This window comes from Heterocephalus glaber, unplaced genomic scaffold (genome assembly GCF_053883595.1).
Source record: "Heterocephalus glaber isolate CG9 unplaced genomic scaffold, H.glaber_assembly_v1.0 deba00001452, whole genome shotgun sequence".
NCBI classification, from domain to species: Eukaryota; Metazoa; Chordata; class Mammalia; order Rodentia; family Bathyergidae; genus Heterocephalus; species Heterocephalus glaber.
The window spans coordinates 15682452-15824620 of NW_028258302.1; the positions used below are offsets into that span (position 1 = coordinate 15682452).

Below are 142169 nucleotides of genomic sequence, written 5' to 3' on the forward strand. Positions count from 1 at the left end.
TCATATTATTGCTGTTAAGATGAACCACATGAAATTTTTATATTTAATTATTATAAAAATGGCTATTTCAACATAACATTTTATATTATCTCATTTGGAGAAAAAGAGTCATAGTGGGGGGCGAGGATTTAGCTCAGTGGTTTCACCACCTGCTGCGCAGGCACAAGGACCCGAGTTCAATCCCTGGTACCAAAAAAAAAAAAAAAGAAAAAGAAAAAAAAAAGGCCGGGGATTTAGCTCAGTGGATTCGCCGCCTGCTGCGCAAGCACAAGGACCCGAGTTTGATCCCCAGTACCAAAAAAAAAAAGAGTCATAGTGGGCTGGGGATTTAGCTCAGTGGTTCCGTTGCCTGCCTCGAAAGCAAGTTCAATCCTGGTACCCCCCCAAAAAAGAGTCATAGTGCTAACAATTAGCAGTTAGCTGATTTACATAGACAATGACAGATCTGAGTGTGTGTGTGTGTGTGTGTGTGTGTGTGTGTGTGTGTGTTACTAGGAAATTGGACCCAGGGCCTTTGTGATGAGCTACATCCCCACCTCTTTTCTTAAATAATTTTTTATTTTGAGATAGTGTCTCACAAGGTTGCTCAGGCTAGGCTTGAACTTGTGATCCTCCTACCTCAGCCTTCCAAAGTGCTGAGATTACAGATATGCACCACCACATTCAGCTAATTTCTTAATTTTCTGACAAAGTTGTTGTTAAGACAGTTAACTAGTAAAACTATTACTATTACATGGACCCTACCATACTTTTATTATGATTAGATTAGTTCTCTTATTTTAAGAATACAATTATGAAGGCTGGATACATAGCTCAGTGGTAGAGCATTTGCCTATATGCATGAGGCTCTGGTTTTAATCTCCAGCATGAGGGTCAAAAGAACGTTGACTGTACATGAGGAAAGAGATATCCCAACTGTACAGCTCAAAAAACTTCAAACATCCTTGCCTAATCATGAAGGAACTGAAAGAAGTATTTAGTTACATTACCCTGTCTCTCTGGTAGAAGGAACTAGCTCTAAGGAACTAAGAAACTAAAAAAGAGAAGTAAAAAGAGGTGGCTCAACTTTTGTTATCCAAACATAAACACCAAAGGAGTCAGTTGGTCTCCTAAAAAGAGCACTGACAGTTGGAGATTTGAGTTTGGGCCCTAACTCTGCCATTAACTTAACTTGTATGATCTTAAGCAAGTCTTCATTTTTCAAAATCTGACGTTTCCTGTGTATTAAGCCCTGAGTTCAAGCTCCAGGGCCATTAAAAAAAATTAAAAAAAAAAAAAAAAAGAATGATAAGAAAGGGCCGGGGATTTAGCTCAGTGGTTCTGCTGCCTGCCTCACAAGCGGAAGGACCAGAGTTCGATCCCTGGTACCAAAAAAAAAAAAAGAATGATAAGAAAAAAAAATTCAAACTGAAGTTTCATGTCTTAAAAGTGAAGGAGCAGGGCCGGGGATTTGGCTCAGTGGTTCTGCCGACTGCCTCGAAAGCTCAAGATTCCGAGTTTGATCCCTGGTACCAAAAAAAAAGTGAAGGAGGAAATGATCCAGACTAAGAGCTGGGGATTTAACCCAGTGGTTCCGCTGCCTGGCTCAAAAGCACAAGGACCCGAGTTTGATTCCCGGTACCAAAAAAAAAAAAGAGGAAATGATCCAGACTAATACAATTTTGAATTTACAGAAAAAAAATTTTTCCACTGTGCTAAATCCCTGGCCTGAATTTATAGAAAATTTTAAAGAATAGTACAAGGAAAGCTAGTCGTGGTGCAAGCCTGTAATCCCAGCACTGGAGAGACTGAGGCAGAATTGCTGCAAATTCCAGCCCTGCCTGGGCTGCTACATAATGAGTTCAAGGTCAGCCTGAACTACGTAGTGAAACCTTGTTTCAAAAGAAAAAAAGTACAAGGAATACCTATACCCTTTATCCAAATCATAAATTACTTACATTTTCCTCCATTTATTATTCTCTTTACATATATAGTTATCTATGTCTATATGGATATAGATTTTTTTCCTCCTGAATCATTTGAGACTAAGAGACATCACATTCTTCTACCCTTGTTTTTTTCTATGAGTGAGGTTATCTCTCTGGCCTGGTTAAGTAGCTCAGTGGTAGAGCACTTGCCTAGCACCATGCATGAGGCCAGGCTTTTGGTTCCCAGGGCAGAGAGAGACAGAGAGAGAGACAAGGAGAGAGGGAATGATTTTCTTATGTAACCACAGTAGGAATGTAAAGATCAAGACATTTAAAATTGATATAATACTATTACCTAATTCACAGTCCAGACCAAATTTTGTCAATGATCCTAAAAACATTATTCGGGGCTTTTTTTTCTTTTCTGATCTCAAATCAAATTGCAGATCACATATTGCATTTAGTTGTCATGCCTCTTCTATTTCTTTTGATCTGAACCAGTTCCTGAACCTTCTCTGTTTCCCAATCTTGACATTTTTGAATAGTTCAAGTCAGTTATTTTATAAAATGGCCCTCAATTTGAGTTTATCTGACAATTCATCATGATTAGATTCAGTGTGTGCATTGTGGGTAGAACTATCACCCACATAGTATTGCGTCCTCACTGATTCCTATTAGGAGATACATAATGTTAATTGGTTCCAAGATCAATGATATTACTTTTTTGTTTGTTTTTGTTTTCGGTCGGCGAAACCACTGAGCTAAATCCCTGGCCCAATGATACTACTTTTGATGACGTGGTTTAAGGTGGTATTACTGAGGTTCTTCCACTGCTTCCTTCTTGTAACAATAAAGCAATTTATGGAGAGACATGTTGCCATGTACATATTCTCCTCATCAAACTTTTACTGCCGGGGAGTTAGCTCAGTGGTTCCGGAGCCTGACTCACAAGTGCAAGGTCCCAAGTTCGATCCCTGGTACCAAAAAATAAAAATAAAAAATAAAAATAAATAAAATAAAACTTTTACTGACTAGTTTTAAAATCCATAAATTAGTTTACTTCATCATTCTATCTATAATTATTAGTTGCCATCTTATTGTAAAGAAATGCTTTTCCTTCTCCTACACTTAATTTTTCACTTATGTCAGTATGGATTCATAGGTTTTATTTTATTCAGTGGCTTATAATAATTACTAATATTATTTATTTTGATTAAAGCAGAGAGTCTTAACCTTTTCTTTGTACCATGTAGTATAGAAAAACCTACAGACAGGGGCCAGAGATTTAGCTCAGTGGTTTCGCCACCTGCTGCGCAAGTGCAAAGACCCAAGTTTGATACCTAGTACCAAAAAATATATAAATAAATAAATAAAAATAATAAAAAAAGAAAAACCTACAGACCTCTTTTCATAATAATGTTTTGATTGGATTTATTTTATTTTATGATATAAAGTCTTAGCTGTGTTGCCCAGGCTGACCTTGAACTCAAGATTCTTCTGCCACAGCCTCCTGAATAGCTGGGGCTACAGGTATGCACCACCATGACCACCAAAATATTTTTAAATGCATAAAATGGTCACAGAGGGTATTACATGGGTATACAAAGGAAGTCTATTATACTGAAATAATAATCAAAATATTAAATGTTTAATATTTAATATCAAAATATTAAATGTCAGTTATCCCAGGACTGAGGGAGTCTAAGGCAGGAGGATTACAAGTTTAAGTCCTGCCTGGGCAATCTACCAAGACCCTGATTCAAAATAAAAATATAAAAAAGGGTTGGGGATGTAGCTCAGTGGTAGAGCACCCTGGGTTCAATACCTATTACAAAAATATTTAGTTTATAACAAATAAATGTTTATTAACACACTAAAAAACAAGATCTATTAACTAGTGATGAGTGTAAACTGTCAGTGTGTCAGAAACAACTGCATTGTGATATGAAATTATCTGTGATTTCTATCGGTGACAAAGTCGTAAGTATAGTACTGTGCTGTTAATACTGCTATGGTCTTGTTGCTATATTCACACTGTAAGGAAATGCTAAATGTCAATTACAAATTACAAATAAAGATGTGGCCAGGAGTGGCAGCACATGATTGTAGTCCCAGAACGCTAGGGGTCTGAGGTAGAATGATCACAATTTCAATCCTAGCTGGGGGAACTCAGCAACTTAGTGAGACCCCGTCTCAAAACAAAAATTAAAAGATTAAAAGGGCCCTGGATGTAGCTAAGTGTGAAGGCCCTGAGTTCAACCCTCAGCACTAAAAAAAGAAAGAAGAGATCCCTGGTTAAAAAAAGAAAGAAAGGAAGGAAGGAAAGAAGGAAGGAAGGAAATAGAAAAGAAATACAGATATAACTTTTTCCACCAACCATGTTCATGGATCGTGTTCATGGTTCATGGTTTTTTTCTTGGATGCCAGGTTAAGAAGCATTAATGTACTTTTTTGGCCACTACCTCTCTAAAGCCCTATCTTAACATGGCATTATATTTCAGACTCACAATTTCAATTCTCCAGTGTGAAAGATCTCTCATCAAAACTAAATAAGCCTGGCAAGCACAAGGTCCTGACTCCAATCCCTGGTTCAAAAAAAACACAACAACTCCCCCGACCCCAACAAATTTATAGAATGGAGCAAGTGTTAAGAGGGGAATTACATAATTAAACAAGAAAAATAACAAATTAACAACCCAACTTTACAATTTAAGGAACTAGAAAAGTAAGATTGAACTAAACCCAAAGATACGAGAAGGAAGGAAATAGAGAAATAAATTAAATAGAGATTAGAAAAAATAAATAAAAATCAGTGAAACCAAAACTAAATAAGACTCAAAAAGGACACAGGTCTGAGTAAAATAAATTGCTTTAAAATTCCAGAGTCCCGGGCCAGGGATTTAGCTTAGTGGTTCCGGTGCCTGTCTTGCAGGTACAAGGTCCCGAGTTCGATCCCTGGTACCAAAAAAAAAAAGATTCCAGAGTCCCTTGGGCCAGGGATTTAGCCCTGCTGCTCAAACCCAAGGATCTGAGTTCGATCCCCAGTACCAAAAAAAAAAAAGATTCCAGAGTCCCAGGTCAGGCGTGGTGGCACACGCCTGTGATCCCAGAACTCAGGAGGCTGAGGCAGGAGGATTGCTGTGAGTTTCAGGCTAGCCTGGGCTATATAGTGAGTTCCAAGGTCAGCCTGAACTACATAGTGAGACCCTGTCTCAAAAAAAAAGATTTTAGAGTCCCAGGGGTGGTGCTATAGATGAGGTTCAACACTTGCCTAGTGTGTTTGAGGCTCTGGATTCCATGTTCAGCAACAACAAAAAAAAAACAAACTAAAAATAAAGAGTCCTACAGGATTACGGTAGAGGAGAGGCATTTCTATCCTAGAAAACTACAATGACCAGAAGTCAATTGCTAGTCCATTAAGACCAAATGTAAAGATGGGTGTGGTAGTGCACCCCTGTAATTTCAGCACTGAGGAGGCTGACAAAGGAGGATCACCATGAGTTTGAGTCCAACTTGGGCTACATAGTGAGCTCAAGACCAGCCTAAACTACATAGCAAGACCCTGCTCTAAAAATAATTTTAAAATTTTTAAATAAAGAAACTGAAGCAAAAATGAGAGGAATGACTTATTCCTGATCAAAGAATGGAGTCAGAAGTCTTTAGAAAGCTTGGTGATGGAAAGGCTTAATTAATGGGCATCTACTTAAACCACAGCTTCTAAAATGATTGGACAAATGGAAGCCTTAAGAATTCTGGTTTAGCTAAATCTTGGAAACAGCCCAAATGCCCATCAACTAATGAATGGATAAAGAAGATGTGCTTTTTTTATACAATGGAGTACTACTCTGCCATAAAAAGGATGAGCTTCAGACATTTATAGTTAAATGGATGGACCTTGGGACCATACTCTTCAGTGAAATAAACTGGAGACACATGTCTAAATACTGCCTTGTTTCTCTGGTATGAGAAACTGAAAGTGGAAATAAGGACTGAGATGTATAATGGATGTTGGGAAATGGGAAGAAGGTGTTCAAATAGGAAGGGGAACAAGGGAGGAGGGAGGGAGAAAGAAAGGGACAAGAAAAAAGGTGAAAATGGAAGGAAAAAATGGAAACAAAGGTTCTGTACATAGGGAGGGGAGGGGGCTTGAGGGGAAGTGGGGAAATGGGAAAAAAAAGAGGTGAGATATATCATGTACAGGTACAAATTCCCCATGATGAGTGTTATCATTATGTATGCCTAAAATGTACCAATAAATGTTCTGCTATTAAAAAAGAAAAAAAAGGAGGGCTGGGGATTTGGCTCAGCGGTGCCCGCCTATCTTGCAAGCACAAGGTCCTGAGTCCAATCTCCAGTACCAAAAAGAAAAAAGAGTTTTGGCTTAGCCAGAAATGTAGTGCAGTGGACTCAAGGCACTGGATTCAATCCTCAGAACAACATAAAATCCAGCTTGGAGGTAAGAACAACAAGGAGTATCTGCTACTTGACATAGAGGTTGATGATAAAGGAAAGGCCTCAATTCCATTATGATAAGGCTGATGATTTGTGTCATTTTTTCCACTACTTCTAGTCTACAATGTGATTTTCCCTCAAGAAATCAGATGCCACTGTTCTCCCAGATCAGTAATACATAAACTACAGTAGTTTGACTCTAATGTCCATGGGACACTGTTGAAGGTTATGAAAATCAATATAGGAATATACAAGAGTTCTGAAAATTATTACTGTATTTAATAAGAAGTAATATATTTTCACATGTAATTTTTTCTTTTTTCGGTACCAGGGATTGAACTTGGGACCTTGCGCTTTCAAGGCAGGCGGCAGAACCGCTGAGCTAAATCCCTGGCCCTGTAATTTTTTCATTTTACTTAAGAAAGACAATGTATTTGATGTTCTTCCAATTTAATTTCTGAATTTAAATGTTAGATATACCCTGGGCATGGTGGTCCATGACTGTAATCCCAGCACTAAGGAGACTGAGGCAGGAGGATCACTGAAGTTCCAGGCCAGCCTGGGCTACATAGAGAGATCAAGGCCAGCGTGAACTACATAGTGACTAAAAGATAAATAAAAACAAAATAAGATTGACCTGAAAACCTAGTGACATTATCATATGGTCCCCCATGAGACCCATCACTTTGCAGATCAGGTTGTAGCACCGAGGCTAAAGCTGCTGTGCACTCTGAAGGCAGAAGCAGGAGCCCAGCAGGAACTTTCAGAGGAACTGAATAAAGATATAGCTGATTAGATTGTGTTAGAAGGATAAATTTGAATAATATAGTTCAAATACAATGGTTTCTACATTGGTCAAAGAGTATTTAGATTTAAATTAAAAGTTAAAGTTACATGTCCAGTGTCTTGACTGTAAAGTAATGCTCTTTGGAGGATGAGTGATTAAAAATTTGGGGTACATGTAACCTCAAAACTCAAAAGGTTCATAATCCCAGCATTCTGGGAGGCTGAGGCAGGACGATTGCCCAGTCTAGGCAATTTGGCAATTTAGTAAGACTGTGTTTCAAAACATGAAAGAAAAAAGGGTTGGGGACATAGCTCAGTGCAAAGGCCCTGGGTACAATCTCCAGTAACAGCACCCCCCCAAAAAAAACTCCCTTGCACTAGATGAGGAAGTTTGAATTCCATTGTAAATCAGATTTTTTTTTAACCACTGATCTTCCTTAAAACTATATCCCAGGGCAGTGGGTGTAGTTCAGTGGTAGAGTACTTGCATAGTATGTGGGAGGTCCAGGAGTTTGATCCTCAGCATTACAAAATAAACAACAAAAACCTACTCACCAAATCTATATATGTAGGCAAATGCTTAAACACAAGACTATTCCACCCTTCCTAACTAAAAGCTATGCTTGATACTAAACAGTACAGAATTTCTAAGGCTTTTTCATTTTTCTTCAGTATTTGAAATCTGGAGACATATCCATCTTTACACTTAAATTTCTCTTTCTTGTCATTGCTTCCACACACACACTGTTGGGCTGTCATCATTCTTCATATTCATCCTTCTTTATATTCTTATTAAACCTACTCTCCACTCCTGTTTATGAGCTAGTATGTGGTCTATTTTGGAGAACATCCCATGAGCAGCCAAGAAGAATGTGTATTCTGATGTTGTGGGGTAGAACACTCTGTAGACATCTACCAAGTCCATTTTTACAAAAGTTTGGTTCAGTTCTGACATTGTTGATTTTTTGCCTAGTTGATCTATCTGTGACAGTGGAATATTGAGGTCCCTCATACTAGTGCTTATTTGATTTTTTATGTCCATTAATATTTGTTTTATATAGTTGAGTGTGCTGGTATGTGGTGCATATATATTTGATTATCTCTTCCTCTTGGATTGTTCCCTTTACAAGGATGTGGTGACCTTCTTTGTGTCTCTTAATTAGTCTTGGCTTGAAATCCGCTTTGTCTGCAAATAGGATAGCTACCCCTGGTGGGTTTTTTTGAGGTTTCTGTCATACGGAGTATTGTTTTCCATCATTTGACTTTCAGTCTATTAATTTTTTTAATCAAATGTGTTTCTGGTATGCAGCACATTGTTGGATATTGCTTCTTGATCCATTCTGCCAGTCTGTTTCTTTTGATTGGTGAATCAAGGCTATTTACATTGATGGTTATAACTGATATGCATGGATTTATCCTTGTCATGCTATTTTCCTGTTGTTGGTCCCCCCCTCCCTGCTTATTTGCCTTCCTTGATGGATTCATTCCTGTTGGGGCTCATGGAGTTGCAGTCTTTGTTATTTCTCTCTAGAATGTCCAGAACATTTTGGAGTGCTAGTTTGGTGGTCATGAATTTCTTCACATGTTCTTTGTCATGGAAGTATCTTATTTTTCCATCAATTTTGAAAGACAGTTTTGCAGGGTTCATCAACCTGGGTTGGAGGTTGTTTTCTTTTAGGAGTTGAAATACTTCACTCCAAATTCTCCTTGACTTGAGGGTTTGTATTGAGAAGTTTTCTGTGATTCTGAGGGCTTTCCTTTTTAGGTGATATTTCTTTTCTCTAACAGCTTTTAATATTGTGTTCTTGTGTTGAATTTCTTGAATCTTGACTATTATATGCCTTGGTGAAGGTTTTTTTTTTTTTACCATGGCTAATTGGAGTTCTATATGCCTCAGTTATCTCTATGTCAAATTCTTTTTTCCATGCTTGGGAAGTTTTCTGCCATTACTTTTGTGAACAGGTTTTTTATGTTTGCACTATCGCCTGCTTTTTCCATGGGCTTTGATCAATCTTATGTTATTCTTCTTTGCATCACCTAGCAGCTGTTGGATTGATTTTTCATAGTCCCTTGCTATGTTTAAGAGATTTCTCTTTTTATGATCACTAACTGGAATCTTGTCCTCTATATCTGATATTTTATCCTCACATTGGCTCATTCTGCTGTGTATAATTTCAATGGAATTCTTAATCTCTTGGATATCTGTTTGAATTTGTTTCATGGGTTCCATTTTTTTCCTATGTTGGTCATTGATGGTTTCCATCATTTTCCTAAGCTCCTCTACTTATCTGTATCTGCTCTAGATTCACTAACCATGTCTTTCATTATGGTCCCCATCTCTGTAATTATCTGAGAGATTATTTCTGATTCGATTTTTTCTAAAGCCTCATTCATCTGCTTTGTTACTTCCACTGTTACCATTTCAGAGTCCAAGTAGGTGGGTTTCAAATTGTTCTACCTCATTGCTCCCTGGGTTTGCCTTTGGTGAGGTGGAAGTTTGGGGTTGCATCTTGCTTAAATGTTTTCTCATTTTCTATTTTTTTTTAAAGTTTAATTCCTGGGGTTGATGCTTATAAATTGTGTATGTCAAGTAGCTTTACTGCTAGTATTTAGAACTTTTAGGAAATGACTACTCAGAGATGTCTTCCATGCATAGCTGGCTTTTGGGTTTTGAGTCTGTTGCAAGATCCTACTTCTTCAACTTATTAGGGATGAGAAGGTGCTGCCTATTTGGCTTAGCATCTGGTTCTTTGGCATTGGCCTACAGTATTGTTTATGACCCATATGCAATCTCAGTCTTGGCATACCAGGAAGAACAACTGATTAGAACAACTATGTCACCTTGGCTAAAGGAGTATAATCACCAATAATAAAGCATCAAATACAGCCTAGAAAATGACAAATTGTGGTAACTACTGATTTGCCACCTTTAATCATATGAACTAGATTTGTGGTTATATAACAAAGAAAAATTGTATACAGTAAATATGCCCTCAGTATGGGAATTTTACCCTCAGGGGAGAAAACTTATAAAGGATTAGGGTGAAAAAAAAATAGAGAAAGAAGGAGGAGGAGGAGGAAGAGGAGGAGGAAGAGGAGCAGAAGGAGGAATAGAAGGAGGAGGAGGAGGAAGAGGAAGAAGAAGAAATTAGAAGCCAGGCTGGAGGACAAAGGGATTACACAAATTTTGGGGAACTGGTGAAGATGACAAGAGGGAAGAAATAAAAATAGGAACAGAACAGAACAAGAACAATAAAACTATAAATAATGTTTACACTTATACAAAATAAGAACAATTAAGAAAAAAGAAAACAAAAACCAGAACAGGAAAAAAGTCCACTTCAAGACATGTTTCTGCTATCACTAGTAGATATTTTGGGCACACAGAGCCCAGTTCTGTGTTGATTAATCCCAACAAGCCAGCCATAGATTTACAGCAGGGTATCGGATAATCTCAGCAAATTTGCACCTTTAGTTCTGAAGCTCAGGCTTGTTTCTGGCTGTGAGGCTGGAACTTGACTTGTTCAGCCTGCAACACTCCGTGTGTCTCCTGCCAGTTAGAACTCAGACCCATGCTGGCTTGAAGTTAATTCTTTGACTTTCTGCTGACTTGAACTTGGTTCTGCCTCATCCTTTGGAGCCAGCTGGCAGCTGCTCTGAGTTCGGAGCTCAACTGACCCCTCTCCAAGATTGCTACTGGTCAATTACCCTCTACTGAGAGACATCTGAACTTGAATAACTCACCAGACACTGCAGTCTGCTGCATCCACTGCTCTGTTCCACTGGTGCATTTCTCTGTGAAGGCCTCTGGGGTCACCAGTAGTCACCATGCATCTGCACATTTAAATTGCCCTTCCCACACAGTGAGTCAGGGCTCAGGGAAAAAGCATTGCTTGGCACCTCTTTGTTTGTAGAAGTCTCTCACCTCGCTCTCACGTGGCCTTCAATTCTTGCTTCAGGTCCTTGCTGAGTCTTAGGGACCCACATCCCTCCTCCTCCTCCTCACATTGCTATATTCCAGTGTCTGAACACCAAATCTCAGAGAGGCTGTTTCTCTGTTTACCACTCTGCCATCTTCCTGGATGTCCCCCACTCCTGTTTATAGACACTTCTTAGCTTATGCACTGTTCCCATCTCTTGATCAACATATTCAGTACTTTAGAACAGCATATAAATAAGAGGGGGGAAACAGCTGGACATCTCTAATGTATCACTTAAGTGATAAAATAATTAAGTTACCTAAAAACTGAATTTTTACTGATTTGAGCCTATAGTAGAAAAGTTTTAAGCCTATTGATTACTTAAGAATAGCCCTAGGGGCCAGGCATTTAGCTTAGTGGTTCCGTTGCCTGCCTCCTTGAAAGCACAAGGTCCCGAGTTCCATCCCCAGTACCAAAAAATAAAAAATAAAAATAAAAATAAATAGCCCTTCCTGGAGCTAGGCGTGGTAGTGCAAGCCTGTAATCCTAGCCTTCAGGAGTCTGAGGCAAGAGGATCCCTGCAAGCTCTAAACCACCCTGCACTAGGGACTTTAAAGCCAGCCTGGAGTACACAGAGAGCGATCCTGTCTAAAACAAAAACAAAAACAAAAACACCTCCTATCCCTGTTTTAGCAGGGTGTGGTGACACATGTCTGTCATCTCAACATTCTGGGAGGCTGTGGCAGGAGGATGGCAAGCTCCAGCCCAGCCTGAGCAATTTAGCAAGCCCCAGTCTCAAAATAAAGGGATGGAGATGTAGCTCAATGTGAAGGCCCTGGGTTCAATCCCCAGTACAAAAAAAAAAAAAAAATCTTGTCTTATATAACTTGATATCCTACAAAATACCTAACATTCACACCAAAAACATTCATTTACTGAATAAATGTTCAAGAAATGTTAGCATGCAACACATTCCCTGTCCACTCAACAAAAATTGCTTTTTAACAAATCAAACTATCATTATGTTTAAAAGACATCAGGCCAATAAATAATTTAGGAATACTTACAATAGAGAAAAATAATAAAGCTATCATTTAAAACTAAATGAAACTCGGTCGGGGATTTAGCTCAGTGGTGGGGCCACCTGCCTCTGAAGCACAAGGTCCCAAGTTTGATTCCCTCTACCAAAAAAAAAAACCAAAAAAACTAAATGAAACCAAACAAAAATAGACCTATACTTACAATGAGCCCCTCTCAACATTTAAATGTGCAATAACGACTCTAAATATCTATAAAATGACACGTCTCTTTTTGGCTTAAATTCCCTGGTTATATATAGCCTTTCAATTGGGGTACACAGAAGGTTTACAGAGGCAGTGTTTCAAGACTGTGTTTGGCATCCATCACTTTCTTGCAAGCAAACCTCTAGAGGACTTCAGGTAACTAATCAGAGCTGCAGCCCAGGAAGAACGGACTTTGGGGATGGGGTGGGGCTCTGGATAATACCACCAATTGTAAAACAAAAAGGAAAAGTTATCTTTTAAAATATGATGGTAAATTTTAATATTCAATGAAAATATTTCCAATACAAAAAAAAATGGTCTGAAGTGGGGGCAAGGAGTAAGTGCCCCCAAACCTAAGAAAATACACCACATTTAAAAACCACTTGCTGAGAAAATAATCTGCTTGCCTGGGGTGGTGGCGAACGGTTGATAATCCCAGCACTGGGAAGGCTGAGGTAGGAGGATAACTTGAAGGCCAGCCTGGACTAATGAGTTGCAAGCAACCTGAGCCACATAGTGAGACCCTGTGTCAAAAACAAAAACAAACAACAAAACAAAAAACCAAAAAAAAAGAGGAAGAAAGAATGAATAACCTGGGCCGAGGATTTAGTTCAGTGGTTCCTCAGCCTGCCTCGCAAGCTCAAGGTCCCAAGTTCGATCCCCGGTACCAAAAAAAAAAAAAAAGAGTGAATAACCTGCTTGACCTCTAAAAGCTTGTGTGCCAGCTAAAATCTCTAATTAGCCCTCATCTAACATAGGCACTGCTACACGGTTGGTTTGAGGAAAACTGTTCTTATGACGTTGGGGCTGAGGTGCGTCAGCCGGAATAACTGCAAATCTTGAGAGGGGAGCTTGACAGGCTGGCTTTCTGAAGTTGCTGAAATTGTAGAAAGTCAAAGATTTATCCTTCCAATACCCGTTACCGTGCTGGTTTTGGGAACGACTTTAGGAGCCTTTAGGGCTCTGAACCTTAATCTCCGCATCTGCAAAACGGATTAGGCGCCTGCAATTCTGAGGGCGCAGGAACACAGGGTTCGCACTCGCAGGACCCCCCCGCCCCTCCGGCGTGTGCGCAGTCATCCAGTCAGGGCCGGGCCGAAGCGGAGCCTGGACCCGGGCAGTTAGTTCGCAGGAAGTGCTGTAGGGTAGGGAGGGGAGACTGAGGGCGGAGGCGGGAATGTGAAAGCCGAGCCCTAGCAGCGGAGTTCACATGAAGCTCCGGAGAGGCGGGGCGAAACTAGGGTGAAGGGGTTAGGCAGTGGACGGGCTAGACCCGCCACCTCCCCCGAAGAGAGAGCGCTGGGTGCGGGGGACGCTCTGAAGTAAAGGCTGAGGAACGTGGGGGGAAGGGAGGAGCGAACACGCTCAGGAAAGGGGCGGGAAGCGCGCTCCCACTGCACGCATGCGTGCCCAGCTCCTCCAGCCCGATGGCCTGGGCTCCTGCCAGCGCCCCCAGCATCGACGGTGCGGACCCTGGAGCACGCTGCCGTCTTGCCGCGCAGGGACCTGCGAGGCCTGCAGCGAGGCCTTCGGGGTGGGGGGCGGACACCTGTTTCTTCAGTAGGGGTTTAAGAAGCTAGGGAAGGGAACAAGTCTATCCTTGCCTCTCCTCGTTCCCCTCCTCCACGAAGGGGGTGGGGGTCCTGGGCGTGTCGGAGCGAGTCCGCTCCGGGTTTTCCCGCCCACTTTAACTCCGTGAGCGCTTTGACCACAACGTGCCGGGACTTGTTCCGCCTCCCCCACACATCCTTCTCCAGGGTCGGAAAGTGGGCGCCCGGACTTCTTTCCTTGAGCTCCCTATGGCCGGGCCGCCACTCTCTCTCTCTTCGGGGTTCCAACTCAGGCGGCCCCTGACAGCTAGAATGCCCCTCTAATAAGGTCGCTTAGAGGGACTACTTGATGTCTCCTTGCGCCCGGTGGTGCGGCTGCGCTCAGCGCTCTTCCTGGAAACTCCCGCCTCCGGGAGCCGGGAGAGCCGGGCTGGGGGGAGGAGCGCAAGGGAGTGAGGGGGGGGGACGCGCACGCCTCCTGTCCCTGGGGAGGGCTTCGCGCCCCCGCCCTTCTCCCCGCGGGGGAGGGGAGGCGGGGGAGGGGAGGAGCGGGGGCGGAAACGGGGGGGGGCGGCTTCCCGTCCCCCCCCACCCCTCACCCCCGCCTCCAGAACAACGGGTTCCCGCTGCTGCCCCCTGCCGCTGGTGGCGCCCGGCGCCCTGCGCCCCTGCCCGCCTCCAAAAGGGGCGTCGTGGGCGCCGCAGCCGCTGAGGCCGTGGGAACCCGAGGCGGGACATTGAAGACCTAACCGGTTTCCTGTCACAAAACTTGCAGTGACTTTAGACGAGCCTGTTGGAGCAGCGTGGTCCCAGGCAGCCGAAGTTGGCCACATTTCACTAGCCTAGCGACTTCCCTTTTACTGTACTCTAAAACGACGGGGAATAAGCTTGGGGGGGAGCTGTCGGTTGGCAAAACGAAGAGTAACACCACATTGCTCTGTTCTGACTCAAAGGAAATCAAACAAAATACTAATTGTGGGGAATTTTTAAAGGGTTACCAACAGAAGGAACTCGGGTTTTTCAAGTGATGTCTCCCCTCCCCGCGCGCGCCATGTACACAAAGATTTAAGTCATGGGAGTTGATTACAGCAGTACATGTGCTTGTAAGCTTACTTGAGTTTGTGGTTTAAAAAACCTCGTGAACTTTCCAAAAGAGAGGCGTTTGTTTTTGGATCCAACAGGAGGAAGGCAAAAAAAAAAAAAAAAAAAAACGCCAATTCGAAAGATCCTGAAAAAGTTCAATTAAAACAGCAACCACATTTCAACATTTCCCAGATTTTGGAGTATTAAACTGGGAGGGTCTGTGCCAGATTTGAAGGCAAGAATTCTTACTGCCAAATTACAAATTTCTCAAAATGAGGGGTGTTCAACCAAATTGCTGCCAGACCCCATAAACAGGCACTAACAGCACTGCTATAATTACACCTTATTATTTCTCTTAACAGCCTCATTTGATTCACTGCCGGATGAAATCCTCATCCCGGGTGTCTCTAACTGGTCTGTTTCTGGGGCTGAGCAATCACACACCTCCCATGCCTCAGTTCGTCCGACGTTCTGTATAATCCATTGCCCTCAATTTCATCCTCCAGACGATCTCTTCCTAAAATGCAACCCAATCAGATAGGTTATTTTCACCCCAGGCTTCCCCAGGGACTGAGAAATGAAGGTGAAAACAAACTTATCAGAACTGCAAGAAAAAAAAATCTTCTTTGAAGAAAAAGATTTAGGCCAAGAAACCAAATTTGTTATTTAATGTTGAACCCCTTAAGGGGATTTAGCATAGTGGGCTTGAATGCAGTTAAACCAGCTTAATCACTTTCTTTGTTCTGGCTCTTTGCATTTATTTAATGTACTTTAAGGAGATTTGACACAACCTAAACTGATTTCTTCTCTGTTAATGTAGTCCACACGTGAAACATACAGTATAACCAAAGATAAATTTCTGTAGAACCCTTGACATTTTTGTGAATTCTGTAGTAAACTACTATGTGACCCAAGAATTAGAAAGGGGGGGGGGAGCGGGAGTTTTGGAGGGATGGAGTGGAAAGGGAGAGGAGGTCATATTTTCATTTTTTGAAATCTAGAGATTTTAAAAGCAAAATAGTTTGGCCATGTTGAGTACTTGTTTGTTTTGTTTTGTAAGGTCTGGTAAGAGCCGCATTTACTCATTCTTGTCTGAAAGGTGATTTTTTGTTGTCTCAGTAGGGAAGGAAGAGATTATGCTGGATCTCATCTCCAGATGGATTTTTTTTTTTTTTTTTTTTTTTTGTACCGGGGATTGAACTCGGGTCCTTGTGCTTGTGCAGCAGGTGGCAAAACCACTGAGCTAAATCCCCGGCCCCTCCAGATAGATTTTAATTCTTCTGTCCTCTCTCCCTGTTAACAATCCTATCCTGCTCTTCACCAGCCCCAGATTGAGGGGCTTTCATTCACAAGTGACTCTTGAGCCTCCTTCTGAATGTCTTCTTCCTTATAAAGCCAAAACTGCAGCAGTGCTTAATGAATCATAGCTTGTAAAGTTGCAGGCAGAAAATCCAAGTACCTGGGAGAAATAATCTTGATTTCATCCTACCTTTAAATTCTCTCACAACGTCCAGGAATAATAATAATAATAGATGTTATTTAGTATATGTGAGCCAGGCACTGTCTTCAGCCCTTTGTATGGATTAACTTCTCTCAGCAGGTCTAAGACGTGGGTACAGTTGTTGCCAGTATTTTACAGATAAGGCAGCTGAGACCTAGAGAATTGAGTAACCCAGCCTGGAAACAACAGAACTGGGATTTGAACCCAGATTGCTCCCTGATGCTTCTCATTGCCCAAAATGTTTATCAGTGTAACTGTCCAAAGAGTTAAGAGTCACCATTACAGTAGTTTACCAATATTTGCATTAAAGATATCACCTATACTGCCAACCTTATCCTAGGCCAGGTTTTTGTTTGTTTGTTTGTTTCTCTTGAACTCCAGTATACTAAAATTTGTTGCGATCTGCTCAGGGGAAGCATTCCCAAATCAGATTACTCTCTTGGAAGCCAGCCTCAAACTGTCAGCATATGCACTACAAGTACTAACTAGGACAGACATATCCAATCTCACTAGATAATAATGTTTCAGAACATACCTACTTCACATTATAAAGAAGCAAAATGGTTAGAAAGCAGTTTGGATTCTCTGATGTTGGACAAGGTAAAAACCAGGAAGTGAAAGTGGAAAGAGAGAAGGCAATGCAAGCTGAGAGAAAATAAATGTAACATATGTGTGTGTGGAGAGATCAGTACACTGCAAAAAATGAGGATCAAGGTCATGTAAAAGAGAAGTGTGTGGGTGTGTTATGACAGAACCAGAAAAGGAGCATAAACATGCAAACTGAATACATGGCAAGGGGAGGTGGTGGGGAGTCAGGGTTTATTTCTCCTCTCCATATGGAGCTTCAGAACAAGTACAATTTTAGGCTGGATTAATAGAAATACAGTATCTGGAACAAGAAAAGAAGAAGTCCCTTTTACTCTGCTAGACTACACCTAAGTAACATGTTCTTTTGAGGGATATAATAAAGAGGACAACCAATCGAAGAGGCGATGGTACTTGAAACTGGCTTATGAAGAAGAGTTGAAGAATTCACAAGTGATCCAAGAGCCATCTTGAAATACCTGATGGGCTATTGTGTAAAAAAGGAATTGGACTTGTCCTGGGAGGCTCCAAGGCTCTAGAATTGATGGGGAGGAACTTCAGAGACACAAACTGTATTTTAGCTCAGAATGTGGAAGAAGTCATGTAAATGTGAAATAAGCTGCCAAATGTGACAGGTTTCGCTTCACAGGAGGCATTCAAAGTACACATTGTCACTGGCCTATATGATGTTTAGGGTGCCTTTCATCCTTTACCATTCACTTGGACACAGTAAAAAGGGGGAAACAGTATAACCTACCTCATTAGGTTGTTAGAAAGCACTTAGCATGGTGATAGTACTCTAAAAGTCAGCAGATAATAACATCCCCAAAGAGCCTCGGTTTGATATTTTTAAATTTATCAATGGGCAATTTTTTAATCTTTTGTGTATAGATTGATTTTTTTTTTTTTGTACCAGGATTGAACTTGGGACCTTGTGCTTGCAAGGCAGGTGACAGCACCACTGAGCCAAATCCCCAGCCCTATAGATTTTTTTTGTAAGAGCAAAATAACTTTATTTGGGGCCTGAGAATTGCAATTTAGGAAAACATTCAGACAGTTTTAAGTAAGTACTCACTGCATCACTTTTTTGACATCATTAATATTACCCTCAATAGTAGCTTTGGTAGCCTTAAGATCTCCTTGTGCACCTAAAATTCAGTTAGTAGTGTTAAGGGAACGATGTTGTAATTTTTATACCACCTGGATTTTAAAAATCAAATTGTAGCACCACACTGCCATTCCAAAGGCCAGCAACGTGGGGTGACTGTAGGAAGAGTGGAGAAAATAATGAAAGTCTGGTGGACTGAAGGAGAATGCAAGCAGTGCAGAATAATATTGACAGTTGAAAAGCAATAGCAGTTGACAGAATATCTTTCCTTGTTCTAGATACTGTATTGTTATTAATCCAGCCAGGCATGGTGGCAAATGCCTATAATCCCAACATTCTTCAAGGCTCAGGAAGGAGGATTGAAAAGTTCCAGGCTGGGCATGATGGTGCACACCTGTGATCCCAGCACTTGGGAAGCTAAGGCAGGAGGATCGCTGTGAGTTCAAGGCCAGCCTGGGCTACATAGTGAATTGAAGGCCAACTTAGAGATTTAGCAGAACCATTTTTTTTTTAATGCCAGTGGCTGGGGATTTAGCTCAGTGACACCTGCCTGCCTTGCAAGTCAAGAGATGTAGCTCAGGGCTGGGGATTTAGCTCAGTGGTTCTGGTGCCTGCCTCAAAAGCGCAAGGTCCTGAGTTTGATCCCTGGTACCAAAAAAAAAAAAAGATGTAGCTCAGTACATCTCTTGGTGGGGGAGGGTGGAGAAAAACAATACCAATCAGATTTAGTCTCATATTTTGCATATAAGAATTGAATGGGTTGGTTCATTTTGAGAGCAAAAAATGTCACGAAGCTCATGGAAACACCTGGGAAAGCTGGGAACCTGGAGATGTGGAAGACAAGTTAACCAGGAGGCTAGTTTTATAAAGACTGCTATTTTTTGCAGTACTAGAGACTGAGCCCAGGACTTTTCTACTGAGCTGCATCCTCAGCCCTTTTTTGTTTTTCCTTTTCTTTTTTCTTTCCTTCTTTTTTTCTTCTTTTCTTTTCTTTTTTAGATCAAGTCTTGCTAAGTCACTAAATTGCCCAGGATGGGCTGAAACTTGTGATCCTCCTGACTCAGCCTCCCAGAGTTCTGGGATTTTAGCCAGGCATTACCACAACTGGAAAAAACTATTGTTCATGGAGAATAAGGCTGACTTGAGCTGCATCTTTTCTTTCTTTTTTTTGGTAACAGGGATTGAACTCAGGTCCTTGTGCTTACACAGCAGGCGGCGAAACCACTGAGCTAAATCCCCGGCCATTGAGCTGCATTTTAAAAAAAAGAAGAAGAAGAAGTGCATCACTGTTACAAGGGACAAGGATGTCATTTTAGTCATCACACTATTTAAATTTGTGGTCCCTCCAACCAACCCAAAAGAGAAAACTGAGACCCGGACATGGTGGTGCACACTTGTAATTCCAGCACTCAGGAGGCTAAGGCAGGAGGATCGCTGTAAGTTCAAGGCCAGCCTGGGCTACATAGTGAGTTCAAGGAAAGCCTGAACTACAAAGGGAGATCCTGCCTCAAAAAACCAACCAACCAACCAAACAAACAAAAAACCCTGAGAGGAACCAGTGTGTCTCCGTATCAGACAAACCTGGGACTGGAATCCCAGTTCTGCCTCTGCCAAGTAAGTGCCTAGAGCAAGTGACTTTACCTCTCCATGCCTCAGTGTTCTTATCTGTAAGTGGGAATAATAACACTCAAGTTATAGCATTGTTGTGAAGATAACATGATATATTAAGTGTAAAGTATACTTAGAACAGTGCCTGACTCAGTGCCTACTGTGTTACCATAATAAAGATTTTTGGGAGAGAAGATGGGAGAAGACAGCCATATTAGTGGTTGTGATGGGGACTCTGCCATACAGAGGCAGTGACTTTATGTAAAAGAGGATAGAGAGCTATGACCACCACACAACTCTCCCATCTTAGGTGATGACAAAGGGCCTAAAACTTAGAACTTTCCTAACTTATAGAAGAAAGCCAGCTGAATGGAATTGCAAGTGTCCTTGCTCCAAATGCAAGGTAAACGATTTCCCTTTTCTCTCCTTTGCTTCTGTTTTTCTCTTCATGCTTTAATCATTTTGACACCAGGCTGTACAAAAGTAATTTAAAATTAACATGTCTGACACTTGGTAGCTAGCAGAACCTGCTTCTGAACCCTGCCCCCTCTCCAGGGGAGGCAGAAGTCATCTTTCATTGGCTACTGATCCTACAGCAACTGATGAAGAGCCCAGGAAAACACATCCTACAATTAATTGGCTAATTTAGTTTTCTGTTTAATTTGAAACCAGAAAATCTTCAATCACCCAGGAGCTTGGCTTTCTGGCTCAAGCACTGGCTTTTGAAACTTCTTGTTCAGTAGGTGAGCAAAGAAACAGAGAAAAGGAAAAAAAAAACCTTACCTAGTAGGTGTATCATACAATATCCCCATTTTTTTGCAGTTTTAGGGTGAACCTGGGGCCTTCACACTGTGCTGTATCTTCAGCCCTCTTTTTTTTTTTTTTTTTTTTTTTTGGTTTTTTGAGACAGGGTCTCACTATGTAGTTCTGGCATCAGACTCGCAGCGATCCTCCTACCTCAGCCTCAGAGTGCTGGGATTACAGGCGCATCCACCATGTCCAAGTCATTTTACTAAAACTGGGAGCCATGCATTTATAAAATATTCAATGTAGACAACTACTTAATGAGTTATGGGGAATTCGCAGACTAATATGTGTTCATGATTTAGAAAAGTACCTTAGGGCTTCAGATAGATTCCGGTGGATTTCTAGCATTAGAAGTAAACATTGCTCTAAATTGTGAAGCAACTTTCAGTTTTCCTGGGAACTTTTCTGCTAATTTCAATAGAAAGAGGCAAAGGGAATTTGCATGAGATTGAAGAGATTTGCCTTAGAGAGTTGGGTGAGAAGCTAGACATAGGCGCCCCTCCACAGGTCCCTCTGATGCTTGTCCCACAATTACCAGGAAGATGCAGTAGGCTTAACTCTCACGTGTGTACCAGACCTTATGCGCTTTCTGCTACTCGGAGTGTCTTTCTCTGCGGGTGGTTTGATTTTACTTCCTATTTTCCAACATCGGACAGGTTGAACTCTTTTTTTTTTTTTTTTGGTACCGGGAAAGGAACTTGGGAACTTGGACTTGCCAGGCAGGTGCTGTGCCGCTGAGCTAAATCCCTGCCAGGTTGAACTCTTCTTTTTTTTTTTTGGTGCTGAGGATCAAACTCTGGTCCTTGCGCTTTCGAGGCACGCAGCAGAACCACTGAGCTAAATCCCCGGCCGGCCCTAGGTTGAACTCTTCTACCTGACTTCAAAGACCTTATACAATCTGGTCCAACTCCACCTATCGATTCCTATTTCTAGCTCTTCAGGGTATATATTCTAATTTGTCCAGACTCATTGTTCTGAAAAGATGTTACTCTATTCCTGGCTCTAAACCTTTGTTCATCTCCCTACTGATTGTCCTCCACATGCTCCTCTTCCCTTTATTCAAATCCTACCTGAACCTAAAGGCCACTAAGGACCCCCTCATTTCCACTACTGATTTTCCTTCTGTCTTTACATGGGTAGCATTTATGCAGTGTACCAAACTGTTGACCATGTAGCTGGGCTTAGAGGCGCATGCCTATAATTTTAGCACTTGGGAGGCTGAGGCAGGAGGATCAATGTTAGTTCGAGGCCAGCTGGGGCTATATAGTGAGTTCAGGGCCAGCCTGTACTATATAGCAAGATTCTGTCTCAAAAAACAAAATAAAAACCCAGGCGTAGTAGTGCATGCCTGTAATCTTAGCTCTCAGGAGGCTGAGGCAGGAGGATCTCCATGAGTTCAAGGCCAGCCTGAACTACACTGCAAGACCCTGTCTCAAAAAAAAAAAAGTTGACCGTGCTGATGAAAATCGTGTTTGGTTATTACATATCTCAAGTCTTTCCAAATAAACTGTAAAGTATCTAAATTCAGAGTCCACATCATATACTTTTCTTCCTCTTCTTCTTCTTTTTCTTCTTCTTCTTTCTTCTTACCAGGGATTGAACTCAGGTCCTTGTGCTTGTGAGGCAGGCGGCGGCACCACTGAGCTAAATCCCCGGCCCCAGGTGCTTGTTGAAAAAACAGATGAATGGGTTGTATCTTCCCTCGGATTCTATTTTGTTAGGTCTAAGATGAGGCTTCAGGAATCTGTATTTTTACATATATCCCAAGAATAGCCAGTCCTCTGATAGGAGCTGGAGAATGACTGGTCACAGCACTTGGCATTGGAGATACTCAAGTCTGGACATTTGGGTGTAAACTCCATGTGTGTACATACTTATTTATGTCACACAGCCTGGGGGGTCACTCAGTGGCAGACCTCTTGACTCGCATGGGTGAGGCTCTGGATTTGATCCCCAGCACAAGAAGGAGAAGTAGTGGTTTATTTATATCACACAGTGACCTCATGGATGGGCACTCCACACCCACATCCACACCCTGGATAGAGCACAAGTTCACAGGCAGATAACCTGGCTTACACTCTGCAGCACTGGCTTGGTATGCTTGGAAACAGAGTCTCCTCTCAACTTTATGCTTTCTTGGTATTTACAACAGCTGAGTTGTTTAAGTTGATGCAGTTGTAACTGTTTAAAAACAATGATTTTTTTCTCTCATCAGTTGTAGTCTGTAGCATCTGTTTGTGGTGTGAAATGCAGGAGCCAAGGGACTTTGGTATATGAAAAAATCTGGTCAGATTCTGCTCTGGGCACAACTGCAAAATTAGTCAAACGTGTCTCCTCCCCACTCTTCATCTCATATCCTAAATCCAGCTCAAATGTTAAAAGAAGGATTAAGCTGTGATCCCCTCCTAGGGTACTTGTGTTTCAGAACGAGTCCTCTGGTAGTGAGAGGGGAGGATTACCTTAATGACCCCAACCTTATTTGCCAGGCCCACTGCCCAGAGCCCAGGATTTGGGAGAGCATTCTCTTAGAGGACTCCCAGCTACTGCTGTGCATCTTCCAATACTGTACCGTCTTCCATAAACGGTCACCAATAAAGTTAGCACTATTTTCAGAGCCCAGAGAAGGGGAGTCTTATCAGTTGAAATATGAGTGTTGCTGGAAGTACCTGGATTATAGTGTTTCATTGCTATTTTGCTGAAATCCCATACTCTGGATTTTCTATGTCCTTATTCTACTTAATTCAAAGAGAAAAATTCATGAAGTGTTCTTTAATTCATTCCACAAATATTAAGTGCCTGTTGTATCTCATGTACATCTGGTATGCTAGAGACACAACAAGAACAAAGCAAATTTGTGAGGGTTACATTACACATACACACATGCACATGCCACACACACACACCACACACCACAGCCACACCACACACAAACACCACACACACATAATAATGATTTACTATGTTAAATGTCAACTGCTATGGAGAAAAAATAAGCAAAAAATAGAAATGAGAAATTCTGAAGAAAGCTTAAATTTTAAACAGAATGTGCAAGGAAGATCTCACTGAAAACATGAGATTCAAGTAAATTTCTGAAGGAGGTGAGGAAGCAGGCAAGCCATGCATGTAGATGGGGAAAACAAATTTCTGGTAACTGGTTCAGTGCCTCTCAGACTGTAAATTAAGACTCAGAATTGGTAAATTCTAACCTAACTCTAGAGCCTTTGCTAAATATACAATAATTTCTCTTTTGACAGTCCTTGAAACTATAAAGTCTCTGGGAGTAGTGGAACACACCTGTGATTCTAGCACTTGGGAGGCTGAGGCAGGAGGAACCCTGTGAGTTTGAGGCCAGTCTGGAATGCACAGGGAGACACTTTCTCAAAAAACAAACAACAAAAACAAAAGCAAACCCCAAAAGTCTTCTAAGTCTTAGCTGAAAATTTCTATCCAATTTAAGGTGAATTTGTCTAAGATGGACATGGTGATACATTCCTATAATCCCAGAATGCTGAGAGGCTGAGGCAGGAGGATTACAAGTTTGAACCTAGCCTGGGCAATTTAGTGACTTAGCAAGATCTTGTTTTAAAAAAAAGAAATTTTATTTTTTTGAAAGCCAAAATAACCATAGTTATTTAGGGTATGAAAGTCTACTTCAGTGCAATTTTTCATTTTATTTTTCATTGCAATTTTTAGATGAAAGCTTTTCATTTATGATAATTATTCACTTTAAAAACAGTAACAGAAGGCCAGGAATTTAGCTCAGTGGTTCCACTGCCTTCCTCAAAAGCACAAGGTCCCGAGTTCGATCCCCAATACCAACAAAACAAAACAAAAAACAGTCACAGAAAAAATTATACATTGAATTTTAAATAGGCTGGGTTTTTTTTGGTACTGGGGATCGAACTCGGGTCCTTGCGCTTGCGCAGCAGGCAGCGAAACCACTGAGCCAAATCCCCGGCCCTTTTTTTTTTTTTTTTTTTTTTTTTTTGGCTGTTTGTTTTTAGCATATGTGCTGATGAAGTGAGCACATAGGCTGTTTGTTTTTTGTTTGTCTTTTTGGTACCAGGGATCGAACTCAGGTCCTTGTGCTTGCAAAGCAGGTGGCGAAACCGCTGAGCTAAATCCCCAGCCCGGCTGTTTGTTTTTAAGAAATTAAATTCTCTCATTTGGTTCTTAGCACAACATTGTGAAATATGCAGGGCTATTATGCTCAGTATGTACACAAGGATGCTAAATCTCAAAGATTAAGTATCTTCCTTTTGGTCACACAGCTAAGAAGTGGTTGAGCCAAATATTTAAACTCAGGTCTTTTGGGCTGGGGATTTAGCTCAGTGGTTCTGGCGCCTGCCTCGCAAGTGCAAGGTCCCAAGTTCGATTCCCAGTACCAAAAAACCCCCAAAACTCAGGTCTTTTGACTCCAAATCCCATGTTTCTTCTATCATAGTTGCCTTTTCAGTTCCCAAATTAGGAAAACAGCTACCCCACAGTATTTACTTACAGAATTTAAGCAACCTCAAGATGCCCTGTGAAACCACATGTCTTATAAAAAAGGAGAAATATCAACAATGTATTAGAAAAGCTGGTTGTGAAGTTAAACTTAAAATCAAAAGGACAGATGGTTGGCACCAGTTCCTAGGCATGGGTCTTAAAGGCTGGAAGTATAAATCACAGCAGAAATATTATCCCTTTCTACCACTGGGCTCAGGTACAAGGAATGCTTTCCACCTGGGGCTGAGTAGATTCCAAGAAGTAGTACAATGTTCCATTAAGTACTAAAATTTATCAATACCCTAATTCAGGCAAAAAGAGATACAAAGAAGTGGTTATGTTTCTCTATTTCCAAAACCACTCTAGTCAAGGCACTTGTCACTTATTCCTCACATTTCTATAAAAGTTCACTCTCCGGTTCCCTCAACCTCGGTTTTCCCTTTCCCTGACCTCTTTCCCAAGCCTTTATAGTACATTCTTTTTTTTCTTCCTTTGGTACCTAACTCGGGACCTAGAGCTTTCAAGGCAGGCAGCAGAACCACTGAGGTAAATCCCTGGCCCCCTTTGTAGTACATTCTGCAGATGAAGCAGCCTAATGGCTTAAGTGTAGCTCATTTCAAGAAAATTAAGATTCATTCCTGTGAAGACTTTTAAGTAATTTATATATCTACTCTGCTCTCAAGGAGGAGGCATATAGTCAGGTGTACACATTTGTAATCCCAGCATTCTGGAGGCTGAGGCAGGAAAAACAAAATTTAGAGCCCAGCCTATGCAATTTAGCAAGACCCTGTCTCAAAATAAAAAATACAAAAAGGGCTAGGGATGTAGCTCAGTGCAAAGGCCCTGGATTCAACCCCCAGTACACACACACACACACACACACACACACACACACACACACACACCACAAAAGAAGGAGGGATGTAGGTTAGGGGATTTAGCTCAGTGGTTCCGCTGCTTACCTCACAAGCGAAAGGTCCTGTGTTGGATCCCTGATACTGGAAAAAAAAAAAAAGAAGAAGAAAGACAGAGGAGGGATGTAAATTCCCTGCCCTTAGGTCAGGCCTGCGTGTAGTAGCTTTCAAAGAGTCCAGTATGGAAAATGGGTAGGTAGGGGAGGAACTTTACAATGCAGAAAACTGACAAACATTATTCCAGCCAGATGGTCAAGGTAAACATCAGGAGTCATAAATTATGGTGATAGTGTATATTCTTGATATGGTGAGATTAAAAATAGCACTAAACCTCTGTTGCCTTTGTCCCACTAACCCCTAAGCCCAGTCTTACCACAAGGAAAACATCATTCAAATTCAAATAGTAGGGTATCCTACAAAATACATAAGCAGTACTCCTTAGATCCATACCAAGGAAAGTCTGAGAAACTCCCACAACTAAGAAGAGCTTATAAAGACATGACAACTAAATGCAATATATCTTGGTTATGATCCTAAAATAGAAAAATGAAAATAAGGTAAAAACGAAGGAAGCTGGGCTTGGTGGCACATGCCTGTAATCCCAGCACTCAGGAGGCTGAGGCAGGAGGATCACCATGAGTCTGAGGCCAGCATAGGCTACACAGTGAGTTCAAGGCCAGCCTGGACCACATGGTGAGACACTGTCTCAAAAGAACAACAAACAGGGCCAGGGATTTGTCCCAGTGGTACTGCCACCTGCCTCACAAGTGCAAGGTCCCAAGTTTGATCCCCAGTACCAAAACAAAACAAAACAAAAAACCAACCAATAAACAAAAAAAAACCCCAAAACGTACATAAAAACCAAACCAAACCAAAACAAGAAAAACTAAGGAAATAAAATAAACTATGGAGGGCTGGGGATTTAGCTCAGTGGTTCCGTTGCCTGCCTCACAAGCACAAGGACTCGAGTTCGATCCCTGGTACCAAAAATAAATAAATAAACTATGGATTTTTGTTATTATTACATAAATATTGGATCATTAATTATGACAACTATATCATACTAATATAAGATTAACAATAGAGGAAACTGACTCGGCAGTGGTAGGTGCTTGTACTCTCAGTTTCTTGGGAGGCTGAGGGAGGATTGCAAGTTTGAGGGCTTTCTGGGCAAAACAGCAAGAATGTGCCCCAAAGCAAAAAGTGAAAAAAGAGTGAGGGTGTAGCTCAGTGGTACAGCATTTGCTTAGCATGTGTAAGCCCCTGGCTTCAATTCCCAGTACTGCAAAGAAAGAAAGAGCAGGGAAAAAAGAAAAAGAAAAAGCAGTGAAAGCAACTGGATATGGGGTATATGGCAACTCTCTGTACTACCTTCTCAATTTTTCCTCTAAATATAAAACTATTCTAAAAAATAAAGTCTAAGCCAAGTGTAGTGGTGCATGCCTATAACCCTAGCACTGGGGAGGCTGAGGCAAGAGGATTGCTGTGAGTTCCAGGCCAGTCTGTGCTACATAGTCAGTTCAGGGACAGCCTGAACTACAAAGAGAGACCATGTCTATAAATAAATAAGTAAATAATTTTTTAAAGAAAGTCTACTGTCAGGCATAGTGGCACATGCCTATAATCCCAGCACTCTGGGAAGCTGAGGCAGGAGGATCTAAAGTTTGAGCCTAGCCTGGGCAATTTAGCAATTTAGGGAGGCTCTCTCTCTAAAAAAAAAAAAAAGAGCCCTGGGTTCAATATCCAGTACACACACAAAAAAAGAAGTCTACTAAAAAAAGAATAAAAAAAGATTCAGTCTAGTTTCTAAGGCTTTCCTTATTTAATATAATTTACTGAAATTGACACAAGATGAAAGATGAAACAGAAAATCCAAATTGCTCTATATCTGTTAAGGAAATTGAATTTGTTATATAAAATTTTCTGTAAAGAAAGCTCTAGGCTGCGGTAGTTTTACTGGTAAATTTCATCAAACATTTAAGAAATAAGGACAATCTTATACAATAACTTCGAGAAAATATGGCAGGAGGGGACATTTCCAACTCATAAGACCATGTCTAGCTAACCCGATCTTTGGTGTCCTTACTGCAACCACCAAAAACATGTATGCAGCCTGCTGTGCTGGGGCATGCTCATAATACCAGCTACTTGGGAAGCTGAAGCAGGAAAATCACAAGCTTCAGGGCACCATGGGCAATTTAGTGAGAGGGCAACTTAGTGAGACCATGTTTCAAAAAATAAAACAGTCTGTTGTCTTTTTTGTTTTTTGATACCAGGAATCAGACTCAGGGCCTTGTACTTGCTAGGCTGGCATGGCACCACTGAGCTACATCCCTGGCCCCAAAAGAGTTGTTGGTAGAGTGCTTGTTTAGTATGTGTGAAGCCCTGAGTTCAATCCTAGTACTGCAAAAATAAATTAATTAAATTAATTTTTTTTTAAAACCCTTAACATTCATGTTTTTTTCTTTGTACTAGGGATTGAACTCCCGACCTTGCGCTTGCAAGGCAGTCAGCAGCACCACTGAGCTAAATCCCCAGACCTGCGTCTTTCTTAATTATCCCAACATGCTAAATGCCCCTAATGACCCTATCCCTATCTTAGAGAATGCCTGCCCCACTCTATTGCCTTTACAAGTCCTTTGAATGGGTAAGAGCTGGGATTCTTAGATGATCTGAGGTTCAGGCCCTAGCCTCTTGTTACATGTCTTTGATGACAAATACAATCTTGTGAAGTGAATACAAAAAAAGTCAAATAAATTGGTGCTCTATACATAGACATTAAGCCCAGTGTAGTGTACACAAAATAGACAGAAGAGTCAAGGGCTTTTAGACAGTGTCTTCCTAAGTCACTATATTGCCAGTATTGAACTTGTGGTCCTCCTGCCTCAGCCTCCCAGAGTGCTAGGATTTCAGGTTGCACCACCATGCCCTGTTCATTCATAATACTTCAGATGGCATTACTTGCTCCCAGATTTAACTGACATTTGTTCAGCACCTCTGTGCCAGGTATTCTTCTAAGCATTTTCACATCAATTCTTATATTCAATCATTCTTACATTCACATCATTCTTACATCAATTTTCACATTCTATTCTTACCACCTAACCAGGAGAGAATTGTATTATCATCATTATCACTTTCATACTAATTAAGAAACTGATCCTCAGAAGTTTCAGTGACTTGCCCAAGGTTACAGACTCTGTGGATTTGAGACTTAGTCCCTCAACCTGATTCAAGGCCTCTGTTCTTCCTACTAGATTATCTCATAGTTGCTGAGGAGAAAGCCTCTTAATATCCTTGACTCCTTTCAATTTCTTTTTCTTTTCTTTTTTTCTTTTTGATACTGGGGATTGAACTTAGGACCTTGGGCTTGTGAGGCAGGTGGTGCAGCCACTGAACTAAATCCCCGGCCCTCCTTTCAATTTCTGATATCCCCCACCTTCATCATGTCCATCAGCAAATATTGGTACCTCCACCTCCAAACTCTGACTACTTGTCACCACCTCCACTGCTGCCTCCCTGACCCATGCCACCATCATTTCATGCCTCAATCCTGCAATTGTCTCCTCACTGGTCTCCCTGCTTCTACCCTTGCCCCCTATTCCAATTTTCTCCACAGTAGCTAGGATAATCCTTTTCAAACACAAGTCATGTCATAAAACATGTCATCAATGTACTAAAAACCTCTCCAGTGGTTTCTCGTCTCTTTCAGGATAAAAACCAAAGCCTCACAGGGATTGCCCCTTCCCCTTCCACTTCTCTGTCTCCCACATCTGTTCCTTGGCTCATTCTTTTTCTTTTCTTCTTCTTTTTTTTTTTGGCTTTTTTGAGACAAGGTTTCACTATGTAGCTCAGGCTGGCCTTGAACTCACTATGTTGCACAGGCTGGGCTCAAATTCTTAGCAATCCTCCTGCCTTGGCCTCCCGAGTGCTGGGATCACAGGCATGTGCCACCACGCCAGCTCCCTTGGCTCATTCTATTCAGCTCCACTCTTCTCTGTCAACAAGGAGATGCCTATCTCTGGACCTCTGCATTTGCTGTCCCTCTCCTGGATGGCTCCTCCCCAGGATGTTTGTGTGGTTTACTCCCTCCCTATTACACCTCAGCTCAAAATCCCCTTATCAACAAATCCTTTCTGACCACCTTTCACAAACTCAAAAACTGCCCAGATTGTAATCTCCACCTTCCACCACACTGCTCTATGAATCTCCATACCCCTTATTACTGCTTAATACACTGTGTGTTTCCTTATTTCTTCACCCCCATCTTGTTAGAATGTAAGTCCCAGGAAAATAGGGATTTTATTTTATTTCCTGTCCTTAGAATGCCATTTTCAGTTCCTACAATGTCTAGTGCTTAGTAGGTGCTCGGTGAATGGAGGCAGGTGACTAAAGAACAGGACCTATAGATTCAATGAACAGAAAGACATTTTTCTTCGGAGTGAAAACACCTTGTATACTAGGCAGTGGTGTAAGAAGTTTTTATCTTCCAGTTGGTGTTTTGGTCTCTAAACCTCAGGATCCATCTCTGAAAGCCTTAACTAAATCGAGTGGACTCAAATTATCTTGGCCTATGCATTGCTGACATTTGTTGGGCCACGAACTATATAGCCTGGTATTGTCAAGGAGCCTGGTGTTGCCCTCTTGTCTCTCTTAGGTTTCCCTTGCTCTTTTCTAAGGTACTGTTGTGTGACTTCAATTCTTTAGAGATTTTATTCTGGTCAATGGGAGAGGTAGCTGATGCCCTGTCTGTGACTAGGAGTCTATACAGGGAAATTCATCCAATTAAATTAAGCAGTAGTAATTCTTAATTGACACAAATGAGACAGACCGACAGCTGGAGGAGTGGGGGAGGGTCAGGGAGCAGATGCCCTGCAGAATGGAGAAAGAAGAGGAGCAGAATATACATTCAACTGATAGTGGAGAAGCTCACTTGCATCTAGGGTTTTTGCCACCAGAAGGGTTAGCTTTGCTGGAGCAGAAAAGATCCAGAGGGGTCTTTGCCAAGGATGAGGCAACAGGTTCCAAATTCTCGAGCTACTTTGGTTGCACTGGTGGCCAACACTGCCTCTTTTCATGTACCGTCATTTGTGAGAATTGCTCTTGGTGAGGTTTTTCACTCTCATTCTGGGTTTTTCTTTCTTTTTTTTTTTTGCATACTTTTTAAAAAATAAATTTTATTTTACTTTATCCCATCCTCCCCTCAAGACCACCCCCTCCCTATGTACAAAAGCTTTGTTTCCATTTTTTCCCTCTATTTTCACTTTTTTTCTTGTTCTGGATTTTTCCAGACACTGTGAATTTTTTTCTTCTCCTTCTTCCTTCTTTTTTTTGAGGCACTTCTCTCTATGTATCCAGGCTGGCCTCAAACTCATGATCCTCTTGTCTCAGCCTCCTGAGTGCTGGGATTATAGGTGTGCACTACCACTCCTAGCTTTCCAGATAAATTTGTGCAATAATCTTTGGAGAAAAGAAACTTTTTTCAGTAGTGGGTTGGATCCAAGGGTGCTCTACCACTGAGCTACATCCTCAGCCCATATATATATATATATATATATATATATTTTTTTTTTGGTACCAGGGATCGAACTCGGGACCTTGCTCTTGCGAGGCAGGCGGCGGAAACTATGAGCTAAATCCCCGGCCCCTTTATATTTTATTTTGAGACAAATTCTCACCGAGTGGTCCAGGCTGGCTTCAAATTTTGAATCCTCCTGTCTCAGCCTCCTGAGTAGCTGGGATTTCAGGCGAGAGATTACTTTTTAAAGTCTATTTCTCAAAGGGATTCTCAACACATGAGTTAGGCAAGCAAAGGAAAAGATGTTTTTAGGTATTCAAATGGCAGATTGAGGAGGACACTCCTGTGGAGAAGGCCCGCCCCTTGACAACTCCGGAATTTCTTCTGAGAATGTTGGGGCCGTTTTTCCCCTAGGCCCCTCTTGATCAGAGCTTTGACTCCCCAGTGGAGACAATTCTTCTCTGTATCCATGGGAATTGCTCCCATAATCAGCAGTGTCTCCTGCCTGGAACACAGACAAATGTTCAAACCTGGCAGCTGATCCTGGGAAGGAGAGCTGATTAAATCTTTCCTGTTGAAAGGCACCTTTTTGATTTGAATGTGACACCTACATACCCCACCTCAGATTTGTCTGAGGGAAGCAGTTTCACTGGAGCCTTCAGCACTGAAGATTTTAATGTCTTAATGACACATTTAATCTTCAAAAGACCTGACTGGTTTCCTAAGTCAACTAACTAAAGAGAAAAAACATGGGCTCTTTTCCTCTCTCCTGGCCCCTTCTCCACTAAACACCACCCTGCATTTGGTAGGATGAAAGCTCCTGCTGCACAGGTATCATCAGATGCCGGGGGCCATGGGGGAGAAATAAAAGGGGTTCAGAACACCACTAAGTACACATAAGTATTAACTACAAATGGAAGAGTGAAAGAGCTGACGAGCTATTTCTTTAGAAGTTTTAGTAAGACAAGTTGGAGCCATCAAGCCCCACAGTGAAGATTCTCAGTGCTATTCCGTTCCAGGAAAGCTTTCTGTGGGCGGGGGTGTATTCTTATCTGGATGTAGCTGGGATTATGTACTACCATTCAAATGCGTTCAGGAGAGACAATATCCATTTTCCTACTGACATCAAGGCAGCCTTTTAAGTTTATCCAGACTTATTTTGGTTCGCGCAATAAAAAAAGCGAGACTGGAGAACTATGTCTAACAAAAATAAAGGCATTGTGCTCTCAGAGTTTCCCACTGAAAGCCGCTTTTAAAGCAGTTTGTGGAGCCACAGCGTAGTCACCTCAGCAATCCTTGCATGCAGGCAGGTTGGCTGTGAACAAAGCCAATTTGCTTCACACGCAACAGCCCTAAACCTCCACTCTCGAGACAAAAGTCTCTCCTTAGCAATGTTTTCTACACAGCTCTGGTGAAGGGCCATTCACTTACCTCCAACCTCTTTCTCTTGGGAGACAAAGGCACCTTTGGGCTGAAGTGACATGGGAGAGTAAGAATCAGATTTGTTATCAACATTGCAGCCTTCAGTTTCAGTGAGAGGCTAAATCTGTCTATTGCGACTACAGGAAGGCAGCCTTTATAACCCCTGGAGCACTTGGCCAATTATGCACCTGCAAATATACCATATAAGATATTTCAGGGTCCTAAGCACTTTGAAAATCAATACTTCAACAGTCTCAGGGGATCCTATCACGCACCTTGGATAATAGTGGCTTTGGAATCTGTTATTGGCACCAGAAAAAGAAAAAAGTCCTCAAAGTCATTCTAAAGCCATTTTTATTGTACATTTTCAAACAAAGAACCTCACCAAAAGAACTTCTGTTACAAAATCAGAGTAGAAAGTCAAACTCATTTCATCTAAGAGTCAGTTACCCTGGCGATTTTGGACGGGTTAGGAAGTGAGGGTGGAGGAGAGCACTGTGGGGTGGGGGTGAGGGGTGGCTTTTAAATCTCCTGTGTGAGAAGACTGTTCCCACCGACTATAAACTCCAACGATTAAAACAGAAGGGCCTCTGTAACTTGCTAGCTATAAACTTTTTATGATTATTAACTGGGGGAAATCTAGAACATGTGGAATCTTAACAATTGGCTTTCAACCTCCATTTGCTTCTTTCCAAGGAACTTGTTTTTGCACGGAATGCAATAATTTAAGGCTCGGAATTTATGTTGGCTGCTCTGATATTCCTTGCTGAAAACCTACCTTCTTACATATGTTACTTCCAACAAAAAGCTGATACCTTACGTGCTGTTGATCTCAGAAAAGAAATACATGTGGGAAAAGAAGCGAATTTCTCATTGCCATTGAAGTGTCGTGACCACCTGTCGTGGGATTTGCCTGCCATCTGCTGTCCGAGTGAGGAACAACAGCAGAGAAGTGGGAGGAAGGAGGTGAGGCTGAAAGCTCAGAATGAAGAGGCCCATCAGTTGAGGAAGGGTTTGGTAGTTAGAAACTTGCCTATTCCCCTACTTTTCTCTCTCTGTTTTGTGGTGCTGTCGATCAAACGCAAGGCCTCACGTATGGTAGGCAAACGCTCTTTCCCTGGGCTATACCCCTATCCAAAACTTTCCCTTTTCTAAGAATCTTGTCCTTTATATTAAAGTGAGGTAGACAAAATATGAATAATAGCAAGAGTGTTAGTGGAAGGGTCTAGAAAATATGAATATAATGCTTTTTGGAAACAATTGGCAATATCGTATCAAGACTCCTAGAATGTTCTTTCTCTTGGTGTAATTTTTTTTTAAAAAAAAACAAAGTCTCACTATGTGGTTCAGGCTCCCCTCAAAGTCACAGTGATCCTCCTGCCTCAGCCTCAGCCTCTGGAGTCCTGGGGTCACAGGTGTGTGCCACCACACCCACTTTGTTCTTTCCCTTTGACCTAGTCATTCCATTTCTGGAAATACATGTTAATGGATGAATCTAAAACTCAGAAAAAGCCATGTAGGCAGAGATGTTCATCACAATGATTATTTTATATGGAAAAAAATAAACAGGAAGCCACTCAAATGTGTACCAATTCACAAATGGTTAAAAACATCCACTTGGCCGGGCGTGGTAGCACAGGGCTATAATCCCAGCACTCAGAATGTTGAGGCCGGAGGATTGCCGGAGGTTGAGGACAGCCTGGGCTACGTACTGAGTTCAAGGCCAGCCTGAACTCCATAGCAAGACTCTCAAAAAAACAAACAAAAACAAAAACAAAAAAGCCCATCTATTTGGTGAAATATTGTAGAACTATTTAAAATAATTATATTTAAGATTTATGACTAATGATAAAATATTACAAGGTAAAATGAAAATTAAAGCCTGTTGTTTTTCTGTTTTCTTTCTTTCTTTTTTTTTTTTTTTTTTGTGGAGTAGGATTTCCTAGGAATAGAACCCAGGGCCTCACGCATATTAGGTAAGTGCTCTACCACTGAGTTAAACCCACAGCCCTAAAACTTGTTAAAAGAATATAGAAAACAAACATTTAGAGGGAAAAAGCTACGCTAAAATGTTACCAGTAATTCTTTGTGAGGCCATAAAGGACTAAACAATTTTTTTTTTAACTTTTGGATGTTTTCCAAATTGTCTTTGTGCATGTGTTTGTATCTTGTTTGTTTTTTTTGATGTCCAATAACTTGTGCTAAGTATGCACTCCACTACCGAAGCCCCAGCCCCTCCTTTTGTATATGTGTGTGTGTGTGTGTGTGTGTGTGTGCCCTTTTTCATTTTTTATTTTGAGACAGAGTCTTTCTAATTTGCCCACACCAGGCTCAAACTTGCAATCCTTCCGCCTCAGCTTCCCAGAGTGCTGAGATTACAGGCATGCAACATTATCCACAGCTCTTCAAATTGTTTTTTTTTCTTTTTTTTTCAAATTGTTCTTAATGAGTCTATGTTAACCTGTACAGTGGAGAACTGTTTTCCCTAAAAGGTTCTAATCTGTATTTTACTTAAAAACCAAACAAATAAATCCTGTGTGGCCACGGGCAGGTCTTCTCAGCTCTTGGGAGTCAGGTTTTTCATCTGTCAATTGCTTTCCTCTCTCCAAAGGTGATTCCAGAATCAGCCCAGTAATCAATGAGAATGTATTTTGAAGTGTATGCTATCCCATAGGATTTATTATCAGTAATTTATGTTGCCTGCCATTTCTCCCCAACTTATCTGTATTCCTGATTTCTTCCCTGGAATCAGTAAGGAAAATATAAGAACTTTAATTTCCCCTCACTCTTGGCAAAATAAGATTTATAATCTTGCCCTTTGGCCAGATCCACCATCTTCCAGTAATTCTCCAAAAGGAAGGGGACAGGAGCCCAGTATACATTCAGAAAACATGGAGTTGCTCCTTTGGCCATATATGTGCCGATCTACAAAAACAAGGATATTGTAGACATCAAGGGAATGGGTACTGATCAAATAGGAACGCCACACAAATGTTACCATGGCAAAACTGGAAGAGTCTATGGTGCTACCCAGCATGCTGCTGGCATTGTTGTAAACAAGCAAGTTAAGGGCAAGATTTTTGCCAAGAGAATCAATGTGCATATTGAGAATATTAAGCACTCTGAGCTGAGAGAACTTCCTGAAACTTGTGAAGGAAAACAGTCAGGAAAAGAAGGAAGCCAAAGAGTTCCTGGGTCCCTCTGAAGCACCAGCCTGCACCACCCAGAGCAGCACACTGTGAGAATCAATGGGGAGGAGCCTGGGCCACAGGAACCTATTCCCTGCCAGTTCAGGCACAAACTGGAGATGTAGCTCTGTCCTTCAGTGCCTGACTAGCACCTAAGGTGCTCTGGGCCCTGCGTTTAATACCCAGTACAGCTAAAAATGAAAAAGCTTCTCTAAAATGAAAGGATGGTTTTCTTTATTGAGTAGGAGTATGGGTGGTGCCCTCACTCCAGAAAAATAAATACTTAGAGCAGATTCTCATGATACCCCATGAGTGTGTCGTGTCTTCACTCTTCACATTCAGTGTTTTTCTTGCTGAACAATGTGAGTGACTTATTGGGCAACAGATGTAGATCCAACTGGTTAGAAATGACCAAAGATTTATGAAGTATTTGTATTGGCTTGGAGACAGTCACTCTAAATCACCATGGGGAAAAAAAGATGTATGAAAATAAATGGAAGTTGATCTACTGCATTAGAGTCAAGCTAGGAGTTTCTCACTTGGAAATGTATCATAAATAGCTAGGTTTTAAGGATCAGGAACTTGCCTCCAAGGCCCTGCACTTAAAGATAAATTTTTTAACGCACACACCAAACGATTTATAATCTTGTTAAAAGGTACATCCAGCTGGGCACAGTGGGACACATCTGCCTGTAATCCCAGCTACTCCAGAGACTGAGGCAGGAGGATGGTAAATTTGAGGCCAGCCTGGGCAATTTAGTGAATGTCTCAAAAATGAAATTAAAAAGGGCCCAGTGGGGCCTGGGATTTAGCTCAGTGGTTTCGCCGCCTGTGTGCAAGCACAAGGACCCGAGTTCTATCTCTGGTACCAAAAAAGGGGGGGGGGGCAATGGAAGAGCACCCTGGGTGAACTCCCATAGCACCCAGAGAGAAAAAAGAGGGACCACACTCTTCACTCTATAATCCAGGTCATGGGTCTGGGGATTTAGTTTAGTGACACTGAGCCTGCCTCTCAAGTGAAAGGTCCTGAGTTTGATCTCTGCTACCAAAAAGAAAAAAGAAAACATCCAGGTCATGATGAACTTTTTTTTTTTTTTTTGGTACCGGGGATTGAACTCGGGTTCTTGGGCTTTCAGGGCAGGCTGCGGAACCACTGAGCTAAATCCCTGGCCCAAACTTTTTTTTTTAAGAGACAGGATCTTGTTCTCTAATCCAGGCTGGCTCAAACTCCTGATTCTCCTGCCTCAGCCTGGACCTGCACCACCAGGCCCAGCTTTCTCTTGAATTCTTGGTTGTTACCACCCTAATTGTCTCTGATTTCATCTCTGTCTGGTCCCTCTTCCTCCAGGGCATTGCTTACCCCACTACCACCCAGAGTAATTATTCTTCAATTCCAGGATGGTCAAGCCGTTCCCCAGCTCAGAACCCTTCTTTGCCTCCCTGTTTTATAGGATTTAGTTCAGCACCCTCGTCCCCCTCTGAGTGGTACTCAGTCCCCTGATGTGTCAGATTCCTCCCAACCCCTTTCATTTCACTCACAAGATCCCCCCTGCCAGGACTGCCCTTTCTGGCCACATCCACCTGACAAACCCCTGCCATTTGGGGACTTTAGATGTCAGCTCCCCTTGAAACCTTTCCTGGCTCCTTTGGTAGAAGCGACCACATCCTCCTTTGTGCCGCTTCTCTGAGAGAAGAAGAAAACAACCATACTGGGTCCTATGGCTCTGCCCAGATCCTCTCTGATCTCTGACCAGTTAGTTCCCTTCTGCCTCTTCTCTGGCTGCTGCTGGCTTTTGGCTTTTGCCCGAGACTACTGGGGAGGAGCTCCTCAGGTTACTGGAATGGCTTTGATCCTTCCCTCTTCCTAGTCTCTGGCAAATGACTAATTAGACTCGGGAGTTTGAGAGCTCAGCATAGTCAACTCCGGATGGAATTTACACTCCTGAGCTCCCTTAGGGATTAAGTTCCTTTAGGGATTAAACTACCCTCTCTGGGTCTTTGCCTGAAATCTCATCTTTGTTTGTTTTTTCTCCTTCGCAATCCTGCTTCCCCTGCGCCCTTACGGGTTTGTTCTTGGGAGAGTATCTTTAATAAATCTCTTACCTGGGAATCATTGCCCCAGAGTGTGCTCTGAGATTGCCCCAGGCATCCACCTAGGCACGTCTTTAGGTCCCACTGGATGTCAGAACCTGAGAGGTGCTTTCACAAAAGCTAGTTAATTTACATCTTGCAAACCCTGTATGAATAAAATACACATTTAACTAATTAATTATTTTACTTTTTTTTTTTTTGGTACCGGGGATCAAACTCAGAACCTTGCGCTTTCGAGGCAGGCGCCGGACCCACCGAGCTAAATCCCTGGCCCAATTAATTAATTATTTTGAGACAGGGTCTCCCTATGTGGTTCACACTGGCTTGAACTCACAGTGATCCTCCTGCCTCCACCTCCTGAGTCCTGGGATTACAGGTGTGTTCTGCCACACCCAGTTAAAGTAAGAAAGATGAGGTTTAAACTGGTGATTTAAAATTGCTGTGACCATATCAATTACCCTGTGTCTCCGAGCTTTAGTTCAGGTGTAAAAAAATTTAAATATATCTTTGGGTGTGATGGCACACACCTGTCACCCCAGCACTCTGGGAGGATGAGGCAGGAGGATCTCAAATTCAAGCCCAGCCTGTGCAATTTAGCAAGATCCTATCTCAAAGTGAAAAGAAAGGAAGGAGGGAGAGAGGGAGAGAGAGAGAAAAGAAGAAAGAAAGAGTAAAATAAAGACTGGGGATGCAGTTCAGTGTTAAGACCTTGGGTTTAATCCCTAATACCATACACAACCAATCAATAAACTTTGAAAATGTCCTTCTCACACATTTCTTGATATGTCTTTAACTCCAATGATTTTCTCTTTGTGGACTCTGCATGATAGGCAGACTAAATAAAATCATGGTATGGAGGTTTTGTTTTTGTTTTTGTTTTCGAAGCAGTCTCCCTATTTAGCCTGGTCTAGCCTCAAACGTGAGATCCTCCTTTAACTGCCTCTGTGCTGGGTTTATAGGTAGGTGCCACTGCATCTAGCTTGGGGAACTCTTAATTTTGGTATTTATGTAGAAGTCTGGTTGATTCATTTGCTGGTTTCTACAACTTTTAGTAATGTCAGATTGTGGGGCAAAAGCAGGTAAGAGAAAAAAACCCAACTTCATCAAAATAATCTCTTTTTTGGGGGGGTACCAGGGATTGAACTCGGGTCCTTGTGCTTGCAGGGCAGGCAGCAGAACCACTGAGCTAAATCCCCAGCCCCATCAAAATAATCTTTTCTACTACAAGGTCCCCCTCAATCATAAATCGCTCTTGTGACCTTTGGCAAGTTTTTCCCATCTTAACCCCAATTTTCTTTTTCCTTTCTTTTTTCTGGTACCAAATATTGAACTCAGGACCTCGTGGTTGCAAGGCAGGAGTGGTGCCACTGAGCTAAATCCTCAGGCCCAGTTTTCTTACTTTTAAAGTAAGGAGGGGCCAGTGATGTAGCTCAGTGGTGCTGTGCCTGCCTGGTAAGTGCAAGGTCCTGAGTTCAATCCCTGCTACCAAAAGAATAAATAAATAAAGTAGGGAAATAAGAATACCTACTACTCCAAATTCTCTATTCCATTGTTTCAAAAATATTTCAATATATACGATAATTTGTTTCATTTATACTACCAGTTTCTCTTAGTTCATTGAAAAGAATATTTTTGTGCTATTATCTATTTGTTTCTGTTTTGTAAGAGTATTTTTTTGTCTGTGACATGTACTCTGAGTAGCATTTGGGCCATTCTTTTATGATTATGGTACACAGTGTATTAACTATTGTTATTCTCTCATTTTGTTATGAAATTTTTTTTCTGGTACTGGGAATCAAACTCAGAACCTTGTGCTTGCCAGGCAGGCGTGGTGCCATCGAGCTACACCCCTGGCCCTTGGGTTTTTTAAAAATAGAATTAAGAGGGCCAGGGATTTAGCTCAGTGGTTCGGCCTCACAAGCACAAGGTCCCGAGTTCGATCCCCGGAACCAAAAAATAAATTAAGAAGAGTGCTTTTTGGGGCCGGGGATTTAGCTCAGTGGTTTCACCGCCTGCTGCGCAAGCACAAGGATCTGAGTTCGATCCCCAGCACCAAAAAAAAAAAAAAAAAAAAAAGAGTGCTTTTTAATGTTTTCTTAATTAATAGCTACATGTATTACATTAAAAAAGAATACCTACTACAGAGGTAAGTTAATGAAAAACACTTGAAATAGTATCTGACAAAGTGTGTGCTCATTTTTTTTGAAGTGTGTATTCAATATTATTATTTTATTGCTACTGCAGCTACTTATGAACAGGTTGTGCTCCAAAAGACTATAAATGCCTTTGTTCATATTTTACCATAGCGCTCAACCACAGAGACTCAGGATAGTCAGAACATTGACACTGACATTCAATAGGCCCCAGATCACTCCAATATTACTATTATTATTTTCAAGTGGGGCTGGCATGGTGGTGCACGCATCTAGTCCCAGCACTCTGGAGGCTGAGGCAGGAGGATTGCTGTGGTTTTGAGGTCAGCCTGGGCTACATAGTGAGTTCAAGACCTGCCTGAACTGCATAGAGAGACCCTGACTCAAAAAAAAAAAAAAAAAAGAATCCAAGTGGGTAGATCAGAAATGTTATTGAATTCTCCTTACAAGCTACAGGAGTAAATTCTCTTCCCTCTTGTGGTGATTCCTAGAATTATCATTGCCCCTTAACGTGAACCTCATAGTGCCAAATCTACAAGGAGTTTTAGAGATCACTTGGAAACATGCAGGCTCCCAAGATGGAGTCCCAAACTCACGTATCAGAGAAGATATGAAAGAATCCCTCTCTCTCTCTCTTTTTTTTGCAGTACCGGGGATTGAACTCTGGACCTTGCGCTTGTGAGGCAGGCAGTGGCACCACTGAGCTAAATACCCGGCCCCTTTCTCTCTCTTTTTAGTCTGGTATATGTCTTTGCTTTTTTTTTCTTTTTTTGATACTGGGGATTGAACTCCAGACCTTGTGCTTTCAAGGCAGGCGCCAGAACCACTGAGCTAAATCCCCAGCCTAACAGTTGTTTTTTTTGTTTGTTTTGTTTTTGGTACTGGGGATCGAACTCGGGAGCTTGTGCTTGTGAGGCAGGCACCAGAACCACTGAGCTAAATCCCCAGCCCTCTCTCTTTTTAAAGACAAGATCTTAATATGTAATTCAGGCTGGCCTTGAACTCACTATGTAGATCAGGCTAGCCTCCAACTTGCAGTGATCCTCCTGCCTCAGCCTTACAGTGCTGGGATTATGGGTCACTATGCCTGGCAGAGTTTCAAAAAATATAGCTAAAGTAATTCAGTTATGCTGGGCATGGTGGCACATGCCTATAATACCAGCACTTAAGAGGCTGAGCAGGAAGATTGCTGTGAATTTGAGGCTTGCCTGAACTACACATAGAGACCCTGTCTCAAAAAAACCTCATAAATAAATAAATTACATATGACAAAAGAAAAAATATTCTTGTGCCCTTTCATCCTCCTGACAACTCTAGGTAGATAGCACATTATCAGTCCTATTTTACAGTTGGCAAAGTTAATTCTCAGGGACACTAAATAACTTGGCAAGGAAGTGAGTAGGGGAGGGAGGTTTGAACCAAAGCCTGAAACTTTGCTACTCTCCCGATGGCTTCAGGGGTGGGAGGTCCTTCTCCCCAGTGCCTTCTCCTGCCAGACTCTTAGCTAAACTCACCCCATCCATCCTCACAACTGAGCTACACTTTGCAGACTAAAAATGACTCAGACTCAAGCTGGGGATGGTGGTGCATACTTGTAATCCTAGCACTCTGAGAGGCTGAGGCAGGAGGATCTCAAGTTCCAGCCCAGCCTGAACAACTTAGCAATGTAGTGAGACTTTGTCTCAATATATAAATAAATAAATAAATAAATAAATAAATAAATAAAAAGGCTTGGGTTCAATCCTCAGTGCTAAAAAACAAACAAACAAACAGCAACAACAAAACAGGAACAACTGGATATCCATAAGGAAGAAACAAAACTCAACTTTTGCCTTATTAACTTGAAAAAAATGGATCCTGGACCTCAGAAAAGTTAAAACTTTTGTGAGAAAATCTTTGAGATCTTGAGGTAGAATAGAATAGATTTCTTAGAAGTTAAAAAAAAAAAAAGGAAAAATACAACTTGATAAGTTGAATTTTATCAATATTAAAATCTTCTTTCTTCTTTCTCTCTTTTTTTCTTTTTTTGTACCGAGGATCGAACTTGGGTCCTTGTGCTTGCGCAGCAGGCAGCAAAACCACTGAGCTAAATCCCCGGCCCCTCTCTTTTTTTCTTTTAAACAGGGTTTCACTATGTAGCTCAGGCTGGTGATGAACTCAGTGTGCAGCCCAGGGTGGCTTTAAACTTGTGATCCTCCTGCCTCAGCCTCCTAAATGCTGGGATTACAGGCATGTGCCACCATGCCCAGGTCTACTGCTTTTTGACAAGACTGACACCATGAAGAAAATGAAAAGACAAGCCACAGACTGGGGCAAAATATAATTTTTAAGAAAACTTTGTAGTCAGGCACATACCACCAGCACTCTGGAGGCTGAGGCAGGAGAATCACCATGAGTTTGAAGTCAGCCTGGACTACATAGGGAGTTTAAGACTGGTCTAAAATACATAGTGAGACTGTGTCTCAAAAAAACAAAAAACCATCTGGAAGTGGTGGCACACACCTGTGATCCCAGCTCTTGGGAGGCTGAGGCAGGAGGATTACAACAGTTCGAGGCCAATTTGGACTACATAGTAAGTTCAAGGCCAGCTTCACCCACAGAGTGAGCACAAAACAAAACACAAACCAAAATAACTTTGTGGCATACAGAGTTGAACCCAGGGCCTTAGGCCTGAACTATCTCTTACTTTTTTTTTTTGAGACAGGGTCTTTCAATCTGCTATATTGACTAGGCTGGACTTGAATTTGCAATACTCCTGCCTTAGCCACCCAGAGTGATGGAATTACAGGCACGTGCCACCACACTCAGGTTGTAATGTATGTTTTGACGAGGTAAGCTGTATCCAGAATATGTAAAAAATTTATCAGCTCAATAATTAGACAATAAGAAATAGGCAAAAGGCCAGGCATGGTGGCACACATCTCTAATCCCAGCACTTGGGAGGCTGAGGCAAGAGGATCACTGTGAGCTCGAGGCCAGCCTAGCCTACGTAATGAGTTCAAAGACAGCCTGAACTACATAGTGAGACTGTCTCAAAAAAACAAAACAAACAAACAAACAAAAAGAAATAGGCAAAAGATTTGTACAGATTATATATAGAGAGAGAGATCATATATATAATCATACATATATATATGAACAATCAATAAGCACATGAAATTGATGTGGTGGCACATGCCAATAATCTTAGCTTCTCAGGAGGCTGAGGCAGAAGTTTGCAAGTTAAAGCCCAGCTGGGCAACTTGGGAACTTGAGATCCTGTGTCAAAATAAACCAAATTTAAAAGAAGGACTGCAGAGGTAGCACAGTGTGAAGGCCCTGGTACCGCCCCCTTCCCAAATGCTGATGAACAAAGCTACGGGGGCGGGGGGGGGGGGGGAGCATGTACTGTACTATTCCCTATAATGTGAAATTTTAAAATAGGCAATACTGTAGTCACAAAAAGTGGCTCAGTGATTTTCTTGTGATGGAGAAATTGATAACAAAAGAGAATGATAAAATTTTAAGAACTAATGAAAATGTTCTGTACCTCCATTGGGATGATTTTGCATGGGTGTATATATTTGTCAAAACTCTTACAGCTGTATACCTCAAATAACTCCCAAGCCAGGCACAGTGGCACGGGTCTGTAATCCCAGCCCTCTGGAGGCTGACACAGAGGGTTGCAAATCTGAATCCAGTATGGATAATTTAGTGACTTATTGAGACCTTGCCTCAAGATCAAAAATTTTAAAAAGGTTTGGGATGTAGCTCAGTGCAAAGCTTTGCCCTAGGTTCAATCCTCAGAACTACAAAACAAATAAATTAGAATAAAAAGTAAAAAGGGCTGAGCTGTAGCTCAGTGCCAAGGCTCTGAGTTTAGCACCCAGTACCCCCTGCCCCAGTTGTGGAGTTGAGATCCCAATCCTGGTCTGACTCAAAATGTCAGTTTCTTCCAATCCTCTTACCAGCAAATGTGACTTGAAGGTAGACACAGTTAGTAAAGGAGAAAAAATATACACACAGGGTGCTTTTGTAATTAAAAAAAAAAACCCAAACAGCTGAGAGCCATTGATTGGGTCCTAACTCCTCATTTTAGAGATGGGAAACCTAAAGTTCAGAGAGGGAAGTGATTTGCCCAAGGTTACACAGCTAGCCTGCTTTATTGTTCTGATGATTTCTCCGTGGGACCCGGAGAAATTTTTTTTTTTTTTGGTACCAGGGATCGAACTCAGGACCTTGCGCTTTCAAGGCAGGCGGCAAAACCACTGAGCTAAACCCCCGGCCCTGGGACACCTTTTTTTCACCTCACTCTCTACTTTTCTCTGTCCTGAAGGCTTAGGGGTTAAGAAAGAGCAAAGCAAAGAATATGAAAAAAAAAGGGCAGGACTCCGGAGGCTGAGGCAAGAGGATCCCCATGAGTTTGAGGCCAGCCTGGCCTACATAGTGAGTTCAAAGCCAGCCTGAACTACATGGCGAGACCCTGTTTCAAAAAACTAAAACCAACAAAACAAAAAGCCAAAAAAATACAGCACTCACATTAAAATAGTAAAAAAATTTTAAAAAGAAAGAAAAACCCCAAACCAAGTACATTTAACTTTAGCATATTCTATTTAATCCAATATATTCAACATATAGCTCCAGTATATATTTTGTTACATTTGTACCTAAATATTAAAAAATTTTGTTTCACTGCCTGCTGCGCAAGCGCAAGGATCCGAGTTCGACCCCTGGTACCAAAAAAAAAAAAAATTTGGAGCTGCTTAAAGGATATTTTTTTAAATGTTGGTGGTTTCTCAATTGTTCATGTACAGAAATATGATTGGTGTTTGTGTATTGACTTTGTAACTGCTAAGCTCACTTGTTGGTACTAGCAGATTTTTGTAGATTCTTTGAGATTTTCTATTCAGATAATTATATTTTATACAAATATGGATAGTTTTATTTCTTCCTTTTCAATCTGTGCCTCTATTTTCTTTTTCTTGTCTTATTGCACTGGCTAGGATTTCCAATAAAATGTTAATTGTATTAGCAGTGATGAGAGTGGATTCCTTGTCTTGTCCTAGTCTTAGGGAGAAAACATTTAATTTTTTCTTTTTTAAAAATTTCAGTTTTGGGCTGGGGATTTAGCTCAGTGGTGCCATGCCTGCCTCACAAGTGGAAAGTCCTGAGTTGGATACCTGGTACCGGAAAAAAATTTTTTCAATTTTTCATCATTGAATCTGATATTACTTGTAGGGTTTTTGGTAACTGCTGTTTATCAGGTTGAGGAAGAGCTCATATTAGTTTGCTAAGAGTTTTTACCACTAACTATTGGATATTAAATTTTACAATTTTTTCTTTAGCAATTGATATGATCAATGTATTTTAAAGATTACTAACAAGTGCCTTATACTGACTGATTTTTTAATCAGTCAGCCTTGCATTTCTGGAATAAACTTCACTTGTTTGTGGTGTTAAAAAAAAAAAAAGAAAAAAGAGTGACAAGGCCAGCCTGGGCTACGTAGTGAGCTCAAGGCCAGTCTGAACTACAGAGCAAGACCCTGCCTCAAAAAACAAACAAACAAACAAATAAAAGGGAAAAAAGAGGGAAAAGCAAGTCAAGTAAGTTTTTGCAAGCAATAAAAAATGGAAGGAGACAGGAGCAAGCCTTTCTGGGGCTGGAGGTGTAGTTCAGTGATGGAGTGGTTTTCTAGCATGGTCAAGGCTGTGGTTTTAATCTCCAGCACAACACACACACACACACACACACACACGCACAGACACACGCACAGACACACGCTCACATACATACATACACAGGCTTTCTGGAAGAAGTGGGACTCATGGTGAGGTTTGTGAAAAAGAGCTTAGTGACAGGAGTATCAGGCCAGGTGTGGTGGTGCATGATCCCAGCATGCAGGAGGCTGAGCCAGGAGAATCGCCACAAGTTCAAGGCCAGCCTGAACCACATAGTGAGACCCTGTCTCAGAAAAACTAGAAAAAAAAAAGTAACAGAGGAGTATGATTTTTGGGGCAGCCCACCATCCCTGTCATCCCTGAAAGCCTGGCAACCCCAAAATGTTATCACTGGAAACTTAATGCTTTGAGTCAAAGTCATACGTCTCTTGGAGAGCTAGATCTTCAGTCTCTGGTCATTTCCTTTTGTTTAGAGTGCTGGGGATTCAACCAGGGTCTCATGTATCCTAGGCACCCACTGACCTATACCCCAGTCCAATTCTTTCTTTTTTTTTTTTTTTTTGGTACCGGGGATCGAACTCAGGATCTTGCTATTTTGAGGCAGGTGCTGGTACCATTTAGCTACATCCCCGGCCCCCAATCCTAAGTAGACCTGAGCTGCATTCCCAACCCTTTAAAAAAAAATTGTTTTTGGTACTGGGGATCAAACTCCAGTCCTTGTGCTTGTGAGGCAGGCGGCAGAACCACTGACCTAAATCCCTGGGCAAAATTTTTTTGTTGTTGTTGGTAAATTTTTTACACTTTATTAAATTCTTTTATTGGTACATTGTAGGTATACAACACAATTACATTTCTCATTGGGAATTGTACCTTTACATAATGGATCTTGGTGCAAAATTTTTATTTTGAGGCTAGGTCACTAAGTTGCCCCAGCTGGGCTTGTAGTCGTTATGTATATAGCCAAGGCTGTCCTTGAACTCGAGATCCTCCTGCCTCAGCCTCCCAGCTCAGTCTCCCAAGTGCTGGGATTATAGGCATGCACTGCCACACCTGACTTCTTACATTTATCACAGTTCTTGACATCCATAAACAAACTATTGATTTAGGGATTTAAATTATTTGATATTCACTTGATTTACATTCTCTGATTATTTCTTTTTTATGAGTGAGTGAGAATAAGAATGTCTACTTGGCTGATTTGTTTTTTGGTTTGTTTTTGTTTTTGGTACCAGGGATCGAGCTCAGGACCTTGCACTTGCAAGGCAGGCACCGGAACCACTGAGCTAAATTCCTGGGGTGACTGATTTGTTTTGATAATTGAATGAGCTAAAACATTTAAAACCCTTACTAGAGTGCTTAGATGTAGCAAAGGAGAGGAATGAGTAGAGATTACCCTTTGACAAACCACGACCAAAGTCATAATTTTTTCCTCCAAAAAATTACATGTTGGGTCAGTGTCTAGAAAGGGTTTGTTGACAAATGGGCATTTGCTCACATCATTGCAATGTATGGTGTAGGAAATAAATTTCACCTGTGCAAAATATATTGCTTTTTAGGCAAGCAAAACACTCACCTGCTCCTACTTGGCTTTCTAGCTTCTTGGACTGAGAATCAATAAATCGATTTCTTCCTATCATAGTATCCCAGCAAAGGCCTGGGGGTTAGCAAAGGCCAGAGGTGGCTCCAAAGGGACACAGTCAAGGATACAGCCAGCTGCATCCATGTCTCCCATCTCTTCAGCCACTTGGACACTGCTTGCTTGTATATATATATATATTTATATGTATATATTATCAGACCTTTGCCTGACCTTTTTTGTTTTTGTTTTGGTACCAGGGATCAAACTCGGGTCCTTGTACTTTTGATGCAGGTGGCAGAACCACTAAGCTAAATCCCTAGCATATGTATATGTATATGTTTGTGGTTTTTCCCCCACTAAATTCATAGCCTTATTTTAGAAAGTTTGTCAAGGGGCTAGGGATGCAGCTCAGTGGTAGAGCACTTGCCTAGTATGCACAAGCCCCTGGGTTCAAGCCATACCACTACAAAAAAAAAAAAGTTTGTAAATGGATGAAGATACATGTGTTTATGAATCAGAAGGCTCAATACTGTTATGATGTTAATTTCCTCAAATGAAGCTACATACCCAGGGCAATCCCAATTAAAAAACTGAAACAAGGGGCCGGGGATTTAGCTCAGTGCTTTCGCTGCCTGCTGCGCAAGCGCAAGGACCCGAGTTTGATCCCCAGTACCAAAAAAAAAAAAAACAAACAAAACAACCCAGCACACTCCGGAGGTTGAGGCAGGAGGATCTCTGTGAGTTTGAGGCCAGCCTGGGCTACATAGTGAGTTCAGGGCCAGCCTGAACTATAAAACAAGGCCCTGTCTCAAAAACAAATACAAAAGGGCTGGGGATTTAGCTCAGTAGTTCCGCTGCCTGCTGTGCAAGTGCAAGGACCAGGGTTTGATCCCCACTACCAAAAAAACCAAAAAAAAAAAGCTCTTCTTGGGCCTGGGATTTAGCTCAGTGGTTTCACTGCCAGCTGCGCAAGCGCAAGGACCCGAGTTCGATCCCCGGTAACAAAAAACAAAACAAAAAAACAAACAAACAAACAAAAAGCTCTTCTTCAAATGAAGCAGCTAGTTACAAATTATGAGAAAATAGTCACGAGCTATATCTGACAAAAGTTTTATATCCAGAATATACACAGATTTCTTTACTATCTATAAGATAAATGACGCAATTTATGTGTTTGAGGGTTTTTTTGGTTTTTTTGTTTTTTTGGTACCAGGGATTGAACTCGGGTCCTTGCACTTGCACAGCAGGTGGCCAAACCACTGAGCTAAATCCTGGGCCCCAAATGATACCATTTAAAAACTGTGGCAAAAGGTGTGAACAGACAATATATACAGGAATAGCACATGAAAAGGTGCTCATTAGAGAAATTAAAATTAAACCCACAAAGAGAAGCTACTTCATGCCCGCTAGAATGACTAAATTTAAAAAAGACTGATACGATCACAACATGGTAAGAAATTGAAGGAACTAGAATGTTCATACATTCCTGATGGGTGTGTAAAATGGTACAGCCACTTTGGAAAACAGTTTGGGAATTTTTCACGTAAGAAACATAAACTTGGGCCAGGGATATAGCTCAGTGGTTCCACCACTTGCCTCGAAAGTGAAAGGACCCAAGTTCGATCCCTGGTACCAAAAAAAAAAAAAAAGAAACATAAACTTATCCTGTAGGATGTCAATGTGGGTGAATCAGCACAGACCTCTGTCGTGCAAAAGAAATCAGGTGCAAATGTGTCCCCTCTGTTGAATTTCGTCTATTCCTAGGACAGGCAAAATCAGTTTATGGTGAAAAAATTGAAGTAGTGGCTGGCTTTTCCACTGGAGGAGATTGAGAAGGGATCCAGGAAGTCGTTGGGGATGATAGTGTTCTCTATCTCCAGAGACGTTGGGCTTCACAGGTGTACAGGTTTTCAAAATGATTGCTCTAAGTGTACACGTGGATTCCTTCCCAGGCTGTGAGCCTGTCTCAGAGTCAGGAAGAGGATCCCCTCCCGCTTCCTGAGGCTCACAGGAACCTTGCAGGCAGCTCTTCAGCCCCCTGCCTCCTTCACTGTGACCCACCAGTGAGAATTTCTTGAAACCTGATCCCACTGGTCTTGGACAGCCAAAGGGAATATGGGTAAGCCACACCCTGAGAGGGCCTCCGGTTGAGACACAAGGTGACCTGCTTTGCTGTCTGAGATTGGGGGCTCTAGGCCCAGCAGCAGACTTCCTTCAGAACTGTGTGACTTTGGCTAAATCATTAGCCTCTCCGAAGGTCAGTGCTCCAGAGGGCAAGGAGCAATTGCTTTCATCTTTTCTTCCGTGCCTGGAACATATGTCTACTACCTGTTTTTTGGGGGGTTTTTTTTGGTACCGGGGATCGAATTTAGGTCCTTCTGCTTGTGAGGCAGGTGATCCCCAGCCCTGTCTACTAAATGAATTATATCGCATAGTGCCGGGACAGGACGGCTGTTCTGTGTGCTTGTAAAGTTAACATGTTAGTTATCTGTTCCCTGGAGGCTATTTTTCTTATGTTAGGGGATATTGAACCCCTTTGAATATTGGAGAAAGTCGTGTACCCACTCCTCCCCAAAAAATACATACCTACAGTCCATTTTACACATCATTTCCACATGCCTGAGAGGCCTGTGGGCCCTAAGTTAAGAACACTTGGATCTGAAGAGTTTTCACATAGCTCTGAAGTTCAATCAGCATTATTTTATTATACTGGAGACTGAAACCAAAGACTCACACATGTTACACCAGTGCTCTACTACTAGGCTATATCCCCAATCCTTTTTATTTTATTTTGAGACAGAATCTTACTAAGTTGCCCAAGCTGGTTTTGAACTTGAGATCCTTCTGCCTTAGCCTCTTAAGTAGCTGGACGATATACAAGCTCCACTGAGCCCAGCTCTATCAGTCACTCTTGCAACTTGGGTACCATTTGCTCTGCACTTTATCTTTGCCATGATCTTTATTCTCATTAATTCCTGTTTTAGTCCCTCCACACCCTCTGAGGATGGTTTGCAGATGAAGGAAAGTGGGTTTAGAGAGGCCAAGCGACTTGCCCAGATATGCGCTGCTGGTGATGGCTCGTCTCCCGATGTGACAGCACTTGGGCCTTCTCATTGAGCCCCCTGCTTAGTCCTCAAGGTGAGATTCTCCTCCCCTTCACCTCTCCTTGAAGCCCATGCAAAAGCCTGTTAACTAACTGTAAAGCTCTGTACCAATGGCAGGACTGGCTTGGCCTAAATCCAGCCCTGGTGAGAAGATTCTGCAAGGGATAAGTGACCCCAGGCCCATCCCAGGTGCAGGCCTCAGACCCAAGTCAGACATGTGTCATCTGCCCCTTGGTTTCTCAACTCAGCCCATAGCCTGGGGGGTGGGTGTAGAACCAAAGGAGGGAGGAGAAACAGGAAATTACTTATTAGAAAAAGTGTCAGATTGAGTCACAAATCTGAGTTACAACTCAGAGAGATAATCTGGGGCAGGAAGGGAAAAGAAAGGCCTTTATAAAAGGGGTCCCTCTTCTCACAGTGATGAGGATTCCTAGATGAAACCACTTCTCTCCAGCCTCTGGATGTTGTCTCCTGGTCCCCAAAACGGGAAGAGAGAGAGGACACAAGAACTAAAGGATTGGAGTCTGCGCTCTGGAAGGAAGGAGGGGCTGAGCCAACACACGTCAGACACTCACTTCCTTCAAGCCCTGAGCTATTGCATCACTGTATTTTACCTGCACCAACAAGCATGCTTTACTATTCATTTCCATTTGTGTGTGTGTGTGTGTGTGTGTGTGTGTGTGTGTGTGTGTGTGTTACCAGAGACTAGAGACTAGAACCCCAGGGTGCCTTACCTCTGAGCTGCATCTTCAGGCCTTTTTTATTTTTAGACAGTGTCTCAATTAGTTGCCCAGTTGGGACTCAAACTGGTGATCCTTCAGCCTCAACCTCCCTAAATGCTGGGTTTGTAGGTGTGTGTCACCCTGCCTGGCTAAACCCTGCTTTAAAGAGGGGAAAATCAAGGCAAAGAGGTTAAATGGTTTGGCCAACGCCCACAGACAAGTGACCAAAGCTGGACTGTAAAGCTGGAGAGATCAAACCAGGACCGCTCATACTTCAAGAAAAACATTAAGCAATAGAACTAGGACAGCCTCACCCCAAGTCTGCATGTAACCATTACTCCATCTTGCTTCCTTTGTCCTGGCTGTTTGCTTATAACTACACAAATCACACACCCTCTGATTAGTTAATGCTCGAGATAGCTCTGTCTGACACTTGAGAAAATGTCAGAGGGGTCAAGCGTCACAGGTCTGACTGACAGCATGTCCGGCTCCACATCCACCCACTGCTGCCTTCACAGATGAGCTGGGGAGGAGTGGAGACAGGAGGGGACCAGCCAGGTAGTTGCAGGGGCTCAGGATGAGGGCCCACATGGCCCTCCTGTTCATCACTCAGTCTTTCTCCTCAGTACCAGCCCTTTGCCTGACATTTGCAGCCACCTTCTCTGGGGGTGGCTCATGGAGGTTTCCCTGTGCTGCTGTTGAGTCATTTCTCTTTTGAGTTCCCCAGAGTTCATGGGAACTCTCCACCCAGAAATGGAAGCTACTCAGAAGACCTCAGTTCAAAGTGGAGGAACTTCCTAGCAGCATGGGGACTGCCTAGTGATGTGGTGGATTTTCCAGCACTGGCCATATTCAAGTAGAAACTGAATAGCCGTCTAAGGGGGATTTCTATAGTGGGCAGAGGCTGGGCCTAGGCTGTTAAAGCCCTTCTGACTGTGAGATTGTATGAGTTATCATGAGATGAAATTTCACCCATCCATGAGGGTCAAGTGGTAGCACATATACGAGCTTTCATGTCAGATAGACCTGGATTCAAACCTGGCTCAGAAATCTGGTGGTGCATGCCTATAGTCTCAGCTATTTGGGAGGCTGAGGCAGGAAAGTCGCTTGATCCCATAAGCTAGAGACCAGCCTTGACAACATAACAAGACCCCATCTCATAAAAGCAAAAAATGGCTTAGCTATCTCGTTTGGGGACTGTGGGCATATTTCCTCCCTTAGCCTCAGTTTCCTTGTTGTAAAATGGAAATTATAATACCTTTGAGCGTTAAGGGTGATGCCTATGTTCTGGTTGGTATAATAAGAACACAACAAATTATGCCTACTCCTCAGCATTAAACAAACGGCTAAATCACAGATTGGCAGGTTTTTTGGTGGCCTTTGATGACAGAGTTGAATGAAAGAATTAAATTCATGTGTTAATCGAGGTACTAAACGTCTGGATACTTAACATGAATAGGAAAACAGCTTTTTTCTGTGTCTATCTCTGAAATAATCATGAAAAATGTGATATATAGGGCTGGGGATTTAGCTCAGTGGTTTTGTCGCCTGTTGCGCAAGCACAAGGACCTGAGTTCGATCCCTGGTACCAAAAAAAAAAAAAAAAAGTGATATATAAGTGGGTAAAATTCAAGAAATGTTCAAGGATCATGATGCCTTTGCTAAGAATTGAAAATCTGAGTCTCTGACCCAAAGGGAACACATCAGCACAGATAAACATTCCCCTGTGGGAACAGAAATCAGCTCTAAGACATTGATGGATTTCATTAGTTCTCTGTGTGTGCAGCCTAGGTGATGGGAAACTCACTACCTGCTGAGACTGTCAGTAGGAAACTTACCATGTTTCCCAGCTTGTTTTTTTACTGTTTGCCAGCTGGGAAATAGAATTTTCTAATATTGTCATCCAACTGAGACCAGACCCCAATCAGACAGGCACTGTATGATCTGAGGAATGTGTAAGCAGGTGGGCATTCACAGCAGCAGAGGTGGGGCCAAATGTCTGATAGAGTGACTTTCAGAATCACACAGATCTTGGCATGAGTTCTGTTCTGTGACTCAGCTGTGTCCTTGGGCAAGTCAAAAACTCTGAACAAGGACCAGGGATTTAGCTCAGTGGTTCCAGTGCCTGCCTTGCAAGCGCAATGGTCCTGAGTTTGATCCCCGGTACCAAAACCCCCCACAAAAACCAAAACAACCCTGAAAAGTTTTCTTGTGTGTGAAATGGGATTGATTGTACCTTGCTCACATGATGATTCAGTGAAATTAAACATTAAAGTGCTTGGTGCTGGGCACTTCACATAGGGAACACCTGCTTAAGAGACTGAAGCCGGTATTTCATGGGAGGGGACATTCTCAGAGATGGCTATTGAGGCATTAAGGGAAAGAGTGATGCTGGAACTTGGGAAGCTCTGGTGCTATGGTTTAACTGTGGCCCCCAAAAGTTTATGTGTTGGAAATTTAATCCCCAAATTCATATGTTAATGGAGTGGAGGACTTCAAGAGATACTTAAGATTCTATGAGGTCATACAGCTACTGGTAATGGCATTAGTGGCTTTGTCAGAAGAGGAAGACAGGCCCAAGCTGGCACTCTTGCGGTCTCAACATAGGATGTCCTCTGCCATGCAAAGATGCAACAAAAAGGCACTAAATAGATGTTAGGGCTAGGCTCTTAGACTTCTCAGCCTCCAGAACCATTAGCTAAATTAACTTCTATTCTTTGTAAATTACCTGGTCTGAGGTATATCACAACAGAAGCAGACCAAGACATCTGGGTTGACAATGTGTCTCCCCAGGCTGGGTCATTTCTGCTAGTGGGTTTTGCCCAGGGAGTCAGCACTTAGAAAGGCAAGTTCCTGTCAGAGATGCTGGGAACTGGGAGCTGTTTCTGGAGTCCAGTGAGCCCAGTGTCTTGCCCTTGTAAAAACAAGAACAAGCTTAATTGTACAAGCTTTATTTATTTATTTTTTTCTCCCAGTTCTGGGGGTTGAAGCGAGACCTTCCTTCCTCCCCTTTTTTTTTAAAAAAAGGTGTTACTAAGTTTCTCAGGCTGCCCTTGAACCCACAATCCTCCTGCCTCAGCCTCCCACATAGCTTTGACTACAGGACTGGACTGCATCACCATGCCCTGCTGGTATAAACTTTTATCTTCCTTGATACATTCATATTCACTCATTCATTTGATCTTCAGGTGATGATGTGAAGTGGACAAGAGTAATTCCCATTTAGCAAGTGGGAAGGTGGAGCATGGAGAAGTATAACATTTTGGTTTGGGAAGTGAGCTGTAGAGAAAGTACCTATGGTTTCCTCTGTACTTAACACTACCATTGCCTGACTCTTAAACTTTGCCTCTGGTGCCTGTGGGAAGACACTAACTGCTCAGAGCCCCAGTTTCCCTTCCTCCTCCCAGATACCTTTCCAGGCTCTGCCTCTATGCTTACCCAGCTGCACCTGCATTCTTTTCTTTCATCATTTGACAGCCATTGGCTGAGCACCAAGGTACTGTGTGCCAGGTACAGGCCATAGGAGTAAACAAAGCACAGCCCCCACCTCATGATCAATCCAAAGCAGGGTGGTGTACAAAGAGATGGAGCATGTCACTAAGAACAGCCTGGGGTCTCAGCTGGTTTTTTGGAGGCATCATTAATTTTGCTAGGGGATGAGTAGAAGTCAGCCAGGTGCATGGGCAGAGGAAGCCAGCAGAGGCAGGAGCATGGCAAGATTGGGGCTTGTGATCAGTTTGGGGACAGGTTATGGGTGGATGCGGGGGACTCAGCGAGGGCCAAGTCACACAGGACACTGAGATCAGGCTGGGACACCTCAGCTCTGTTATGGACCGTGAGGGGTCACTTCAGGGCAGACTCTGGGTCAGGTTTATGATCCTAAATGGAAAATGTTGGAGACACAAAATACTGGAGGGAATCTGGAGGCTGTAGGAAAGAACAAAAACGAGGTGGGCAGGGAGGCTGGAGAGGAGATGGAGCCGCTAAATATACAGGAGGCCCTAAATATGATGGGGGCAGGATGCAGGCTGCACGTGGGAAGGGAGGGGAAGGAATCAGGACAAGGCTCAGGATCCCAGCTGCAGTGATAGGGTTCAGGTGGACAAGCTCAGGAGGTGGGGAGGACAGGAAATGTTGGGTTTACTGTACAGATAGGGAAACTAAGCCTTAAAAGTGCAGAATACATGACATAGTTCAAGGGCTCAATGCCATGTGTCACCGGGTGCTTAGGGGGACTCCTCAGTCCTCGAGGGTCCCAACATAGCCCTCTCTGCTCCTGTCAGGGTGCGGGGCTTTCAACCTACACTTCTAGGCCAGCTCCAAGGCTGAGCTGCTGTCACATGGTAGCCGGATGTAGTCACCCCTAAGGCCCTGGCTATTGCCTCTGTAAAGTGGTGAGGCTAAGAAGTAACAAGCAGAGGCCCTGGTTCCTAAGGCTTCAGATCATGACAGACTGGCTGGCTGTCATCTGTCTCCCTTGAAGGTGCTCCTGCCTCTGCTATCCTAATAACGCCCACCCCTCCACTTTCACCCCTGAACCAGCACTTCTCAAATTTTTAACATGCCTACAAGTCACATGAAGCTCTTACTAAAATGTAGGAGGTTCCAATCAATCAGGGCCGAGGGTGGGCCTGAGATTCTGAATTTTTTTTGTTTTGGTACCAGGGATCAAACTCAGGACCTTGCATCTGTCTGCGAGGCAGGCGACAGAACCACCGAGCTAAATCCCCGGCCGATTCTGAATTTTTATTAAGTTCCCAGATGATGCCAATGATGCCACCCCATGGGCCACGCCTTAAGAGGTCCAGTGTTTTGGCTTCAATAACGTTCTCTAAGTTAATGACTCCCACAGTTATATTTCCAGCTCAGACCTTTCTCACGAATTCCAACATTTTTCGGGGGTGGTACTGGCAATTGAATCTAGAGCATTCACATTGAGCTACAACCCCAGTGGGCATTTTTTTTTTTTTAAATTTTGAGATAGGCTCTAAGTGGCTAAGTTGCCCAAGCTGGGCTCAAACCTAATTCTCCTGCCTTGGCCAGGGAGAGTGCTGGGATTAGAGGCATGCATCACCGCTCCCAGCTTCTAATTTCATTTGTACAAACCTGGCTCTGAGGTCACAGCTACATCAGCTTCCTTCCCCCAACATACCCACCCTCCTTTCCCCTTGGAGCCTTTGTCCTAACTCTGCCCTCTGTCCCTCACTCTCAGGTGGCCCCTTCTCACTCTTCAGCTTCAGATTTCAGCTTCTGGGTCACCTCCATGAGTGGCCTTCCCTGACCCAATCTCTTACCCCAATTTAACTCTCTGTAGTTCTTATCGGTAGTGAACCTGTTTGTTAACTGTCCCCGTTTCTCCTGCTCAGCAGTAAGACCATGACCTTCCTCTCTCCCTGGTTCACCTTGCTCTCTAGCTTGTTCTCTACATGGAACAGGGCTGTGTAATAGGTGCTCAGAAAATATTTATTGCATGAGAAAATGTCATTCCCCTCTCTTGAGCCTGTTTCTCCATGTATAAAATGGAGATAAGAACATAACAGCTACCTCATAGGTTAAGATTAAGTGAGATAGGGGTTGGGGGTGTAGCTCAGTGGTACAATGCCTGCCTACCATGTGCAAGGTCATAGGTTTGATCCCCAGCCCTGCCAAAAAAAAAAAAATTAAGTGAGACACACGTGTAATGTTCAGCCATAGCTCTTGGCACTTTGTCACCAGTGGTCAGTGTTTGACACCCAGTGGCAGAGAGAAGGCGAATTCAAGGATGAAAAGGGGAAGAATGTGTGCTTCAACTCAATTGTAAGTTTATTAGAAAGGCCATGGACAGATGAACCCTGAGTTACCAGCTGAGGAAGAAATGGGAAAAGCCCCTGACCTTGCTGCCGGCCCCCTGGGCTCCAGTGCATTCTGTCCAGCGGCAGACCCAACAGAAGCCTGCCAGAAAGTGCTCTCCGCCTCCTCTCCCCCGGTCTGCCCAACTGACTGCAGGGCCCCCCAGGTGGGCCATGTGGATGCTGGTGGCTGGAGTCAGGAACGAGGAGCCAGCAGGGTGGGCTCCTCTGCTCTAGCAGAAGTGGTTCTAGTCCCCCAGCAGAGTAGATAGAAGAGTCGCAGGCTGGGGATACAGTGAGCTCTGCCAAACAGCCAGTGGCTCTGAGAGGCAATGCTGGGCTGTCCTGTGGGTATGTGCAGATGGCTCCAGATGGCCAATGATGGGGTCCCCCAGAGAGGACCCCAAAGCTGCTCCAAGGAGTCTTAACCACAGAGAGCTGCAGTGTGACTCAGTCCGCCCTCCACAGGGCTGTACTGGCTATTTCTACTCCCAGAAAGGCAAATGGATCTTGTAAAAATCCATGGTGGTTGATGTCATTTTTTTCCCTTAAAAAAGATAAAAGTTCATATGGTGAATCGATTTCAACCACCAGAGCCTGAGCCAGGAATAGTCCATCCTGAGGAAGGAGAAGGCACTTCTCACACCCTCACGGGGTAATCTGGGCTGGCTGCTTCCTGGACTCGGCGGGGCTCCAGTTTGCTCTGGCCCTGTGACTCAGGCTTGCTCCCTCTGGGAAGGATGCTGCCTCCATCAAGCACTGCCCTGTGGCCTAGATGCCCAAGTTCCTCACAGGGTGGTGGATGGCAGCTTTCTCACCCGCCGCTGGGCCAGGATGGAGGTCTCGATGGGCTTCAGCTGGGGGGTGGGCTTGGAGCTGTTGAGTGCGGAGTACGTGGCAGCCATGGCTCCCTGGAGAGAAGGTGGAGGGGTCAGACCACAAAAGTGGGAAGTGAGTGGGGAGGGTACATGAGCCCAAGGGCCAGCCCAGCCCCTCCCAGTGTTCCACAGCCCACACAGTCCCCTACTCCAGCCCTGGTGGCCTCCCCCATCAGACTGGAAGACTGGAGGTTTCAGAAGTCAGGAGCTATGTCTCCCGGAGCAGCAGAGCCAGTGAGAGCACTGTGACACTGCTGAATGATAGTTTAGGGCTCCCTGAAAACTCAGTTATGTCTTCTGTCCAGTGTCCCACGTCCTGGTCCCCAGGACAGACATGGAATCTGGTGGCTCTGCCACCTCAAGTCCCCACCCCTGCCACTTGGGCCTGAGCCCACCCTACTCCCAATGCTTAGCAGCTCGGTGGCCATACCTTCACCAGCTGCAGGTCCTGGTGAGACAGCTGGCTCTGAGGAAGCTTGTCTTTCTGGGTGATCCATGGATGCTGCAGGACCTGCTTGGCTGTGAGACGCTGGTGGGGGTCCACATGCAGCATCTTGGATACCAAGTCCTGGGGGCACAGTGGGTAAAGGGGTGGTAAGAGGGGCAGCAGAGTGGCAGACAGCTCTGTCCCACTGATGGGGAACCAGAAGGCAACCAGGCTTGGCCATCTCCTGCCTGAACCCTTGCCTCAAGCCCTGTGTTCCATTCTCTACAGAGCCAAGGCAGAGCCAGGGGAGCAAAGCATTCTGCTCTGTGGGCCTTGGCTGTTTGAGGCACTTCTGGGAACCTCCTTCCCTTCCAATTTCTCCTTTAGAAAGCAAAGTGGGAAGGCGGGAAGAGCTTCAGGGTTGGGGTTATGCAGTCTCAGGTTCAAACTTGACTTTTTCATTTATCACCTAAATGCCCAGAGCGAGTCACTTCAACTTTCTGGGTCTCAAGTTTCCCCTTTGAGAAACAGGGATAACAACACCTGCCTCACAGGCAGATGTGAGGTGCTGTTGTCCACACGGAGGTTCCCTGTAACTAGAAACTTTTTTTTTTTTGCTACCAGGGATCGAACTCAGGTCCTTGCGCTTGCAAGGCAGGTGGCAGAACCACTGAGCTAAATCCCCAGCGGTAACTAGAAACTCTAGCCAATGTTGAAAGCTCAACTGTGACCTCCTTGGAGAAGTCCCTCTGCATGGCATAGGCAGTTGCTCTGCACCTCCACTGCCCATACTTCCGGCTGGTAGGACCTGCCTCTGTGTGCAGCCTGTGTCTCCCACCACACTAAGTTTCCACAAGGGAAGGACGGATTATGCAGTCCTCTGCCCCTAGAGGGTCAAGAACTATCCAAACAAGCTGCAGGCAGTCTGCCTGGGAATCTCTTACTTGAACAATTACAGGAACAGGGATTTGTGGAATATTCTACAGGCTCCAAGAAGCCTGTTCTTGACCTGCCACAAAGCCTTAGATGGGTCATTTTCTCCTTGCTCCAGGCCTCACAGACTCACCTTGGCTGTCTCTGAAACTGTGTCCCAATTTCCCCCGCTGAGGGTAAACTTTCCACTGCCAATCCGGGTCAGGATCTCCTCTGGTGTGTCACTGGGCCCATTGGCAAATGGAGTGTATCTGGAGATAAGCCCACACAGCCTGGGTTCAGCCTCCGGCCTCCATCCTGGGGCTGGGGGTGGGGCCGGAGGCCATGTCTCCTCCTCTGATCTCATGCTCCAAAGTGGAGCTCCTGAAGCCAGGGAAAGTCTCAAGGCAGGGCTAAGTCTCTTCCATCAGACAAGTGCACCCCAGCCGGAACCCAGGGCTAGGGAAGGGAAGAGGGACAGGCCGGGGCACTCACCCAGCCAGCATGGTGTATAGCAGAATGCCCAGGCTCCAGATGTCACAGCCTTCATCATAGCCTTGGCGCTTCAGCACCTGGCAGAAAGGCATGGAAGGGTGGTCAGTCTAAACAAAGGTCCAAGCCATGGGCCAGATCTGCCCTTGGTACCTAGGTCAAGGTCATGGACACTGCAGTCTTGGACAGTGTGGGGTCTCCACGAGCAGACACAAGGCCTCTTATGCCCCCACTCACCTCAGGTGCTACGAAGTTGGCTGTGTAGCAAGGCGTCATGAGGAGTCCGTTTTCAGCCCGCAGCTGCTTGGCAAAGCCAAAGTCACAGATGCGTAGGCACTCGGGGTTCCCAGACTCATCCACAAAGAGGATGTTGCTGGGCTTGAGGTCCCTGTGCACAACCTAAGGACAGAGGGCTGGGGTCAGTCGCAGGGTGGGGAGGCTGTCACTAGCCCAGGCCAACTGCCAGGGATGAGTGTGAGAAAGACAGGCAGAGAGAGAGGGGAGGACCAGGAACTGGAGGAGGGAAGGGCTGAACGGGGGCCCTGCTGCTGGTGCTACCACCTTCCTGAAATCTGTACAGAGATCTAAGGTGGCTCTAACTTAACCTATTCAACACCAAACTCTCCTCAAATCTACACATTACATAATCTTACCTAGTGACAGTGTCATCTTTCCTGTTGAGTTGGTGCTTTCCCCCCCTTACATTCCTCAACCAATCTATCAGCAAACTCTGTTGCCTCTACCATTAAAATATAACCAATTAGGGCTGGGGATTTAGCTCAGTGGTTCTGCTGCCTGCCTTGCAAGTGCAAGGTCCTGAGTTCAATCCCCAGTACCAAAATAAAATAAAATAAATAAAATAGAATATAACCAATGTTGGGCCGGGGATTTAGCTCAGTGGTTTCGCCGCCTGCTGCATAAGCACAAGGACCTGAGTTCGATCCCCGGTACCAAAAAAACCAAACCAAACCAATGTCCAACCATTTTGAAGTCCCTCTACTGGCTGCGCTCTGACCCAACCCAGGTGAAGCACTGGTCTCCCTGCTCTTGTGTAGATACAGACACCACAGTGGTCATTAAACATAAGTCAGACGGTGTCACCTGGCTTGAAATTCTGCAAGGTCTCCTCTTTTAGGACACAAAGTCTTTACAGTAGCCCCAGGCCCCACCTGCTCTCTCCTGCCCCTCACCCATGTCTCCTGCACTCTCTGGACCTTTAGTGCTCTTTGCTTTGCTCCATTGGCTTCAGCCATATGAGTTTTTGTTCCTCATTCAATGTCACAAGCACACACCTGCCTCAGGACCTTTGCACTTGAAGTTCCCTCTTTTTGAAACATTCCTCCCTCATACATCTGCCTGGCTCATTCTCTTGTTTCAGGTCTCAGCTTAAATATCACCTTATCAGTGGGGCCTTCCCTGACTACCCCATAGAAAATAACAGTCACCCTCAGTACTCCTTGGCTTTCTTATTTACCACCATTTGACATAATATTTGGTTTGTTTTCTGAACCTGCACTCTGGAGTGTAAGTCCCATGCTCACTACTATATCCCAGCACTTGGAATAATCCTGATAACACAGCAAGTATTCAATGAATATCTGCTGAATGAATGAATGAATGAGTAACACTTACTACTGAGACCATAAACAAACTGTTTTCCTATGGATCCTGCTTGCTCATCTGTAACCAAGGGCATGAGCTGCTCCATTTTTCCTGCTTCCCCTCTCTCTTGATATGCTTCTACTCATAGTCAATCCTCTATCATTCTCAGGTATCTAACCCTAGCCCAGAACTTTTCTGAGCCAGGTTCTTATACCCAGCTGCCTATCAGATGGCAACTGCTCAATCTTCCACAGAGACTCAAACTGAACATATCCATATAAACTCCTCAAGTTCTCACCCTCCTGCTCCTCTTCCCATGAGGTAATCCCCTAGCTCCCTGGGCAATGTCAAAAATCTTCAATGGCTCCCTAGTACCTATAAGACACAGGGCCAGGTATTTAGCTCAGTGGTTCCAGTGCCTGCCTCATAAGCACAAGGTCCTGAGTTTGATCCCTGGTACCAAAAAAAAAAAAAAGACACAGCCTCAAATTTCTAGCTTGGCCTGGGAGGTTCAGCCATCTATGACAGCCGCATCACACACTGCATCCTCTCAGGTGTCCTGAGCCCAGGCCACAGGGGCTCCTGCAGGAATAACCACAGCCATATGTGTCTGCGGGGCACCTGTTTACCTCCAGCACCCAGCACAGAGCAAGGCTAAGTGAGTTCTGTGTGCTGAATGAATAAATCACACCTCTGAAACATGAAGGCACCAAGTAGGTTACTTTAGCTGGGTCTCGAAGATTGGCTGGATTTATTGTCCCAGTTGAGGCCTGAGCCCTCCGGTGGGTGCCTGTGGAGTGGGCAGACTAGGGGGCAGATGTGGCCCAGCTAGTCCACCTCCAGACGGAGGAGAGGCAGAAGAGGAGAAAAGGACCCCAACTGGCTCTAGTCACACACGGTGAACTGCATCCAAGTGCTGGGGAGTCCCTCGGGCTCGCCCCTTCCAACACAATCAAACGTCTCCAAACACAAGTGTCGGGCCCAGAGAGTGCAGACTGTCTTCCCCAGAGAGTGCTCAGCCATGCTGCTGCTTCTGAGAGAAAGGGACACCTGTACAGGTGAGTAAGAGTGCTCCCAGGTCAGGGCAACACAGAGGCCCGCACCCTGGGGAGAGGGCAGGCAGGGATTACTGGCTCTACTGTGCAGAGGAGGAAACTGGGCTCTGTGGGGACAACTGACTTGCTCATTTAAGTAAGAGGCACAGGCAAGATCAGAACCAGCTCTGACCACAATCCCCATAGTGTGGCCCTGTTTTGGAAACAGGGCTATGGAAGTTTGTGGTCTTATCCTGCCTTAACACAACACAAAGGACAAACTCTGACAGAGCTGTGTCTCACAATGACTGGTAACAGAAGAGGGATGGAGGGGAGGGAGAGGCACAGCTTGGAGAGGCCCTGAAGGTGATTCTGCTACTTGCTCCTCAGGTGTGTAGGTGGGAGGTGAGATACATCCTCACACCTCACTGTACAGAAAGTCACAGCAGGCTGGGCAAGTGTGGGCAAAGCCAGGCTGAGTGGGAACCGTACCAACCAGTCTAAAGGGGCCAAATGTTCATTGGTTCCAGCTGATGGTTACTGTGTAGCAACTTGGGCCCAGTTTTTCAAAAGCAGCCAAGTTACCAAACTTTGTCAAATCAAACCCCAAACAAAAAAGCACCCCGCATCTTACATGCCAAACAAAATTCGTGTGCAGGCCAGACGCAGCCATGGAGTCAAGGGACTATGACCACTGGTAGTTGTGATGTTAGGCAGGGCAGGGTGTGAATGCTGGCTTTCCGCTCCACAGCTGTGTGGTCTACCTCTCTAGCTCTCAATTTTCTCAGCTCTAAAATGGGGCTGGTAACAGTGCTCAACCCCTAGGGCTTTAAGGAGGAGCAGAAAGAGTCAGCACAGGGCTCAGGGAATGGTGTTGCCATCACAGTAATGCAAGAACTGTTTGGAGCCGAAGCTCATGTAATGTTGGACATTAAGATACCATGACTGTAAAAACTAGAGGACAGGGCTGGTAATGCAGCCCAGTGGTAGAGCGCTGCCCAGGAAGCACAGGGCCCTGGGTTCAATCCCTGGCAGCTGTCTAAAGCAGCACTGGTCAGGTACACATGTTAAGAGCATAGGCTCTGGAGCCAGGCTAGCTGATTTTAGCTCCCAGAGCATCAAGCCTCTTACTTGTAAAATGGAGCTCACTGTAACGCCTTCTTCTTAGGTTCCTTGAAACAATTAAGTGAGTTAATACATAAAGTGCTCCAAACCCTGCCCAGCCTGTGGAGAGTGACAGGCAAAGTGGGCTGCCCTGAGCGGCAGCCACAGCATCTTTACAACCATCATCAGCTTTGTCAGAGAATGTGCGCTTAGATGCCAGTGGTCAGCCAAAAAGAGGGGAAGCTGTTCTGTGTGAATCATTGGGTTAAAAACAGGAGCCAGAGTATGGGCCTGGCTCTCTGTTGAGTCTGCATCTCGAAGGATGTTGCTAAGCAGGCTCTTCCTGGCACGATGGGGAGTTGGGAACCTTACAGAAGCAGATGGGAGGGAGGTTGGGGACTTAAAAAGGCTTCACATATTAATTAAAGAACTGCTAGAGAATAACACGAAAGGGGCAGACAATGCACACATTTTTAAAAATGGACAAAAGCCTTTCATAAAGGAGGCCACTCAGAGCTGGGGATGTGGCTCAGGGATAAAGTGCATTTGCCTAGCACAATGCCTTGGGTTTGATCCTCAGCAGCAAAAAAGAAAAAGAGGTACTCAACTTCATTAGCCATCAGGGAAGTATAAATTAAAGCCACAGCAAGGTGCCATCCACATATACCAGAATGGCTATGCTTTTTTTTAGTTCAAGCTCATTTGAACTCCCTATGTAGCCCCACGCTGGCCTTGAACTCATGGGAATCCTCCTGCCTCAGTCTCGAATGCTGGGATAACTATGATTTTAAAAAGATGAAAAACATCAAGTGTCAGCAAACATCAGAACTCTCTGAGAAGAGTATAAACAGGTAAAACCATTTTGGGAAGCTAGCAATATCTACTAAAGACGAACATATGCATATGCTATACCTAGCAATTCTACTGCTAGGTGTATGATTAACATTAAAAGGTACATATGTTCATCAATGGGCTAGGGATACAGCTCAGTGATAGAGTGCTTGCCTAGTGTGCACAAGGCCCTGGATTAAATCCCCAGTATCGAAAAAAAAAGTACATATATTTACCAAATGATAAGTACTAGATAGTAGCCAGGTGTGATGGTGTATGCCTATAATTCCAGCACTGGGGAGGCTGAGGCAGGAGGATCACTGCAAGTTTGAGGCCAGCCTGGGATACATAGTAAGTTTAGGACCAGCCTGAGGTACACTGTGAAATTCTGTCTCAAAAAACAAAATGAAAGGGCTGGGGATTTAGCTCAGTGCTTTCGCTGCCTGCTGCGCAAGTGCAAGGACCCAAGTTACATCCCCGGTACAAAAAACAAAACAAAAAGTACTAGATGGTCATAGCAGCACTGTTTACAACAGTCAATAACCAGTAACAACCCAATGTCTCTCAACAGTAGAATGGACAATTAAATCACGGTTTGTTCATATGGCAGAATTCTACCCTAAAATGAGAATGAACAAATGCAGCTCCACAGCAATGCAAATGAATTTCAAAGACAACAGTGAGTGCCAGAAGCCAGACAGAAAAGAGAATGCTATTAGGAATTAGTTTAGAATGGTCATACTGCTGTTATACTTTAGGGGACCTGGAAATATTTCATTTATTGATCTGGAAGGTAGTTACATGGGTGTATTCACTTGTTGAAAACTTATTGACATTATTAGCTGTGCAAGTCTATTTTATTGGTTGGTTGTTTTCTCTTTTTTTGTACCAGGGCTTGAACTCAGGACCTTGCGCTTGCAAGGCAGGCACCGGAACCACTGAGCTGAATCCCTGGCCCAGGCTGGTCGTTTTCTGGAGACAAGATCTCCCTATGCAGCCCAGGCTGGCCTCCAACTTGCAGTGATCCTCCTGCCTCAGCCTCCCAAATGCTGGGATTACAGGTGTGCATTGCCATGCCTGGTCACTTCTCTGTGTTCATGTGATACTTTCAATAAAAAAGATATTATTAAACAACTAGGAGCCTGGGCCGGGGATTTAGCTCAGTGGTTCCGGCGCCTGCCTCACAAGCGCAAGGTCCCGAGTTCAATCCCTGGTACCAAAAAAAAAAAAGAGAAACAGCTAGGAGCCAGGCATGGTGGTGCATGTCTGTAATCCAAGCACTTGGGAGGCTGAGGCAGGAGGATCACTGTGAGTTGGAGGCCATCCTGGGCCATATAGCAAGAACCTGTCTCAAAAAGCCAACCAATCAAACAACTAGGGGTGCTAGTGGTTCTGGCTTTCTAGTTACCCCTTCCCTTTCAGCTTCTGTTGGATTCCTGGCTCACAGACCATCAATGGCAAATCAACCCAGAGAATCCCCTCCAAATACCTCAAAAAGAAGCGCTTCCCATTTCCTCAGGAGCTGCCCCCATTATTTGGAAAGGGCCCGAAACACTGGAGACTCAAACTCCTGTCTTTGGGAAAGAGATGATTTCCTCCAAATGGCTGTGTACACTTGGAGCACACATGCCCTCTGGTAGGGGACCCTGCCCCTGCAAGTGGTTCCCAATCTAGAAAACTCTTCCTTGCTCTGAGCTGCAGGTCCGGCAACTCAATGCCTCAGCTTTATCCCCTGAAACCTTTGTTTTTCAGTACTGGGTACAGAACCTAGGCCTCTGCACATGCTAGAAAAGCACTCTACCACTAAGCCACCTCTCTCAGGGATAACTAACTAGTGCTCACTTAAGAACAAAACAGGAAAAGGAAACACATTTACTCTCTGATCTGACTCATTTAAATGTCAGTCTGTTTGCATTGGCTATTTCAGACACCAAAGCCACTTCAAACATGACCATTGAAAACACATGTGGTCACCACGCTGAAGCTTTGGTTATGAGGTAAAGTTCTGTTTTATAAAAAAAGTCCCTCTAATAAATAGGATCCCATTTTTACACACTACAATGAAATAACTGACTCAGGTGAAGATCCCGAAGGAGGAAACCATTAGATGAGGATCTTCACAGTGAGGAGATGGGACTGGGACCACCTGACGAGACTGACAGCTGTATGAGGCCGGTTGCTCACAGACTTGATGAAGGGTGAAGTTCACACCAAGTGGATGAATGGCTTTGGCCTCTTTTCTTTTCCTTTCCTGCATTCTGTGTTATTGTTTTGTAGGAGAATGCCCAGCATAGAACACAATTGCAAATACTGTATTTGGTTATGCAAAAGAGGAGTCAGTGCATGGGTTAAAGAGGAAAGGAAGACAGGATTCTTTATTTAAAACAAAATATTTTGGAGCCAGGCAGGTGGCACACACCTGTAGTCCCAGCACTCAGGAGGCTGATGCAGGAGGATCGCCATGAGTTCGAGGCCAGCCTGGGCTACATAGTGAGTTCAAGGCCAGTCTGAACTACATAGGGAGACCCTGTCTCAAAAAAAAAAAAAAAAATTAACACAACTCAGGACCTACACACATCTGGATTACAGGTCTCCAAAGACAAGCTGCCATGCCTGTGGACTGCAGTGACACCCTGATTCTCCCTAGCAATCAATACATGGAAACAGGTATCAAGGGTCAAACATGGTCACAATGAGCCCCCACCCTACTTGTGGCACTGGAGATTGAATCCAGGACCTTTACATTGAGCCACATCTACAGCTTCCTTTTTTGCTCCCTGGCTTTTTAACATTTTTATTTTGAGACAGGGTCTTGCTAAGGTGCTCGTAAACTGCTTCAAATTTGTGATCCTCCTGCCTCAGCCTCCCAGAGCACTGGGATTACAGCCACATGCCACCATGCTGGAACTGAATCCCTTTTTTAGTCTTCCCTAGGCTTCTATAGACATGATCTGGCCAGCACAAAGGCAACTGGAATTCCTTGCAGGTCAATGGTCTGTAATAGTTAAAGATTCCACAGGACTCTCTTGGATCCCAAAACTTGGCCTTCTGAGCCTTATGCCTAAACCCCCAAAAATGTGAACCTAATTAAGACTTCAGAGGGCTGGGAATTTAGTTCAGTGGCACCGCAGGCACAAGGTCCTGAGTTTGATCCCTGGTACCAAAAAAAGAAGGCTCTAGACTTCAAAGCAACATATAGTTTATAGAAAATGTGGGCACTAGAAAAATAATGCCACCAGAAAGTAGAAAGACATATTCAAGATGTGGAACATTCCATAGAACAACTGAACTGATCTCTTCAACAACTAAGTGGCATAAAAAGGCAGTCTTACTATGGAGGTGATACAGATGTACACATTTAACAAACCTCTTCAAATTCTACACCTAAGGGTCGGGGATTTAGCTCAGTGGTTCCGAGGCCTGCTTCACAGGCACAAGGTCCAGAGTTCGATCCCCGGTACCAAAAAACAAAAAACTGTACACTTAAGATTTACTGTATGGTGCATGCCTATAATCCCAGCACTAAGGAAGGCTGAGGCAGGAGGATGCCAAGTTCAAATCCAGCCTGGAAAATGGGATTATGTCTCAATGAGATTCTGTCTTAAAATAAAAAATGAAATGGGCTAGGGCTGTAGCTAAGTGCGAAGGTCCTGGGTTCAATCCCTGGTACCACAAACAAATCAAAACCCAACTCTATGCAAATTGTATTTCAGTTTAACAAAGAGACTTAGATATAACTGAATGAAATAAATGTATAGACCTTGCAGGGATTGTGATTCCAATAAACCAATCAGAAGAGACATTTTTGAAAGGGTAATAGGGAAAATTTGTGCATTTATGTGAAAACAATTATTAAAACAAATTATTGTTTTAGTTGTTTGAAAAAAACATTCAGCTTTTAGAGTCATAGGCAAATGACTAAGATGATTTAAGGTCTGGGACATGGTTTTAAATACTTTATGGGCTAAGGATGTAGCTCAGTGGTGGAATGCTTGCCTAGTATGCATAAAGCCCTGGGTTTAATCCCCAGCACTCCAAAAAAAGAAATAATAATAATGAAAAAATAAAATCCTTTAGTTATAGGAAACGGGGTTGTAGCTCAGTAGCAGAGCATAAGCTTTATATGAACAAGGCCCTGGGTTTGATCCCCAGCAAAAATACAGAACAAAACTTTAGTTACAGACATTTATAGATCAAGTGTCAAAATATCTGTAAATTCTTTTCAAATGCATCCTCAGAAATATATGTTTTATGGGCCAGGGATTTAGCTCAGTGGTTCCACCGCCTGCCTCGCAAGCACAAGGTCCCAAGTTCAGTACCAAAAAAAAAAGAGAAGTATATGTATTTATATATAGGGAGGGATAGAAAGAGAGAGAGCAATTGTGGAAGATTATTTAAGTCAATCTAGAGGAAAATGGAGGAAAAGAGGGAAGAATGGGGGGAGGAAAGAAGGATGGAAGAAGAAAGGGAAAGAAAAAACAGCAAATGTGATCAGTCTCTTGACAAACTGTTTTTTGGTGTAGGGGACAGGATGCTGCTGTGTTGCCCACCCTGGCCTTGAATTCCTGGGCTCCAGTAATCCTCCCAGCCAGTCTCTGGAGCACTGCGACTCCAGGTCCACTCTGCCGTGTCCAGCTGTGAGAATTCTTGAATCTGAGTGGTGAGCATGCTGTAGGGGTTACACTATTGTTGAGTTTTATACATGTTTGTTTGGATCCTGTCTCCTTGCTGACACTTATGTGGTGTCCACTGCATTCTGCAATGAGCAGTGCTTTTCCAGGGAAGTACTTAGCTCCCTCCTGAGAGCACCCTGTGGCAGGCAGCTCAGTCCGCAGATGAAGAGGCAGCTCAGAGAGGTGCAGTGGCTTCCTAACCACACACAGGTGAGCTGAGGTGCCAAGACACAGACACAGCTGCCTGGATCCCACAGCCTGCCTTCCAAGCCCACACGGCCTGATTAGAAGCACCTCAACCACCCCCTCACTCGAGAGAAACTCACACTAACCACCACAAGGCGCTTGTCTACTTTCCTGCCCTGCTGCCTCAGTCCAGAGCCACGCAGTGCTTACCTGCCCTATGCTACAACAGCTGAGCTGCCTGTGGCCCAAGAACTCTTCTGATGGACCTGCTGTGCTTCTAGCAGTATCTCCTCCTGCATCTACTTTCTCTGTATTAGCACCCAGCCCAAGGCCAAATTCCTAACTCAAAGTCCACATCCCCCCTGCAGCTTCCAGCCTGACACCCTGGCTGTATGACCTTGGGCAAATGACTTCTCCCGGTGAGCCTCAGTCTCCTTCCCCGGTATGTATGGTCAGTATAAACAGTGTCTACCCCAGGGCTGTTGTGAACATCACCTGAGATGAGGTAAGGAAACCTCACCATACAGTAAACTGTAGCGTGATGCCTGGCCCACAGCAGGTACTGAATGAAGTCTGTTCTTTTCCACTGTTTGGCCTCATCTCTCCCTCCGGCCTCCCTGCCTTCCATCTGTCCACTACCCACCCAGCTGTCCCTACTGTCTCCTCTGGCTGGCTGGCTGGCAACTGTCGCTCCTGCACCAACCATGCTCCTTCCACTCTGCTGATGGCAGGACCTTCATCCAGGGGGTCCCACCCACTCCTAATCCAGACTCACCCCTTGTGAGTGCAGATACTCCACAGTCTTCCCAATGGTGTGGAGGACGAAACTGGCCTCCCGCTCTGAGAAGAACTTCTGCCGAAGGATCTTGTCCAGCAGCTCCCCACCCCGCATCAGCTCTGTCACCAGGTACACATGCTTGCCGTCATCGTATACCTGCCCAAGGCCTTGCCATCAGGGCCATGTCACCAGTGCCCTCAGTCACCAGCTCCCCAGATACAGAAGAATGGCATGAGCCTTGGGCACATGCTGTGCTCTGTGCCTCACTGACCCTGGTGGGGCCCTCTCCTCCTAAATAAGGGGGTGCTGGCACAGGTCCCCAAGAAGCAAGGGAGCTCTCAGAAAATACCCGAGCCTGCAATGGGAGGGGCCTTAGGGTGTGGCCAAGCCAGAGGGACACAAATCCTTGAGTCTAGTGCCCCAGCACCTACCCCAATCTCAAGAGCCCCTACTTACATCTTTTAGTGTGATGATGTTGGGGTGCTGCCCATACCGCAGAAGAATCTCAATCTCTTCTGAGGGATCCCTCTTGCTCTTGTCGATGACCTAGAGAAGGTGGTATTGGGGACAGACTCCAGGGTCCCTCCCTGCCATGGAGCCCACACCTCAGGGTCTGGGGTCCATTCACCTATCCACAGACCTCAGGCACTGACTCTCCCGGCAAAGGGCCACAGCTCCACTGGCCTCACCCCCAGCCCACTGCCCAGGCCAAGGCATGGTCAGGAGGCCCACCTTGACAGCATATTCCATGTTGGTGGCCTTGTGGACACAGCGCTTGCACACAGAGTAGGAGCCCACACCGATCGTCTCCTTTATCACGTAGCCGTCACTAAAAACTAGGTTCTTCCCATGGAGTTGCTGCAGGAGACCAAGAGGTGGGGCTGACTGCGGGCTCCAGAGTGCCAGAGATTGTTCCCAGCACCAGGCCCTAAACGTGGGTGGTACAGGAGAAGATCCAGGAGGCCTGGGGTAGTGCTGGTTGCATGACTTCAGGCAAGAACCTGGCCCTCTCTGGGCTTCAGTTTTCTACTGTATCTGATGGGCACACTTGCTTGCTCCCCATCAGTCTAGGGTGCAGTCTGTATAGTCAAAGGGTGGTAGAGGGACTCAGGCAAGAGTCACAACACATCCATCAAGAGATTTGTGGTTCTGAGAAGCCTGGGCAGCCCCAAGAGGGACATAGGAGCACCAATTTGGACTCCAGCTCTGCCCCTTCTGCAGCGTGGGGTGAGCTGTCTCCCTTTTCTGGGGTGTCAGGTTCAGCCCATGAGGTGTCTCAAGGCTCTGCGACATTAACAATAGCAAATGTTCATATGCTGTGTGCCAGCCACTGCCTAAGCACTTTCATCAGGTGGCTACGTGTCCAGGGGACAGCCTTAGTTTGCACCTGCTGTCCTTCTCACAAGTCACCAGGGAAGGGTCTATCAATACCTGTTTATAGATGAGGACATGGGGGTACTGGGAAGGAAAGTGTCTCATCCAAAGTCCCTTCACCTTGAGGGTCTGCACCCAGGCAACGAGCTCCCGGTTCTACATTTTCCCTCTCCATCTTTGCATGGAGCACTGTAGTGTACAAATGAGGGACAAACAAGACCTCTGCTATCCACTTCTGTCAGGGACTTGACAGCCACTTTCCCCCCTGCTGGGTACCCCTGGTCTTTACCCACCTCTGGGCCAGGAAATTTATAACCATGTTGTCATCCAATGATCAGGGCTACTGTTTTACAAACAGGAAAGAGAGGATCAAGGAGCTTGAAGGGCTTTGGCACCAGGCGTTGACCCAGGCCTGTCTAACTCCACAGCCTATTCTCAGCCATTCTGCTCTGTGTCTTCTGTGTGGAAAGAGACAACTGAGGAGTGGCTCCTGCCTCCCTCACCTGTACCACTGAGTGCAGGGGCGCCTGTGTGGCCCGAGGCTTGCCATCGTCCTCCATCAGGCCAGTGGCCACGAAGCTGAAGCCACGGAAGAGCTGATGGGCACCGGCGCTGGGGGGGACGCCTGGGGAATCTGTAGGAGTGGAGCAGAATGTGAGCCCAAGGAAGCCCAGCAAGGGCCATGGGGCCCTGGCCTGTCCGCTGCTGGCCGTGGTGGAGCCTTGGGCATGGGAAACATGACTCCCACATCCAGCCCAGGACAAGCTCAGGCCAAGGGTCTTGGATGCCCTCTCCCCTGTCTAATTGCCGCCATCTGCTCCTTCATGTGCATCTGTTGTACAAGAGTCAGAGGGACAGTTCCACCTGCAAATCTGCTGCTCTGCCACCCTTTTCTACTCTCCTCTGCCCTCAGCAGACAACCCACTCAGGCAACGGAGGTCCCTGTGGGCTTAGCCTCCTCTCTCCCCACCTCAGAGCACAGCTACGCTCAATTTCCCCGACTCTTAAATGAGTTTCCAAGCAATTACACATACTGTTCCCTCCAGCCAATCTACTCCTTGTCTACCCTTCCAGGCTCAGCTCTCATGATGTCTCCTCTGAGAAGCCTTACCTGACACTATCCTCTGCTCTTTACCCTCTACAAACCCCTTTTCTTTTCTTTTTTTTGGCACCGGGGATCAAACTTGGTTCCTTGTGCTTTCGAGGCAAGCAGGGGCACCACTGAGCTAAATCCCTGGCAGCCCTTTTCTTTTTTGCTACCAGGGATCGAACTCAGAACCTTGCACTTGCCAAGTAGGTGCTGTGCCACTGAGCTACATCCCCGGCCACGAACCCCTTTTCCAATGATGGCCTGAGCTAGATTCGGGCAGGGCCTGGGTTTGTCTCATTTACCAGACATGGCATGCACTCAGGACCTTGTCAGATAAATGAACAAAGATTAGACTATTATTTGGAGTAGTGCTAAACTACCCATCATCAGTGATATGCAAGCTATAGACAGAAAAGCACTCCCTAATACTAAAATACACCCCTCTAAGACAGATCTCAGAATTGATATCCCATCCTCAACCTGCTGCTAATGTCTGGTTAAGTTAGGATTTCTCCAGCTGCCTCCCAGAAGTCCCCACTGGCTTCTGTGGCAACCCCTGGGAATAAGTGGGCTAAGCCCATATTCCAACACATGGAGGCGCAGCAGTCAGAACAGCTGAAGCCAATTCCCACACTTGTCCCTGACCTGTGGGTGCTGTCACCTCTGCCTGTCAGACTGTTTCCACCACAGCTTTGCCGAGTGAGATTTCTTATCCTTGACGTGTGTGCAGGCCTGATGTATTTAGTCTTCCCAGTGGGCTGAAAGAGGCCCAGGGGAGGGGTCTTGACTTTTCTTTTGTGGCCCTGACCACCCACACACCTCACTGCCTCACTCAGACACAAAGAGGCCCACAGAGCCCAGAGTGGGAGAGTCAGGCGGCATGAGACAAGGACAAGGTCAGAGTCCCACGGAACCAGACATCACCTGTCTACCCACATGCCCAGGCCTGTTAGACTCCCTGACCATCTCTGTGTCCCAAGGTGCCCCTGACTTCCTGCTTCGCTTGTGTACCCGCCCCAGGCAGACAAACCAGATGAGGGATGTACCCTTGGGTGTCCGGGATGTGAACTCCGTGTCAAAGTAGAAGGTGTCATCAGGCTGAGCCACGGCTGGCTTGAAGGGTGGCTTGATTTCACGTCGGTACAGCTTCTGCAAGGTTGGAGGTTCTCTGGTCACCAATCTGCCCCCCACAACCCACTAGCAGCCTCATGCAGGAAGATCATAAGCTACTCTGCTCGGCAGACAGCAGCAAAACTGCTTGCTCTCCCAAGGTCAGCCCTTACCTCCAGGGGCATGACATCATCCCACTAGAGTCTCCTCCCACCACTCTCCCTATGGCCAACAGGGTCAAAGCCTTGGCAGGGACAGACACTCACATTCCAGTCAATTGTGGAGTAGAAGACGTGCCTCTTGATTTCCTCTGCCCCATCAGGACCAGAGCCTAAAAGAGCCCAAATGAAGGGTCTGCCCCTGGATGGTCCAACCCTAGACACCCACCAATCCACCAAGTGGCTGCATAGTAGTGGTGCAGGGGCAGGGAAAGGGCTCACTCTGCCCTGAATCCACCTAGTCACCACCCTGAGGCCTGTCACCCACTGGGTATTTTTTACTTTCTAGAGTCTGATGATCAAGCTTCCAATATGGAAGAAGGAAGGCCCAGAGAGGTTAGGCAACTTCTTCAAGGGCACACAGTCGGGACAAAAGCTGGGCTTGTTCTGAGATCTACAGAGGGGCCCCCAGCCTTCCCCGTGGAGGTCCCCTCTCTGCTCCTCTTATCCTATTGTCCTTTTCAACCATGAGACAAGCTCTCACTCCATTCAACCCCAGAGAGTTGGGCTGAAGCTTATGAAGCTGGTCATGGTCCAGGGGAACCAGGAGCCCAGGAAGCCAAGACATACTGAACACCACATACATGCCAGGCATGTTCCCAGAACCTCGTTGAATCAACAGAGCCCCATAAGCTTGCTTGGGCTCATCAGCTCCACTGAGATGAGGAACCTGGGGCTCAGAGAGGGGAAGTCACATGCCGGGTCATATAGTTCATAGATGGCACATATTTGTTGAACAAATATTTATGGAGGAACCACCACGTGCCAGGCAATGGGGACTGACACAGCTGGAACCTGAGCCTTCTCTTGGGCCTGCAGCCTTGGTGGAGAAACTGTGTGGGGGCCTCTGTCCTTGTCCCCGGAGGGAATGAGGATGACTCAGTTCCTGCCTACACACACAGGTCACCGCCCCCCCAACACCACACATGGAGCCAGAAAGTAGGGTGGCCGGCGGCATTGTCTGCCCACACAAAGGACAAGGGCCCCTTTCAGCCCCAGATGTGGCCCTGTGGCCTAGGCTGCAGCTGTACCCCGCTCCCCACAGCCATGTCCCCTCCTCTGAGCTGGGGCTGCTTACCAAGCCGGTTGGCAGGATTCCGCTTGAACAGGGCGCGCAGGAGGCTCTGGGCTTCCGTGCTCAGAAACTGGGGCATGCCTAGCTTTGCCCTAAAATGGCCCCGGGGTCTCATCAGGCCCAAGCCCCGCCCCTGAATCCCAGCTCCCTCCCGGTCTGTCCAGGCCTTGTTCCCAGCTCAGTCCACACAAGCCAGCCACTAACTCACCTCCCAAAGACTTCAGGGATCCCTCCCATAGGCCCTGGTAGGTGGAAAGGGGGCTGTGGAAAGCATAATATTTAACCCAGAGAAGTGTCTCATTAATGGGGGCACTGGAGGCAGGGACAGGGTGACACGCTAGCCCCTAAACTGGGGTAGGGCTTAGGGACCCCCTCACAGTACATGGAATAGCTGGTGCTTACTTCAAAATCAAGGTCATAGTCTCCTTCCGGTCCTTCCCCTGGAAGGGCAGGGAGCCCGTCAGCATCTCAAACTGCAAGGACAAGGGTCCATTCAGGCTTCATCCCTATCTCCCACACCCCTTTCCTCCTCCCACCCAGACCAGGCCACCTGCTCCAGGCCCAGGATTCCTGCCAGTCTGTCGGATCTCCAAGTCCACTTGGAGCAAGGACTGTGTCTGCCCCTCTCCCACATCCAACCCAGAACAGCAGAAGCAGCACTAGAGCCCTAGACCCAGGTTAGGGGTCCCCCAGGTGAGGTCAAGTCTAGATCGTCCCAGGCAGGAAACTTCAGCAGCATGTAGGGTGAGGCCAGCTTAGCTGTGAGGGGATTGGGGGCAGGGGGTCTTGGAGATTACCAAACCCCACAATATACAGATGGGCAAACTCTGGCTAGAGATTTGGGATGGATCTTTTACCTCTGCCTGGGCACTTACCATCAGTACCCCATAGGACCACCAGTCTGCGCTGTGGGTGTGGCCCTGGCGGTTGACAACTTCCGGGGCCATGTACTCCACTGTCCCACAGAAAGAGTAGGCCTTCTTCTCATGGTCAATGGCCTCCTTGCTCAGGCCAAAGTCTGCAGTGAGGAGAGCAGAGGATGCATCTTCAGGACCCCTACCTTCCTTCCTGCCACTGTTTACAGTCATTTCCTCTGCCCAGGGGCCTAAGGGCTTCACTCCCAGGACATTCTGGAGGACACTAAAGCCGGGAGAGGTTAGAGGACTTGCCCAAAGCAATAGAGTTAGGAGCTGGTGTTCTACCCCAGGGTGTTCCAAGTCTGGGGGCTAGGGTTTGATCCGTTCTGAGTAACGGGCATGGATTCTCAGGAAAAATGGGCCCTAGCACTCAGCTGAGCCCTATCAGGAGCCATCTTGCCCCTCTGAGGGCCCAAGAGGGCAAGTGCCCTCCACTCACCAGTCAGTTTGATGTGGCCCTCCTCATCCAGAAGGATGCTGGAACAGAGAAGCGGAAGTCAGGGCCCCTCAGCAGCAGGCACTGGGTGGATTCTGGTGGAACCACTGGATGGCGGGACTTGAGCCTGCCCAGAGGAGCTGGCCTGCCCAGATCCATCTGATGAACAGATGCTAGTGCCAGGCTGGGCAGCACCAGGCAGGTGTGTCGCCTACCTTTCTTGTTAATCCTTGCAACAACTGTGTTCTTTATGTCCGAATTTCACTAAGGGGAAACTAAGGCTCAGGAATGTTAAGTAACTCCCCAGTCACAGAACTAGTAAGTAATGGAGACAGGTATTCGCCGTGCCTAACTTTTTGTTTTGTTTTGTTTTTAAGATCTCACTATGCTGCCCAGGCTGACTTTGGATTCCTGGTCTCAAATGATCTTCCTCCCTCAGCCTCCCCAGTAGCTGAGACTACAATGGGCAAGTGCCACCATATCAGCTTGAAGTGTGCCTAACAATCCACATCCCACTCCACCTCACTCCTTACCCCTGGCTCCTAAGTTATCACTGGGATGACTTAGGTATTAGGAAATAAAGGAAAATTAGATATTTAGACATTAAGGAAAATTCTAGAGGACCATATCAAGGAAGATCTTTAATAGCAGCATTTCAGATGTCACATTTGATTAGCAAAAAGGAGGGCAACACACCTGCCTGGAAGGTACCGGACCCTTGGTCATGGCAGCACTGGTGATTAGGCACCCCTGAAGGTGAGCCTGCTGCTGCCACCACCCCATTTCACTCACCCACTCTTCAGATATGCCAAGAAAGGGGAATGTTCCCAGGAGAGCCCCAGCACCCATCAGGGCTCTGGAAGAGGCCCAGTGGCCGTCTCTGTACCCCTTATGGAGGCAAGGCCAGAGAGGGGCTTCACTCACTTCTCAGGCTTGAGGTCTCTGTAAATGATGCCCAGGCTGTGCAGGTGGTCCAGGCCCAGAGCCAGCTCAGCCAAGTAAAACTTCACATCCTCCTCAGTGAACATAACCTGCAACAGGCAGGCAAGGGTTCAGCTATTGGGACCTCCTCTCCTCCTTGGTCCCTGGGCCCTGGAAAGCTAGTGACTTTCAGGTCCTTTGGGTCCATCCTGGGGACATGCCCCAGTGCCATATATACATTTCTCTTTCTAATGGGATTTGAAATATGAAATGACTAATATACAAGTCACTCATTGTGGCATTGTTAGGAAATAGCAGAAAGCTGGGAATAGGAATAGAGGACTAGAATAAACCACTTCCCCCTGCCTGGTGGAGGATTATACAACTATAAACTAGAACAAAGAATTTCTCCGTGTTCGGATACAGAACAATTTTGAAGATACTCTGTCTTGAAAAAGGCAAGGTACAGAACAGTATATACAGATATGGTAACTTTTAAGAAAGTGAGGGCAGGGAGTCAGAATATGAATTGGATTTGTTTGCAAAAGGAACATGGGAAGGTTAAACAAGAAACCAAAGAAAATGTTTACCTATGGGGGGACATGGGGGGGTTGGAAGACTTCTTGATGAATACTTTTCTTTTGAATCATGTAAATGTGTCACCTATTCAAACATTAAAATAACATTTTAAAAATTAAAATTTTGGTTCTCTTTAAAGGTTGAATTGTATTAATAGTCCCATTTTTAAAATTTAGCTCAGATCCTTTTATACCAATTCAAAATCCTTTTGGATAACACATGGGACAAGAATGCTAAGGTTTCTATCTAGCTTTTGGGGGGGATTTGAGTTTTGCCCAATGCTCATGGTCCTGGCCAACACAGCCCTGAAAGAATGTGAAGGTGGAGAAGTGAGAGGTGTCCTTAGCTCCCCCAAATCAGAGTGGCATCAGATTTAAGGCCTGTTCATCCTCAGGCCATCTCGAGGGAAACTCTCAGAGGCTTTGGCAGATATGGCCTCTGTCCTAGGGTGGGTGACAGTTCCTGGGTCAGGGACTGCTAAAGCAGGTTCCAGGACCAGACCACACTGGATGTGTTCCTCACGAGGGCCTGGGATGGGGAGGCCTCGCTGTGGCCCTGGCTCCTCCATCCTGAGACCCTCTGGTAGGGGGACATCAGCTCACCTCTTTTGAGAGCCGTGTGAAGAGGTCCCCACCACGCAGGAAGTCCAGAATGAGATAGAGCTTGCCCTCGGTCTGGAAGGCTGGAGAGAAGGGAAGGACCATGGCAGAGTCAGTTGAGTCTTGTGACCTCCCCCTCTGTCCCTGGCTTCCTTGGCCTGCCAGGTGGGATGTGGGACAAGGTACAGGGAAGACAGGGAAGGCAGTGGACCACAGGCAAGGATGAATGCTGAGGAAAAAAAATGGTAGGCTCTGAGGTCTCACCATAGTGCAGCTTCACCACAAATGGGTGGTTCACATCAGCCAGAATGTCTCTCTCCATCTTGGTCCGAACACGATCACGTACTGGCCAGAGAAGAAAGGAAGACACCGAGAGTCCAGGCACCCAACACAGCCACTCTGCCATCCCCAACTAAGGGCTCCCTTTTCTTTTCTTTTTTTTTTGGTACTGGGGATCGAACTCAGGACCTTGTGCTTCTGAGGCAGGCAGCAACACCAGTGAGCTAAATCCTGAGCAGGGGCTCCCTTTTCTGCTTGCTCTTCTAGGCCTGAACTCCCAGGGCTCCCTCATCAATCTTGCTTTCCTCCATCCCAGGCGGCTCTGGCTCCTCTGCCTGTTCTCTGTCCCCTCCCTCATGAAAATGCTCAGGGACAGGCCTTCGTGCCCTACCTGCTCTCTGGGTCTTTCTCCCACTCGACTTATCAAGTGCCACCGAACAACTTGTGTCCCTGTGTGCCCATTTTCTGAGATCCCTCGTGTGCGTGTGTGCATGCATGTGGACACACACACAGCCCTTTACCAGCTCCCTCTTTATCTAGTTTACAAATTCCCAAATTCTAGTCTGGGGGCAGCTGAGAATAGTTGCCCGGTATGCTAGCTAGAGAGGCAGATTCCATAGGCCTAAAATTCTGATTCATGGGTCTGGGTGGGCATCCCTCAAATTTTTCTTTTAAATTAAAAAAAAAAAATTATCTTTAAAAAATTTGAGACATGTCTTACTAAACTGCTTGGGCTGGCCTTGAACTTGCAATCCTCCTGCTTCAACCTCACAAGTAGCTGAGATTACAGGGATACACTAGCATGCCTGGCCTACATTTTTTTTTAAGATTAAAAATTGTCAGGCAATTCTAATTATCAGCAGGTTAACTGACGAGATGAGGCAGAGACCATGCTGCAATTAACTTCCCAGCCACTGTTTCCCAAACACACCTCACAGCTTCAAAGCACCTCTGGCAAACAATTCCTTCTTCCCAGGTGCCCTTCCTCTACCACCTTGGTCTAAAGAACCCTTAGCTCATCCCTCAATGTATAACTCACACAGCTACTCCTTAGGTGTCCCGCTGGCCCCTCAGCCTGCCCTCTGTGAGCCCCTCCCCAATTCTCTGGACTCCTTGGCCTCAGGTATCCCCACAAATGGGTCACAGCACCACTGCACTGTACTGCCAGGGTCTGGTCGGCTGCCCTTCGTGGCAGAGATTGACACTTTCCATCGTTCTCCTCCCTTGTGGCTCCCACCCTCCTTCGTGTGGGATGACTCCCACGTGTAAGGCTGCATCAGAGCTCCCATAACTCCACAGAAGTCTTTTATAGGCCGCACAATCCATAATGTCCATCAGACTGGCCCCCAGCCCCTACCCACCCCAGGCAGGACTTGGCTCAGATTCCACCCAGTCAGTAGCAAGCCTGGCTCCCAGGCCAAAGAGCCAATGTCTGAACCAACTCCCACTGCCAGCCATTCTCACACGCTTTGTGATTTCCCACAATTCCAGATGTGACTTGGGCTCCCTCCTGAACCTCGCTGCAATCATCTCCACGGCCCTGCCTTGACTCACCCTCCCTTATGGGCCTAGCTGTCCCCTGTGCTCCCCATCTCTTTTCTCAGGCTCTTCACCCTGAGCTGGAGGCCAAAGAGATCTCCCTCGGATTCTTCTAGCATCACAAAGCAACTGTGTTGACAGACGCATCTGCTTGATGAACTTGGTATTTGAGGGTCCTTCAACCCATCACAAGCACAGTGCATTCACCCCACTACCTCCTCCTGCCAGCCACCGTCACTGACAAATTACTGGGGGGGGGTAAGGGGTGGCTGAGATTAGGGCTATTTCTCCACCCTCAAGCTAGGTGCTCCTGAAAATGGAGCTGCCTTCTTCACTCCTGGACCCACAGCCTGGGCTCTGGCAGCCACCACTCACCTTTCAGTGTTGCCTTCTTTAGCACTTTCATGGCATACAGGTGCCCACTGTCAGGCCGGGTGACTTTGCGTACCAGGAAGACCTGAGGGGTTGGGGAAGGGGACAAGACACAAGGAGAAGCTGGGAGGCAGCTGAGCCTGCTGGCTCCTGTCCGCCAGGTCCCATGCTGACCTTTCTCGTCCCTTCCCTGATTCCCAAGTGGATCTTTGCTCTCCCCGGGTACCTGCTGCTACCCTTGCCCTATGATCCATCATTTGGGACCCAAGGTGACCCTTGGCCCCCACCTCTGATGGGACAGGCTCATGACTCACTTTGCCAAAGGATCCCTGGCCCAGAACCTTGAGGAGCTCGAAATGGGATGGGTCAGCCTTCTCGGAGCCAGCCTTGACATGGTGCGTGATGGAGATCTCCTTGAGGATGCCCTCATCCTGATGGAGGGATGGAGCTGGTGGGCACAGGGAATCCACCCAGGGCAGCACGGTGCATACCCCACCCAAGCCAGGCCCACGGACACTCCCCTGGCAGGGCGGCCTCCTCACGGGCTCACCAATCCCGACAGGGCCTCAAACCACCAAGGTGCCAGGTTGGTAAGGCACTGCTCCTGTCACTCCTGCTGCTCTGGCCTGGTCAGGCCCAAAGGCCACCCCCAGGCTCCAGCTGAGGTGCAGGGAGCTGCCCCAGGTTTGCCCTATGGGGCTCCCCACCCTCAACTATTTTGGTTTTGCTACAATAGGAAGTAGGGTTTGTTCTCACAATGGGGAGGTAGGGCTGAGCCTTTGTTCCTCATCAAGATGAGAGGAGGGGATCCCTCTGCTTGTATGGACAGGCCAGAGAGGGACAGAGATCCAAAAGTCACCAAGACCCCACCCCCCAGGTCAGTAAATGGGGCAGGTGGGGGACAAAGCCAGAGATTCCATGCCTCACCTGTCCCCTCAGACAAGGCTCTAGAAGACCCTTGTCAGGTTCTAGCTGTTCTAAGATCCGTCTACCCTCTCTCCAACTTGCTAGTATTGCCTTGAAGCCCTAAGGTGCCTCCTCACTTCCCCAGGAAGGAAGTTTGGGCAGGGTCTAGTCACCCAGCAGGGCCAGGCCTGGGCCAGGAGAGCCCAGAGCCAGCTTAGATCAAATCAGCTACCCAGCACCTGTTCCAAGGTCCATAGCAGTCCAGTACTAGACACCGGGCACACTCACCAAGTCCTGCCAGGGGCCAGAGCCAGCGCCAGGGACAGGCAGAGGGGCCTGGCTGATCCTGGGCCGCTGCTTCCTGGGCAGCCAGGGGAGCAGGGCCCATAGCCGCAGACGGGGCAGCTTGGGATCCTGCTCCATCTGCCCAGCAGCAAGGCACCATGGCAGGGGCAGGCAGCGTCCAGGGCTGCCACCGAGGTGGCTGGGCCCAAGGCGGATGTGCAGAGTGAGGGTGCAGGGGCTGGGCCCGGCCCAGGGCAGCCAATCACTCACAGCCTGTGGTTTCCCACCTCTAGGCCTCCACCCTCACCATGTTCCCTTCTTCTCTCTTCTCCCTTCCCCAGTGCCTCCGGGCTGCCCTCTGGACTTCCCCCATTCTCTCTGTGGGTCTGCAAAATGAAAGCTCCATGTCAACCCAGCTGTGAAGTAGATAGGTACCCAATAGGCAGAGGCAAGTGCCTAACATGCATAGGCAGGCACCTAACGTGCATAGGCAGATAAAAAGAGACATATAGCTGGCAGGTGACATATGCCTGGTAATCCCAGTGCTCAGAAGGCTGAGGCAGGAGGATCAACACAAGTTCTAGGCCAGCTGGGGCTATGTGGTGAGTTCAAACACACCCTGAACTGCATAGCAAGATCCTGTCTCAAAAAAAAAAAAAAAGATCCAGCATCCAGAGGCAGACATCCAACAGGTAGAGACTGATAAAGACAAGCATCTAACAGGCAAGGGCAGGAAGCCACAAGTACCCAGCAGGCAGGCATGTATAAGGATTCATATCCAACAGGCTGAGGCAGAAGGGAAAATATAACCAACAGGCAGAGATGGATGGGGCACACACCTAACAGGCAGATGCAGGAAGAGCATATATCTATCAGAAAGGGAAATGAGGAGACTCACATCTAATACACAGAGGTGGACAGACTTGGACCTGGGGACACAAATCCAACAGGCAGGGACAGATGAGGACCCAATAAGCACAGATAGAAAGGGACAAAAATCCAACAAGTGCTCAGAATGCTGCCTGTACCCAACTGATGAAGACAAGCAGAGACAGAGACAGGAACCCAACCACAGCCACAGGTGGGCAGCAGAGAGAGACAAGTCACCAAACCCCACACAGACTGATGGGCACCTGGGGCAGAACAGGGGACCCCAGGGGCCCCAGTGGGTTAAAGGCAGACCAGGGGCTTCTTGCTAGTGTACCTGGGAGATGGGGAGAGATGAAGGGACACTCCTGCAAGGTCCCAGCACTCAGCAAGGCCATCTGTGGTCTGTAGCAGACTCATCTCCAAGGTCTTCTATTTCCCTAGGCTTTTCTTCCCATGCCAAGGCCTGAGGGTCCCAGGACTAAGGCATTAGCTGAGAGGACCAACTCCTGAGTGCAGTCTGGTGACTTGGACTCTGATCCAAATATCTCAAAAGCTGTTAACTCTTTTGGGAACAGAAAACTGAGGCCTAGAGGATGGTAACACCCAAGCTCAGAGCAAACCAGTGGTAGAGCTATCTTGTACCCAAGACAGCAGCCTCAAGTGCCAGGAAAGGGTGGGCAGGTAAGTCAGCCAGAGCTGCTTCCTGCCCACCCAAGCCCACCCTCTCCCTCACTCCCAGGGTCAGTCTGGGGTTTGACCTCCATAACTTGACCCTCAGAGACTCAAGCCTACTTCAAAGGACTCTCCCTGACAGATGGGGAGTGGGTATAATGGCCCCCTACACACACACACACACACACACACACACACACACACACACACACACACACACACACACTCCTGCAGGGTAATCAGGCACCCAACTGTCAACTTTCTCCTTGGAAAGGGAGAAAGCCTGCCTCAGAGAAGGGCTGAGGCAGACAAAGCCACACAGCAATCCCTTCCCACTCTACCCCGAGATCTGCATCTCCACCTTGTCTGTTTGCCTCTGGCTGAGAACACTCCCTGGAGACAGATGCAGGCACCCAGAAATCCCAGGGGACAGAGCCATCCCCCCCCCCAAACCTATTCCTTGCTCAGAGTCATGCTAACCGACACTGCTGGATCCAGGCCACCCTTCTGCTCACCTTTCTGGGACAGGAGACCAAGTCTCTCTCAATCTTGGGGAAATCTGCCGGGGTCTGCATGGTGGGGTTCAAGCCAGTGGCCAGAAGGCCTTGTTACTCCTCTTACTTCTGCTTTTTTAAGCCTTCTTGGTGCAGAAGGCAGGGTCCCTGGCCCCTCTCCTTCTCACTTCCCCCTTGGCAGGGAGGAGGGACAGAAGATGGGTCAGGCTCCCCTGCCGAGGAGGGGACCCTGCAGACCCCAAGCCTATGACCCAGGGACGGCCGAAGGGTATGCTCCTCCCTATCTCTTCTGATCCTAAGAAGGGAGACCGGAACACAGACAGAAGTCACAAGGTGATGAGGCAGAGATAAAGCTGGCACCCACAAACATCCACCTGGGGGACCCTGAGAGTACATGGGACAGAAATAAGCAGGACTACACATAGTCTGATTGCTCTGGCCCCGAGTTTGGATAAACCTCTCCCTGTTGTGACCTTGCCATGACTGTGGCCACAGAATGGCAGCCATAGAGCTGGCACCACCATGCCTGTTCCTGCCACTGCTCTGTTGTTCTGAAGAAACCTGCCAGTCCCAGGCTCTGAGATGAACAAGAGGCCAGAAGACTCTGGCGATGACCTGACAGAGGTCTAAGAGGAGGGGTGGTCTAGGAGGGGAGGGTGGACCAGGCCCAGCCCCATCCCTTGTGGTCTCACCCCATCCTCACACCAGTACACCCACAGGAACTGACAGATACACTCAGCCGATGATCGGAAACCCTTTCCTCAGACAACCCTGATGTAGAAACACACCCCCGCCCCGCGTGCACCGACTTCCCCTTCCCTGCCCTCACACGGCCTCAGTAACAGTGGTGGACAGCCTATGAGGTTATGAAAGATGCCTCGCTCAGACCAAGGCCTTTGGTTGCTTTCTCGGTCTCCCTGGCAGCCCAAAGTCCTCTGGTGCAGTTCCAGGGCTGGTGCACCCTCCAACCTCCTAGTCCCCCAAAGCAGGGAAAGAACCTCTGTGGCCATCAGGGTAGCAGAAGGGGCCAGAGGAAGGAAACAGTCTCAGAACTGCCTTTGTTGAAGGGGGGGGGGGGAAGGGGGCGGATGCCTTCAGCCCACATTCCTGGGTGCCTGACCCATCCCCCGAATAGATACTTCCTCTTTGAGAACTTACTTCCTCCCACACAGCAGCTGGGAGAGAAGCCCAGAGTCCACAGCCTGCTCCCTAGCCCCAAGGGTCCCTATCCTAGGCCTCCCCCTGCCACCTGTAGTCAAGCCCAGCTGGCACTCTCTGGCCCTAACAAACACCAATAGCCCCTCCTCCAGCTGGCAGCATCTGCCGAGCCTCCTAGCTGCTGCCCCAGATGTGTCTCCCAGCATGCCTCTGGGCAGGTGAGGCAGGGTCAGAAGATCTCAGGCATACCTGAGGGGAATGGGGCACAGTGATGATGAGAATTGAACCTCCTTTCCAGGGAGCACTTAGCACACATGACCATCCTCCCTTCAACTTTTGCTGATGTCAATTCCGCCAGGCCTGTGCTCAGCACTGGGGCTATGAGCCCATGTCTCAGCTCCAAGGGAGGTATCATCATCCCATCTCAGAGATGAGAAACAGAGACTCAGAGAGAAAGTGACTTGCTCAAGGCCACACAGCTAGCAAGGGAGAGAGCTAAGGTCAAAACCAAAGTTTGGGACCAGGGATTTAGCTCAGTGGTTCCACTGCCTGCCTCACAAGCACAAGGTCCCGAGTTCGATACCCGGTACCAAAAACAAAACAAAACAAACCCAAAGTTTGTTTCCAAAGCCTACGCTCTTAAGCATGTCACCACCACCTTCCCTGGAAGGCCTCCCTGAAAGCATCAGAAACTAGCACTGGGCTTCCCCTTTGTTTGGTTGTTTTTTTTTTTTGGTACCAGGGATCGAACTCAGGTCCTTGCGCTTGCAAGGCAGGCAGCAGGACCACTGAGCTAAATCCCTGGCCCTATTTTTTTTTTTTTTTTTTTTTGTACTGGGGATCGAACTCTGGTCCTTGTGCTTACGAGGCAAGCGGCAGAACCACTGAGCTAAATCCCCAGCCCGAGGCACAGGTGTTAAGGCAGACCCAGGCCTTCCCCAAGCAGATTTAAAAGAAATACCTGTCCCAGCTACTCGGGAGGCTAAGGTAGGAGGCTCACAAGTTCAATGCCAGCTTAGACAACTCTATTTCAAAGTACAATTTACAGGCCGGGGATTTAGCTCAGTGGTTTCACTGCCTGCTGAGCAAAAGCACAAGGACCCGAGTTTGACCCCCAGTACCAAAAAAAAAAAAGTACAATTTACTTTGAAAATGGGGTGAAATTGGGGATGTAATTCAGTGGTAACACACCCATGGGTTTGATCTCCAGTAATGGAAAACAGAAAGAAAGAAAGGAAGAGAGAGACAGAGGTAGAGAGAGGAGAGACCCAGTAACGAAACACAACTTTCCTGTGACAGACAAGGTGTTGTGGCCAGAAATGGTGGCCACAAGCCACAGATGAGATATACAAGGACCTCTGGCGAGGGGAGAGCCTAGATGGGTCCCCAAGATGAACAGGTGTTAGGCAGCCAGAAAGGGGGAAAACAGACAGAGAAAGGCCTAGGGAGAGAAAGACCAGCGTGAGCAAGAGGCTTCAGGTTGTGAGTGTAGGCTAGAAAGCTAAGAACTGGTTTCTCACCAGCTGGGTGCATAAAGGTTCAAACTACACACTCCACCCTCAGAAGGCTGTTTCTAGAAGTAAAACAGACCATGGAGACAAAGAGACATTGTAAACAGCACTTCTCTCTGTTTAGTCAGTCTTTCTGCCACAGGGTCTCCCCTAGGCAGATGAAGGGACAAGGCCCAGGCGTGGGTCCCCGTGGTGGACAGGTGGGATGGCCTGGTCCGGTCAGCCCAAGGGAAATTCCTCCCAACACCTGAGGCTGCCCAAGGCTCCCTAAAGTCCACAGTCACATCCTGCCTCAGCTCTGGCCAGGGGAGCATGATGAATCCGGGAGGGATCAGTATTTCATAAACAGGAAGAGAGGAGGGGAGTGGGGAAACGCTCAGCTCTCAAAATAGACTGGCAGGCGCTTCAAAGGGGTCCAGCTCCGGAGATAGACAGAGGAAGGGGCCTGGGGTGCCCGGTCTGCTCCAGGAAGGGAGGGAGTGGAGCCCCAGGGTGCCTGAGGATACCAGGTGTGCCAGGTGCTGAAGGGACCCAGGGAGCTCTCACCCTGCACTGGCTGTGCCCACTATTGCTCCTGAAACCCAAATCTCTCTTTTTTGCCTGAAATGAATAAATAAAAAAATATTACACACCAGCACACAACATTGTACCACAAACCCTGCTGGATACTTTAACTTATACATATCACATTTTCTCTTTCAATGTCCCTGAATAGGCTCTACACTGCTTGCCTCTTCTTTCTTGCCTTTCTTTCCTTCTTTCCTTCTCCCCCTCCTTCCATCCTTCCCTTTCCCTCTCTTTTTGGTACTGGGGATTCACCCCAAGGCCTTCTCACTGATCTACATCCCTAGCACTTTAAAAATTTCAAGATAGGGTGTCACTAAGTCATTAGTTTGCCCAGTCTGGGCTTGGACTTGCAACACTCCTGCCTCAGCTTCCCAGAGTGCTGGGATTACAAACATGCACCACCATGCCCCATTTCCCTTCTGTTTTAGAGAGCAAGTTTCTTGCTTCAGGTTACAAGACAAATGAGACACAGGACAGGACTCTGAGCTTGGAGTGTCTGGCTCCCAACCCTGCCTCTTCTTCACATGGCAAGACCACCTCTTTCTCTTGCTGCCCAATTCCTACCATTGGAAGCCCAGCCAAATGCTGGTTCTGCAGGGAAAGTGGCCAGGTGCCCCAGAATTCACCCAACTCTTCTTTCTCTGCCACACATAACAGCAACCACCTGTCTCATCCATGGTTCAGACACCACCAGCTGGGGCTGGGATGTGTCCCTCTCATCATGCCATCAAGGGAAACGGGGGTACCTGGAAAGTGGTGTGTCTCTGCCCAGCAAGGGGCCTGGCACAGAATGAAGGTTCTATCTGCCCACAGCTGTTTGGTTTTTTTTTTCCTATCCTTGTGCCTACCACACAGCTTCCCTGTGTCCACCTTTCCTCTAAGACTGGAAGCTCCCTGAAGGCAGGGAGATGCTGACTTTGCTTTGTGGCCCCCCAGTGCCACAAAAGGATACAACCAATGTCGGATGAAGGAGAAAATGGCCCATTGTCAGCTCATTCCACCACACAGGGTGATGACAGATTGCGCGCCCCGTGGTGTATCAAGCCCAGGAGTGGGCACTAGGGATACTGGTGGCTGGAGTAACTAGAGACGGATGAGCAGGTCCCCAGGACCTGGGGACATAGATACTCAGTGATTCTCCTCTTCAGCATACCAGATTCCCTGGCCTGGGAGAAATGTGGGCTTTGTGGCCAAGCAAGACTTGATTCTATCACCCACCAGCTATGGAACACTGGGCCTCAATTTTCTCATCTGTAAAATGTTGCTAGTAACAATCTACCTCCAAGGGTTTACTGAGAACTAAATGGAAAGCTGGTGTGGCACTGGGCAGGGGTTAAGCTCTTCCTCTTCTCAATGCAGCATTTCAGATCCTCACTGTCTACCATCTCCAGCCTCGTCTCCCTCCCCAACCAAGATCTTCTGCTCCAGGACAGAAGTCAGGCTGGGAAGCCAATGGAGCTCACTTGGTTGAACAAGCTCCTGCCCTCTCCCAATCAGCCCCTTTCACTCTTGAGGTGCAAAGCTGCATTCACCACCAGCTCCCCGAAAGCTGCATGTACCTCTGCAACCCCAGCAACTGTGCCCCAAGATCTGAACACCTGGTCCTCCATTAGGACCTAAACTCCCTTCATTTTATGACTAGGCAACTAGGGGGAGCTACTTTATAGTAGCTCAGCCAGGGATGAGATAAAACAAAAGTCCAGGCCACACTGCTTATTGGCCTCTGATGGGTCTGTTGCCACAGTAACCAACAGTGCAGGGAGTGGGAGTCTACTTCTCTCACCATGCTCCCCCACCCCCAAGTTCAGTTACCTTATCTGAGAAAGGTGAGTCAAGGTAAACATCAGGATCAACCTCACTTCATCTCAAAGTTCAAGCTTATTACGGTAGCTGTGCTGCTCAGCCAACCCAGGCCTGGAAGGTGGGGCCATGGACAGGAAATAAAGTTGAGCAATGTACCAGAGCATTTGTGCTGCTGATGCTGAGGCTACTTTGTGCCAGGCAGTTACTACTTCATTTGTCCTTCACAACTCCCATGGGAAGGGCACATTTTCCCCAACTTTTGGACAAGGACACTGAGACTCAGAAGGGAGAAGAACTTCTGGAAAAATGTTTGGGGAGGGAGGACACAGCTGGGACTAGAGGCCGGGTTTGCCCATGCTCAGTTCCTGCCCATGGAGGGTCTAAAACCCCACCACAGCCACCATCTCCCTGAACTCACAGCTACCTGTGAGTTGGGTGTGCTCCTCACTGTAGAGATGAAGAGGCTGGGGAGGACAAGGAACCCACCCAAGGTCATACAACTGTCACCTAGCCTCTGCACTTCTGGTAACACATGAAACCAATAGGGCCTGAGGGGCTGTAGAAAGGAGCCCGATGGAAGCTGAGGGAATGCACCTCAGCCTGAGAGGTAGGAGCCCCAAGAAGCAACCTGCCAGGCAGTGAGCCTGGCTAGACTGAACAGGCCACCAGGTCCCACCAGCACCACCAGGTGCAGTCCTACCAAGGAGATCAGCACAGTGCCTGAGTCTCTCCCAGCACTCCTTAGGCCCTCACCTTAGAGCAGCCCCAACTTCATGAGTAAATAAACATAGGCCCAGGTGACAGAGTTCTAGCTTGAATCTTGCTCCTGACACTTTCCAGGCTGCACTCCCCTCATGTATGAAATAGGAAGGTTGGAGCAAGTGAGTTCCATGCCCAGAGGTGCCAGGAGGATTAGCTGGGATCAGAGAAAGAAGGCTGAGCTGGGCATAGAGATGAGAAGCCAGGGACCTCGTGTCGAGGTAGGGCGAGGGCAGAACTCTCCTCCAGGACATACAAACAGCATCCCGGACAGAACCTGGCCGAAGGCACCCACACTGGTACTCACCTTGGATGGCTGGAGTCCAGCTTCTTCCCCTGAGGCTTGTCCATTCTGGAAAAGAAAGGGGAGATTGTGGAGCACTGTCAGAATTTCCCTGCAGAGAGAAAGATGCACTCTAGGATGGTCCCCTCCACCTCTGCTTTCATGGTGAGGGCACAGGAACCAAGCCCTCTGGCAATGGCCCCTCACTACCCAGACGGAACACTCCCAGGGGCCAGTGCTCCCTGCCTCCTGCCCTCTAGCAAACACCTGATCTTCAAAGACTCAGCTCAGATATCACCTCCTCCCAATGAGAAGGAAGGGACATGTGTGGCCCCCAGCTCTTCCAGGACAGACTGTGCAACCCTGTGCAAACCAACCAACCGAGAGAGGCTTCAGTTTCTTGATCTGTAACGTGAGGTGGTTACCCTGACCTCCCAGAACTGCTGCAAGTACGGAAGGAGACAAAGTCTGGGAAAGTGTTCAGCCCTAGAGATGGTGGCTGCCCTTGGCCTTGCCCTACTCTGGGACCCTTGTGCTCCCCATTAGGCAGTGATGGCTCCACCACCATGGCCCTGCATTCCTTCACTGCACCACTTGTTACCCTGCAGGGACTATGTACACACAGGCCTCCCTTTCTAATAATGGGGAGCCCCAGGAGGAGGGCAGAGAAAAGAGCTCGGTACTAACAGCTGCTCTTCCGAGCCACTGCTGCATGCCAGGCTGGGCTCAGTGCCTCACACCTGTGGCACCATTTAATCCTTATGACAGCCCTGGGAGGTAGGCCCAGGCCCCACTGACAGAGGAAACTGAGACTCAGTGGAGCTAGTGATGTACAACCGAAAAGAAGGGATTTAAAATCTGATCCAAAATCCAAGAAATGCTCATAAAGGTCACTGCAGAACAGCCACGCCCCAGCCAGGGGAGCCGCATGCAGGAAGACATAGGAGCTACAGTCCACCCTTGAGCAGTTCTGTTTTGTCCAGATTTCAGCCTCAGGTGGGAACTGTACAACCTGAGAGGTACCAAACCCAGCTCATCCGTTTCCTGAGTGATGTGAAATGAATAACCTGCCCTACTTGGGCCTGAAGAAGCTGTCCTCGGCCCTCCTGGCATGGACAAAGTGTGGTACAGCAGAGGTTTCCAATGCCTAGGAAGAGCCAACCTAGGCCAGGTAAGGACTCTGGAGCCAGGAGCTGAGTCCATAGGGCAGCTGTGGTCTTGCTTGGCGGCAGCAGGCACAGCTGCGCTCTGCCATTACATAATCTCCCTGCCCCTGGAGCAGCTTCCCACTGCCGCTCCCAGGACATCCTTCCTGTCCCCTGAGCCCCTTTAATGCCCCTAATCCTCCCCAGGGGCCAAGTGTGCTACAGGCCCCTCCACATACACGCTGTCATCTCTCAGCAACCTGGGAGGGCTTCGGGTAGAGCTCAGTGGTGGAGCACTTGCCTAGCATGCACAACCATGCACAAGGACCTGGGTTCAATCCCCAACACCTCCCTTCCAAAAAAAAAAAAGTATCTTAGCAACCTGGGAAAAGGGACAGGTTGATCAGGGCCCAGGGGCTGCAGTGGGCAGGGATGCACTTATTCATTCATTTGTACATTTGAGTTCCATTTCACCCAACATGCTAGACTCTTGACACAGGAATATCTCAAAGATAATCACAATAGCCAACATACCGGCCAGTCCTCCCTACTCCATTTCTCCATTCTCCCCTAAATCACATGTGACTGTTGTACTCAACTTACTCAGTCACTCAGTAGTTCCTGAAACCTTCTCAATCCATTCTGTGATGTGGAGAATATAAAGTTCTCATGTCTGTAGAATAAACCCCCAGCTCTTAGCATAAAATTCAAAGCCATCACCTTTAAATGCCCAGCACAGTAATTAAGAATCTGGGTTCCAGCCAGGTATACTGGTGATGTAAGCCTGTAATCCCAGCACTGAAGAAAATACAGGCAGGAGGATCAAAAGTTTAAGCCCAGCATGGGCAACTCAGCAACTTAGTGAGACCCTGTCTCAAAAATTTAAAAATTACAGAGGCTGGGGATTTAGCTCAGTGGTTTCACCGCCTGCTGCGCAAGCACAAGGACCTGAGTTCGATCCCTGGTACCAAAAAAAATTAAAAGGCTAGAGGTATAGCTCAGTGCAAAGGCTCTGGTTCAATCCCCAGTACAAAAAAAAAAAAAAAAAAAAATGCAGGTTAAACTCTGGCTTCTACCACCTGCATGACCTGAGAAGATCTCTTCACTTCCAGGGGTCTTGGTTTCTCATCTGTGAAATGGAGATAAAAATAATATACCTCATGGAGTGGCCGCCAGAAGCAAATGAAATAATGCCTATAAATATATACATCTGGCATGTAAGTAGTGCACAAACAATAGCCATTAGTATTATGGTCAAAAAATAATTTTAAGAAGCTGGGGATGCAGCTCAGTAGTGGAGCACCCCTTGGTTCAATCCCCAGCCCCAGAGGTGAGAAAAAAAGGAAAAAAAGTTAACCCAGGAAGAGCAAGAAGGCCAGAGCAGGTTCTGCTACTCCCATTTTTCTGCTGAGGCTCAAAGCTAAGGGACTCACCCAAGGTCTCAGCCAGCATATGGCGTGCATGGGACCATAAGCCAGAGTCACATAGCTGCAAGCCTAGATCCCTGATGAGGGAGGGGAGAAGGCAGTGGGTGTGCCCAGAGGCATAGGCATCTTGAGCAGTGGCCTGGATGATTGAGAGGGTCCCCGGGCCCAGTTTGGCTGAGTTTCTGGCCTGGATGCCATCTTTAGCAATCTCGTGCCTCTAAGAGCTGAGGTGCAAGCTTTCTAATTCAGAGGGTATGGGCAGCCCTGGAGAAAGGACTGAGGGGTGCACTGAGGACCATAGCAGAGCCTGAATCCTGGGAAAGCAGGGGTCATCTGCCCCTCTGGCTTGGGCTTGATGGTCACATGGGATGGTGAGAACACAGCTGGGTAGCCAAGAAGACACAAGTCTCTACCAGTCACTCACTCTGACCCTGGGTCTGTCATATCCTTTTTCAGGGCCTCAGTTTCCTCCTCTGCACTGTGAAGGCAGGTCTGTCTTGTTGGAACCTGTGTTCCGTTGCCTGAAATAGTACTTGTCATGTAAATGTTGAATGAATGAATAAATGAATGAGGACAAAGACGGTGGCTATGCAGAATACCTAATAAAGAAGGACCTTGTCTAAAAAGCCAGATGCAGGAGCTGGCATGGTGCTACACACCTGTAATCCTACCTGTGGGGGCAGGATCATGAGTTCAAGACTAGCCTGGGTTGCACGGCAAGTTTAAGGCCAGCCCGGAGTATGTAGTGAGAACCTATCTCCAGAAACCAAAGGAAAAAAGAAAGGAAGAAAGGAAGGAAGGAGAGAGAAAGGAAAGAAGAAAAAGAAAGGATGGGATAGGATGGGACAGGAAGGGAAGGGAAGGGAAGGGAAGGGAAGGGAAGGGAAAAGAAGAGGGGGCCAGGGATTTAGCTGCCTTGCAGCACAAGGTCCTGAGTTTGATCCCTGGTACAGAGAAAAAAAAAAAAAGAAAAGAGTGAGGCTAGGGAAGGGCCTTTGGTTTCTTAGAGGATGGAGATCCACACTTGTGAAGACATGCCCAGGACCCCCAGACCACCAACCCTTTCCAGAGGTCAGAGATGGGTTCCAACAGGCATTCTTCTTCCTATCCAAGCAGCTCTGTCTTGAAACAGGGATCCAGAGCAGTGACAGAAGTTGGGCAGCAGATGGAGAAAAGACAGCATGGGCCCTGCAGGCAGGAAGCAGCCCCAGGAGTTGGGTTCTGAGTCCAACACTGGCAGCCCTGTGCACGGCTGGAGGCTGGGGCCAGGTGCCAGGGCACCACCAGCACTCAGCAAAGGCTGGATAAGGGCCCTGTGGGATGAGGACTCTGCCAACATTCAGAGCTGCTCTTAGAGTACCTGCCACCTGGGCCATTTTGAACCCAGCCCTTCTCCCTCACTGGCCCTTTCCCACTTGGAGACAGTAAGAACTTTGGGTTGTGATCCTGGCTCTGACATTAATTCATATGCCAGTTTGAGGTTCAGCCGTCCCATCTGAAAATGGGGGTAACGATCCCTATTAAAGAAGTCGCTATGAGAATTCAGTGACATACGTGAAGGAAGGCAGGCAGCAGATAGTAAAGTGCTGTATGTGGCAGGTCTAGGCCTAGAGACAAGGCTAGCGCTTTCAGCAGGGACAGGGAAGGCACAGGCAGAATCCTCACCCACACTGCCAGGGATTTACTCCACCTAGGCTGCACCATGGGCCAGGCCCTGTCTCCTAGCAGTCCATGTTTGGTAGCGTCACAGAGGGCAAGAAGTCCAGACCATAGGCTTCTGCCAAATGCTCCAGGCAGCCTCACCTGGCTCCTTCCTGGCCAGGAGCTGCCGGTGACAATGGCGCCTGTACCTGCAGGTCAGGCTGCTCTATCACTTACATATTATCTGGGCTAAGAACAGCAAGGCCCTGTTCTCCAGTGAGAACGGACCAACCCACACCCTGGCTGTCCCATGGCTCCTGTTACCCAAACAATAACATCCAGGCGCCTGGCACCTCCAGGAAGGGGGAGGGAGAACAGGCAGAAGTACCTAGGGCTCTGCACTCTCTCAGGCCCAGGGAGCAGGGCTAGAACCCAGCCCTCACCACTGGAGAAACAAAGGCCCAGAAAAGCTGAGGGCTGACTGAGGGTCACACAGAAATCATGGCCTCCTTCCGTGGGGAAATTCACCAATTTTTTCCTCTCACAGAATTCAGGTGCAGCAGTACTCAAAATTGAGATGGGTTCCTGGTTTAAAGACAGCTCCCAACACAAACTTGCCTCAGAATTTCCCAAAGGCTGCCAGGCATAGTGGTGCATGCCTGTAATCTCAGCACTTGGGAGACTGAGGCAGGAGGATCTCCATGAGTTTGAAGCTACCCTTCACTACATAGTGAGTTCAAGCCCAGCCTGGACTATACAGTGAGACCCTGTCTCAAAAAAACAAAACAAAAAAAACACCTCAAAACACAAAAAACAAACAAAAAACAATTTCCCAAAGGAAGTAGGAAGCGGTGCCCTGGACAAAGACGAGCTCCTAGGTGCCTACCCTCCCTACTAGGATAACCCAAGAAATCTCCTGAGCTAAGGAGCCATTCCCAGGATTCCCAGGTCTCTGAGCTCTACTTTGTCTGGGAGACCCAGGTCACTGGGGCATGCCTGGGCAAAGGAATCTGACTCCGAGCAGCCCCAGGCCCTTGCACCCCAGTCCTAGTTGGGGAGGGGGGTAACTGGGGCTGCAGAGAGCAGTGTTCCTCACCTCCAAGGGTGAGTCAGCGAGAGAACCGGTGAGCAGCCCAGCCTCGTAGGGCCTGTAAAAACCCTATGGCAGGGATCCCAGAGCAATTTACTCCAAATTGCGCCTTTAGGTTGGTTACCTAATCTTGCCGCGCCCACCCTCCAATAGCCATCCCTTTAAAGGGGCAGCACGCTCCAGGTGCTGGGGACCTAGGGTCCTCATGCTGATCTCCACCTGCAGTCCTGAGAGGCAGAGCACACAATGGCCTCCCTAGGTGAACAGACCGCAGAGATAATGAAGGCAGGAGCCAGGGGTTAGGAGAAAAATCACCTTGACTCCTGGGTCAGTTGAGGTCTCCAACCCGACACTGTACACTAGCAGCTACCCTAAAGGAGAGTAGCACCTCCCTTCCTCCCAGCCTGAGGCCTGGGGAAAGTTTTTACCTTGCTGGGTCAGGGTTTAACCTTGACCCTAGGGTCCCAGGACACAGGAAAATCTAGCCTTGTGCATGCTCAGGGTTTAGAGTACCTGCTACCTGGGCAGTTTTCTGGCTTGACACCACAGAACCCTCAAAGCAGAACAGGAGCTGCCTCTGGGAGAGACGGGGTGGCAGAGACCACACTCCCTATGGCCCAGCCCTTCCTACAGGATAGGGCTCAGGGAGGGTGACAGACACAAGGTGTCCCTCCTCTAGGAATAATCTTCAAAGATCCAAGGGCTTTGCCCTCTCTTCACAGCCTGGGGCCGCAGACACCAGGTGTCCTCTGGCCCTAGCCTAAGAGCTGAGGAAACCAGGAGTTCCAGCCCCCGAGTCATCCGGGGTGTCATCCCACATTCCACAACTGCCAGGGGTCCAGAGGGGCAACCCTCCTAGAATCAGCAGATGATAAGCAAGAAGGGGAACTCTTGGGAGAGGACACTGGGAGGAGTGGGGGTCCCACTACCCTCGTCTCCGGCAGCATCCAGACATCTGACCCAAGCCCTGCCTGTCTTCCCGTCTGCACGAATGGAGGGGGCCCCGACAGCTCCCAAAAGATGCCAGGTCGAGTCCTGGAGGTGTGGGATGAAGAGGACCAGACCTCAGCGCCCCACTGGATTCCCTCTCCTAGCTGAGGCGGGAGGTACTCAGGGCTCGGCAGAACTGTCTGCTGCAGATACTCCGAGGGCAGGAGGGTGGAGCCGGACAGCGGGCAAGAGATCAGAGGGCACTCGCGCCCTCGCGGACGCCCGCCGGACTGCAGCGACGCCGCGGGCCGCCCCGCCCCTCTGCGGATCCGGGCTCGCTGGCCGCCTGCGCCCGTTCTCCGCCCCGCTCGCTCACCTCCGGGTCCAGCGGCACCAGCTCCATGAGCGGCCAGGGCTCCTTGAGCTGGGCGAGCGGCATCGCGCCGCCGCCGGGCCGCCTGCACTCCTCTGGCTATCCTGTCCCGGGTCCTTGGCTCTGTGGCCCGACCCCCGCGCGCCCCAGAGCCCCTCGCGCAGTTGCTGGGCCGGCCGCCGCCGCCGCCGCCGCCGGACTCTCACTCCAGCTCCCTCCGTCACCCAGCGCCGCCGCGCCCATTGGCTACCTGCGCGGGGGCGGGGCCGCCGAAGCCCCACCCCAGCCCCCGCTGCGCGGCATTCCCGGCGCGGACCCCCGCCCCCGCCGCTCAGGGAGCCTGCTCCGCTTTCACCTCGAGCCCCCGGCCCAAGCTTGGCTCCGCCCACAGAGGCCCCTCTGGCTCCTCCCTCCGCTGCCCTGTACCCTGCGCGGACCACTCTGGGGGCCACGGCTCTTCCAACCCTCGGCTTCCCCGGATCCTGTCCCCACCCACTCTACACACGTATTCACTGGGTGTCCGGGTCAGAGCCAGGCGAGGCTTGAAGGGAGCCTGGGCCTGGCTCTCTTTGGGCCCTCACTTCTTGAAGCCCTGAGACACCCCCCCCCCACGCCCCGACCCCGACAGTTTCCGTCTAGCACGGAATCCCACATGGGATCTCCAGGTGATCTCAGTGCCCCAGCCCAGGTAGGCTCCCACGATCAGTTGCCACCTTCAGAACCTACAGCGCCCCCAAGGTGATTTCAGTCTGTGTGGTTTGCCTTATCACTCGAGGGTGCTCCTGCACGTCAGAACAAGGCGTCTCCTCAGCTGCAGGCCCGGGTCTGGGCTACTTTGGGCTTGGGCCCCAGCAAGGAGAGCAGGGTCTAGGCTTCCGGGATCCGCTGCCACTTGTTGGGACTTGGGGTAAACGACCAGGGAGAGGGATTTCCCCTAGCGAGATTCAGCCTCCGCCTAAAGAGGTGTTGGGGCCCAGGTGTGGTGAGACTTACTCACAGGTGAAGGAGCAGAGAGATGGGCTTGCTGGTTTCGCTGGCAGAAGACTTGGTCAGTTATTTGCAAAGCTGCTCTAAAATAGGGGGGATGGGAAGACCTGTTTATCAAAAGGCCCTGGGGCTGAAAAGTGTAGCTCAGCATTAGAGCACTTGCCTGAGAGGCACTGGGTTCCCCAGCATTGAAAAAAATAAAATAAAATAAAAGCTTCCTGAGAACAGGCTTCACCAATGTGTGATTTCCTTTATTGTTGTTTTGGTGCTGGGCATGTGTTACAGTTTAGTTAAAATGTTTCCCAACCAGGCTTCATGGTATGTGCCTATAGTCCCAGCACTGGGAAGGCTGGAAAATCCCCAGTTTGAGACCAGCCTGGGCTACATAACAGTTCAAGGCCAGGCTGAACTATGTAGCAAGACCCTGTTTCAAAGAAACAAAATCTCCCAGCAAAGTCTTATGTGTTCAGAGGTGGGACTTTTGGAAAATGATTGGATGATGCAAGTTCTAACTTCATCAATTTCACCATTTGATGGCCTTATTGGGAAGTAACAGAAATTTAGGAGATGGAACCTAGTTGAAGAGAGTGAGGCATGGGGCCATCACTTTGGGGACCTTATCTTGTCTCTGGCACCTTCCTCTCTGGTTCTTTCCCCTTCCTGGGCATGTAATATGTGTACATACTTCAACTAATGATTACCTTCTGTTTATCTGAATACCTAAATTTAACTGGGGACCCTGGTTTTTTATTTGCTAGATCAAGTAATCCTACTCAGGGCTCCAAAGAGATCACACACAGGTGCCAAATGTCCAGCTTTCAGCCAGCCACGTTAAGTGACTGTAGGAGGAGAATGAGGTGTGTCATGGCCCACGGGAAGAGGTGAGAAAGCTGGAATGGTTCTGCCTTCCACCTTGGACCTTCTTCTTTCCCCCTCACTGGAATTCCTCCTTTAGGCCCATTATCTCACTTAGGACAGGGCAGCTGATTGTTCCTTAAATATTTTTATGAGTAAGTTTCACCTCCTGGGTCCTCTCTTCCCTAGGGGGCTTGAGAGAAAATGGGTCAAACTGGAAGCAGAGAGTCCAGAGGACACCTGGGCTGTACCTGGGCTGCTTGGACAGCCTGCTGTCTGTCCCTGGAGTGGGGATAGCAGTCCTCAGCAGAGAGCTATGGAGAACAAACCATGGCCCTCAAGGGACCTGCACAGCTCAGGTCATACTTGGCTTCACCTATCTATGGGCTCCAGCCACACTGGCCTTCTTTCCCTTCTCCTGCCATAGGTCTTTTGCACTGCTGCTCTTTGTCCTTCAAACACTTTTCTCTCAAGCCAGCTCAGCTCCAAGATCACTTTCTCCAGGACGCCTTCCTTCACCTCCTTGTTACGCTCAGAGCAACAGATACTTCTCCATGGTGCTTCTCATAGTTGTATTTTTACATTCATTTACCTGATTATTACTGTCTCGCTGTTTAATTAGGCTGTGAATTCTGAGAAGGCAGCAGTTGAGTCTTCTTGGCTCTTCTTTTTCTCTCTGGCCCCTGACACAATCCCTGGTATATGGGTGCTAAAGAGACCAAGTGAGGGGCTGGGGATGGATGGTGGCTCAGTGGTACAGCATGTGTTTAGCATGTGCAAGCCCCTCAGTTCCACCCCCAGCACCACACAACAAAATTTGTTTTTTTGAGACAGTCGCACAACGTGTTCCAGGCTGGCCTCAAACTTATGACAATCCTCCTACCCCAGCCTCCCGAGTGCCACCACACCCAGCAAAATTTTTTAAATAAAGTAGGCTAAGAGAGAGGTCCAACATCACACAGCTATAAAATGGTAAACTGTGACTCAGACCTAATATAACCCCATGTGCTGAGATGATCCGCTCCGTGTGTTGGATATTAGTAAGAGTAATAATACTGGGGTTAGAACAGGCTGTTCTGGGCAGTTACTTGAGGTGTTTGTTAAATGACTCATGGGGATGAAAGGCCTTGCTGGATATAGTGAGCTTTTTATCTGTACCTTGTTGAAGAGGTTACTCTGGCAAGGAGCGGAGGCCGAAATGATGGGCCGAGGGCTGGATTTGGGCCCCTCTGCTGCATCTTCGCTGTGTTTGCTATAAAGCTCAAGAGCACAAGGTCTGGATGGGCCCAAGAGCCAGTCTATCCTTCTTCTTTCTTATCCTCTAAGGAGAAGGTAGTCTTGGTTCCTGTGTCTCCTGGCAACAGGTGGAACAGGATGAGGGGAATAGTCAGAATAGCAGTGACCTTTAACAGCAATTACAATGTGCCACAACTGGACCGAGCATTTAAATGACAGTTGCCAGACTTCCAGGAAGATGGCAGAGTGATAAACAGCAGGGAAACACCCTCTCCAAGATTTGGTATCCAGACGCTGAAACATAGCAACATGAGGAAGAGAAGGAGGGAAGTGGGTCCCTGGGACCCAGAAAGGATCTGAAGTGAGAACTGAACCCCACAGGGGAAGCAAAGAAAGGGACCTCAGTGCAGAAGAAGGAGGTGGCAAGCAGCACTTTCTCCTTGAGCCTTGATTCACTTTGTAGGAGGGGTGGCTTGAATGTGGAGGCTTGAATGTGACTACTGGTGAGCCCAGAGGCCTCTATGGAGAAACACACCAGTGGAACGTAGCAGTGGACACAGCAGACTGCAGTGCCTGGTGAGTTATTCAGCTTCAGAAATCCCTGGGCAACTGGCTGGTAGCCATCTTGGAGAGGGCCTAACTGAGCTCAAAACTCAGAGCAGCTGTGGGCTGCCTCCATCTAGCAGCTTGCAGTGTCAAGGTAAGGCAGAACCAAGTTCAAGTTGGGAGGAGGTCAAGGAGCAGAGTTCAAGATGGCAGGAGGCACATGGAGTGTTGCAGGGTGAACAAATTGGGTTCCAGCCTCACAGCCAGAAACCAGCCTGAACTTCAGTCGAACTAAAGGTGCAGACTTGCTGGGATTGTCCACTACTCCACTGTAAATTGATGGCTGGCTTGCTAGGATTAATCAACACAGATCTGGGCTCTGTCTACCCACTCTTGTCTACCAGTGACAGCAGAGACACACCCTGAAGTGTACTTCTTTCTTCTTTTTTTTTTTCATTTTTAAAATTTTGTTTTGTTTTCTTTTTTCTTGATTGGTTGTTCTTGCTTTTTTTTTTTTTTTTTGGTACCAGGGATCAAACTCTGGACCTTGCACTTGTGAGGCAGGCAGCAGAACCACTAAGCTAAATCCCCAGCCCTGTTCTTGTTAATTGTTGTTGTTGTTGTTTGTTAGTGGGGGTTTTTTGGTACCAGGGATCGAACTCAGGACCTTGAGCTTGGGAGGCAGGCAGCCTGTTCTTGTTTTTTATATGAGTGTGAATATTGTTTCTAGTTTTCTTGTTGTTTTTGTTCTGTTGTGGTCTTGTTTTTATTTCTTCCTTTCTCTTTCCCTCCTGTCTTCTTCAACAGTTTCCTAAAATTTGCATAATCTTTCTTTGTCCTCCAACCTTGCTTCTTTTTTTTTCTTGCAGTACTGGGGATCAAACTCAGGACCTTGCACTTTGAAGGCAGGCAAGGCACCACTGAGCTAAATCCCTAGCCCCAGCCTTGCTTCTGATCTCTTCTGCTATTTCTCTATTGCCCCCCCCAACTCCTTTTAAATTCTCTCCTCTGAGTAAAATCACCATATTAAGAGCATACTACTGTATACAATTTTTGCTTTGTTTTAGATTTTGTTATATAACCACAAATCTAGTTCATACGATTAACAGTGACAAATTAATAGTTACCACACTTTGTCATTTTCTAGACTATGTTTGATGCTATTGTTATTGCTGACTGTACTAATTTAGCCAAGGTGACATAATTGTTCTAATCAGTTGTTCTTCCTGTTATGCCAAGACTAAGATTGCCTAAGGGTCATAAAAAATACTACAGGACAGTTCCAAAGAACCAGATGCTAGGCCAAATAGGCAGCACCTTCTCATCCCCAATAAATTGAAGAGGTAGGATCTTGCAACAGACTCAAAACCCAAAAGCCAGCTACACCTGGACAACATCTCTGAGAAGTAGTCATTTCCTAGAGTTCTAAATACTAGCAATAAAGCTACTTGACATACACAATTTATAAGCATCAACCCAAGAATTAAACTAAAAAAACAAAATGAGAAGACATTTAAGCAAGATGCAACCCTAAACTTCCAGCAAACCCAGGGAGCAATGAGGTAGAACAATTTGAAACCCACTCACATGGACTCTGAAATGGTAACAGTGGAAGTAACAAAGCAGATGAATGAGGCTAAAAAAAAAAATAAAATTAGAAATAATCTCTCAGATAATTACAGAGATGGTGACCATAATGAAAGACATGGTTAGTATGTCTCTCGAGAGAGCAGATACAGATAGAGGAGCTTAGGAAACTGATGAAAACCATGAATGCTCAACATAGGAAAGAAACAGAATCCATGAAACAAATTCAAGCAGATATCCAGGAGATTAAGAATTCCATTGAAAGTATACACAGCAGAATGAGCCCATGTGAGGACAGACTATCAGATATAGAAGACAGGATTGTGGTTAGCGATCATGAAAAGAGAGATCTCTTAAAAATAGCAAGGGACCATGAAAAATCAATCCAACAGCTACTAGCTGATGCAAAGAAGAATAACATAAGACTGATTGAAGTCCATGGAAAAAGCAGGAGATAGTGCAAACATAAAAAAAAACCTGTCACAAAAGTAATGGCAGAAAACTTCCCAAGCATGGAAAAAGAATTTGACATACAGATAAGTGAGGCATATAGAACTCCAATTAGCCATGATTTTTTAAAAAATCTACACCAAGGCATATAATAGTCAAGATTCAAGAAATTCAACACAAGAACAGAATATTAAAAGTTGTTAGAGGGCTGGGGATTTAGCTCAATGGTTTCGCCGCCTGCTGCACGAGCGCAAAGACCTGAGTTCGATCCCCGTAACCAAAAAAAAGAAAAAAAGTTGTTAGTGAAAAGAAACAAATCAACTATAAAGGAAATCCCATCCAAATTACAGTAGACTTCTTTTTTTTTTTTTGGTACAGGGAATCGGACTCAAGTCCTTCTGTTTGCAAGGCAGATGGCGGAACCACTGAACTAAATCTCCAGCTCAACAGCAGACTTCTTAACACAAAACCTCAAGTCAAGGAGAGCTTGGAGTGAAGTATTTCAACCTCTAAAAGAAAACAACCTCCAACCCAGGTTGATGGACCCTGCAAAACTGTCTTTCAAAATTGATAGAAAAATAAGATACTTTCAGGACAAAGAACACGTGAAGAAATTCATGACTGCCAAACTAGCACTCCAAAATGCTCTGAAGGACATTCTAGAGATAACAAGGACTACAACTCCATGAATCCCAACAGGAATGAATCCGTCAGGCAAGGCAAGTAATTAAATGGGGAGTGGGGACCAATAACAGGAAAATTATATGACAAGGATAAGACCATGCATATCAGTTATAACTATCAATGTAAATGGTCTCGATTCACCAATCAAAAGAAACAGACTGGGAGAATGGATCAAAAAGTAAGATTCAGGGCCGGAGATTTAGCTCAGTGGTTCCGCTGCCTGCCTCACAAGCGTAACGTCCTGAGTTTGATCCCTGGTACCCAAAAAAAAAAAAAAAAAGGAAGCAAGATCCAACAATATGCTGCATACAAGAACACATTTAATTCAAAAAAAATTCATAGACTGAAGGTCAAAGATGGAAAATAATACTCCATGGAACCTGCAAAAAAGCAGGGGTAGCTATCCTATTTGCAGACAAAGTGGATTTCAAGCCAAGACTAATTAAGAGAGACAAAGAAGGTCACTACATCCTTGTAAAGGGAACAATACAGACAAAGAGATAACAATCATAAATATATATGCCACAAATACCAGCACACTCAACTATATAAAACAAATATTGTCGGGGATTTAGCTCAGTGGTTCTGCCGCCTGCCTCACAAGGGCAAAGTCCTGAGTTTGTTCCCGGTACCAAAAAAAAAACCAACCAAATATTAATGAACATGAAAAATCAAATAAGCACTCATATGCCAGGGACTTAGCTCGGTGGCACTGTGCCTGCCTCACAAATGCAAGGTCCTGAGTTCAATCCCCAGTACCAAAAAAAATAATACACATTCTTCTCAGCTGCACACTGGATATTCTTCAAAATAGACCACACTCTAGCTCATAGAACATGCTTAAGTAAATACAAAGAAATTGAAATTATCTCGTGCATATTATCAGACCGTAGTGCAATGAAATTGGAAATCAATTGCAAAAGAAATCACAAAAACAGGCCAGGGATTTAGCTCAGTGGTTTCGCCGCCTGCTTCGCAAGCATAAGGACCTGAGTTCAATCCCTGGTACCAAAAAAAAAAAAAAAAAGAAATCATGAAAACTTCATAAACACATAGAAATTAAATAACACCCTCCCGAACATTCAAAAGGTCACAGATGAAATTAAAGAAGAAATGGGCTGGGGATTTACCTCAGTGGTGCCGCTGCCTGCCTTGCAAGCTCAAGGTCCTGAGTTCAATCCCTGGTAACAAAAAACAAAAACAACAACAAAAATAAAGAAGAAATTAGGCCAGGCATGATGATGCACACCTGTAATCCCAGCACTGGGGAGGCTGAGGCAGGAGGATCGCTGTGAGTTTGAGACCAGCCTGTAATACATAGCAAGACCCTGTCTCAAAAAAACTAAATAAGAAATTAGACAGTTTCTACAGTTAAATGATTGTGCCAGTGCAACATACTGGAACATATGGGATGCAATGAATGCAGTCTTATAAGAGAAAATTATAGTGAAGTCTCATATCAAAAAAAGAGCCAGCTCAAATAAACTAATGTTGAACCTGAAGCTTCTAGAAAAAGAAGAGCAAGTCAAGCCCAAAGCTTGTATGAGGGAGGAAATTATAGAGATCAGAGCCAAAATTAATGCAATGGAGTCTAAGAAAATAATACAAAGAATCAACGAATTGAAGAGTTGGTTCTTTGAAAGATTAAGTAAAATTGGGCCAGGGATGTAGCTCAGTGGCACCGTGCCTGCCTGGCACACGCAAGGTCCTAAGTTTGATTCCCAGCACTAAAAGAAACAAAAAAGAAAGAAAGATTAAATAAAATTGACAAATCCTTAGTCAACCTTATCAAAAAAAGGAAAGAAAAAACTCAAATCCATGCAATTAGGAATAAAAAGGGTGAAATCACAACAGATCTTGCAGAAATCCAGAAGATCATCTATATCTACTTCTAGAACCTGTATTCTAATAAGATGAAAAACACAGAAGAAATGGACAGATTCCTCCATACATATAAATAACCAAAGATTAATCAAGAAGATATAAAAATTCTACATAAACCAATATCAGCCAATGAAATAGAAGATGTAATTAAAAACCCACCAACAAAGAAAAGCCCAGACCCTGACGGATTCACTGCTGAATTCTACAAAACATTTAGAAAAGACCTAATACTGCTACTTCTCAAACTCTAATGAAATTGAAAGGGGGGCTGGGGATTTAACTCAGTGGTTCTGCCACCTGCCTCACAAGCTCAAGGACCGGAGTTAGATCCCCGGTACAAAAAAAAAAAAAATGAAATTGAAAGGGAAGCAGTACTCCCAAATTCATTGTTTGAAGCATTGCTCCAATACCAAAAGCAGAGAAGGATCCAACCAAAAAAGGGAGCTACGGGCCAATCTCCCTGATGAACATAGACACAAAAATCTTTAATAGGATACTGGCAAACAATGCAGCAAATCATCAAGCAGATTATACACCATGACCAAGTAGGATTCATCCCAGGGATACAGGGATGGTTCAGCATATGCAAACCAATAAATGTAATACACTATATTAACAGAGCCAAAGACAAAAACCATATGATCATCGCAATAGATGCAGAAAAAGCGTTTTACAAAGTCCAACACTCATTCATGATAAAAACCCTACAGAAAATTGCAATAGATGGTCTTGATCTCAATCTGATAAAAGCTATCTATGACAAATCAACAACCAACATCCTACTAAATGCACAAAAATGAAAGCTTTCACTCTAAAATCAGAAACAAGACACGGATGTCCACTGTCACCACTCTTACTCAATATAGGTCTGGAGCTGGGTGTGGTAGCACATGCCTGCAATCCTAGCACTGGACAGGCTGAGGCAGGAGGTCGCCACCAGTTTGAGGCCAGCCTGGGCTACACAGTGAGTTCAAGGCCAGCCTGAACTACATAGCAAGACCGTGTCTCAAATATATATATATATATATATATATATATACATATTTATTTATTTATTTATTTATTTATTTATTTATTTTTATTTATATATTTATATATGTTATAATTATATATATTTTGAAACATTAGCCAGAGAAATTAGACAAGAGAAAGAAATAAAAGGAATAAGGATAGGAAAGGAAGAGATTAAACTATCATTACTTGCAGATGACATGATACTCTACATATAAGATCCCAGAAACTTCATCAAAAGACTTCTAGATTTAATAACCAAATTTCAGTAGTCTAGCTGGATACAAAGTCAGCACTCAAAAATCTGCAGCACTCCTGTACACAAATAATTCACTGAGAGAGAAATTAGGGAAATAACACTTTTCACAATAGCATCCAAAAAAATGAAATAGCTAGGAATCAATCTAATGAAGGAAGTAAAAGACCTTCACATGGAAAACTACAATACTCTGCAAAAGGAGATGAAAAGTATATCAGAAAATGGAAAAATATCCCTTGTTCTTGGGTAGGAAAAATCAATGTAGTGAAAATGGCCATACTTCCAAAATTGGTATACAGATTTAATATGATCTCAATCAAAATACCAATAGCATATCTCACAGAATTAGCAAAAACAATCCTAAAATTCATTTGGAACCAGAAGAGATCTAGAATAGCAAAAGCAATTTGGGGCAGCAGAGGCAAGGCAGAGAGCATCACAATCCCTAATTTGAAATTATACTACAAAGCTATTGTGATAAAAACAACATGGTACTGGGGCAAGGATTTAGCTCACTGGTGCTGCACCAGCCTTGCAAATCCAAGGTCCTGAGTTTGATCCCCAGTACCAAAACAACAACAACAACAAAAAACCCAGCATGGTACTGGCAAAAGAAAGAAAGGAAGGAAGGAAGGAAGGAAGGAAGGAAGGAAGGAAGGAAAGGAGGGAAAAACCAGACCTGAGGATCAATGCAACAGATTAGAAAATGCAGAAACAACTCCAAACATACTCAGCCACCTTATCTTTGCCCACCCTCACTGAGAGAAAGACAGCCTCTTTAATAAATGGTGCTGGAAAAACTGGCTTTCTACATGCCAAAGATTAAAACTAGACTCATATCTTTCACCACGCACTAATCTAAAATTGAAATGGTTCAAAGATCTATTAAAACAGAAACACTGAATCTGCTGGAAGGTAGAATAGGTAGAACTCTCAAGGACATTGGTGTAGGCAAAGACTTTATGAGCAAAACCCCTATTGCACAGGAAATATCACAAAGAATCAACAAGTAGGACCTCATCTCATTAAAAAGCGTCTGCACAGCAAGAGAAACCACCAACAGAGCTAAGAGATAGCCCACAATGTGGGAAAAAACGTTGCCAGCTGTTCCTTAGACAAATATCTAGAATAATATCTAGAATATATCTATCTAGAATATATAGACTATATAAAGAACTAAGAAACATCAGACCCTTCAAATTTAAAGACCCAGTCCAAAAATGGGCATCTGAAATGAATAGACACTTCTCAGATGAAGAAGTAGAAACAGCAAATAAATATATGAAAAAATGTTCAACATCACTGGTCATTTGAGTGGTGCAAATTAAAACAATTCTGAAATTCTCTCTCTCTCCAAAAAGAATGACTGTTATCAAGAAATCAACCAATAGGGCTGCGGATTTAGCTCAGTGGTTCTGCCACCTGCCTTGCAAGCACAAGGACCCAAGTTCGATCCCCAGTACCAAAAAGAAAAGAAAAGAAATCAACCAATAAATTCTGGTGGGCTGTGGGGAAAAAGGAACCTGTCTCCACTGTTAGTAGGAGTGTAGACTGGTGTAACCACTGTAGAAATCAGTGTAGAGATTCCTCAAAAGGGCCGGGGATTTAGCTCAGTGGTTCTAGCACCTGCCACGTAAGCCCAAGGTCCTGAGTTCAATCCCCGGTACAAAAAAAAAAAAAAAGAATCTTGAGATTCTTCAAAAAACTAAAACTAGAGGTTCCATTCTACCCAGCTATTCCCCTTCTTGGTATCTTCCTGAAAGAAGTAAAAGCATACCACAGCAATATATGCACACCCAGGTTTATAGCAGTACAGTTGTAATAGCTAAATCTTGGAAACAGCTCAAATGCTTATCAACCTACGAATGGATAAAGATACGGTTTTTTAATACAATGGAGTACTACTCTGCCAGAAAGAAGGGTAAGCTTGAGACATTTATAGCTAAATGGATGCATGGTGAGACCATACTCTTAAATGAGATAAAGTGGATGCACATGTTTAAAAACCACATTGTTTCAGTGTTGTGAGAAACTGAAAGTGTAAATAAGGACCAAAATGTATAAAATAGATACTGGGAAGTGGGAAGAACATGTTCAAATGGGAAGAGGAACAAGAAAGGGGGGGGTGAGGAAAGAAAGGACAAGAAAAAAAGAAAATAGAAGAAAAAAGGGAAACAAAGCTTTTGTAAATAAGGAGAAGAAGAGCGGTCAAAGGGAGGGGAAAGGAATGGGAAAAATGAAGCAAGATATATGATGTACAGGTTCAAATTCCCTATGATGAATATGATCATTATGTATATCCAAAATGTACCAATAAGAAAAACACTAAGAGTTGCAGGCGTGAGAGCTTCTGAGTAAGAATTCTGTAGCCTTCCTAGAGCAGAGTGTTGCCCAGGCAAGAAGTCACGAAGTGACCCCAATAAGGTCACGAGACACAAGTTACTTTTCCAGGTGAGAAAGCTGAGGATTGCTGGTGGTCAGACGGCTGGTAAATACCACAACCCACTGGAAACCCACATGGCTGAGACCCACATCCAGGAGGGAGCGCAGGGCCACTCAGCGTGCAGACAGTGGGGAGCAGTGATGCAGGAGGGGTAGGGGCTCTTGCCACCCCGCTAGGTCTGAGGGATGGTGTAGCGTCAGTCCCCGGCCTGGGACACTTCTGGGCTTCCCCATCGCACCCCAAAGGGAGCCTAAAGCCTTTGCCAGGTCTGCACAGCACCCCAGGACGGGCCGTGCTGGGGCGCTGCCCTCCAGCTCTGAGTCCACACGTCATCCACACCTCTGTTCTGGTGTCACCTCCTGACTCCTCACTCTACGCCTGCTCTCCCTCAGCAGCATCAGGCAGGTCCCTCTCGAAGCCTGCCTGCCTTCTAGCAGTCATAGTGCTTCCCTGTTTGTTTCCCCCACAAAGCTCTGGGAGGTGAGACTGGTCACTGCTGTGTTCCTTGATGCACCTGACATATTGAAGGCCTCCAAAATACGCTTGTGAATGGAGCTGTGCGAACCTGATTCTGATGCTGGCTCTGTCATCTCCTAGCTGTGTGACTGAGTATTTCAGTTAACTTCTCTGAGCATCATTTTCTGCATCTGTTAACTGGGGCTGGTTATGAGTACTGAGTGACATCAGGCAATAACGCACCAGTGTAGTACCTAGCACATGAGAGGTACTGAGCAGAAATGGTAGGTAAAAGTCCAACACTTCCTTTGCTCCAGATTCTTTCCCCTGAAGATGGGAGGGCAGGAGCCTTTGGTCTGGCTCACTGGGTGAGTCCTACACTGGTGTGAGATAAAGATAGGAGAAAAAAGCCTTGGTTTGAAGAAACTGTCATTGTGATCATGGGGCTGATAAAGAATGAGACCAGCCAGGTGGGACACGCCTATAGTCTCAGCACTTGGGAGGCTGAGGCAGGAGGATCACTGTGAGTTTGAGGCCAGTCTGGGCTACATAGTGAGTTCAAGGCCAGCCTGAACTACATAGTGAGACCCTGTTTAAACACACACACACACACACACACACACACACACACACAAAGAATGAGGCTAAAGAAAGGATCAGAGAGAAGGAATAGGAAGAACAGAACCTGTAACTGGGACATTCCCAGGGCTTCAGAGGGTCAAGGAGAGCAAAACAGTAGAATTAACCAGGAGGCTCCTCAACAGGGAAGCGCTGTGGACCGGGAGATGAGGGGTGAGGCAGAGTCACACTGCTGCCATTGAGAGAGGACAGGAGGTAACAGTAGAGAGGACACAATATCAGGAAGAGACAGAAGGGAAGCAGAGATGGGGAGACACAAGACAGAACAGCGGGTTGTCAGTACTGGGCCACAGCTTCATGCTCGGTACTGTCTACAGCACTGGGGACAGCCGAGGAGGAGACAGAGAGGGACCCTGCCCTGTCTAGGGTAGGAGTCAGCTGGCTGCGGCCCATAGGCCTACAGTTTTGTTTTGCTTTTGCATTACGAGGGAGTGAACCTGGTGCTTTAACTCTCCCTACATCCCCAACCTTTTCTTTCCTTTTTTTGGAGACAGGATCTTACTAAGTCTCTAAGTTGCCAGGCCAAGTTCAAACTTGCCATCCTCCTGCCTCATCCTCCTGGAGTGCTGGGATTACAGGTGTGGGCCACTAGGTCTGGCTTTTTGACCTACTGTTTCCGCACACCTGCAAACTAAAAATGGTTTTGACAATTTTAAATAATTTTTAAACCCAAGAGAAGAGTATTCCACATCATAGAAACTTGTATGCAATTCAGATTTCAGTATCCATAAATAAAGTTTTATTGGAACACAGCCACTCTCAGTTTATGTATCGTCTACGCTGCTTTCTCACTACAACAGCAGAGTTGAATAGTTGCAGCAGAGACCATATGGCCTGCAAAGCCTAAAATATTTACTAGCTGGCTCTTCTGAAACAAAGTTTGTCGGCCCCTGCTCTAGGAACTTATGTTCTCATTGGGAAGACAGATGTCAGCCAAGCAGGTAAGCTCGTTTCCGGGTGTCTCCACGGACAGGCGCCAGCTGGCACGAGCGTCTCCTAGCGCACCCGGCTTCTCCTGCGCCGCCCTCCCAGGGGAGGGAAATGATCCATTCGTTGGCTTCTGTATGGCAGCAAAGCAATCAGGTCATTGTGATCGGCCCCGCTCAAAGCCAAGGAAGAATCAGCTACACTCGGTGATTTACAGCGTCTGAGCCCAAGAGATCTCCTTCCCCCGAGGGCACCTGGGAGACTTCGCAGGAAGTCGTCACCTGTGTTGTCAGGGCTGCTACCTGTGTACCTGCCTCCCTCTCCACAGGAATCCTCACAGCTGCCGCCTCTGGCAGTCCTGGCAGGGGTAAGGCGTGGGGAGGGGTTTTATGGTCCCCTTTCCAGGTGAGGAAACAGATTTAGAGAAACGACCTGACTTACCCCACTGCCGGAAATAGCGGGCCGAGGCAGTGCCGCAGATAGTCAATGTCAGCTTTCGAAGAGGCTTTTGGGATTGGCTTAGCCTGAGCTCGAAAACTGGTGGCCCAAGGCAAAGGTGAATCAGGTAAGGGCGGTGACACCTTGACCATGTGCAAGATACAAGGCCTGCATTGTCTGGAGAGAACTTTAAAACCTTATGAAACTGGGCAGGTCTGTTTTTATTAGCACTATGCTCTGGCAGCTCTTAAACTGTGTTGGTGGTAAAAAACAAACAAACAAACAAAAAAACCCCACAAACTTGTCTTCCCAAAGAGATCTTGCTATCGGTCAAAGTTCTAAGTAATTGCTGTGATTAATGTGAGTTTGGAGAATAATATATACAAGCTTCAAATTTCTGGGGGGTTTTGTTTGTTTTTTGTTTTTTTGAGACAGGGGGCTTGAACTTGCAATCCTCCTGTCTCAGCCTCCTCCAGAGAGAACTGAGATTACAGTTGTGTACCACCAGGTTGGGCTAAATTAGTGCATTTTTATCACCTAATCTTTTAATACATAATATACTCCACTGGAGGCTAATTTGGAGAACTCTCATTGTTGTACATTGTTCCCAGCACACATGGACTCAGCCACACATCTTTGATTTTGTTGTTGTTGGTTTTTTTAGTTTTTTGAGAAAGGATCTCATTTTGTAGTCTAGGCTGGCCTTGAATTCACAGGGATCATCCTGCCTCAGTCTCCTGAGTGGTAGGATTACAGGTGTGTGCCACCCTGCACTTTATTCCTTTTTTTTTTTCAGTACTGAATTGAACCCAGAATGAGGAACTGCACTGAGCTACAATATATATATATAATATATTAAAAAACTCAATAGTAATGCCAACAATGGACTTTGAACCAAATATCAATATTTGAAATAAAGACAGAGTCTGACCACACACTTGTACAACCTGGCCTCGCTCACCTCACACAGGCTTGTCAGATCTGGCCTTTGTGCAAAATTTAAATGAGACGCTAAGGGTCGCACCCGAGGACAGCACCGACACCAATGGGCACTCAGTAGAAAGGTAAAGATGGTCGGTCCTGTGAGTCTACTGTCTCCCACCCAGTGGCCTCTCTAGTGTACTGGACATACAACACGGGCCATATTGTGACTCCCATATGACAGAATTACCTTCCAGAGCAATCACAAAATAAAACAAATGATAATAATGGCCAGTACATAAATACAGACAGTAAAATGTTTCTGTTTTTGTTGTGTCTTGCTTTGTTTTCAATGGTGGAAATCAAATCCAGGGCCCATGCCTAGCAGGCAAGTGTTTCCCTGCTGAGTTATGAATCTGCCTTTCTGAAATTCTGAGGGGACAGTGGTACTGAGGATTGAATTTAGGGCTTCACTTGTGCTAAGCCCCCATTCTACCTGATCCACACCCTTTACTGAACTTATTTATACACTCAGAGTAATATGATTCTTTATTTATTTACTTGTTTATTTTTGTTTGTTTGTTGAGACATGGTCTTGCTATGTAGTTCAGGCTGGATTTAAACTCATGATGTAGTTTAGGCTGGCCTGTAATTTACAGAGATCTTCCTGCCTCAGCCTCTCGAGGGCTGGGATTATAGGTGTTGGCCACCACGCCTGGCTAAATAATAAAAATTATTAAAAATTAAAAAGGGGGCTGGGGATTTAGCTCAGTGGTTCTGCCACCTGCCTCAAAAGCGCAAGGACCCGAGTTCGATCCCCAGTACCAAAAAAAAAATCAAAAGGGATAAAAGAACCAGGTAGGGTGGCACATGTCTGTAATCCCAGCACTTGGGAGGCTGAGGCAGGAGGATCATCATGACTTTGAGGCTAGCCTGGACTACATAGTGAGTTGAAGCCTAGCCTCAATTACATAGCAAGGCCCTGTCTCAAAAAAACCCCTAAATAAATATATTATTGGTACATTTTAGATACACATAATGATAACATTTATCGTAGGGAATTTGTACCTGTACATGATATATCTTGCTTCTTCTATTTTTCTCATTCCCTTTCCCTCCCTTCAATCTTTCTTCCTCTCCTTATTTACAAAAGCATTGTTTACATTTTTCTTTTATTCTCTTATTTTTTGGTCCCTTCTTTCCTTCCCCTCTCCCCCTCCCTTGTTCCCCTTCCTATTTGAACATTTTCTTCTCATTTCATAATATCTGTTATACATTTTGGTCCTTATTTACACTTTCATTTTCTCACACCAGAAAAACAATTTGGTATTTAAACATGTGTGTCTGATTTATTTCACTTGAGAATATGGTTTCAAGGTACATCTATTTAGCTTGAAATGTCTCAAGCTCATCCTTCTTTATGGCAGAGTAGTACCCATGGTGCATAGTAACTTTAAGGCTGCCCTGAACTACTTGTTTTATTTTGTTTTTTGAGACAGGATCATGCTAGGATGACCATGCTAGGTCACCAGGATTGAAGGTGTGTGCCACCATGCCTGGCCAGCCTGAACTCCATAGCAAGACCCTGTCTCAAACAACAACAACAACAACAACAACAATAAGAAAAAAACCCTGGGCATTATGGCACTACTTGAGAGGCTGAGGCAGGAGGATCACAAGTTTGAGGCTGGAATCATACCTTGAGGCTACATAGGGCAACCTAAAATTGAGACTCTGACTCAAAAATTTAAAAACTAAAATCCCAAGCCCAGCATGGTGGCGCATGCCTATAATCCCAACACTCAGGAGGCTGAGGCAGGAGGATGGGTTCAAATTCAAGGCCAGCCTGGGCTACATAGCAAGACTCTGTTTCAAAAAAATAAATTAAATAAAATAAAATGCCAGACGTAGTAGTGCACACCTGTAATCCCAGCACTGGGGACACTGAGGCAGGAGGGTCCTGGCGAGTTTGTGGCCAGCCTGAGCTAGATAGTGAGACCCTGTCCCAAAAACCAAAAATACAAAAATAAAATACAAAAGGCTGTTGCTCAGTGGTACAGCATCCCTGTATTCAAACCCCAGTACTAAAAAAAAAGAAAAAGAAAGAAAAGCAAGAAAAGGTGGGCTGCAGGTTACACATGCCTGTACATATGTGCTGTAATTAACACGTCTTAAAGAAAGATCAGTGAGGGGCAGGGAACTTAGCTCAGTGGTTCTGCCGCCTGCCTCGAAAGCGCAAGGACGGAGTTTGATCCCTGATACCAAAAAAAAAAAAAAAGAAAGATCAGTGAGGCCTAAAGTGTACCAAGAAAATTAATGAAAAAGAAAAAAGAAAGATAAGTGAGGCACAGAAAGGCGAAGTGATTTGGTCAAGGACACAGCATGAAGTAGTAGAGCTGGCACACAAACTTCTCCTATCTTAAAGCCCCTGGTCTTTTATTTATTTATTTTTTATTTTTGCAGTTCTGGGGATGGAAGCCAGGTCCTCCTCACATATGCCGAGCTCTGAGCCCCAACCCCAGCCTGAGCCCAGGCTTTTTTTGTTTGTCTGGGGTTTTTTCTTTTGGTACCGGGGATCGAACTCAGTCGGGTCCTTGTGCTTTCGAGGCAGGCAGTGGAAACACTGAGCTAAATCCCCAGCCCTGTTTGTCTATTTTTGAGACAGGGTCTCTCTCTTTAGTTCAGGCTGGCCTTGAACTCACTATGTATTCCAGGCTGGCCTCAAACTCATGGCAATCCTCCTGCCTCAGCCTCCCCAGTGCTGGGATTACAGGCACTCACCATCATACCCAGCTGAGCCCCGGCTCCTAACTCTATATTTGTTTTGTTTGGTCCATACCAGTTGTTAAATATCTCAAATTGCTTCTCTTTAATTTAAAATACAGCTTTCCAGTTTCATTAAATATCTGAAAATAAATAAATAAATATCTGGCTACCCCTGCCCCCCTCGGTTCCCGCCTTGTCACCATCAGCTGGAGAGGATTGGCCTCCTCTTCTACATACTGCCCCAGTCCTCACCATGCTCTACTGTTCTGACTCCTCACCCTGCCACTTGCTTATGCAACCTACCTGCTCCTTGGGCATCTCTGAGATTGGACCTCTAATGTGGCCCTTTCACAAGTGGAGACACCCACCCCCCGGACAGGAAGTCTGGACAATTCACACAACAGCCTTGTAACAAAGCTGGGCTCCAGTCCAGGCCTCACAACTCCATGGTGACAGGAGAGGATTACAGTGACCATGACTGTGATGGGAGCTCAGAACGGGAGTTTCCCACCTTGGAGCCTCTCCTGGGCTCCGTCCCACAAGGTGCTGGGTGCAGGGAAGTTGAGTGATTTCTGATCTCACAGCAAGTTTGTGGCAGGTCTGTGTAACTTTAATTCCCTCACTCCTGCCAGGATTTTCTTGGGTTAAATTTCCTTTTTTTCCAGGAGGATGCTGAGACAGGGCAGCCTGAGAATCAAGCAGAGATTGTGAAAAATAACTACTAAGCCCTGCATGGAGGCGCATGCCTGTGATCCCAGTGGCTTGGGAGCCTAAGGTAGGAGGATCTCAAGTTCAAAGCCAGTTTTGGCTACATAGTGAGACCCTATCACAAAATAAACTAATAAAAATGGCTGGGGATGGAGCTCAGCACTACCTGGGGTCAATCCCTGGTAACCACAAAACAAAAGTACTATGTAATACTTCTTTGTGTTTATCTTCATTCTCTAAATTTTCATAATTAATACTTTTTTTGGAGACAAGGTCTCGATATGTAGTTCAGATTGGCCTTGAAATCACTATGTAGCCTAGATTGGCCTCGAACTCACAGTGATCCTCCTGCCTCAACCTCCTAAGTGGTGATGGGATTACAGGCATGCACCACCACGCCAGGCTAATACATTTTTGCCTTCCTGTATAAGGAACTGCTTGACCAAGCCTGGCCTTGACTTTATGGTTCTGGAGAAGTTGGGAATCAGTGACTCCATTTCCACTCAAGGAAACCAAGGCGGAGAAAGGATGGTCACATGGCACTAGTGACAGTCAGGGCTTGGTCTCTTCCATCTGTGTTTCATCCCACTGCCCACTGCTTTTTCTTTGTAAACTCTTTATGCCACAAAGAAACAAGATGTAAAAGCAAATTATAAAAATCTATGTCTGTGCTTGTTTCAGCAGCACATAAACTAAAAATCCATAAGCCAAATCAAGCACTTATCCTGTCTGGTATAAAGTGTATTTCAGGACAATAAAACAATGAATGAGGACAAGTGTTTTTTATGGAAGAATTCCAGGTAATGAATGCAAAGAGAATGATAAAATTAGAAAATTACCATTTGCAATCCCTAACAAAATAAAGGTTCATTAGTAGATGCTAAAACTAACAGATGAAGCCAGCATCGTGGCACATGCCTGTAATCCTAGCACCAGAGAGGCTGAGGCAGGCAGATTGCTGCAAGTTTGAGGCCAGCCTGGCTACATAGCTCAAAAATCCAAAATACCCCAAAAAGTTAAAATCATATTACATGCATACCCCATTTATAGTAGCACAACTTATAATAGCTAGATCTTGGAAACAGCATATATGTCCATCAACAGATGAACAGATAAGAAAAATGTGTTATTTATACACAATGGAGTACTATGCTGTCATAAAGTTAAACTTGAGGCATTCATAAGTAAATGGATACAACTTGAGAACGTAATCTTAAGTAAAATAAGTCAGATACATAAACTCAAATATCTCATGGTTTCTCTTATATGAGAAACACAATATACAAATAAAGAGCAAAATAGAAGAGAGATAAATAAGGAATAGATAGAAGTTCAAATACTTCCCCAAATTACAAATTCTATTGTTTTAAAAATATTTCAGTGTGGGCTGGGGATTTAGCTCAGTGGTTCTGCTGCCTGCCTCGAAAGTGCAAAGACCCGAGTGCGGGCCCCAGTACCAAAAAAAATAAATAACCCCACCCCCCCCACAAAAAAACAACAACAAAAAAGAGTTACTTAAGAGACACATCAACCAAAGGAAATATAGGACCTTATTTGAATCCTAATTGGAAGAAACCAACTGTTAAAGAAATTTGAACAGGAAGTAGGTATTAAATGATTTTAGCGATTTTTTTTTTCTTTGCTGGGGTTTGAACCCAGGGTCTTCACACTGAGCTACATCCTCAGACCACTTTTTGAGAATACTTCTTGCTAAGTCACTAACTTGCCCAGGGTGGGATTAAACTTTTGATCCTCCTGCCTCAGCCTCCCAGAATGCAGGGAGTACAGGCCCAACTTGTATTAATTTCTTAGGCATGAAACTGACACTGGGGTTATGTTTGAAAAAGCCCATTCTGGCTGGGTGTGGTGGTGCACACCTGTAATCTCAGCACTCAGGAGGCTGAGGCAGGAGGACTGCTGGGAGTTCAAGGCCAGCCTGGGCTACATAGTGAGACCTTATCTCAAAAAACAAGCAAACAAACAAAAACCCTGAAAAATCCCATTATGTTAGAGACACTGAAATAATCCAGGTGAAATGATAAGATGTCTGAGATTTACTTTATAATACTTGAGAGAGGAAAAATAGATGAAATAAGATTGGCAAAATATTAATAATTATTGGAAATGGGTGATAAGTGCATGACAATTTATTACATTCTCTTTACTTTTGTGATGTTTGAAATCATCTATAATAATACCATTTTAAGGTTAAGAGTAAATAATTCAGAACATTGGGACAAAGAAAATATAAATAGGGCCGGGAATTTAGCTCAGTGGTTTCGCTGCCTGTTGCCCAAGCACAAGGACCTGAGTTCAATCCCTGGTACCAAAAAACAAGAAAATATAAATAAAGAGAATTAGGCATGGTAGTCCACTCCTCTAATCCAGCAAGTGGGAGCCTAAGGCAGGAGGACAGTCACAAGTCTGAGGCCAGCTTGGACTACATAGTGAGACCCTTTCTCAAAAAGAAAGAAAATACAACTAAAGAAATAGAAAAGTTTGAGCTTCTTAGCAGTCAAAGCAAAGAGGGAAACATGAGTCATTGTGGCCAAAAGATTTATAAAACGAAAAAACCAGCATGATTTCTGATAATCAAAAGGAGTCCATGGGGCTGAGGATTTAGCTCAGTGGCACCATGCCTGCCTCAAAAGCCCAAGGTCATGAGTTCAATCCCCGGTACCAATAAAAGAGTCCAGTGGTAGCAAAATGCTCACCAATAAGGGAGCCGGATACTTCTTTTTTTTTTGGTGTTGGTACTGGCAACTGAACCAAGGACTTTCGGACTGAGCTAAGTCCTCAGTCCTTTTATTTAGTTATTTGATTTTGAGACAGGGTCTCCCTAAGTCACTTAGTTGCCCATGCTGGGCTCAAACTTGCCACTCTCCTGGCTCAGCCTCCCAGAATGCTAGAATTACAGGTGTGCACCACCAAACCTGGCTCCAGTCAACTATTCTGATTTGGCCACTATGAGGAACTGGAAAAGAGCAACAGAAGGAGATGGAAGAAGAGAGCCAGGCCTTAGAGAACACAGTGGGTGGAGGAAGGAGACTCTAGGTAAAGGGAACAGAGTGAATAGGGGCCGAAAGACTTTCTTTTCCTAATAGAAAAAAAACTCAGAATTTATATGACCCCAGATAAAGTTGGTCCTTTTCTCCCTCCTTGAAACTGATGCTACTCCAAAAAGCACTCACAGGAAGCAAACCCCTTCACTAAAGCAGGGTTTTGAGAAGGTTTTGCACAGCACATCCGGCTCCAAGACATTCTTTAAAATTCTAAATCTTCCTCAAAGTTCAAGGCTTTCAGCCGAGCTCCCCAACCCCTTGTCTGCTCTAAATTGCTGATCCCTGGCTCTGCCAGCTCACCTTCTGCTTCTCTCCTAGCTGCTTTTCCGGGGTGTGACGAGGAGGACATAAACACCTGGCTTTTTCCCAGGCATTTTGAGTAGATCCATGCCTTTCCCTCTGCCCTCTTCACAGGGCTCCTGAGAACTAGGTTTGGAGAAGGGAAATCCATGAATTGTACGTGTAAATATTCTTGTTCTGTTGCATAGAAAAAAAGGATCAGAAGGAAACCAGGATGGTAACTAGAACGTTAACAGCAAGAGGCCCGCAGAGCCATGGAGTCAGATGAAGTTGGGCCTGGTTCCTGACTGTGCCAGGATTTCCAGCTGTGTGACCTTGGGCAGCCTTGCTGTAGATGTGGCTTCAGCCTGCAGCCTTCCGCCCCATTAATGACTTAGCGTGGTCTTCCGCTTAGAGCAAGCACTGCATGGTGAGTAGCCTACAAAATAAAGGAGCCAGCTCTAGTTGGTAGGAATATTGTGAGTTTGGTCATCAGGATTTTTTACTCTATCAATATTTTCTTAAAATTTTTTACAATGAACACGTACTTGTAATTTAAAATAAAAACACTATAGAGCCAGGTATGGTGGTGCAGGCCTGTAATCCCAGCAACTGAAAGACTGAGGTAGGAGGATGGTCACGAGTTTGAGGCCAGCCTGGGTGACATAGTGACTTCAAGGACAGCTTGGAATACAAAGAGAGATGCTGTCTAAAAAAACCCAAAAACAAAAAAATTCAAATGAATAAAAATAAAAACACTATAAAGATTATAGACAACCAGGCACAGTGGCACACACCTGTAATCCCAGCACTCGAGAGGCTGAGGCAGGAGGATGGTCACAAGTTCAAGGCCAGCCTGGGCTACAGAGTGAGTCTCTGTCTCAAAAAAACAAAAAAAGAAAAAAGATTATAAACATAGGCATAAATTAAATGTTCATCAGGACAGGTCTAAATGAATGATGGGTATCCATATTCTTGGAATATTAACTCTTTAACAATAAAAAAGTCTAACTGAGTTGTTGGCCCAGGCCTGCAGTCCCAGAACTCTGGGAGGCTGAGGCAGGAAGACTGCCTGAGTTTGAAGCCAGCCTGGGCTGCACAATGAGTTTAAGGTCAGCCTGAACTGCGCAATGGACCCTGTCTCAAAAATACAAAACAAAACCAAAAATAGATGTGTAGATGATCCCTTCATATATTTATATGTACAAATTTGCTTAAGTATGTGAACAAACGAAAACACAGAGCTTAGTACCATGGTTATGTCAGTAGTGGGGATGACCATGAGGCTATTTCATTTTTTAAATCCATATTTTTGTAAGGTTTATTAAAAATAAGATGTATACAAGGCTGGGGATTTAGCTCAGTGGTTCTGCCGCCTGCCTTGCAAGCGAAAGGTCCCGAGTTCAATCCCCAGTACCAAAAAAACCAACCAACCAAAGAAAAGATGTATACGTTACTTTTATATTAATTTTTTTATTTTTTGGTACCGGGGATCGAACTCAGGACCTTGCGCTCGCAAGGCAAGCGCCAAAACCACTGAGCTAAATCCCCAGCCCCACGTTACTTTTATATTTAAAAAATTGGGAAGGGTGAAACACGGAAGGAAGGCTCCCTAGTGGATCGAGGACAGAACAGAAGGTGGCATAAAGTAAAGGACCCCAAGGGTCCTGCACCTCAGTCCCAGCCCCGCGCAGCTTGAGCTCTCCCAGCTCCTGGGTTGGAAGGAGTTAACGAGCACCCAGTTTACCGCCCTCAAAATGCTCCTACCCCACCTCGACCCTCTTTTGCAAAGACTGCAAAGAAAGGAGCCAGCTGAGGTTGCCCCTCAACTCTCTGCGTATGGAGCCCACGGGAGCCGAGAGGAGGGCGAGGGGAAAAGAAGGTCTTGCGACTTGCAGATCCGTCTAGAGGTGGCTTGTGGTCCAGGGCTTCGCTCTCACCCCCTGATCATGGTGAAACTGAAGGGGAAGCTAGGAGGGACCTTACTGCTCAGCCGGGTTCCCAGCCTGTGGAGGGAGGCAAACAGGGCCCACGCCTGAGCAGTTGTTGGAATGCAGGGGTAACGAGTGAGATGACACTCCGAGAGACCCTATCAGTCCATTTCGATTAAAACCAAGGGTCCGGATCTAGACCAAGAAATGAGTCCCAGGATTTCCGGGCTAGTTCCAAGAACCCAGCCCGGAAAGTGGGCGGGGCTCCTGTCTCCACCTCCTTCCCCAGCCCGCGGGCCAGTCTCGCATTTGGGCACCAAATCCCGGACTATCACCGCGCCCGCCCCGCCCTCCGCGTGCTGCGGCTTCCCCGCCCGCTTCCGCCTCATTCCGGCCTCCGTCTCCCGGAGGGGCTCGCGGTTCTCCGAGCCCCGAGCGAACCCGAGCCTCTAGTCCCGCCCCGCACGTGTGTGCGCGCGCGTGCGCGCTCCCTGCTTCTCGCCTGAGGGCTTGGCGACCCTCGGGCAGGCACGGGAGGGGAAGCTGGGGCAAGAAGTCGGCCCGGGAAGCGGAAGCCGAGGCAGGGAGGTTGCAGAGCGCGAGGCCACCCCGTCCCCTTCCTCCCAGGCTGGCGCAGCTGGGAGCCTGACGCGACTCGGGTCTGCTTGCGGGAGGGGCACGCCTGGGCTGAGCTGCCGGCCGGTGCCTGCCAGGTGCGCGGCGCGGGGCTGCGGCGGGCGGGCGCCCCAGAGAGGCATCGCGGGTGGAGGGCGAGTCTCGAGAGCTTGCGGAACGGTCCAGCGCTAGGTTTGAAGCTGAGCCTTACGGAAAGTCCATTCTCGGGCCGGCGGCTCCCAGGCTGGCAGCAAAGACCTCCCCTGATAGGGGCAGGAGAGCACAACCCAGAGGCCCGACCGACGGGTTCTACCCCAGCACCTCCCTGGTGGGGCGCGGAATTTGGCTCCGCGTCGCCATCTCGTGGCCTTATGGAGCAGCGCCTGCCTGGTAACTGGGGATGTCGCAAGGCGGGAAGCGACCGAGGCACGCGAAGCCCTCAGGAGTGATTGGCTTCCGAGACCCCGCCCCCTTGTTAGGGAGGTCCTGGAGCTGGGACTGCGGTTACCATGGCAACGGTTGAGCAGGCCCAGTCCCTTCCTCTGGCCACCCAGAATCCTGCTCAGGACCTCGCCGGAGACCGGGATGTGGACACCAGCGTTCCTTTTCATCCTCCTTGCTGAATAACCTGTGTAGATGAAGATGCTGCCTCCCAAAGCAGCAAGGCCTTCACCAACCAATGAGCCTGCATACGTACTGTGTAAGGCAGAGTTTTCCGAAGGAGTTATACAAAGATGAATAATTAAACCCGGTGCGGGTGTGCAAATCTAATCCTAGCGCCCAGGGAAGATGAGGGAGGAGGATAGAAAATTTTAGTGCTGCCTGGGCAATTTACCAAAACCTTGTTTCAAAATAAGTAAAGCCTGACTTGGTGGACCCTGTCTGTAATCCCAGCGTTCTGAGAGGCTGAGGCAGGAGGATCACAAGCTGAAGCCCAGCCTGGGCAACTTACTGATTTAGTGAAATTCTGTCTCAAAATTAAAAATTTTAGAAGGGTTGGGGATGTTACTCAATGTGAAGGCCCTAGGTTCAATCCCCAGTATTGCTAAATAAGTAAAAGTTAGAAATAAAAAGGGCTGGGGATATAGCTCAGTAGTAAAACTCCCCCGGGGTTTGAGCCCCAGTACTGAAAATCAAAACAAGTGAACAAAAAAAACCCCAGAATAACCAAGATAACAAATAGGGAAAGTTATCATATTAACAGTTAATGAAAATAACATTATGCCAGCCATTTACTGAGTGCTTCTATATACATGACACACCATTCTTGTCATAATGCTCTAGTAGGAATGGGCAGTATAATTATTCCCACCCAACAGGAAGGAGATTAAGAGAGCTTGCTGGGAGTGGTGTCACGTGCATATAATCTCAGCACTCAGGAGGCTGAGGCAGGAGGATTGCCACAAGTTTGAGGCCAGCCTGAAACACATGGCAAGACCCTGTCTCAAGAAAAAAACTTTCAGAACAGTTATGTTTTCCAAAATCATACACCAGCTGGCTAAGGATTTTTTTTTTTTTTTTTGAGACAGGGTCTCACTGTGTAGTTCAGGCTGACTTTAAACTCACTGTGTAGCCCAGGCTGGCCTCAAACTCTCCACAATCCTGCCTCAAGCCTCCCAAGTGCTGGGATTACAGGCATGTGTCACCACGCCTGGCAGGATTTAATTTCTTTTTTGGTACCGGGGATTGAACTTGGGTCCTTGTGCTTGTGCAGCAGGCGGCGAAACCACTGAGCTAAATCCCCGGCCCAAGGATTTAATTTCTAAACCCTGGTATTTTCATCACTGTCAGGGAGTTTGAAGGGTGTGTAGATGGATGGTGTCAGAAAGGCATTCCCAGAAGGAGAGATATCTGTAAAAATTGTGGGGACTTGGAGGCATAAATAGGGCACCTGCCTCATGTGTGGGAAGCCCTGGGTTCATCCCCAGAACTGAAAAAATAATGGATGGACTTTAAGGATATTTAGTCAGTTTAACTGGAGAAAAACTCCCCAAATTGTAATCAAGTATCAACCTCATAAAATTTGTCCTAAGCAAGGAAAGTTATCCAATCATGGGTTTGCTGGGCAAGCTTTATGTTTTATACCAATGGAAATAAATATGTAACTGTTAACAACTTTGCTCATACTCCATTAAAACCATCTCAGGCCCCAGTGGTAGTCATGTGCCACTCTGGAGAACACTGCCCAAGGGAGTTCCCAGCACCACCTGGGAGGCAGGATTGTCACTGAGCTGGGGCCCTGGAGGTCCCTAGGGTAAAAGAAAGAACCTGATCCACCCTTTTGTAGAATAAGTTTGCAGGCTCTCTGACTCCTGTCATGGAGAAAGAATTTTCAGGACGCATCAGTAAGAGGCACAGGAATAATAGGGAGAGATTTAGGGCACACTTGGGAATGAAGTGCAGACATTCAGAGAAATGAGATGAATTATTTCCTGTATGCTTCTCTTAAGGGGTGGAAACCCTGGGAGAAGGTGGCCACCCCCCAGAAGGTGCTAGGCCATTCTACAGGCCTTGGCTCTGTTTTGTTTGTTTTTAAAAATTTAAACCTTTGGGGCCGGGATTTAGCTCAGTGGTTCCAGCGCCTGCCTCGAAATTGAAGGGTCCTGTGTTTGATCCCCGGTACCAAAATATATATATATATTTAAATCTTTGGGGCCAGGGATTTAGCTCCGTGGTTCAGCCGCCTGCCTCCAAAGCGTAAGGTCACGAATTCGATTTCCAGTACCAAAAAAAAAAAAATTTAAATCTTTAGATGCTCTCAACCTGCTCCTTTTTAGGGTCAGGCTCCTGCTCTTTTTTTTTTTTTTCCTTTTTTGGTACTAGGGATCAAACTCAGGACCTTGCACTTGCAAGGCAGGTGCCAGAACCACTGAGCTAAATCCCCGGCCCTTAGGCTCCCACTCTTTACTGCCTCAAGCCAACATATGGGCTATCAGTATCCCTAAGGGATTCTGGGTGCAGGTGGGTCTGGTAGGGAAGGAGCCTAACAAGGCTGTGTTGATATGGATTGCTTTAGGTGACTGAGCTGAGGCCCAAACGGTGCGTTCTTCTTAAAAGTACAATTTTTAGTTAAGCATAGAGGCACACGCCTGTAATCCCAGTCCTCTGGTGGTAAGGCAGGAGGATTGCCACAAGTTCAAGGCCAGCCTGAGCTACATAGTAGGACCCTTTGGGTTATTTAAATAACAATAACAACAAAAAGTACAGTTTGTAGTTATGGTTTCCTGTCTCCTTTCTATCTTTTATTTGTTCTATCCTACCTGAGAATGAGGCCACTGTTTATCTGTGTCCCAAGCAAGAGGTGTGCTCAGCATATTGGTAGACTGAGCCCCAGACCTACTGAATATCTCTGATCTTAACCTTCCTTGCTAGCAAGACTTATGTGGCTCCCTATTCTCTTCTGGATAACAAAGCAAATGCAGATGCCTTAATGTGACCTGTAAGGCCCTTTGGGATCAGCCTACTGTGGTCTCATCAGCCTGGGGAATAGAATGAGAAGGAAACAGAAAACATAAAGGACTTCTTTCTGTTGTTGTTATTGTTTTGAGACAGGGTCTCAGTATGTAGTAGTTTAGACTGACCTTGAACTCACCATGTAGCCCAGGCTGACCTTGAACTCTTGGCAGTCCTCCTGCCTTGGCCTCCCCAGTGCCGGAATTATAGGCATGTGCCACTATGTCCAGCCTTTGATTTTCTTCTGGAAGATAGTTTTAATTCTATTTTCCTGTCACCTACCCCACTACACATAATCCTCATCTCCCCCGAAATCCCAAAATAATTTTGGTGAGCCAGGCATGGTGGCGCACACCTGTAACCTTGGCACTCAAGAGACTGAAGCAGGAGGATTGCTGTGAGTTCAAGGCCAACCTGAACTACATAGTGAGACCCTGTCTCAAGAAGCCTTTTTTGGGGGTCAAGGATTTAGCTCAGTGGCACCCTGCCTGCCTCACAAGCACGAGGTCCCGAGTTTAATCCCTGGTACCAAAAAAAAACCCAAAACAAAACCTTTTTTTGGTTAATTTGATAATTTGTTATTTACATTATTATATGGAAGCTATGGACTTCCTTTCCCATACAACTTTATTTTCCCTGGAGTTCTTTTTTTTTTTTTTTTTTTTGGTACCGGGGATTGAACTTGGGTCTTTGCGCTTGCGCAGCAGGTGGCGAAACCACTGAGCTAAATCCCTGGCCCCTGCCCTGGAGTTCATAATTGTCCTGTTTTGTCACTTGCTCAGTGTTTACATATTCTACACTCCACCTAAATCTAAATCTCTTCTCAAGATGAGGCAAACAGGTGTCTTGATTTGGTATTTGGAAGCAGAGATGTTCATTAAGGATCAATGCCTGGGAAAGAACATGGGCAGAAGGAGGATTGGGGACAAGTCACACTGCAGTGCAGGCCTGGCGAAACCCGCACCCTGTGCCCAGGGATCCCAAGCCAAGCTGCAATGATCAGGGCTCTCTCTCCTTTCTGCTCTGTCCCCTGTGGACAGCTGCTCAAGACAATGTGATCTTCGACAAGGTGGCTCTTGGCATCTGAGGCCAATCCCAAAGGAGCTGACAGCTGGGGGTGTCTGCTGTCCAAACTCCCTACAGCTGGGTGGCCAGCCCTTCCTTGGAAGCAAGTCAGGAAGGCACATCTCCATGACTACCGCAGCACAGCTTCTGCCCATTTCACCTTGAAAACACTTCTGGAGTTGTCTGTTCTGCAGTCTGGAGAGCTTGCCCTTTATATCCAGTGAACAGTATTATTCTGGGCAAGGCAAAGTCCAGATTTTGTAGAGTCTAAAGCTTATACAATCTGTGGGACCTTTTTTTTTTTTGGAAGGCAACGAGGCACAGACTTTATTCACCTGGTGCAGGTCGAGCAACCTGTCAGTGGCGAACAAAGAACAGGCAGGAATTTTTATTGTTGTTGGTTTTTGTTTTTTGGTACCGGGGATGGAACTTGGGACCTTGCACTTGCAAGGCAGGCGCCGGAACCACTGAGCTAAATCCCCGGCCTTGGCAGGGATTTTTATAGGGGATCGGAAAGGGATCTGGCACATACAGAGGTCGGAGCAAATATTCGTGGTCGGGGTCCATGCAGTGGTCAAGGGAGATGGGTGGGTGTTATCAGGTCACATGGCACCGGAAAGACGTTGTGCTGTTTTGTGGTCTTTTCTCCTTTCTCTAACACCCGTTCTGCATTCTGTGTTCAAGGGCACCACACAGCCCGTATCTAGGTGGAGACGGCAGGATGTAGACCTGGTCTTCAGCCCCCTGAAGAGTGCCATGTCCTTGCTGAGCGCTGCAGTTTTTTGTATCTGCTAAAACTGTCCATGGGCCCCTCGGCTGGCTCCACGTTTTGGCTACTGTGCATTGTGCTGTAGTGAACCTGGGTATGTGGGTGTCTCTATAGCATGCTGGCTTCAGTGACTTCAGGATAGACCCAGGACTGGTATCAATATAGGGCATATGATATGGGGCCTCCAAATAATGTAAGGAAATATTATAACTCCCAACCTGCTAGACATCCGAAATATGGAGTTAGTGTTCTCTAAACTTGAAGAATGAATTCTAGGAACAACGGAGGTTAAGAGTAGGAAGAATTTTTTTTTTTTTTAATTTTGCTGGGCGTGGTGGTGCACGCCTATAGTCCCAGCACTGGGAGGCTGAGGCAGGAGGATCACTTCAAGTTCAAGGCCAGCCTGAACTACAAAGGGAGACCCTGCCTCAAACCCCCCCCCCAAATTTTTATTAGTACATGTTCACAGTACATAATGATTACATTCATTGTTGGTAATTGGTACCTGTACATAACAAACACATCTTAATTCCTTTTATTTCCTCTCATCTCCATCTATCTCTTTCTCTTTCTCTTTTTTTTTTTTTTGGTAGTGGGGATCAAACTCAGGATCTTGGACTTGCAAAGCATGTGGCTGAACCACTGACCTAAATCCCTGGCCCTCCATCTATCTCTTGGTACGTTTTCCATTTGCAAAAAATCTAGCTCTCTGTTTCCTATTATCTATCTTTTCACTTGCTCTTTAAATTTTTTATACTTTAGGTTTCTCATATGAGAGAAACCATGTGATATTTAAGCTTGTGTCTGATTTATAGTATTTCACTTAATAGTATGGTTTCAAGGTACCTCCATTTTTCTACAAATGACTCATTTATCCTTTAGAGCAGAGTACTACTTCATTGTGTATAAATACCATATTTAGGAAGGATTTATTGAAAGATAGCTTCTGTCTAAGAGAGACAGAAGGAGTGATATAGGGGGAGTAGATGTTACTCCTATCATGCTAGATGTCAGATATGCCGAGTTTGTCTAAGGAACAACAGAGGTTGAGAGTAGAAAAATTTATTGGGGAATAAGAATGGAGAATAAGAGGAATAAGAATAGCTCCTGGGAGACAAGAGGGGTCCCAAGTGGGTTGCCCGGGACCTTTTTAAAAAGTTCAAAGTTGGTAGGGGCCGGGGATTTAGATCAGTGGTTCTGCCACCTGCCCTGCAAGCGTGAGGACCCAAGTTCGATCCCTGGTACCAAAAAAAAAACACACACAAAAAAAGTTCACAGTTGGGCCAGGGATTTAGCTCAGTGTTTCCGATGCCTGCCACACAGCTGCAAGATCCCAAGTTCGATCCCCGGTGCCTAAATAAATAAATATTAAAAGTTTAAAGTATAAGAGTACAAATTTCTTTCTTTTATAATTTAAAAATTTCTTATTGGTACAAAATTTCTTATTGCAGTACATAATGATTACATTCAAAGTGCAATTTGTTTAGTTTTTTGGTTTGTTTTGCTTTTTTGAGACAAGGTCTTGCTATGTAGTTCAGGCTGGCCTTGAACTCATGTGGCCCAGGTGGCCTCAGACTCCTGCCTCAGCTTCCCTGAGTACTGGGATTACAGCTGTGTGCCACCATGCCCGGATCAAAGTGTAATGTGTTTTGATTGATAAAGCAACAGGGGACTGCAGATGTAGCTCAGTGGTAGAGCAAATGCCCAGCATGTGTGAGGCCCTGGGTTCAATCCCTAGAACCCCAAAACAATAATAAAGCAGTAAATCACTGGAGCTTCAGAAGTCCTGGAGACCAGGACACCTTCTGAGATCTTTGGGCAATCGTAACAGAAATCGGCCTGATTGCAACCTGGCTTCCATCTACCTCCTGCCCCTGAACTCAGCTGGCACAGTGTGGCACCTGAGGCTGAGGCCTTGGAGCATCCACTTTGTCTGCCTCTGTTGCTGGGATCTGCTTCATACTACTCTGGGGATTTCTCTCCCCTCTCCCCTTTGCTGGCTTTGCATCTTTGTAGATTTACTCCCCACTTTGGGTGGAGTGCCTATACAATAGTTTCTTAGGATAGAGAATGTGAACATTGACTTTTTTTTTTTGGTACCGGGAATGGAACTTGGGACCTTGTGCTTTCAAGGCTGGTGCCGGAACCACTGAGCTAAATCCCCGGCCCAACATTGACATTTTTGAGACCTTGCATATCTGAAAACTTCATTCTGTCTTCCCCTTTAAAAATCTGGCTGGGAGAACTGGATGCTGTGGGTACTCACCTGAGATCCCAGCTAATGAGGAGGCTGAGGCAGGAAAATGGCAAATTAGTAAGACACTGATTCAAAATAAAATAAAAAAGGGTGGCAATGTACTTGACTAGCATGTGTGAGGCCCTAGGTTCAATCCCCATTAAAGGGGAGGAAATTAACTGGGTACAAAAAAATGAAAACACATTAAGCCAGGCGTGGTGGCATGTGCCTGTAATTCCAGCACTTGAGGCAGGAGGATCACTGTGAGTTTGAGGCCAGCCTGAACTACATGGTGAGCCCCCGCCCCCAATCCTGTTCTTGCATCATGGATGCAAGAAAAGATATCTCTTATCTCTCTGAAGATGTTAGCAGTAGGTCTTCCTCTTGGCCAAGTCAGGTTTGCTCTGATAAAGACTTTTCTAAAATCCTACCTAGGGAGCAAAACCATGACTGCCAACTTTCTGGGAGCCAAGCTGGGCAGCAGGGGCAGGGGTGTCCCAACATCCACACTGTAAGTTCATGGCATCACCTGACCGGGAGCACACCCCAGGCTTCCACTGTGCCTGTCTGCCATCTGAAAGATCCTGTTTCTTCCTCTCCAGAGAATAAACCTCCAGTCTTTTGCTGGATTGGGGAAGTGGCGCAGGGACCTGACAATCTTGATCCTTAAACAGTTTCCAGTGCCTTCCCTTTATTCGATGTCTCTGTACCCCATTTAAGGAGGCACTGAGCTTTTGGGGGGCTGGTTCTCTTCCCAGCTTAGGGTAGTTTTCTTAGGTTTGCTGTGTGGTTTCCACCCAGCTGTCTGTTTTCCAGCTTCCAGGCACTATGCTGTTGTCTCCTCCCTCAGTCTTCTTCTCTTAGTGTTTATGCCTCTAATAAAATCTCTTTACTGTAATTTTAGTAAGGTTTTGGGAGGGAGTAAAATCAGATGTTCAGTCAGCCATAAGTTTTAGATTCTTACCTACACCAGCTAACAAATTCATGATTACAGACGGTGAGAGCCACAGGGAACAAGCATGGGGCCAAGTTGAGAAGAGGAGGAAGGACTGGGACCTGACAAAGGCCTGTCACTGCTGTGTAGAGAAGAGATTATCCAGGCACAGCTCGGAGGTCAAGTGAATGACTGGGTGGATAGGAAAGTAAGGGCTTCAGAGGTGGAAGGAGAAATCATAACCTTCATGAGGGCAGGCACCAAGTCCACTGTGCTCCCCAAGTGTGTACCCAGGGCACTGTTCACACTGGACAAAAAGTTTGTCAAATGTGTCTCAAAAAAATAAAGGACTGGGGATGCATGTCAGTGCAAAGGCCCTGTGTTCAATCCCCAGTACAAAAAAAAAAGTTTGTTGAACGGACATGGGCACTGAAGAGTCAGGGACGCTTGTCTAGATTTCTCCTCCTAGTGCTGACCTTGAAGGCCAACTGAAAGGGCTGTGGAGGGAGTCACAGAGGGCTTGGGGCAGTGGCTGCCCAAGGAAAGCCCATGAACTCGCACTGTCACGGACCCCCTTTCTGGCCTGGCTCACCACACTGCCCACTTGACCCCTTCAGCCTCCTGTGCCTGGCAGCTGGCTCTGCCCCCAACTCCTTTGCCCCTCTGTCCCCCTTCACCCAGCTACAAGGGGTCAGGACCTGACACAGTGCTCCTTTTTCGAAGAACTCTCATGGCCAGCAGGGGGCACAGGGTTCACATCAGCTCTGGCCCAGGATCAGCTTCCTGCCCTGTGTCCCCAGCACCGAAATCTCATATAAATAAGTCAAATGTTTTGATAGGAATCAGATGTTAAATCCCTTTCCCCTTCCAGGAGACTGAGCCTGGCACACAGAAAGGGGGTTAATTTTGTTTGTTTGTTTGTTTGTTTTTCTGGTACTGGGGATTAAACTCAGGACCTTGTGCTTGCCAGGCAGGCATAGCACCACTGAGCTACATCCCCAGCCCAGAAGGGGCTTAAGAAATAGCTGTTGACTGAACCAGAGTTAAGTGTCACATTGCAGAAATGGTGGAATAGGGTGGAGGTTGAAGGGGAGACCGCAGAGGAGGCCTGGCAAGGACCTGGGCCTGAGAGGGCAAAGCTGGGGCACAGGTGCAGCAGAGGTCCTGAGAGGAATGGGTAGGTTTTGGTGCCTGCTGGGCTCCAGGCTTTGCCCTGTGCTGGCCCTGGGCCTGCCCTGAGGAGCTCTGCAGAGCCGAGTGTGTGTGATCGGCCAGAACTCGAGGCTTGATGACCATGCTGTCAGCACATCCCACTGGGGAGGGCATCAGGGAAGAGTTCTTGGAGGAGGGTGCCCAGGAGATGGACTTGAGGGTTGAGGACATGCCAGGAGGAGGGGACACTGTTCAGCATCCAGGATTTTTCGGGATAGATGGGTTTGAGAGCAGCCCAGGGTGAAAAGTGGAGCCTGCCCAAGTGACCTGCAGGCTGCCTGGATTCAGCCTCGCCAGCCCTGCTGCCCTGCCACTGTGCTGTAACCTGGGACAAACCTGTCTCCTCATTCTTCACCACCCCCTGGCCTCCTGTTCCCCAGCATGACAGTCACTCTCTGTCTTCTTGCTACCAAGGAACCTATTTCCCTCACTTCAGCTCCACCATGATGTTCCCCAGGAGTTTACAGATCTCTCTCACACCTTGTATTTGGCCTTGGGGCTGTTTGGGGGGGAGAGGACTGGAGATTGAATCCAGAAGGGACCTACCACTGACCTACATGCTAACCCCTCCCTTTTTTTTTTTTTTTTTTTTTTTGAGACAGAGTCTCCCTGTGTAGTCCAGGCTGGCCTTGAAACCATAGTGATCCTCCTGCCTCAGCCTCCCAAGTCCTGGGATTACAGGTGTGTACCACCACACCTGGCTCAGCTCTTTCATTTTTATTTTTATTTATTTTATTTTATTGAGAGAGGGTCTTGGTTTGTAGTTCAGGCTGGCCCTAAACTCACTATGTAGCCTAGGCTGACCTCGATTTCACAGCAATCCTCCTGCATCAGCCTCCTGAGTCCTGGGATAACAGGTGTGCACCACCATGCCAGGTGGGGGGGCCCTCAGCTTTTGAAGCTGAGCATTGAGGTCAGATCTCAGCCCAACCCCATCTTACCTCACCTGGCCCTTGTCTTCTAGTCGTCCTGGATCTGCTAAGGAAACACCAGAGCTGTGGAAGTCACAATGCCTGCAGGACTGAAGGTACTGCATAATGGTTGGGTTTGGCTAAATTATTGTGTGCAGTGCCTTTCTGGACTGCAGGGTCTCTTCTGTGAAATATTGCTGTCACATACTTACACACAAAGTACTTGGTGGGATTACTAATATTCCAAGTACTCTGTGCCCTGCTAAATTCCCCAGCAAATACAGGACACACAATTTATAGGATTACTTTATAATATTTACCCAAAAAGTCAAATACAGTGCCACGGGTGTTTGTGACTTCCATAGCTGTGGTGTTTCCTTAGCAGATCTGTGATGAATAGAAGACAAGGGCCAGGTGTGGATTGCTCTGAGCTCTCCATCCCTGAAAGCTACAGAGCTTTTGGATAACTGAGAAAAACATTCTCTCCCGCCTGCATTTTTTGTGGGAAATTAAAGGGATATTTTTGTTGTCAGTCAGCAATGCTTTAAATTTCCAGTCTAGGCTCTGAAGCATTCCATTCACTGTTCACACAGAAACACTACTTGGGCTCATCTACAGGACAGGGCCATGGACCCCTTGCTGGGCTACCACAGCATGTGTGGCCCTAGGCCTCCCACCTGCCCAAGGCCTAGGTTCTTTACCTGTAAGTGGACTAATTCCACTTCCTCAGGTTGGTGGGGGGGCTAAAAGGAAAAACGCCATGGCACTGGCTAGGACTGTATTTTCAGCCAAAAGTTAATACGTGACGAAAACAGTAATGACATTTTTTATGGCTTGGGTCTAAAATTCTCATGTGCGTGGAAGGCAGCTGGATCTTGGAGGTGCTGTCCTCCCAGGGGACTCGTCCATCACTGAGTGCAGCAGCCGAATGAGCTGTGTGGAGGTGGCACATTGGGGCACAACCTGGAAGTGTGTCTTCACATCCCTGGCTTGGCCCTGAACTGTCTGTCTCCTGCCCACTATGGCTTGAGCACCTTTCCCTTGGCCTTTGCCGCTCTGCTACCCTGCCGCACCCTTAGTGCCAGACAACCGGGGGCTGAAATCACAAACACAAATAAACTTCTTCTTTAAATTGTGGGTGTTGGGTATTTTGTCCTAGCAACAGGAAAGTGACTAATACAGCATTTTATTATCTCACATAAGTATCTGGAGTTTACTGGTAGTGCTAAAGCTGGTTCTGCAGCTCAGTGCTATTCCAGGCTCTTTCTTTTTTCTGCCATCTTCATTATACTGACATGTGGCCTTATGATCACAAGATAATTGCCTCAGCTCCAGCTTTACATTCTCATAAACATCCCAAGCAGTAAATGAGGGAGTAAACAGCAACATGTTTAACATGTTTTTCTCCTCTAGAAACCTTTTCTTTTTTTTTTTTCTGTACCAGGGATCGAACTCAGGACCTTGCACTTGTGAGCCAGGCACGGTGCCAGAGCTAAATCCCCAGCCCTAGAAACCTTTTCCTGCCAGGAATGGTGTACACCTATACTCTCAGCATTTGGGAGGCTGAGCCAGGAGAATCACAAGTTTTAGGCCAGCCTAGACTACATAGTGAGACACTCTCAAAAACAAAAAAACAAAACCCAAAACCAAAACACAACATAACAAAAAAACCTCAAAACAAAACAAGCCAGACATGGTGTCATATGCCTGTAATCCCAGCACTGGGGAGGCTGAAACAGGAGGATTGCCACGAGTTTGAGGCCAGCCTGGACTACATAGTGAGTTCAAAGCTGGTCTGAACTACATGATGAGACCCTGTCTCAAAATAAAACTAAACTCTTCCCTAAAGAAAAAACTTTAAAAAAAGAAAGAAAAAACTTTCACCTGGTGTGGTGGTGCATGCTTGTAGTCCTAGTACTTGGGAGGCTGAGGCAGGAGGATGTCTGCAAGATTGAGGCCAGCCTGGGCTACATAGTGAGTTCAAGGGCAGCCTGGACCACATAGTGAGACCCTGTCTCAAAAAAAACAAAAAGAAATGAAAAATAGCTTTCTCAAACTTTAGTAGGCCCAAAGAATCACCTGGACAACCTTTAAAATCAGAGTGCTGAGCTCCATCTCCAAGGATTCTGCCCTGTGAGTATGAAGGACAAAACCTGCACTGCTGACAAGTTCACAGGTGTGGAGAAGTACTGGTACCCAAGAGGGTTAATGGCGACGTGGACTGGGATTGTGCCCTACCTTGCTGTTACCAGCAGCCTTGTTCTTGAGGCTGCTGAGGAAATGACTAAGATGCTGATACTTTATTTGGAAAATGCAAGCCCAAGCATTGAGTGAGAAGGGAAGAAAGGAAAAGTATAAAGTGATGACCTGTGACATACTGTGGCTGCTCTTTCCCAACAAATTGCAGTCACGGTAGGTCTATCAGGTATATTTGCTTACCTAAGACTTTTCCAAAAGGGGTGCAAGGAGATCATGAGGGTGAGAGACAATGATGGGCCAGAACTCACCCTCCCAGGAGTAGGTTTTGTTTGTTTGTAGGCAGGATCTCATATGTAGTCCAGGCTGGACTGGAACTCGCTGCTGTCTTAACTGCCTCAGTCTCCTGAGTGCTGGGATTACAGGTGTGTGCCACCATAGCAGCTGGTTTGGTTTTGGGGGCTGTGCTAGGGATGGAACCCAGGGTCTCACACATGCCAGGCAAGTGTTCCACCACTGAGCTCTACCTTAGCCCTGGAGTGGCTTTTTACCCACATCTGAAAGTGTTGGGGTAAAGTGGTACAGGTCAGGTGCCAAATGGAAACGAGAGACCGCTGAGGAAATCTGAGGTAACTCCTGGGGTTTGTGGCATTTCAGGACATATAGTGGAGGTGCTGATAACTATTTGTATCCAAAATAGATTCTGAAAACAGAGCTAGTGGATTTATGGACAGGCTGATCATGGAGTATGAGAGAAATTAAGGTTTTGATGAATGATGGTGGAATTTACTAAAATGGGGAAAACTTAAGAGGAAGTTACTTTGGGAGGGAAATTAATACAAGTTTTGGTCACGTTAGCTTGGAGAACTCTGTTTAGATGCTTAAGTGGTCTAAGACTGGAGCTGAGGGTAGAGTTTGTGGCTGAAGATAAAGGGCTGAATCATTACAGCAGAGATGATCTGTAAAGTTAGAGCACGGGCTGTAGAAAACTAAGAAACTGGGTGAGAGGAGAAGACCAATGAGGCAGAAACTTTTTGGACTATGGCGAGATGTACGGCACTGGTGTTCTGCTTAACACGTGGCAGGGCCAAATCTCCTCAATGGACTGGAGAAGAGAATGAGGGGGAGGTAGTGGTTACGGGGAACAGAGGAAACTTCAAGGGGTTTTGCTATAAAAGGGAGCACAGAGCTGCAGTGATGGCTCAGGAGAACCAGGAGAGAGTGCTGTAAAGAACTAGTATATCTGCACACAGGAAAGATCCAGTAAGGAAGAAAGGATGGGGCAAGAGAGAAAAGAAACAACTGCTGTGTGGTTCACTTACAGAAAGGGATGGATGAGATCAGAAGTCAAAGGTTTGGCCTCAGAGAAGAGGGCTTCCCCCACAGGAGAGACAGTGTGCCATAACACCATAGGTACCTGGCAGAGGAGAGGGAAGACAACCCCTTCTGATTGCACCTTCTATCACTATGAAATCCGAGGGACTCAGATGAGTGTCCAGATGGCAGAGGTGGGCATGCAAGATAGGATGAAGAATAAAAGAATAGGACTGGTAAGAATTTGTGGGAATGAATAGGAGAGTGTGGCGGCGGGGAAGGCCCATTTGAATCCTGGTTAAACTATGAGCGAGGAGAGTTGGATGAGCAGTAGTGGTGCTCTCCTATCATGTTCAGCTGGCAGCCACTGCACAAAATGTCAATTTTCCCAGACACTCAAACCCACACAGCTAGAAGAAACGAGAAAACAGGAGACTGCATACAAAGAACTGTCTATGAAAGGTCTGGAAGACATGTAACTGTCTTAGTCACTTTCCTCATCGCTGGGACAAAATACCTGACACCTTTAACTTAAAGGAGGAGAGGTTTATTTTTGGCTTAGTTTCAGTTCATGGTCAGCTGGCTCCAAGGCAGAAAGGGCATGGTGGAAAGGCCTGGGCTGAGGACAGCTGAAGCAGAGAAGGGAGGAGCAAGGGACAAAAACACACTTTTTCAGGTCACACCCCAGTGACCTGCCTCTTCTGAAGGCCCCTTTTCCTAATAGCACATTCAGCTATGAACTCATCAGTGGACACTGCCCCCATGATTGAATCACCTTCCAAGAGCCCCACTTCTTTTTTTTTTTGGTACTGAAGATCGAACTCAGGACCTTGCGCTTGCGAGGCAGGCGACAGAACCACTGAGCTAAATCCCCAGCCCTAAGAGCCCCACTTCTGAACACATGAGGTTTTGAGGGCACATTCTATATCTAAACCACAACAGTAATCATAGTATCAATTTGATGAAATCAAGGCCTGACATACCCATCATCTTATGCTTGCTGTAAAAAGGACTGCAGAGCCAGGTGCAGTGGTGCACCCCTGTAATCTCAGCTACTCTGGAGGCTGAGGCAGGAGGATTAAAAGTTCAAGGCCAGCCTGGGCCACTTATCTAGACCTCAAAACAGAAACAAAGAACAAAAAAAGGACTGCAGGATCTCTGTATATCCAGAACATATAATAAGTGAATAAGCCAGATGGAGAAATGTTTTATATGCTATCTTCATATAAAAATGAGAGCTGGGCATAGTGGCCCATCCCTGTAATCCCAGCACTCAGGGGTGGAGCCAGGAGGACTGCTTCAAATTTGAAGCCAGCTTGGACTACACAGTGAGTTCAAGGTCAGCCTGAACTACATAGGGAGACCCTGTCTCAAAGAAAAAAGGGGGGGATAAAATATTTGGATATATATGTGTGTGTGTGTGTGTGTCTTGAGACAGCAACCCTCTATGTAGTGCAGGCTGGCCTTGAGCTCACTATGAACCCCAGGCTGGCCTCAAACTCATGGCAATTCTCCTGCCTCAGCCTCCTGAGTGCTGGGATTACAGAAGTGTGCCCAGGAGAAAATGGACTTCTTTGAATATCACTTTTCTTTGATATTGAGCCTCAAGCTAAGCACACTGCTCTGTCACTGAGCTACACACAGGGCTGAATATATCATATTTTGTTGACTAGATTTAGAACTATATAGATATTTTATATAATTAGTTTAAACTCAAAGGACTTCTTAAAAATGGAAAAACAAACAGGTTAACATAAAGGTATATCCTTTCAATAGCAGATTTATACAGAGTCAACTGTACATGCCTAATAGGCAATACCTCCAAGAACTAAATGAACCTCAAACAAAATCTTCATTTTTGTTTTTGTTTTAGATCCTGTTGTGTAATACAGGGTAAAACAACTAACTGTGAAATTCTAATTTTATAATCCAGGGTGTCACTGAGAACTGGGATTCAAAGAATGTTGAAAAAGGACAGACAGATAGAAGATTTAAAAGACTCTGAAGTCTTGAATTTGAATTAAGTGTCAATAGAGCCCAAGACATTTTATCTTAAAACATGTACCATAAGCTCTGTCCACCAAAGAGGTTTAGAAACAACGACTAACACAACACTAATGGCCATTCTAGGGCTTAGATTTTGGTCACGCAATGCCCTTCACCAACAAAGGAAAGCTGGATTTTTGTTTTCTTCTTTTTTCCTAGATGCAGGCGACACCAGCTTTGGAGAAAGAAATGCATAAAATTATTCCAGAACATTCGATCATTCTAGACAGCAAAGAAGTTATCAACCAAACAAGGATTCAAGGGTCAATTTTTAAATTTACTATTTTTTTTCAGGTGTGTGTGTGGGTGTGTCTGTCTGTCTGTCTGTCCCAGGGGTCAAACCCAGGGCTTTGTATGACAGGCAAGTCTATACTACTGAGACAAAATGTTTAATTTAGTAATCATGACATTACAAATACTAAAAATCCACCCACTTGTCACCTTTGGAGGGTGCTAGTAAGCCAACTCATTTTGAAAACTGGCAAAAGGAGATTTGGGCATTTATCCTCTTTTCCCATTATGACCTGTAACGCTGGGTAACCAAAGAGTATATGAGTGAAAATTTTTTATGAAGGTATTTCAGGTATTATATAAAGGAGTGATAGAATTAAAATATTGCCATTTTACAACCCTTGAGAAACAATCAGATATGAAAAAAACATACCCTACAAGGCTTTCTTCCTATAAAATCTAAATCCTATCACATCTCTAGATTCAGTCCTAATTAACAGAAACTACAAAAGACAGAAAAACCTGTTAGAGACCATGGGGATATAATCATCAAAATCCATACTGTGAAAAAAAGAGAAGAGGAAACCTATAGGTTCAGAGATTGAAGAGATATGCAAACTAATCAATGTCTAGACCCTGTGCAGATTCTAAATCAAACAACAATCAATCTGAATCGACAATTTAAATAGACAATTTAAGAACTTGGATATTTCATATTAAAGAATTTTTTTAAAGTTTTGCACATATTTGAAATTTTTCATGTTTCTGGAGGGGATAGAACCCATGGATACTCTACCACTAAGCTGATCCTTAGCCTTTATATTTTTTGAGACAGGGTCTAAGTTGCTCAGACTGGCCTTGAATTTGTGATCTTCCTTCCTTAGCATACCAAGTAGCTGGGATTGCAGGTGTATGCCAATGTGCTGGGCTTAAAACCATTTTTTTCCAAAATCAAGTCACCATAATTGTACACCTATTGGAAATGTGCTGAGATGGGGAACAACAGAGCAATCTGTCACTTTGTTTTTTCGCTTGAGGGATAGAATGGGGTGGCCTTTTTTGAGCAGTGTTGGGGATTGAACTCTCATACTAGCAAAGAGCTCTACCAGGGATACCCCATGGTGGCTTTTACCAGAGCTAGGCCAGGTAGGGAAGTGGTTTGTGAAGAGCAAGGCAGGACTCCTTTTGTTCATGCTGAATTTGAAGGTCTGTGGTGTGAGACTGCATGGGGGTTGGTGAAAATAGGACCTTGAGAGAGATGAGAGCAGATGACAAGGTGAGTACTACATGCTGTCACAGGAAGAACTTGAGTTGGGGATCCCAAAGAAATTGAAGGAACAGGGTTTTGGAAACTGGACAGCTAGAAAGAAGTCTAGAACAGTTTTATATAAGATGGAATGCTTGGACTCCTACCTCATACAATATACCAAATTAACTCAAAATAGCTTTTAAAAACCCAAATTAGGGCCGGGGATTTAGCTCAGTGGTTCCGGCGCCTGCCTCGAAAGTGCAAGGTCCCGAGTTCAATCCCTGGTACCAAAAGAAAAAAACCCAAATTATTTCATTATTTATTTTTTGTTTTTGAGACAGGGTCTGGCTATGTTGCCCAGACTGGTGTCAAACTCGAGGCAATTTTCCTGCCTCAGAGCTAAAAATATTTAACATTCCTGGAATGCACAGGTATAAATCTTTATAACTAGGCAATGACTTCTTAGACACTAAGGGAACAAGAACCAAAAATAAATTGCACTTCATCTTACAACTAACGATCCCACTTCTGGATATGTACACAAATGAACTGAAAACATGTCCACACACTTGCACATAGTATTCCTAACAGCCCAAAAGGTGAAACCCAAATGTCTTATCACCTAATATGTGGATAGGCACACAACAGAATATCACTTGTCAATAATAACAGCAATCAGGGCCAGGGATTTAGCTCAGTGGCACCACGCCTGCCTGGCAAGTGCAAGGTCCTGAGTTTGATCCCTGGTACTGGGAAAAAAACCCCCCAGCAATGAATATGCCACAGGCAGATGGACCCTGGAAACATTATGCTATGTCAAACCACCTTGTTACAAATCAGATTATTCGATTCCATTATAATATCCAGAATAGGCACATCTAGTGACTGAAAGATTAGTGATAGCCTAGTGTTGGGGAACGGAGAATTAATTAATTGAGTATAAGGCTTTTGGGGGGCCGAGGATTGACAAAAATGTTCTGGAATTAGTAGTGACTATTGTACAACATGGTGAACATACTATAACCCACTGAACTGTACACATTTCAATGCTGAATTTGGCCGGGAATGGTGGAACATGCCTATAATCCCAGCACTTGGGAACCTGAGGCAGGATTGCCGTTTGAGGTCAGCCTAAGCTACAAAGGAGTTAAGAAGCCAGCCTGAACTATAGTGAGACCATGTCTCAAAAAATCAAAGTAAAAAAAAAAAAAAATAGTGGGCAGGTCAATTGGGCATGCTGGCACACACCTGTAGTGCCACCATTCAGGAGACAGAAAGATTACCATTAAGTTTGAAGATACCAGGGACTATGTATCAAGTTCAAGGTAAACCTGAATTATCTAGTGAGACTCTCTCAAAAAACAAAAATATGAGTGGGTAGACCAGCATTCTAATGAAACGCATATTGGTAAGGGGCTTTTTGCAAGATTAATTTTTTAGAAAAAAAAATAAGTCTGGCTACCTCTGGTGTGTGAAGTTATAATGCCTGGAGCAACAGCCAAGGGCAGACCAGAACTACCTGGGGCTCCATACAGCCACCCTACCTTGGCAGCTTGTCTTTTTTTTTTTAATGGATATAGAATTTCTGCTTGGGATGAAGAATGCCTAGAAATAGGTGGTGGTTATGGTTACACAATGTTGTGAATGTATTTAGTGCCACTGAATTACTGTATATACTCAAAGACATTACAATGGTAATGTTACCGGGTAGTCTTCTAGAAGTGGCTTGCCAGGGCCAGGGATTTAGCTCAGTGGTTCTGCCACCTGCCTCGCAGGCACAAGGTCCCGAGTTCAATCCCCAGTACCAAAAAAATTTAAAAAGTGGCTTGCCAAATAAACATCACTGGGTTTTTGCAGTGATCATGTCTCCTTCTGGAATTGGATTACAGGTTGTTCTCATCTTGAACTAAGAATTGAATGAAATCAGCAAAAAATGGTAATAGTTTATTTGAAAACATAAGGAGAAACTGGCTTTGCAGATCGAGCTTGAACCAAGTAAAATTCAAAAAAGCAAGATAAAAGGTATACCCTGGAAGACACAGGGCAAGCTATTGTGAGGAAAGCCCTGGTAGCCACTTGTCCTCCTTAACGACCTAACTTTACTACTTTTCTTTCTTAAAGGCCAAAGCACCCAGATGTAGAAACTGGTGACCATGAGATTAAAACAGGCATGATCATAGGGATGAGAAGGGTCCACTATTCTCTGAGACAGGGTCTCACAATGTAATTCAGGTTGGTCCCAAACTCGCAGCAATCCTCCCAAGTGCTGAGATTACAGGCATGCACCACATTCAGCCTGTATGTTATATTAATATCTACGTACAGCTGGGGATTTAGCTCAGTAGTTTTGCCACCTGCCTCACAAGCGCAAGGTCCCAAGTTGGATCCCCGGTACCAAAAAAAAAAAAAAATCTACATAGATTTTATAGTTCTGGTCAAGGCTGGCACTGAGCACATGATGTCACTTAGTGAAAGGTCTTGCTGTTTTGATGTATTTTCTTACTGGTCCAAACCTGGTCAAATCAGTGAAGACATTCCAGGAAGAAAACTAAAAGTTCAAGTTTACCATATTCACTCCTGTTCACTTGCCTTTTATGTAGCCATAAAAGTTACAGGCTGGGAATACAGCTCAGTGAAGGAGTGCCTGCCTAGAATTGCAAGGTTGATTCCCTGTACCATCAATAAATAGGTTAATACTAGACTTAACCTTAACCAGTCACACTCCAATATCTGAGACACAAAACTGAGGTAACACTCTCTCACAGGATTGACCCAAAATTGGAATAGAACACACGACAGTTACTAGCCTAGTCCATGGCTTAGATTTTGCTCAACCTGAACAAATCTTGCTAAAGGATCCCAAAGAGGGCCAGGGATTTAGCTCAGTGGTTCCGCTGCCTGCCTCAAAAGCACAAGGTCCCAAGTTCAAACCCTGGTACAAAAAAAAAAAAAAAAAAAAAATCCCAACGATACTTTCCTCAAGTGCAACTTTTGCTCAAACTAACCTCCCTCAGCCCTAGCCATTCCAACACACCTTCCATAGTAGTAATTCTGAAAGGTGACACCTTCTCACAAATAACATCTACAGCATAGGACTTGAGCAGTAATGAAACTAAAAGCCGCCTAAATGAAATAGCATTTTATACAGTGCCCCTGATACTTTCAATGTTAAGTGGAGCTTGAATCCTAAGTAACCTTTTAAACCTGCTGGTCATAAATGTACAACCTAACTTTCCTCAAATGTTCCCTAGTC

At 45.8% G+C, this 142169-nt stretch overlaps 1 protein-coding gene and 2 long non-coding RNA genes across 12 annotated transcripts; 1 reads left to right on the forward strand and 2 right to left on the reverse strand.

The window, feature by feature from the left end:
• The first annotated feature begins 13441 nt into the window (after positions 1-13441).
• Positions 13442-57075, forward strand: LOC110350422 (uncharacterized). Of its 3 annotated transcripts, XR_002396984.2 has the most exons (6): positions 13444-13670; positions 19354-19789; positions 33629-33898; positions 34869-34908; positions 50586-50739; positions 51124-57075. It is a non-coding gene; the product is annotated as an uncharacterized LOC110350422 (long non-coding RNA). The 3 variants fall into 3 exon arrangements; XR_002396985.2 differs by lacking the exon at positions 19354-19789 and having other exon boundaries at positions 13442-13670; XR_015452770.1 differs by lacking the exon at positions 34869-34908 and having other exon boundaries at positions 13443-13670.
• Positions 57076-57206: 131 nt separating this feature from the next.
• Positions 57207-96859, reverse strand: Rps6ka1 (ribosomal protein S6 kinase A1). Of its 8 annotated transcripts, none has more exons than XM_004850657.4 (22): positions 96620-96859; positions 90035-90079; positions 80996-81112; positions 80685-80766; positions 78756-78836; positions 78495-78574; positions 77317-77423; positions 76396-76433; positions 75915-76057; positions 75442-75512; positions 75043-75131; positions 74013-74077; positions 73683-73785; positions 72050-72180; positions 70905-71030; positions 70629-70718; positions 70170-70328; positions 60202-60363; positions 59968-60044; positions 59627-59744; positions 58564-58701; positions 57207-58166 (listed from the first exon to the last, which is right to left on the reverse strand). In XM_004850657.4, the coding sequence occupies exons 1-22, from the start codon at positions 96680-96682 to the stop codon at positions 58044-58046; spliced, it is 2208 nt and encodes a 735-aa protein (XP_004850714.2). In that variant the 5' UTR covers positions 96683-96859; the 3' UTR covers positions 57207-58043. The 8 variants fall into 8 exon arrangements, with proteins under 8 accessions (XP_004850714.2, XP_087071623.1, XP_021118777.2 ...); XM_087215497.1 differs by lacking the exon at positions 96620-96859 and adding an exon at positions 91759-91781; XM_021263118.2 differs by lacking the exons at positions 90035-90079; positions 96620-96859 and adding exons at positions 83077-83205; positions 83930-84015.
• A 20146-nt stretch (positions 96860-117005) lies between these two features.
• Positions 117006-119708, reverse strand: LOC147827242 (uncharacterized). Its single transcript, XR_015452771.1, has 3 exons — positions 119552-119708; positions 119303-119463; positions 117006-119193 (listed from the first exon to the last, which is right to left on the reverse strand). It is a non-coding gene; the product is annotated as an uncharacterized LOC147827242 (long non-coding RNA).
• Positions 119709-142169: the final 22461 nt, after the last annotated feature.

Bases quoted from the DNA above. Each gene is read 5' to 3' on its own strand.
- Rps6ka1 (XM_004850655.4), bottom strand. From the start codon at position 82,010: ATGGAGCAGGATCCCAAGCTGCCCCGTCTGCGGCTATGGGCCCTGCTC. The intron at 80,767-80,995 runs GTGAGTCATGAG...CCAACCCCTCAG, and splicing joins GCCAGGGATCCTTTGGCAAA to GTCTTCCTGGTACGCAAAGT. The intron at 58,702-59,626 runs GTGAGTCTGTGA...CTGTGCCCCCAG, and splicing joins CAGTTTCAGAGACAGCCAAG to GACTTGGTATCCAAGATGCT.